The 125157-nt window shown below is 38.3% G+C and overlaps 2 protein-coding genes across 3 annotated transcripts; one reads left to right on the plus strand and one right to left on the minus strand.

Moving 5' to 3' along the window:
• Positions 1 to 10857: 10857 nt before the first annotated feature.
• THBS1 (thrombospondin 1) lies at positions 10858 to 24924 on the plus strand. The gene is made up of 21 exons (XM_086462984.1): positions 10858 to 10930; positions 11697 to 12274; positions 12820 to 12895; positions 13143 to 13339; positions 13530 to 13655; positions 15048 to 15141; positions 15458 to 15631; positions 15991 to 16167; positions 16467 to 16640; positions 16822 to 16949; positions 17065 to 17217; positions 17719 to 17937; positions 18520 to 18627; positions 19008 to 19167; positions 19564 to 19682; positions 21319 to 21553; positions 21909 to 22136; positions 22303 to 22574; positions 22995 to 23092; positions 23203 to 23342; positions 24824 to 24924. The coding sequence occupies exons 1-21, from the start codon at positions 10858 to 10860 to the stop codon at positions 24922 to 24924; spliced, it is 3630 nt and encodes a 1209-aa protein (XP_086319110.1).
• An 11574-nt stretch (positions 24925 to 36498) lies between these two features.
• Positions 36499 to 121308, minus strand: FSIP1 (fibrous sheath interacting protein 1). Of its 2 annotated transcripts, XM_086462675.1 has the most exons (11): positions 121183 to 121308; positions 119742 to 119817; positions 118130 to 118238; positions 116572 to 116752; positions 115557 to 115641; positions 111780 to 111878; positions 107905 to 108005; positions 107064 to 107171; positions 98136 to 98300; positions 90079 to 90216; positions 36499 to 37074 (listed from the first exon to the last, which is right to left on the minus strand). In XM_086462675.1, exons 1-11 carry the CDS (start codon positions 121306 to 121308, stop codon positions 36499 to 36501), a joined length of 1764 nt encoding a protein of 587 aa, XP_086318801.1. The 2 variants fall into 2 exon arrangements, with proteins under 2 accessions (XP_086318801.1, XP_086318800.1); XM_086462674.1 differs by lacking the exon at positions 111780 to 111878 and having other exon boundaries at positions 107905 to 108029; positions 116572 to 116744; positions 118140 to 118238; positions 119628 to 119817.
• Positions 121309 to 125157: the final 3849 nt, after the last annotated feature.

The following is a 125157-nucleotide window of genomic DNA, read 5'->3' on the forward strand; positions in this document are numbered from 1 at the left end:
AAAGCTGATTTATTCAGCAACGCAGGGGCAGTTTCTAGCATATGATGAATTGAAAAGCTACATGCAGATTTATTATACCCCAGAAGCCAAATGTCTTCCTGATTTTAATCTTTTTTGTCTATTTTTATCTAAAAGCAGAAATACTCTGTTTATCTCTCCCTAAGGATATATATACTTTATTAAATGCAATATATACATACTTTATCTGCTTATGTTTATGCAAGTGAAGTGGAGGCTGTACTTTATCCCTGGCTTGTGGCTATCATTCCTGTTCTGAAATATGTTCTAGCGGTTCTGGGTTTCTTGCACCTGTATGTTAAATAATATTCTCTCCTTAGCAAAACAAAAAAGTTGTTCACAGCCACCAACCCAGCATTTGGTTTTGTTAGGGTTTTAAGCATATGGCATATGTTTGTAGAACGGCCGTAAGAGGAAATACATATACTGGAATTCACACAGTGCCTACAGTTTTTTCTCAGTAAGTAAATGCAGAGAAAAGCAGAAAGAATTAAAAATATTCAAAAAGGATAGGCACTTTGAATCAAGAATGATGTCTTTTAAATCTGTACATGCCTGAAAACATAAGCAAGAATACTGGATGTGCACACATGCATGCAACGGTTAGCAATCTATAGGAGTATCTCTGCATTGATGCATCAGCTCTTTTAGTAAGTACATTTAGCACCACTCTGCACAGCGAAACTTCAGGTAGGTAAAAGCTCTTAAGAGAAAATTGCAGCTGGTATCCTCAAATCTCAACATTTATCACTTGTGAAAAATGCTGGGTGCCAGTGTGAGGCAGCACAGGGCTTCATCTACCCATTGAGGATAAGACTGAACACAAAGATTCAGTGTTTGCTAAATGAACAATGGAGATATAGTCTTGTGTTAACTCCACGCATAGACTGAGCCAGCTAGACATGCACAAGCTGTAGTACAGAGACACTGCTGGTTAGTCCCATGCCTGAGCTAATACGCATAGCTGCAAGGCTGTATATTTTACTCCAGACCCTTTGCCAAAACATAAGATAGTGTGTGCTCGTAAATACAGACACTCAAATTACATTCCAATTTCTGCCTTGGCTTGATGTTTTCAGATAGGTTCCTTTGGTCAAAATTTTCCAAACAGCCTTCAAGTTTGGATGTCTTCACCATTGCAGGAAATCAGGCTTATTCTTAGGAAGTAAATTGCTTACATTTGGCTGATTCATCTAAGGTTGTTTTGCAGGACCACAAAACTTGCACTGGCTGTTTCTGAAAATGTTACTGTCAAAACCTTCATGCCTCTGATTTCCATGCCTGCAACTGAATAATATGACTCTCTACAGATATTTAAAGAATATTCTTGAATACTTCTGTAATAAATGGTGTAATACTGATTGATAGCAATTTCCAAACTGAAGATAAGCTTTCCTAGCTTGCTGTGTGCGGGTATATCAGATTCTTGATCTTAACTTACCTCGGCAAAGTTGGCTAAAACCATGTTCAGATACAAAGAGCTCTGCTCTATAAACAGTCTTGTATGCAAAACAGCTAAGGTGAAATGTACTTAGGAACAAGAAACCAAATCCAATGTGAAAATAACTGGCAAAAAAAAATTGACAGGAACTGAGGCCTGTATTAAACCACAGGCATAATACAGATTGATGATATGACACTGTTGCAAAACATAAATTAAAGGAAAGAAAAAGTAAACTGCTGTCATGCCAGTATATGCCACCAGAAATATTCTATATAAAAGACAGTAATTACTTTTCTTCACTAAGTCTTAATAAGACTTCAGCTGGATCATTGCATTGCTTAAGAGTTTTGGTTATCGTGCTTTTCAAAAAGCTAAAGAAAAGCTGGATGATGTCCAAAGTGGAAAAGAAAAGGTTCAGAAAATATGACCTATGAAAAGAGATTGAAGAAATTGGGTTTGCTTAGTCTAGAAGACTGAGGGGAGATATGATAGCAGGCTTTCATACGTGAAAGATTGCTTGTAAGGGGACAGTATCCAATCTCTACGTCCTCTGAACGAAGAACAAGAGGAAATCAGAGCAATTTGCAATAAAGAAATCTGTGTTACGAAAACACCTTTGCAAGTAGAGAGGTGTAACAAACTGCATGGTGAAGCTTCAGAATTTTATTGAACAAAAGGTTTACAAAAAGAGGCTGGGCAATTATCCCTTTGGGATGGTCTGTAACGCTTAAGCCTGGTTTACTGTAGAAGACCATATTAGATAGACAATCACCTGAGATCTCAGTCCCATTTTTCCATTCTTTTTCCCTCACATTGCTGCTGTCATTCTAGAATACTATCTACAACAAAGAATTTTTACAAAAACAAGTAGTGATTTAGGTTCCTTTGTACTTGTATGCCATGTTGCATATCTTCTCATTTCACCTAGTTCTCTATGCTCTGAGATGCCACCTGACAGCCCCAGTTCCTTCTCATATTGACAACCTCATCTACCTACTCTATGTCCTCAGCTCCCTGCTTATTTCATCTCCACATTGTCTGGGAATAAAGAAGCTAAAGAAGCAAACACTGGGGCTCGTTAAGAGTGCTTGCAAATAAAAAGCATGGTTGGAGCAGCTGACTGGCCATCCAGCAGCTAACTAGTTCATAGAAGCAGCTGAATGGCACCTTTACTTTACCGTTATCTTCCTTTATGCAGCTGCCAATTTTCATTTGACTTCTTAGAACATCCTTAAGATTTCTGCTCCTCTGTCAAATTTGTGTTTGAAAACAGATTTAAAGTTACCAGGTGGGGATGGAGATAGCAGTCTGTTACACAGATATAGCCAAACAGACATAAAGCGTGATCACATATGCCTCATTTTCTTACAAAATTAGGCCAAAAAAAAAAGAATCTAACTCCACTTCATTCAAATCAAAGATCAATTAATTTGGATGTCCACACTCTCAGGTCCTAGCAACTACTTCCACTGCTGTGTTTGTTAGACTGAGGTGCTTGCTAACAAAGGGAGGCTATAAAAGAATATGCTAGGCTGTAAATCTAAGGCCCACATGACCCACAGCCATTTCCTAGAGGATTCCCTAATATTGAGTGAAAGTGTCCCCAGGCAGAACTGTTGCAGAGCAGTACTTGTGCTTTAGTTCTTTTTTGTAGGCAAAGCCTTTAGCCTTAAAAGGGCCCTAAGAAGTTTTCCTCACTAAAAATCAATTATTTGTGTTCTCTGATGTTACTGGGAGTTGCCAGATTGTCCTATTTCAGATATTCTAAGAAGTTATGTTTCAGTGACTGTAGAGGTGGCTGGATAGTGGGAAAGATTAGTTTTATTTTTTCAGGGGAGAGAGGGAGGTACGTGCCACACATCACACTTGTTTATCTCTTGGATGACTCTCTCCAGAACAGCTTACTCCACTCCGTATGCTGTGCAACTAGGCAACACTATGGTATCAAACAAACTCCAAAGACAACTTTCTCAAAATTTCCTCCTGTTCCCAATAGTAACTAATGTGACACAATTTGGGAGATGACTCTAATTGCTATAGGTATTATGCCATACGCCATTTGAATTTAGAAGGTGTGAGTCACAGCAGGCTGCACTTCCACTAAAGCAGTGTAAAAACCTGATCCTGAAGAATTTTATTCGTGCCAGTAGTCATTCACAGAAGCAAGTCAACAGGGCTAAAGATGTGTCTAAAAATTACAGGAATAAGAAAAGCATTGCAGGATTCAACGCTGCTTTTATGACCTCTGGGGTAAAGAAAAGTCTAGACACAATCTGAAATTGCAAGAAACATGCCCATATTTTCTATGCACTTTTCATCTCGTGTATGGGAGTTTCAACTGGGGTGTGACAAGGATTCTTAGTCATAAACTTCATAGATCATTTTATTTGCTCAAAATAATCTCTTGGCAAGACATCTTACTTCCCTGCCCCCAAGGCATTGTTTGTAATAAAAGCCTGCAAATAACTATACCAGGCAATTCTGTTACTCAGTCTCCTTCCTCAACATGAAACAGAATCTCCTCCTCCAGTCTGTGTTCTTCCTAAAGTGTCTACTGTTACTCTGTATGTGCACATTGTGCAACAGCTGCCGCCTCAAACTGCTGCAGATACTTGTGCAGAACAAGGGAACAACTAAATGCCAGTACTTTTTATTTTACGGCTCAGCAGTGAAGTTCAGCATTTGCCTTATCTTGTTAATCTAGACCAAGTTCATTACACAGATAGACTGCAATATAGAATGCTCAATCAGTTTTCGTAGCAGTTGAAAAAAAGCAGACAGCTACATATGTTGAGATAACACAGAGAAGACTTTGGAAATTACAAAACAGGCTTTTTATTTTATATTTCAGTCGCTTCTGGCCACTACATTTTAAGCAATTGGTCTTTAAGAAACTCCCAGGCACATCACTTACTAGCACAGAGTTAATCTTCCTCCTCAGGAGCACATTACTGTTTATTCATCACTTCTCTTGGTTATTGTAAATGCATATCTTTCAAGTTGTGTAATGACAGCACAGCCCTTTTTTAATATACATGTTATTGACTTTCGCTACCACATGACTGCCAGCAACACCCAGCTATGTCTTGCACAGATCTTTCAATGCCTTTTTCCCTGATGCTTAAAAGATATTATGCAATATTAGATAAAGGTATTATTAAAACTGCTCTGTTGGACCTTTGAATAATTGATTGCTTCTGTCTAATTAAAAGAAGAAAAGAATAGAGTAAAGGTTTGTATATGATATGGCATTTCATTCAAATGTGGTTTCATGTTGTGGTAAAATGTGTATGTTCTGTCTTGTGCATAATTGAGTCTTGCCTGATTGTGTAACACAAAATTATTACTGGAGACACAAGATGCTTTGCTTGATAGGTGAACATAAACTTAAGTCTCTTTTTTAGTCCATCTGTGATTACCTTGACAGGAATATAAGCTCTGCAGCCGCTTGTTTACAACACACAAAAACGCACAGGGACACAGACTGCTACGGATGCAAATGAGCAGCTTTCATTCACTTCAGGGGATCAAAGGTCCCAGTGTATAAATGTACAAACATACGTACTTATGCTCACCTCTGCTGAGTAAAACATTTGAAAACACACGTCCACAGGTATGCTCTGAATTCTAATCAAAACCAAGAAAACTCTACTGTGCGCTTGAATTTGAATACATGCTCTAATGATTCACTGACTAGAAATACTTTCCTGAGGCAGAGACTAGGTTACCTAAGCAGCGACTGGGTTGCCTATATCTAAGGTTACCTTTGATCCACTGCTGACAAAGGAAGTACATGAAAAAGCCTTTTGATAGGGAATACTAGGGTTTTTTCCTCTTTATTCCTTCATAGACAAAGGAAACCCACTTGAACTTTGAAGTACAGTAAAGGGTTTTAGTTTCAGGAAAGGAGGGGGGGGTAATTTTTTGCTTCATACTGCAAATTCTGTTTCTTAAAAAGAAATGCTTTTTCCTTCTAGGGAAAACAAGGCCTAAAAATTGTTTAATAGCTTCACTTCTTCTCTGGTATTACAGTAGTACAAAACTGTATGCAGCTCCTGTAAGAAAATCCTGTCACTGCAGTTAAGTCCTTTAAAGTATATTCTTCTCATCAAACCGGAGTACCTTCTGCCAACCCTAGAATCGGATTAATAGCAAACGAATGTGCTGCGCACCCACTATAATCTCTGCTTATTAAGAGGTTAAGGCTCAGCTCAATAAGCTAGCTATACATTAATCAGACACTGCAATTTCCCACACATTGTTTGATATGGGAACAGGTCTGCATTTGATGCAAGAACTTCAAAGACAAAAAATATCCAATCCGCTGTGTGTATGCAATCAGCTTACAGACATGGTTTGCATAGGGAATACACCTGCAAAGAAAGAACACTGATAAGCAGGGTATCCTTGTCAAGCACATATGCACCAACATATTTTTTAACCATAATGAATGTAGAGTGACCCTTTCACAGACATGACATGGGTTTTTTTGCCGAACAATGATGTCCTGTATTCCACCCCAGAGAAGAAGGGTGATGCCCTGCTTTCAAATCTGCGCTTCTCCAACAGGTCTCTATCTCCTCTGGGAGCTGACCATTACTTTCCCTGCTGATAGCACAATAAATGCCAACAGGGGGTATGCCACAGAAAGTCATAAATGGTGAGATCCTTCTCATCTGACTTTAGCCACTAAAACTAAACCAGTTAGCTGTTTCTTTAGGAAACACAAGGCACCTCTAGGAAGTGATTCACATCATCCTGAAATAAATGAGATATTCTGAAGACCCTATTTAACAGATGAAGGACATAAGCAGCAGATCTGGAACAAAAGACTACCTTTCAGATGGCAGGCAAAACAAATTCCACCAAAAAGAAGCCAAAAGAATTTTGTGCATCATAGAAGAATTTTGTGCATCATAAAAGCTTTTTAGATCCTTGCTAAATTGTAAAATTATAATCATCATCATCATCAACCCAGCTCTTGGTATCTTCAATGCTATGCCACAAAGTTGACATTTTATATATGTTTATATTCAGATACGCTATGCCTTTATAAAAAGGTATATTGTATATTTTTAAGCTTTCCTTCTATTTGACTAAAATGTATCAGATAAACTGGTGTGAATTGTTTTAATACCATGAATTTCAGTAGCACTATTCCAATGTACATTGTCTGTCCTATTACCCCTAAATTACAGGTTCAGCATAAGTTATTAAGATTCCTTTCTCTATTTATGTAAATTTAAATGAAAAAAAAATATTGCTCTTTCTGTGTGCTGTGGTATAACATTATAGATTCTAGACCGAAGGTCTTATTAGGGAAAAGTTCACTTCTTCTATTATTACAGAATCATAGAATCACAGAATGTTAGGGGTTGGACGGACTTTCAAAGATCATCCAGTCCAACCCCCCTGCCAGAGCAGGACCACCTAGAGTAGATCACACAGGGATGTGTCATCCAGGGGGTTTTGAATACCTCCAGAGAAGGAGAATCCACAACCTCTCTGGGCAGCCTGTTCCAGTGCTCTGTCACCCTCACAGTGAAAAAGTTTTTCCTCATGTTAATGTGGAACCTCCTGTGCTCCAGTTTATTATAGCAACTTTGTATTTCTTTGTGGTTTGCCCCAGAATCAAATCATACTCGAAACCACACTGATTGAATCTTTTTTTTTTTTTAAGTTTTGTGTATTCTGATGATAGCAGATCTGCTATTCTTTCTTGTACTTTACAATTTTGCTCATGGATGTGAAAACTGATAGGATATGGTATGGTATGGTACGGTACGGTACGGTACAGTATGCTAGCGCATTCACTTTGCTTTTCAGCTTTCTGCTGAGAAGGATACTGACTGCAAGAAGGGAGCACGATAATCTCAATTAGTATAAAATGTGAGCTATTACAGAGCTCAGACAAGTTGAAGATCCAGCTCTACATTTCCTCAGTTTCTGTTACTAATGTTGGCACTTCAGAAACCATAGTCTTACCCATACGTCGGTCCTACCCTTCCCACTGAAAATTAATCTGTTTGTTCATGTCAATATAGAGTTCACAAAGAGCTCTGACATTTATCACTGAAGGCTGTATGCAGTAAGCAATATTATCCTGAGTACAGTAAGTGCAAGAGTCTGAATTAATTCTGCATATATCACCTATTAAATGAATGGTACTCCAATAGAAAAAATTCCGAGGGCATCGTGAACATATTAACTGAGTCTGAGCCAATGACTACAACAGAGTGAGACCACATTTATGCTCACAGAAGTGAAACCGTTATCGATGTTCTCCCAAATATCCATTAGTTTTTCCAACTACTTTTTGTTACAGTCCCAAATAAAGCAATACTAAGTTTTGGACTTGTAAATATATCCTGCAATGAATATTCAATGAAAATATAAAAGGACCCTGAACTCAAGAGAAAGTAAGGAAAAGGATGTGACTAAAGGATTCATGGCAAGAGAGTGAACAGCAGATTGATCACATAAAACATCCATGCACTCCCAAGACTTGGCTACCAGTTTTAACAGAGCTCGCATTCTTGAACACATTCTATGACAACAGGTAAATTCCACTATAAGTGTTTCAAAAACTCAGTCATCTCTTGCCTACTAGAGCAGAGCTAAGTGTCAAATTCTGGCATCAGCTATAAGGGTGTAAACTGGTGTTAGAGCCACAGAAGTCAACAAAGGTAAGTTTGCACACTGGGGTGAGAATTGGAACCTAGAAGTGTAGGATGTGCTGAAATTATTGGTCAGAGTATGACTTTAGTCACTGTGGTGTATTTCTGGTGCAATCAGATAGTTCAAAGTCGAATTCATGTTTTAAAGGCATTCTTTAAAATACAAAGATGGCTCCAAATTACAAAATCTTACGATACCCATCAAGCAGCAGTATTCTGACAAAAGATTACAGACTCGTCCACACACCTTTGGATGAAATAAGAGACAAATTTTGGACATTATTTTTCATTTTGAAGTGGGCAGTTCCTGGCTGCTGGCCCAAATCTCCTCACTTAATGTAAAAACACTTTTAAGCTTCTCTCACTGTCTTTCAAATCTAACCTCAGCTTGACTTACTGCCACATGAAGAAGAGCTTGATAGTAACACCCCAGGCTCCAAGACACAAGCTCACATGAGCAGCAGCCCCTTTGGCTTCCATTAAACAATCCATCAGAGAAACTCACTGGTATATAAAGGGCTTAGCAGGCTGACCACTAAGAATTACACCTGTCCAGGTAGGTGTCAGTGTCTCTTTCTGTCTCTCTGATTATTTTTTTTTGCTGTCGGGGCTCTCATCATCACCATCAACTCTCTTGTCTCTCAGTTCTTTATCTTGTGGTTCTTGAGGTTTTTCTTATGTGAATCTTTATACAGTAAGGAGGCCTACTTCAGATGGAATACTCTATCTCTTAAGTTAAAAGGGCAGACAATCATTTTGGCTCTACCCTAATATACACAATCCTGCAGCTATCTCATTCTTTGGGTCAAGAATTTCCCAAGGCATTTCCTGGGATAATCTGTAGAGCAGTAATGCCTCCTCATACATTAGCCAGTCCGGTTGTCTGATGCGTTTTACACAGCTCAGTTTAGAGTCCAACTCACTCACTGCTCGGGGTTGCCAAGCTCGCTCCAATTTTCCCTCACCACACACGCAATCGCCTGATGAGATCCTTCTCGTTCACTGACACTCAGCTTTCCACAGGAGCACATGCCAAGCATACAAAGGCCAGGGAATGCAGAGGAAAACCATTTTTGGAATTCAACTACTTCAAAGCTGTTTCACTCACTCAAGTCACTTCTGGTCATATGGAGTATGACATGACGTACAGAACCTGCCTTTTTAACCTCTAAAAGCTTTCCTCTTACCTGAAATCCGGATTACGTGGGAAATTCTTGGCTGAAGTAGCGTTAGTCATTTTATTCACTAAACAGCCGCTACAGGAGATTCTCAGCTGCAGTACAGCGGCAGTCATTTCATTCCTCAAGCGAAGTCATTAACCGAGGGTCGTCCCCATGCACTCTCCTCCAGTGACAAGGAGCAGTGGGGCGGGAAGGAGAAGGTGCCAAGCTCCCCCGTTCCCCCAGCCTGCCTTCCTCCCCTGCCACCGCTCCCCTCCTTTCCCACACCACCCGCCCTGCGCCCTTTCCAAGGGCAGACAGAGAGAGCTAACGAGAACTGACGCTGTTCCCCCTCTTGTGGACCCAATGTCCCCGTGTGCAGTGTATTGTCACCAGCGGCCAGGAAGAGAAGCTTTTCATTAAGTGAATTAAGTGAATACCGCTTTCAGTAGCCGGCTCAAGGCCGCCAGAGGCCGTGCCGTCCGGGCGCCCCTCTCCCCTCCGTCCCGGCCGGGCCGCCGGCAGGCACCTGCGGCGGGGCGCGCCCCCTCAAGCCCCCTCCTGCCGCGCGGGGCGCCCGCAGGGGTAGGGCTGGCGGGCGGACAGGGCAAGGCCCGGACAGCTGTACCCCTCAGCGCGTGGCTGAGGCCAGTGCGAGCGGCCGGGAGCCGCGGGGCCGGAGGGCAGGACTGGGAGGACGGGCGGGCAGCGGGACGGGCGCGAAGCGGGTGCCAGACGCGGTTCACCGCAGGTTCGGGGGACGAGGGCCCCCGACGGGCCTCGCCGCGGCTCCCCACTGCTGGCGGGGAAGGCGACAGGGAGCCGGCGGCGTCGCGCCCGGCGCGGGGCCGAGCAGCTGCGGACGGGCCCTGAAGGACAAGTGCCGTGCGAGCTCGCGGGGCGCCCCCACGCGGCGCGGCCGGGCGCGGCGCCGCCCCTCAGGAGCGGCGCAGCGGCGGCTGCCCGCTCCCCCGGCCGGCGGGGCGCGGCGGCGGCGGCGGCGGCGGCGGCGGCAGCGGCAGCAGAGGGCCCGCCCCTGCCCCCCGGCCCCTGTGGAAAGTTGTCCCTGGCCGCGGAGCCACCCGGCTCCCGCCTCCCGCTTCCTGCCCCGCCGCCGCTGATTGGCCCGCCGTGCGCCGAGGAATGCGAGCCACCCTTTAAAGGCGAGCGCGGCGCCCGGCGCCCGCAGTGTCCCGGCAGCGCCGCTCCCGCCGCCCGCCCCGACGAGGCGCCGCTGCTCTCTCCTTCACTCCCTCTCGCTAGCCGCCGGGACAGTCGAGGGCTGCCCGAGGATATTAGTCGCCGGTACCCGGAGGTGCGGGAGGCCGGCGCCGCCCGCCCGGATCGCTCTCCCCGGAGGTAAGTGCTGAAGCGGCTCCCGCCGCGCTCGCTGTCCCCTCCGAGGGCGGCCGCGGCGGGGGGCACCTGTCCCGTCCCCGCCGCCTCCCGCTGCGCAGCCTTCCTGCCTCCGGGGAGCGGCCGGTGCGCTGGGTGCGATGGCAGCGCGGTGACCTTCCTCCTGCCCGTCCCCAGGCTGGCTCCGAGACAGACCTTTGCCATGGGGCCGACGGCTGTTCTCTGCCTCCTCTTCCTCCTCCTGCTCGGCGGCTCGCAGGCCAAGCGCTCTGCAGGTAAGGCCAGCCCCGCGCCGGCGCTCAGGGAAGGGGGAACTAAAAATCACCGTTTCTTGGGGTCTGTGTGGGCAGCTGAAATTGTGCTCTGTGGCAAAGAGCTCCAAAGCTTTCAGTGAACCAAAGCTTTTTAACCTGAGCATCAGCTAGTTGGGAACAGGAAACTTTCTCTGGTGTGGCATGCATGTAACCTTCTGAAATAGAAACAGGGAGCCTCCAGGGCTTGAGCGCACAGCTTGCCCATCTCTGTGCTGGGCAGAGGAAAAGAGGAACATGACACAGGAACTGGCTGAAGAAGGAAGGAGTGGGGCAGTTGGCTGAAGAAGGAAGGAGTGGGGCATTTGGCTGCCATCATGGTGCTGTAGAGAAGCTGCTGGTGTGCTTGCTTTCACCCAGCCGGACTAAGCAAGCTTGCTTTGCTGTACCCTAGCACAGGAATATTGTAGTCTGGGCTTCTGCTGTCTGTTTCTCCTCTGGTAGAGTCTAATGAGATGCCAGAACGGCTGCTACCTTTGTGTGCCAGTCAGCAGGTACCTGGCACAACGATGCTGACTGGCTTCTGCACAAGAATGCACATGTACCACCACATGGCAGCTCCTGGTGGGACTGCTGAACCACCTGAGCTGCTGCCTGCACTCGGGTGTGAGGTGCTGTACCTTGCACAACACATACCATGAGCCAATGTGTTAAGCAACCCTGGGAGATATGCACCGACTCAGCCTCTTCTTGTCCCTTGCTCATGATGCTCGTTCTGATCTCTCTGCAGAGTCCAGGAGTGATGATAACAGTGTCTTTGATCTCTTTGAACTCATCGGCTTCATTCGGAAGGGAGCTGGGCGCCGGGCACCTGGGGTGCACCTGGTGAAGGGACCTGAATCCTCCAGCCCTGCTTACCGCATTGAAGATGCCAGTCGTATCCCTGCTGTCCCCGACTCCAAGTTCCAAGACTTATTAGATGCCATCCATGCTGAGAAGGGCTTCATCCTCCTGGCCACTCTCCGGCAAGCCAAGAAGAGCAGAGGCACGCTGCTGTCTGTGGAACAGAAAGATGGCTCTGGTCATGTCTTCAGCCTAGTATCAAACGGCAAGGCAGGCACCCTGGACCTGAGCCTTTCTGGTGATGGCAAGCAGCAGCTGGTGTCAGTAGAGGATGCCTTGCTAGCTACAGGACACTGGAAGAATATCACCCTGTTTGTACAGGAGGACCGGGCTCAGCTCTATGTGGGGTGTGAGAAAATGGAGAATGCTGAACTGGACATCCCCATTCAGAACATCTTCACTAGGGACCTGGCCAGCAGTGCCAGGCTCCGTATTGCCAAAGGGGGAGTCAATGACAACTTCCAGGTAAGACTCACTTATGTGTTTGCCTAGTATTTTCAGTCTTGAAGGTGCATTACTACTCAACCAACCCAAATAGCTACAAAGACACGAGTAACAGGGAGAAAGCGTTCCACCAATGACTAGTTTATGTACATCTGGCATGGACTGCCTCTAAAGCTACTAGACATTAATAATGGAGTTTGAAGGGTAAAGCATTAGATTTGAAGGGATAGAACTTTATGCAGCAACAAGAAGGCACTGAAACTTCCAAACAGGTTGCTGTAGCTTCATTGCTCAGCTGCTTATACAAGATTCAGAAATTCATGGGTTTTTTTTCCTTCCTGCCTGGAGAGTTTCCAGGTCCTTGTGGTCAAGGATGAGAATGTTAGGAAGCAGGGCTTGTCATCATTAAGGAGAATAAAGCAACATGTTTCACTTTGCCATCTATCTGTCATGGAATTATTCTTAATGATCTTGCGTGACGTTAAGTGCCTACAAGCTCTCTCCATGCAACTTGTGCTTTCCCTTGCAGTCGCTGCAAGTAGCTGTAATTCTTCCTCTGTCCACAGGGACTGCTGCAGAACGTGCGGTTTGTGTTTGGAGCAACTCTGGAAACTATCCTGAGGAACAAAGGCTGCTCCAGCTGTAAGTTCCCAATCTTCTGAATCCAATGACCTATTAAAAATAAGATTCCTCGTTACATTAGAAAGACAAGTTGAAACAGAACTTGGAAGTATGCTGACATACAAATCCATGTTGCATAAGAAATAAGATTACATTTCTGCAGGCAACCTAATGAATCTGGTAGCAGCTGTTTAGCAGGTGTTACCCTGGAATGATAAATGCACTTGGTAAAAAATGCACTGACTTTACATGTGTGTTTGTCTTGTAGCCACTAGTGCAATCATTACTTTGGACAACCCCATCAATGGGTCCAGCCCAGCTATCCGCACTAATTACATTGGCCATAAAACAAAGGACATCCAAGCAGTCTGTGGTTTTTCCTGTGATGAACTAACAAATATGTTTGTCGAACTGCAAGGCCTCCGGTCCATGGTTACAACACTTCAAGACAGAGTTCGCAAAGTGGTGAGTGTTGGTTAAATTCATGGTACCTTCCATTAACTGGCATTTAGTGAATGAATTATAACCTGTCCTTTGAGAGCCTGGATAAACAGTGATAACTATACTCTGACTTTTGTGGAAAAGGGTGTTTTCTGTATTAACTTCTAAATATCTTCTCTCTGCTTCTCTGTCCTGCCTGTCCCCTGCCCCCCAGACTGAAGAAAATGAACTCATTGCCAAAGTGGTCCAGATCACTCCTGGAGTGTGCATTCATAATGGCATCTTGCACAAAAATAAAGAAGAGTGGACTATTGACAGCTGCACTGAATGTACCTGCCAGGTAAGATTCCTTACATTCATAAATCCTCTGTTGAGGATTGAGTTGAAATTAACAGATATTTCTAAATTACATTCTTTGTTCAAGAGTGAATTCTACACAGAACTGGGCATACTACAACAGCGAGACAATTATCTAGTTTATTTCATCCTACTAGATCTCTGGTATAAAGGCAAATTTCATGCAGTGTAACAACAGTAGTATTTCAAAAAATTATACAAAACATCACTGATACAGCTGTTAACACACTTTTAGTTCCTTAATGGGGAATGCCTGTATTCTTTACATAAGTCCATGAGTAAATTTAAAGTCAGCATCAACAGAACTATCAGCTTTGCTCCCTGGAATACTTCAGATCCACCTTCTGTCACCCACTGAACCTCCTGCTGACTTAGTAGGAAAAGACGTTCTAGTACTCAGTAAAAGCTCTTAAAGAAAAACCCTGTAAGTTTGTCATCTAACAAATGCTTCTGGTTGTGTCCTAATAGCTGTTACAGATTATATGGAACAGCAGTCCCTTTCAGATTTCAGTTCAGCTGTATTTAAACCAGGATGACCTGGCAAGACATTTATGCTTTATGCTCTGCTTCTGCAGAATGTTGTAAAAGTCTACCAAAGAGCGGGTTAACTAGCCTGCCACTGTTTAGAAACTAAAGGCCTAGTATTTGTGCATGTGCAGTCCATCTTGTAGTCAGCAAATGATACTGCGACTTGTGAGTTTGCCTCTTTCATACCAGCCCTCTTGCCCAGTGTTAGCTATAATTGCCTTAATGGAGTCATTTGCTTGGGGAGATTAAAATAGTAATCATGACAGCATTCTTCTGACCAAGCTGCTACCTTCAAGAAGCAAAACTATAGGCTGCCCTTTAGCTCTCATTGAGATTGGAGGTGGGTGTTCTTATGCTGCCTGCTTGGCCTGAAGATCAAAGACCTCTAAGTATAAGTTATAGATTTCATGGTTCTTGAGCAGAGTCCACTAAACTCATTTTCTCTTTACCATGTAATTAGCTTAAATCCATATTAACTGAAAAGAAAGTTGGCTTCTCATTCTTGTTTCATTCCCTTGAAGTCTGACCTTATACTTTGGGTATCACTTGATAGTCTTTTGTTGTACCCAGCATCTGGTTGCCACTCTTGTTCAACTTCTGCAAAACCAAAATACTTCCGCTCTTGACTGGGAATGAGATGGAGTTTGACTAAAAATAGCTGGGACTACCCTGGGGTTGTGTTAGCACTAAACACAAGGGTCTCTGCTTTGTTGTGTGTCTCTGTTATATGATTCTATACGTGCTATTGAGTCTTAAGAGCTGCAGAAAAATCTCTTTAGCATTTAACCAGTCTCCAGACATTGTTTCTATTCCTCTTGCTTATTGGAATCCTCACGGCTCTTTACAGAACTCTGCTACTATATGCCGGAAAGTGTCCTGTCCTCTCATGCCTTGTTCCAATGCCACTGTGCCTGATGGGGAGTGCTGCCCCCGATGCTGGCGTAAGTACTTAGTACCATCACACTTCTATAGCAGTTGGCTTCATCTAGCTAGACATAGGCCGCTCTAAAGTATGCGGGGTATAACCTTGCACCACTGGAGTAAGGCTAGCCTGATGTCTCTTTGAGGTTAATCACTTAGCTGATGCATGTGAGCACTGAAAGTCTTGAGTTCGTGGCCTTTGTCTTGCACCAGAAAGGAAGATGCACGTGGCTTTGATTGAAGACAGCTGTGTCCTTTTTTTGTGGAGGGAGGGGTGGGGAAAATACATACCTGGAGCCTTAGTCACAGCTGTAACAGAGCTGTATCCTTCTGCAGCTAGCGACTATGCAGATGATGGATGGTCTCCTTGGTCTGAGTGGACTTCGTGTTCTGTGACCTGTGGGAATGGGATTCAGCAGAGAGGGCGATCCTGTGACAGTCTCAATAACCGCTGTGAAGGGTCTTCTGTACAGACTCGAACTTGCCACCTTCAGGAGTGCGATAAGAGATGTAAGTACTTGATCTACTCACATTGGTAACAAAACACAGGCTGCTTTTATTGGTTTAACGTTAACAGTGAAGATTACCATGTAGCTTTGTCACTGGGATGGACTGGCTTTAAGAACTTATCAGGTAAAAGGGACAGACAATTAATGCAGTAAATAGGCAAGTTTGGGCACTGCTCCCAGGACAAAACTTGAGGCCAGTTTAGGTATGCAATTTCTCTAGTGACAAAACAACTTGATCTGTGACAGTGCTGAGGCTATCTGATACATATGGAGTCTTTGGTACAGTTCTGGTACTGGCTATGTCCTAGGTCCTATGGTCTATTTTTCAGAAACACTACTAATAGGACATCTCTCTTGTAGTTAAACAGGATGGTGGCTGGAGTCACTGGTCACCATGGTCATCCTGTTCTGTCACTTGTGGCACGGGCATCATCACTAGAATTCGTCTCTGCAACTCTCCAGTACCACAGCTGAATGGCAAACCTTGTGAGGGAGAGGCAAGAGAAAACAAACCCTGCCAGAAAGATCCTTGCCCAAGTAAGTGTGTCCAGGTGGTAACTACTGTTTAGTAGCTTAAACTGTGAAAATCCTGAGTAGCTGCTATGTAATCTAGTTCTAATAATCTCTTTAAATTTAGAGGTGGGCTAGGTAAAACCTCACAGGTTAGATTTGAGATGAAACTAAACTGTTTTCTATGGCTCTTCCATGGAGTCCATTAATTCATTCTGTCATTTATGTCTGAAGTGCTCTCACTACAAATGTAATAGTCCTTAATCAGATAGAAAGTAGTTCTATCACTGCATTTAAAGCTGTACATGTCTTCTGTCTCCCTTTAGTTAATGGCAACTGGGGACCATGGTCTCCATGGGATGCATGCACAGTGACATGTGGAGGAGGACTTCAAAAACGTAGCCGTCTCTGCAATAATCCTGAGCCTCAGTATGGTGGGAAGACTTGTGTAGGTGAAGCTAGAGGGACTCAGGTCTGCAACAAACAGGACTGTCCAATTGGTGAGTACCCATTTGCCCATAAACATCTGAAGGTTGTGGACACTGTTGAAAATACTGATTAAAAAATTTGACGTCTGTAAAACACAAGTGTGAGAATTTTAAACCAGCATATTGACCAAACACGGTACTGTAGCAGCATGGTAAGTGTCCCTCATTCAACACTTTCTCATTTGTCTCTCAGATGGGTGTCTGTCTAATCCCTGCTTTGCGGGGACTACATGTACCAGCTCCCCTGATGGTTCCTGGAAGTGTGGTGCCTGTCCGGCTGGCTACCATGGTGATGGAGTCCACTGCCAAGATATTGATGAGGTAAAAAGGCTAGAGTTTGCTCCTTGAAAGAAGTGAAAGAAAATGGGAAGGGAGAATAAAATCCTGGTGTCTTGTAACACTAACTGTTGTTCTTTATCTCGAACCCGTATTTCAGTGCAAAGAGGTTCCTGATGCCTGCTTTGTCTTCAACGGAGTGCACAGGTGTGAGAATACTGAACCTGGGTACAACTGTCAGCCTTGTCCACCACGTTTCACTGGGACACAGCCATTTGGTCGCAGTGTTGAAGACGCCATGGCTAACAAACAGGTATCATCAACTTGAGAACTGTTCTGAGTTATGAAATCTCAAAGCCTCTAAACAACAGAAAGCACCTATGCATTTCAGGGAAGGACTTGGTACCTGTAATAAAAAAACATGCTCTGTGATTCAGAACAGGAGGAGCACTGAGCAGTTTCTATTGGAGTTCAAAATGAGTTTTAAAAATCACTGTCCTCCTCAGCCATGGAGAGTTCAGATGTTATACACAATTTTAGGAGACTAATTCAATCAGTATTCACTTATGATCCAACAATATGTGCCTTAGAGATATTTCAGTGCTTGATTCCATTTGAAAATAGGTAAGGTTTGAACAAGAAAAATAATAAATGGTGCTAAGACTGCTACTGGAGCTGGGGAGTGGAAGGCTTTTTTCTGATTGAAGGATCTCTGATCAAAACAAGCATGTACTCCATGCTTTATTTGAATCTCTGGGGAAAAATGAGGGATAAAGATGTTTCCACTGGATTTAATTTCTGTGTGGCCTTCTAGGTCTGCAAGCCACGTAATCCATGCACAGATGGAACACATGACTGCAACAAGAATGCCAAATGCAATTACCTTGGCCACTTCAGTGACCCCATGTATCGCTGTGAATGTAAACCAGGCTATGCTGGCAATGGCATAATCTGCGGAGAAGATACTGACTTGGATGGATGGCCAAATGAGAATCTTGTTTGTGTTGCCAATGCCACTTACCACTGTAAAAAAGTAAGTGTATCCTGTTTTCCCATCTACCATTCTAACAGACTGAGAAATATACAAATTATGTTAGGTTTGAGATACAAAGCAAGTATCTCTAGTTAGAGGTATTAAACTAGCCTCTCTGCAAATAAAACTGGTAAAATACTCCTCTATGTAGGAATACCATTGTCAAGGTATTCGTAAGAGGCTCTTGCTGTTGCTTTAGGTATTCCTGCAATATGGGGAAAAAATGAAGCCTGACACAATTGTAAATGTTTGTTGTAAGTGTTCTGGAAAGGCTCTAGTTTAGGCTATACCTACATCAGCTTTGCTCTGACAGATATCTATCTCCAGTGGAAGAAAAAGAGGGTAAAAGAAAATGAAAAAAACAGTAAAAGAACCAAATCTTATTTTAAACATGATTTAATTATATCTTTCTAAGCGTTATCCTAACAGTCATGACTAGCTGAAAGTGAGAGAATGACAGTAAGTTAACACCTATCTGACTGAGGTATTATGATTTTTGCCTAATGATTAGATTTTACCTGCTAAAATGCCTATTGTAATCATGCTGGGAGTAAACACATCTGTGTACTTTCTCCTTTCTAGGATAACTGCCCTAATCTGCCCAACTCTGGGCAGGAAGACTATGATAAGGATGGGATCGGTGATGCCTGTGACAATGATGACGATGATGATGGAATTCCTGATGACCGGGTAAGATAACACAAAAAACAACCTTTGAGCATGTAACTCTCCCATTCCCCTTTCCAAGGCTGGGGTCTAGCTTTTGACCTTAATCTTGTGAGGACCATAGGAAATTGCTGACAGCTATCCTAGAAACCTTTAGATATGCACAACTATGCAGACAAACTTTCTGCAGCTGGTTGAGCTTTGGAAGTGATTTTTTTTTAAATTCAGCCATTCCTACACTCATGCAAGAAGACGAGGTGTTTTGAGATAGAAGCATTCCGATTTTAACTGTTTCCCTGCCTTTCACTTCTCCTTTCATACAGTAGTACAAGCATAAGCACAATCTGGTTACAGCTTTAATTTTACACTTTTTTTAAAGCTTGACTTCTTTCTTGCTCTTGCAGGACAACTGTCCATTCATCTACAACCCACAGCAGTATGACTATGACAGGGATGATGTTGGTGACCGCTGTGATAACTGCCCCTACAATCACAACCCTGATCAAACCGACACTGACAACAATGGAGAAGGAGATGCATGTGCAGTGGATATTGATGGAGATGGTAGGTGGCCTTAATCACTCCTTTAGATGGCTTTCTAATCACAGATTCACCGAATGTACCCACAGTACCACTAATTTCCTATCAGAATTTCATCCCTGAACACACAAATGTTCTCCTCTGGTGATTGCAGGACAAAGACTACTGAAGTAACAGTTATAGCTAATGCAAATTTACTTTGAAATACACATTTTTTCATGGTTAAATTCTAGCTCTACTCTTGCACAGAGTAGGAACAGAAGTGTGTGGCAGAACTAGTGATGAGTCAAACTTCAAAGCTTTCAAATGCTGCTCAAAATGCTTTCAAAAATACATCTAGAAGTGTGTGGTGGCTTTATACATTCCTTTGTAGCATTTAGATGCCTAACCTTCATTCATGAACTCTCCTTAATTTTGCAGGGGTCCTTAATGAAAGGGATAATTGCCAATATGTCTACAATGTAGACCAGAGGGATACAGACTTGGATGGTGTTGGAGATCAGTGTGATAACTGTCCACTGGAACACAATCCTGACCAGGTAGGGGATTTGCATTATATAAATAGAAAACTGGTATTATGAAAATATAGTATGTACTGTATTGTAGAAAATATTTGAATGAGTTACAGCTTAAATTTGACTTGTCACAAGTCATTCGTATTCATTTGCCAAATGATGTCTATCAAATAACATGTCCTAATGGTTCATTATGCTGATAGGTATTTTCTGAAAAGTAACTCTAGTGAAGATCTGAGACTACTGCATGTACTCGTCTCCTAAACACTTCCTAGGTTTGTCAGTTGTGGCAATTCTCATAGTGATGATATAAAATTCCTGGGAGCATTGTATGAAATCTAGGTAGGTAGTAACTACCCTCTTCATAGCCTGTAGTGTTGTGTTCACTGAGACACAAAGTTGTTCTTTAATCTTTGTCCTTAAGTTCTAAACAGCTGAATTTCAAAAGATAACTTTTCTACCAGTAAGTTGAAGGCAGCACAGGCTGCTTCCCTCTAAGGAAAAGGGGTACTCTGACACTTTTAAAATTCCCATTCATAAAAGTCTAGGGGGATCCAGCCTCTCACACAACTTACTAGTTCAAAAATATTTGAAGCCAGAAGTAGATAAAGCCTGTGCCATCCTGTCAAGTACAAAGCTGCAAGTTTTTAATAGCTTCAGGGACATAACTGGAATGTTTGAAGGGTTAGAAAAGCTGTTGCAAATCAGTGGAATCTCGTGTAGTATGGTCATGTAGCCTAAAAGCAGTATTACTTAAAGGATTTAAGCAGGTAACAAAATATCTTAGTCTTTGTTGCTTGCTTTACTACTTCCTTACCTGAGGGTGGAAAAGTGCCTGAAGATCCTTTCAGGCAATGTTTCTCTTAATATTTTGAAACCTTAATATAAAACTCTAATGGTTTTTCATACTTCTCTAATCAAGTTCTAGAAGCAGAGATATTAGATTTCAAATAGCAGTTTAACAGCCTATTCAAACTGTGTGGTATGCCTTCTGCCTACACCAACACTAGGGTCATCCACTAGTGTTAAGACAACTAGACTAAACCTTGAGGCAGCCCCAGGGATGACTGGATTGTTCTTATTTCAAAAGCTGATGAAGGAAATGACTGGCTAAAATATGTGATCAGCAAGCCATGGAGCCTTTGATCACTAAGGGAATAATTGTCTTGACTGGTGAATCAAGGGGCATGAAGAGCATTATAGGCTTTTATGATATGGTGTGGAAGCTGTAAAATCAAGGCTTGGTAGACTATGTTTTAATGTTACAGCCTCTACAAGCTAGGTAGAGTAGTCCTACCCTTATCTGGCCCTTGGAACCAGGGAGCTGCCAGAAAAGGTGGGAGGTAAAGTACCCTGTGTCCAGTATGGTAGACTAGTGACAGAAGAATCATATGGCAGAAGGGTTGAGAAGCTGATTACCATGCTGCTTTCTGCTGCTGTGGATTCAAATTAAAACCAGGGCAACACTAGAGCCAGCCCAAAAGCAGTTAGCACAGGCAGCTTTAGGTAAGCATGTATTAATGCTGCTACCTCAGTACATCCATCTTGGCTCTTGCTAAAGCGAGCAGAAATCTCAATAAATTCTAACTATTAAGACTCCTATTTCAGCCTTTTTTTAAGTGTCTCTTTAAAACATTCTTTATTTTCTTCCCTCTCATAGGAAGACACTGATTCTGACCGCATAGGTGATCAGTGCGACAACAACCAGGACATAGATGAAGACGGCCATCAAAATAATCTTGATAACTGCCCCTATGTACCCAATGCCAATCAAGCTGACCATGACAAGGATGGAAAAGGTGATGCCTGTGACCATGATGATGACAACGATGGTATCCCTGATGACAAAGATAACTGCAGATTGGTTGCCAACCCAGATCAAGCTGATTCTGATGGTAAGATGGCCAGCACCATAGTAACATTTTAAGAACTTCCAATAGTTTGATGCTACATTTTTTCACACTGTTTAGGGTTGGACAAAACTTCCAAGTAACAAAAAGGTAAAATATCTGTACTGTTGTTATAGTGCTCTTCAGGAGTAAGGAGCAATGTAAAAATGACCACTATCCAAATTATTCCTAAGTCACTATCAGGCTGGAGTGAAAGGGCATCTATATAGTAGCTCTTGTGGCTTCTGTAGTGTCTCTGCCAGCAGTACCTGGGCAGTCAGAGATCTACAACTAAGACTTCAAGTTGTAAGATGTGCAAGCAAACAATGGTGATATAATGATAAAATTACTTGTCCTGCAGGTGATGGACGTGGAGATGCTTGCAAAGATGACTTTGACCAAGACAGTGTGCCAGACATTGATGATATCTGCCCTGAAAATGTGGACATTAGTGAAACTGATTTCCGAAGATTTCAGATGATTCCCCTGGATCCCAAGGGAACATCCCAAAATGATCCAAACTGGGTTGTTCGTCACCAGGGTAAAGAACTGGTTCAGACAGTCAACTGTGACCCTGGCCTTGCAGTCGGTAAGGGGAAAATTTAAACACTAACAGGCATTACGCTGTTTGGGTTTTTTTTTGGTTGGGGGTAGGAGGAGGGGGCAGGAGGAAGGAACCTGAGAAACTATTAAGGAGTTGTTAAAGAATCGCAAAAGAGCAGTACCTAAAACTTTCTTGTTTTGTGCCCCCATAGGTTTTGACGAATTCAATGCTGTGGACTTCAGTGGCACATTCTTCATCAATACAGAAAGGGATGATGATTATGCTGGCTTTGTATTTGGCTACCAATCTAGTAGTCGTTTCTATGTTGTCATGTGGAAGCAGATCACCCAGTCTTACTGGGACTCCACACCAACCAAAGCTCAAGGCTACTCAGGTCTCTCTATCAAAGTTGTGAATTCTACTACCGGTCCAGGAGAACACCTTCGTAATGCTCTGTGGCACACAGGAAACACTCCTGGCCAGGTAAGAGTGGCACTTTGATAACATGCCCTTCTGCACTCTAAGGCAAGATGTTCTTCCAAGAAGTTAGACACTTACAGGGGATCTGTACACACTGAGAATGGCATAGTCTTCCTGGCAAAGACTAATTTTATAATTGTCCCAAATCATGCAAAATAAATACTGTATAAAATTAAGAGGATTGCATGCTGCAGACAGGCTTTCCAGCAGCAATGAATCAAGTGTTTCTGGAACTGTGAAATAGTTTCCTGTTTACATATTTAAAAGTAAATTTAAATGCAGTTGACTTCCAAAGACCCCATTACAGAGCCTAATGACTTGCTTTAAGCCTTTACTAGTCATAATGATGTCAAGGCACCTTCATGTCAAAATAATGTCTATGTTATCTCAGGCATTTGGTTAATAAAGAATGTTGTTTCGTAGGTGCGAACTTTGTGGCATGACCCTCGTCACATAGGCTGGAAAGACTTCACTGCATACAGATGGCGTCTTAGCCATAGACCAAAGACTGGTTACATCAGGTGAGTATCATCCTTTTATCTTAAGTGATTATCACAAGGAAATTGAATGTCTGTAAAGGTGAACCTAACAGAAGCTTGTCACAGTTGGCTGACCTATTGTCTCTTCGTAGGGTTGTAATGTATGAAGGGAAGAAAATCATGGCAGACTCGGGACCAATCTATGATAAAACCTATGCTGGTGGTCGGCTAGGATTATTTGTCTTCTCTCAAGAAATGGTGTTCTTCTCAGATCTTAAATATGAATGCAGAGGTAAGGAAAATACTGGATTTCAAAGACCCTATATAAATGCATTGGTTCAAGAAAGCTGCTCTCAAGAGAAATAGAATGGATCAAGAAATAAGAACTAACAGGAAAAGTTCACCCATGATCTTTCATGGTTCTATCTCAAGCGAGTTCTGCAGGGAGAAACAGGACACCTTCTTGATAAACTCTTCACAGTTAAAAAGTTTAAATGTATAAAGTCTATTTCTATCCTGTTATTTCAAAGTATCAGAAATCCATGTTAAGTTCCAGATAGGAAATATATCTTTAATCTCCTTTAAAATGCTGACTAGAATGAATCAACACAGCTGAAAAAGTCCAAAGTGAAAATGCAAAGCATTGACTTCAGCAAGCAAGAGAACAGTGTCTGACATGCAAAATACTAATTTGCTTAAAAGCAAGCAAAATAGAATGTTGTCCGTATTGTACTCTTGCAGTTCAGTGGAAGTGTAAGTGCATATGACTAGTTCCAGGTGCCCTAGTCACCTTAAATTATGACTACATTATGTTATGGTTACATAGACAAGATTCTGAAGTCTAACTCAAGAAAAGTGTCTAAGCACTTTCAGTTTTCTTTACTAATGTGGTCTTTACAAATATCTCTAGGGATTAATGTCTTAAACATAATCATGCATAACAACACAAATACTTAAATATCTCTTATTTTTCACAGATCCATAATCGCAAGCTTACTGGATCCAGAGACTATTTAAAAATGCTGGTATTGCACCTTCTGAAATGTTTAGCCTTACAAATCCTGGGACCATTATATTATTCCTTCCTTTCTTCTTTCTGTAAATGTGGACTCGAAACACATGATCTGCCTCAAGAGAATGCTTTTGAGAGAATGAAAGTGAGAACATACTTGGTATCTGACCTCTGCTGAAGTGGAAGGAAACAAATGTGTCTTGCAAATGAGAATTGTCTTAACTGAACAAGCACACTTCTTTCAGTAGGAAAGACATTTGTTTGCTGTTTATCACAGTGCAGCGTCACTGCCTCTCTAACTGGAGGTCCCATGGAGTAGCATTTTGTAAAAAGAACATCTTTGGATGTGCTGCGGACTACTTAAACTGAAGACCTTTCATTGTGTGGGGAAAAGGGTTTTTGGGGGGAGGGTGAACTCAGTCTTTTTTTCTTCATGGGGGAGAGGATTTCTTTTTTACTGAGGGCTGCGCTACCTTGGTTTACATCCATTTAACTTAGAGAAATTTATTATCGTTTTGTATGTCATATCTTTCAGATGAAAACACAGCCTTTTACTCTATGTGGTAAGCTAGATCAGCTGCTCTTTTACACAGGACAAAACAGATATCCTAAACCTGACTTCCATGGTGGGAGGGAGAAAGAGGATAAAAACTGGCACACTGGATCACATCAGCTTTGGGAGAACTGGGATTTACAACTAGATTCTGTTTTTTCCTGATTAGATGCAGATCTTTCTTACCTTTTAAATGTTTTTATTTCAGATATGGTGCCAGAAAGCACTGCCATCTCAGCTAGCACTGTGCTGTCCTTCAGGAAACCAGCCTGTGCTTCACTTTTTATGGTTAAAAAGGCACAAAAATAATTGTAATGAAAACATTCCTTTTCTACATGCCATAGATGCTTTAAACCCCTTGCTTCTTTGGAGGGGAGGGGAAGGGGCCTGTAGATAAAATACTGAAATTGTAAAATATTTATTTTTACCTATGCTTGATGTGATAGTGACAGAGGGATTATTGATTAAAACAACAAGAAATGCGTCAAGACTATCCACCTAATCATGGTTATAAGTCTTTATGACTGTAAGATTGTAAATACAGATTATTTATTAATTCTGTTCTATATTGAAACTAGAGGGGGTTTAGTTGAGAGAAAAAAAAAATCTCATTTGGAGCAGATAGTGGTGATGTATTTGTTACAATTTTCCCATAAAGGCTTTGAGGTGCAGGGAAAAGTGGCAGGGTGGGGAATGGGATGTTTGTTTTTCTCAGTCTGAGCTCAATGTTAGCTCTTCCTTTCTTTGTGCGAGGCAGTTGGCAGCCTGGCAGGCAACTGTTCTGCAGTGCTAAATAAGTCCCTTTAGACAGTGGCCGTCCTCGTCTCATCTATAGTGCTGGAGACCAAGGCATGTCATTTACCATCTTAGTGGTTATTTAGTGCTGGGAAAAGTCTGCAGTGCTTTACCACTGGTCAGTGGCCTGACACAAAACTAGAATACCTGCCCTGAGGAGGTTGCAGAGAGGCACAATGACCGCAATCTGTAACCATTCAGACTGGCTATTTGTGCCGCTGCACACTAATTATTGTAACTAGTGATGTGCAGCTACAAAAGAGGGAATTCTTCACAGGCTAGACAATTTCAGGAGCTCCTTGCAAAAGAGGGAGAGGGCGTGACTGTACATTAAAAGACGACTGTTTTCCCTAACAGAAGGGGCAGCATCCTTATACCTATAATATTTCCTTGTCAAAAAAGGAAAAGAAATTAACACAGTGAAAGTTTTACATACAAATATTACCTCATTGTTGTGTGACTGAGAAAAACCTTTGGATTAAGCAGAGTTCAAATGTCTAACAAACTTTAAAGCTACTGTAGTACTAAAAAGTTAATGCTGTACATAGTCAAAATTTCTTTGCAGAAAATGTATCCCAGTAAGGAAATGGCATTGGAAAAAAATGTCAAATACAATTTCTAATGTTGTGTTATATTTTTTCCTGTCATCTTGTATACCATTGCTTGTATTTTTATAAATTATTTTTCTCATTGCCATTGTAATAGTTAATCACATAATTGTGTAGATACGCTATTTAAATAATTTATCATGAAATGCTACCTGTAGAGTTAGTATTTCTATTTTTATAAAATGTTTGCACACTGAACTGAAGATTTTTTTTTGCTTCCCTCCTCCCAACGTTTTTGCTAGCATAATTTTCTAAGAACGTGCTTTTTTGTAAACATTTTTAACCATTTTCCATTTTTAAGTTGTGTAAGTTGTACAATAAAGCTTCTTACATGCAAAGAACAATAAACCAACAACGACACTTGTATTACACCTCTGTGTTGTACTTTTATTCATGTTTTATAATACTTCTGTGGATCACTATGTTATTCATGTCAAATGGGGCTTTAAAGCAAGACATCTTTACACTAAAACTATGACAAGGGGACATACTTGAGCTTTCACCCCAGGTATAACAGCTTGTCTATCTCAAGGCACTTCTGCAGTTAGGCAGCACAGACAGCTGGCACATCTGATTCTGAAGACTTGTATCAGTGTAGACACAGCCCTGCTGCCCTTGATGCAGCCACAAGGCAGAACACCCTGAGAGATTTCAATCCCCCCAGTCAGGCCTAGCACCTATTTCTTTCCTTCATGTGAACAGAGGCAGCATGATGGCTATCTGCAGGGGCAGATGAGTATCTGTTAAATCTCTTCTAGACTGAGACTGCTCGTGTGATCAAAAAGCTGATGATGTGGCACTATATCAACTGCAGGAATATGTTACTAAAAATAAGAGCAGTTAAGACTAGCAGCTGTCTACTTACAGCAGCAGGTTGTCTCATGAGTCCTTTAGTAAAGCCAGGTGGTCTATTAGGAGTGGTAGACAGCCACACGAGAAGGGTATTTAGGGGGTCCTGCAGGTATAGAAAATTAATCTTTACATCTCCTTTTCCTGAGGATGCAAAGTCCCATTCTATAAAGATCTTCCTATTTTCCTGTGACTAAACTTCTGAGGACAGTCCTGTATGTTTTATTTTATCCCACTGAGAACAAGGAAAAAAAAAATATTAAGAACTCCTGACCTGTTGTTTCCAAAATATGAATGCCTGCTGAAATTCTGATCTTGCCAGTTACAGGACTGTCTGCTTCACTTCTCTAGAGTGAGACGTGGTAGTCTCTCTTATGGGAGTGCACCATCAGTGTAACTTGTCTGATCTTAACTGGGTCTGATGCATCAAATGCCCTGCAGTTCTGGTCTCAAACTCTCTTCTTGCCTCCCAGGGGCACCAAGAAGAACAAGTACTACCAAAAAAAAAAAAAAACCAAAAAAACCACAAAACCAACCAAACAAAAAAACCCCCACCAAAACACAAAACAAAGGAAATTCCCTCATATTCTGGATTTAGAAAGCCAATTGGTTGTATGAACTGATCTATCTATATATGGATACATATAGGCCTAACCAGAAGTTTTAAAAAAGAGAAGGGCTGCTGATGTGGGGGAAGATAGCCTTGGCAGCTCCTTCCAATGACCTTGTCTGAGCCCAGGCCAAACTTTCATGTTAATTTATTGCATGCATTTATGTCACTTATATTAGTGTAGTATCTGAATGGGGGGTGATACATGCCTTAGATCAATAAAGGCAAGCCATATGCCGTGTGTTAATCCATGGGTTAAGTCCACCCACTTGTTGCTTGGGGAGCGTGAATACAGTAGGACACAAGGAAGAGCTCTAGTTGAGGCAAGTTAGGCCCGTGCTTGCTCAAAGAAACAACTGCTAAACTAAATGGGAAGAACATGGAAAATGGCCCCACTTCACAGGGCAAAAACTCCATAGGTGAAGCCTGTGGGAAATATGCAGTTTCCAGCTCCCTGGAGACTCATCAGTGGGACACATAAGCATACCAACTAATGCATGCCACTTCCACCATTATTGGGTACTTAGCCAACGTTTTTGCATAAACAACCTTTTAGTTTCATGGTATTGCAGTGAGTGCAATGCTTTTTTACCATAAGTCGCTCTTCTCAGAGCCCATGCAAATACAGTAGCTTAAGTTTTCAGGTGGTCATCTGCATCAAACCTATGTTCAAGAGGTGTAGTAGTTTAACCTGTAGATGCTGATTACCTATGGAAATAAAGACTGAGATAACAGCAAGATCTGCATCTTAATGACAACAGTACACTTTTTACTGATATTACCACGATTTTGTGGTGAAGTCTGTAGCATGATACTTAGCTGATTTTCAACATAAACTCTTTTTGGAAGGGATTGCTGAGATTACAGAAGAGAGCATCTTAATATATCCGCAAGGGAAGTTCTAGCTCTTATTTCTCATCTTTCCAAGAGAGAAAGAATGGGTGCACAAAGTTGCATGAATATTTAAGAGGAGTTATAACAAGAGGAAGAGAACTCAAAAAAAATTGTTCAGCAAGCAAAAGTCTTAAAGAGAAAATCTTCCATAGGAAATCCATAAAATTAGGCAAGAGAAACTTGGATTTTCAGATTTAGAAAAATTCCAAGAAGCCCCATCATCATTTGTCTTTAATTTTTCAACCGCTGATTCAAATTCAAGAACTGCTGGCCTAGGCAACACATACAAGAGATAAACTGAGTGCTGTTTAGATACTGTGTCAGTCTCCCTTGATAACTCCACTCAGAAAACGCATATGGAGAGACCATTTTAGTGTTATTGTAAAATTAGAGTAGAATGCCTCTGGCAATACCCTTCCCACCAAAACTATGCATACGAAATACACAAGGAAAACAATGGGAAAATAATGGCACAGAACAAGACGATACCAAATTTTTAAATGGGGAAAAAAAAAAAAATCTAAATACAGAATACCTGCCTATAAATCAAAATTATTCATGCACTTCAGCACTCCAGAAATTAATACACGTTTGTGAGTATTCCAGTTTGCTGGGGTTTTTTAAAGCATAATAAATAAGGTACTGCAGATTCAATTGCAAGCAGTGAACTATTTCACATAGACTTTAAATGACAGGGAGCCTTTTATTCTAACTACTGCACCTGGATTCCAGCCAATCCCTCAATGAAACGTATAATTGGATAACTGTAGGTTATAGCATTATTAGTATTCAGGCGCCTCTATTCTACTTAAAAAGGAAACAGTTTTCCTGACCTTTAAATCTTGCTACAAATAAAAGAGCAATTATTTCTCAATAAATATATCTGTTGAAAATGTAAAAAAAAATAAAATAAATCAGTTATTAGTTCTCCCAGATTTTAAAAACCTTCCTAATCTAACAACTTCCCAAGCATCTGCCAAACCACCTTGTCTTCTGTGTCTGCCTTTCAAACTATGAGATTTCCAGAGGTGAGGCTCTTTTTTTCTAACTGGGGGAGGAAGCACTCTTGGAAGTGTAAACAGTGTAGCAGATTTTGCACCTAAAAAGCAAGAGAGATATCTCATTTAAAGCTGTGGTCAGAAATTCTTTCTAAGAAGCATAACAAAGAGAAGATGTGCATTCTCATACCACTTGCTGAAATTTTATGTAGAATACAGAGGGTTTTAATAAAATATAAAAATTCTTGTCATTATTGAAATCACAGAAATTGAGCTGCCGACAACAGCCTTTTTTTCACCCATCCCTCCCTGATTTGGTGGTAGAATTGTACCGTTCCTGACCCATGAATTGCTGGCATAGTTTTTTTGCACTTCTAGACTAGTCCTTGCTACTCTAATGACATGTTTAAGCAGCCTTTTCATCTCTGATGTACGCAGCAGATGATTTTTGCAGAGCCTGTTTTCACTCTGTGCTCAGCACGTCCACTGACTCTGCAGGAGTGCTGCTCGGGAAGCCAGAGGGAAAACATGCGCTACAGATCCACAGAGTAGATACCAGCCCTCGTCTGGCTTAGAAAAAATCATTTGGCTGAGAATTTTTGTGGGGCATTTTCCTGTTGTTGTTTTGTTGGTTTTTTGTGGTTTGTTGGTTTGTTTTTGGTTGGGTTTTTTTAATGATGAAGCTGGAAGTTTTTTTCCCCCTTGATAGAATTACTTTAAATTAAACTTCAATTATGAATATATAAGAATAACCTCATTCCTTTTATCCTTGTTGTCTATAGTCAGCAAACCTTTTTTTTTTTTTTAAATCAGGATATTTAGTCTGTCACTTCTCTTTGAAACGGAAGACCCTCAATGGCTCTAAATCTGCATAATAACTGTAAAGCTGGACTGAACTTCTCGTATCATTACAATATACTGAAATCAACACTATAGTTCTTTAAATCATCCTACTCAAATACAGGTATTTATAGCATATATTATATATGACATCTATTTAATTAATACATATAATTTCTATATACACATATGGTTCATGATCATCCTTATTTTCCTCTTTCAGAGGATAATTTTAAAAATCAGTCTCCTGTGCTCTGCTGTGTTTTGGGATGAGCAGAGCTAGGAAAGACTGTAAAGAAGCCAGTTATCAGCAGCTTTTACCAAATACAACTTAGGCTGAATGAAGGTATATATTTTGGAAAACCTGTTTCCAAATCCTGCGTTAGGCTGCAAATGAAAATTCATTTAAATATCTTAATCATCCCTGCTGCATCACTCCCCGAGGAAAAGCCGCCACATTCCAGTGCAGCTGGAATTCCAGTGGCTAGCCGGACGGAGGGGTTATTGCAGGTCACAACAGAGAGACACTGGAAAAACAAAGAAAAAATTATGAATCCTCCTGAGCTCAACCTTCCTTTCACCCTGGTGTTGGTGATGTTTCAGCAAATGGCCTCATCACTGTATTTTATATAGTATCTCTGTTATTCTGTATCTCATACCAGTAACCACGTTCTACCAAATAATTTTATTTCCTACACTTTTACTTAAAACTGAAAATAAAGAAAGGAAGACTTGAATTGATATTTCACCTGTAAGATCAAGCAAGAAAGAAAATCTTCCTAAATTACCTGTTATTTACTATAATGCAGTAGAAACCAAGCACAGATAAATACTAGTACTTTTGACAGTCTCCGAGTTTGGGTACTGACCCTACACACCATTGGAATAGCATTTCGGGAGCGCTAGATCCCTGCGGTTTGCAGTGACCTCAACTGGTGCAGGGTGCTCGGCCCTTCCCAAGACCTGAAGTGAAGTAACAGATTTTCTGTTGGAATATACACTTCGAGTCAATAGTCATTCAAACTTACCAGCTTATCCCTGAAATGCCAGATGTGAACACAAAGTTGTATTCATGGCTTCAGGAATGTTGCAAGGCTTAGTCAGTGACAGGCTCTTCCTTCAGGGTGCTAGGAAAAGCTTCTTTGTAACAGTGAGAGATTTAAGGTAACAAAATACACCAGAACAGTAAGAATGAATTAGTATTTATTTTAATATATGTTGTAGATATTCAACACTGTTTTTTAGAAGGACTCTATAAAACACATGTTTTATAGAAAAAGGAAGTAAAGCAGACAGTGGACAGTCCTGCATGAATATCACACAAGCACAGAAAATACTCTTGAAAAAACTTATCAGTATTGCTTTGTTTATATTTATGGTAAAGAAATTGTGACACAGGCTTAGAATTTTTAAGGAAGATAAGAAATACATCTATGTGAGATTTGCTAAGCTCCATGAAATGTGCTTACAGCAATGCTAGGTAGAGCAATGGGACTACATGGAATGCCCAGTACCCACGGGTTTGTTATTGCTGTTGTGGTAGAACAAGTAAAAACATCAGAAAATAAAACAATAAATAGCACTCGCTTGTCATAAATATAATGTCCCATTTACATTTTTAATTAAAAGAAAGTAGGTTAGATTCTGATCTCTTTATATCCACACAGCTAACACTTCCTCAGGAGTGCACATCCACTCAGATTGGCAACTCTGTAAATGAGATTAAAATCTGGGCCAATAGATGCATTAATTTAAACATTCAGATTAGTTCAAGTAAGCCCTATGCCATAACACAGCCATCGTATAGTTAACATTCTATCCATACAGCTTTTCTTGTTGAATGTTAAATGGCTAGTATAGTATCTGAGAAAGAATTTGTCCTTTTCATTTGTGTCAAATGAGAGATTGTCAATGGGAAATATCTATTCAGTTTTCTTTGCTAGAATATCTCTCCTCACTCAAAAAAACAAATTTTAAAAGAGAACCACATTTTTTAAATAATGTCTTCTTATTTTGACACTACGGTGCTTGAAATTAAAAACTGTCAGCTCAGTAAATAAGTAGAAAATTCAGGAGAAATAGTAGTTAAAGAGTAGACAAGCAAAAACTTGTAATGAATTTTTATTATTGTCTCTAACACAAAACAGCTGTATCACCCTCTCCCTAGCTAGCCACTGCTATAAGGTTTCACAATCCAGTACCTGCTAGGGCAAACTTGTGAACTCCTTCACTTTTATCCATGGCAAACCTGCACACGGGACTGCGGTCTTTCATTCCTTAGAGGGATGAGGCTGTTTGCTATATGGTTACACTCTTCGTGGGATCAAGAACTGGACACAGCTGAGAAGACTGGTGCTGATGTTCTGACCCAGCAGAGGACTTGTCTTTACCTTCAGCCAAACCAGCAGTCCAGCAGACAACCCCAGGGCAGAAAACTGAGGACATATTTGGGTCCTTCAGGGCTCAGCAATCAGACAGGCTGCAAGCTACAGCAAACCACACTGGGATAATGGAGAGCAGGTTTCAACTGACTTCATGAACAAAATAGACTGAGTCTAAAGGAAGAAAAATAAAATTATTATATATATTTCACACCCACTGTAATAAAGTCTCATCAGTACAAACTGAACTTTGCAGGTTTTATTTTATTTTTTTTCCATGAACAAAGACATGCATGTCTATCAGACACACAGCTACACAAATGTGTATGTACATTTATTTATTAGATAGAACACTCCCAAGAAATTTAATGAAATATAAGAGTTTATTTTGAAATGAAACTTCAACAACATATGACAATGTCAATAATCGTTATCTCTTAAGAATAAACCAGCTCACAGAACAGATTTCAATGATGATAATTTGTTCCCTTCAAGTTGTCTGAAATGACACCTTATCAGTATATCATCACTGATGGAGGTTTAACCACAGAAAAGCAGTTGCATAAAGGAGCATATAATCACTCTCCACTCAACTTTCAATCTTCGTATCATCTGTAAAAAAGAAGAGAATCATGTCCTGAACTGCTGCAAGCACAATATTATTTGCAAGAGGAAAAAACAACTGTTTGTGATACAACTTCTACTTAAAATTGAATATAGCCCCCCTCCAAGAGAGTTGGAAATAATTACCAATCCGCTCATACAACTGAGAAATAACAGCCTTTTCATATCTGTATGTAGGTAAGCCTGGCTTCTGTTTATCTCAGTAAACATCACCTATATTTAGATGCATATGACCCTGATTTAGATTACTGCTTCTTTCAAGAAACACGAATTACTTATCTCTGAAGGCACATGAGAGTTTCCTTCAGGTATATATACACAAGTATATATATACACAAATTACATTAATAATTATGTTTTCCTTAAAATACATATACTTTAACGTACTGCAGTAAATCCGTATCACAGACTACAGTACCATAATGACTGCAAAACCAAAATTGTGCTAAACCAGTTCCACCCAAACACAGTTTTGTTTGCTTACACAGCACTCCACAGAGTTTAAAACAGGTGTACCAGGACAGAAAAATCAAACTATTTACAGAAGATTATGCAAACATGTTTAAATGTCCTTTAGAATTAAGACCATAACAAAACTCAACTATGTTAATGGCTCTTAAAAATAAAAATATCACCTGACACTTCTCACACCGTCATCTGCAGATGTATTTGCCTTAAACCGGACTCCACTGGGATCTCCATTCCTCAATAAAATCAGCACATCTAATCACATCTGAACAACAAGTTTACCTATAGAATACATCAGGCAACCTTACAAATTCAATAAACATCACCACCTTTTGCTTATGGCCAGGAATAATTACTTAAGACAGAACTGAGTCATGTCTAAGGGAAACAAATTAATTCCATGGAAAAGTATGAGTTTTCTGGTTTATGCTTTACACTTTCTCATAAGCCATACATTGACCAAAATAATAAGAATGAACTGTTGTGTAAATCCTAATTTTCGATGTATGTTTTAGCATTAAAGGAATATTAATGGAATACAATAAATCTGAATACAATCAATTTAAACAAACTTATGGATAACTGCAAAATATTCAGCACTAATGTAAAAACAATTACAAACCTCTGTAGTGGGTTTCACTTTCCATTTACTTTTATTGCGCCTGAAGATTATCTGTTCACACTATTTTTAAAAATCAGACATTGACACAAAGACTCAAAACCTGACAAGGTTACAGTATCTGTAATTATTACATCCTTGGTTTTGTTTTTATTAAAAATGAAAATATTTAGAGACTTTAAAAATTCAGAACACTTCCCCACTGCTTCTTCCCCCCCTCCCAAAAATTTAAAAAAAAAAAAAAAAAAAAAAAAAAATTTGGTAAACAAAATTACCATAAGATCAAGATATTTATTAACCATACAGATCTAAGGTGTATATGGTTGAACACTGCTCAGTGACTACCGAGAACAGATAATGAAAACACCCCACTGCATTGCCCTGCCACAATGCATGATTATGACTCAAAGATATTTAAATTATCATGTGATAAATGTTAACATATTCACTTTAAAGACTTTTACCATGAGATGTCCCATATGGAAACCTACTTAATAGCTGAAATCTCCTTTCTCTCTTGTGCAACAGAATTACCTCATAGTGACTGTGCCTACTGCAACAGATATAAACAGTTACCTGCTCATGTTGCTACATCGTGGCTACAGTGCATGGTGTTTTGCTTGATTTAACACAATTCATCTTAAAATACACTAGTAGAGATGGTAGTCAGGGCTGAGTCACACTTGACTCTGACTGTACTACATCTATTCAGACTAAAGGAGAACTTTAATTCAGGTGAAGGCAGCAAGTTAAACTTGAGTTTTTCTCACTGTCGGTTGCTGAAGACGGTAGGTGGTGCAGTATGTAGTCATGTTACTCCTGCATGAGATCAGGCTGCCCCTGGCAGAAGTGGTTCTCTGTGGTGTCTACATCACCACCGCTGCCACCCTGCTCTCCTGGCAGACCAATTCCTTATTCCCTTGCCCCACTCTTCTGATGTTTGCATCTACATGAAGAGCAAAGCTGGCATGTGAAGCTAGGTGAAAACTAATCTACCAAAAAACCTCCAAACCCCAACCTTTTCTACAAGTGTTGTATTTCTATGTTCTTCCTGTTGCAGCTATGGCCTAAATCTCACAAAGGGCAAATGTGGCAGGTGAGTCTGGATACCAAGTGTATCCAGCAGTGTAAAAACCACAACAACCACCCTTCTTGCTTTCTGATAGGTGGAATCATTTTGAAAAAGTATTAACATTCCCTTCGCTATAGAAAGTTTAAATATGAACAATCAAAGAAACAGTTGTGATCATAATTAAGAAATTATAACATAATAAAGAGGTATTAGGATGTTCTTCTAAATTACCAATGAATGAGAAAAAACGTTTCTCCAAATTCAGAAGAGGTTACTAGTGTTACAAAGATCTATCTTGACACACCTAGCAAAATGTATTGATTTTTAATACTATCAAACTACAGCACTTTAACCACAAACAACTTCATACTGTCAGAACTTTTATGAAAGAAATTAAATACGTAAAGGTACCTGCCTAAAATCTGGCTTATTTGAACAGTTTGCTTTCCAGAAAGAGAAGTGGTCTTAGGCTAAAAATCTAAATGTAGATCTAGGTTACAATATCACTATATAATTGCATTTAAGTAAAGGACTTAAAAAAAAAATAGAGACATTTCCAACTATGTTTATAATTTAATTTTTTGCTGGTTAAAGTCTATTCTTTCTTTTACTGAACTAAAACTAATTCATAGAAATCATGCGGTATTTGTAATTTTGGTACGTTCTATGTGTAAATTCAAACTACCTGAAAGCAATATATTATTTTTAATATAGCTAGGTCATGTTTGTTTCTATACTACCAAGTTTACCACATTAAAAACATTAAAGAAACACTTGGATTTTTGTGTAAATTGTTATACCAACTGCTGGGCGAATATATGCTCTCCTCAGAACACTGAGCATGACTTTTTATTACCAAAAAGATAATCCATATGTGTTGTCAACACTGTTTTCTAGTTGACAGAATTAATCAGCATCAATATTCTATTTCATAAGAGTCCTAGTCTTATAGTCAACTATGTAAGGGCAAGAATTTCAATAAGCATTCTGTTATTTGGTGTGTATTTTTTTTGGCACAGTTTTATGTTTTATAAAAGTACATCCTTGCCCCCGATAATAATCAGTGTGTATTGGTGCATACCTTCGGTGAGAACCTGCTTAGTTTTTTTCATCATAATCAAAAGCCTATTCTAAAGGGTTGTTAAGAGTCTCACCTCCTTTGGTTTGCAGTGGTATGCTGAGAATGTCAGCCTCTGTGGATGGCTCATTGTTCATGCTGATGCAATATAATGGTTCACCCAAGAAAGAAGGCTTCTTCAACCTTTTTGTGTTGAGTGCTCTTGACATAAAGTAACCTTCAGTAATACTCTTATCTCCCATCTTCTGTAAACCTTCTAGGTCATCAGGTTCCTCTGTCTGGGCCAGTGAATCCTTTGATAAGTGACTATCAGCCAATGCTTTGCTGATATAGTAGCCAGGGATTTCACTCTCTGCATTAACACATAAGCTTTTGTCTTCCAGTCCAGCCTTTTCCTGAGCCATTAACATCCCTACAATATGGTCTTCAACTAACATTTTGGAAAGAGTAGATGTGGAGTGAGGAGTGGAGTCTTGACTTGTGTAACAAGGGGGACTTAATCCAAAAGAAAGAGATTCCTGAGACTTTGGCATGGTAACGTTGCTTATTGTTCTCTGAGGCTGCATACATTCTTCCAGAAGGGTCTTAAGCTGCTCTTCAGAGAGGCCCGTTTGTTCTTCAGTCTGAATAAAAAAGGGGTGAGAATTTCTCTGTCAAAATATAATTAATGAAAAGCAGTGCCATAAAACAGTTTGAGAGATACAAAAGCACTGGCAGAACTCTTAAACTGATATTATTACTTTTCAGTTCAAACTGGATTTAAATATACATTTACATAATTACATCATTTATGTAACATCTTCACTAGGTTCTAGATAGATTAGATACTGAAAGTTAGGAAAGTCTGATGTCCAAAAGGCACTGAGGCCTTTGATTTTGCTTAGTCTTCCACTAGATATTACTGCTTTTTAATTACCAAAGCATGTACTTTTTCATATACCTTGGTTTGTTGTGCATACACACACTGACACTTTAAGATTCTAGTCACTGAAAGCAAAACAGCACGTTGCTAAAAGACTTTCAGCTGTTGGGGCAATGCAACTGGGGTCAAAAATGGTTTTGGTCAGCATCAGCCCACAGATTGTCACATACTGACTGAAGTATTCCCAGACACTCGCTGTAGAAATGCAGCATAGCCTCTCTCAACCATGAGACAAAATGCATGTCAGTTACTCGTCTACCATGTGAAGTATGAACCATGGAAATGTGACAGAAGAAAGCCCTATCTTCTGTAGGACAGTTTTATTGCTTTCTACAAGCTGTCACTGTTTGGATAGCTCACAGACAATCTTTTCAGTCAATTTTTTATTCAGACAGTGGCACACTCCCATCATTTTCATCATGCAGGTTTCCTTTACTGGACATTTCTTAAAATTTGTTATCAAAGATAATGACTGATATTGGCTGGTAACAGTGAAGAACAGCAAAGGATATTTTGCTTAGAGAGGTTTGAAATGCAGTTACTTCTAGCCTTTACAATCCTTAATGCTCCTTGCTAATAGAGAAGTACACTACTCCCTGACAAGTTAAAGATAATAATGAAAAGTACAAGACATATTTTAGATATGCATAATACATTTGACCATGACATATAAAAGATACAATAATAGATACCATAAATGTTATAGATACTATGCAACATTTACTGGAAAAACATGCTTTCTACAATCATAACCTTGGACAAAGGATCAGCTGACAAATCTGATTAAATCCCTAAGGCTACAGTGATTTATGTCAAACAACGATTTTATTCACTGTGTAGCAACTATTAAACAGAACTCACTTTACATTGTGCTAGAGCATGGAGCTACTGTCATTTCAGAGGAAAGTTCAGTATCAGATGTCTAGCTGATTTCTTTTCCCCCTGAAGGTCTCTTATCCAACTACAGGAGTGGTACAACCCTGTTTGATGTATATGACATGATGAGATTGCAGCCTAAGTAGCACAGGGTGTACGGATTACGCCTGAAATCTGATTATTCATGTTCATGAATGAGGACAGTTTCAATAAAGAAGAAAATAGTATTTCTTTGTAAAACTTGTTGTGGCTATTAAAAAATTACAAGGTGACGCTACAAAGCGAACAAGACAGACATTTTAGGTTACTTCCAGACACCCATTCTGTATTTACATGTTCAAACATTAATAATAGCTAATAAGCACTACTACAGACTGTTTACTTTACAGTTCAGGCACTAGCTGATGTACTTAATCTCAGTTGTATAGATTTATTCAACCCACTTATCTTTTCCTGCACAGACTAATTTCCTTCCCAAAGACACTTTGTGTTCACTTTCTACACACAGAAGACAACCGTATAAAAGAAATTGAGACGTTAAGGCTTTTAAAACAAACAAAAAAGAGCATCCACAGACTATCATTATGTGTAGAGAGCTTTATTTAGATGAATAGAAAATCAGGTAATTGTATTGAGATTCAGCTAATCTTGGTATCAATCAGCGTACCTTTGATAATATAACTGAAATCAAACCACAACCTTAAGCATTTATTTAGACAACAAAGAAAAAATACGACCTCTTCAAACTTATCTCAGGTTTTTACACTTTAATCCCAGTGCAGAAAGTACTCACTGATGAAAAATAAGTCAGACAGCAAAACAGTTAGTAGCAAAACACAGGACAAATCAATAATGAAACCTAGAATTTTTCAAATTTTCACTCTCAATCTAATCCACTAGCCCATGCTAAATTACTTACATTTCGTGAAGGAGTATTTTCACTCCTAAGACAATGTCCGTTTACAAGTAGTCATTATTAGAACGGACTCACTATAAGAAACAAGATGCATTCACTCAGGCAGACACCACAGTAACGCAGCTATACCGCTACTGGAAGCACAGCTGCATCTAGAGTATATCCACAGAGCAGAATACTATGCTACATAAATGTAACTATATTTGTATCACAGAAGATTCTCACATCTGGAAACCCACATGGATTTCCACATGGTTTTGAGTGTGTGGTTCCATACTAACATATTTCAAAACTCTTCATCAAGATCTTTTGGAGCTAATTTTATGTTAATGACAGGGCAATTCACTCACTGCAGAAAGGAATTCTGCATCTGGAGTAAATGAATGACTGAGTAGAAAACGAACATAGTGAGGAAGATCATGTTGTCCTGCTTTCCTTTTGTCCTTTTATTCCCCCCATCCCCACCCCATTTATCTCCAGTCTACTTTTTCTTGTCCAAATTTAATTGTTTATTTTTTTCCTTTCAAGAAAATTATATGGCTTGTATTGACAATTAGTTCATAGATTACCTTGATTATTAACAGAGGGCTAAGTGGGGAGATCTAGAGCCTAGCGCAAATGGGGAGGGAAATGAGCTTAACAGCTACACAGTGAAAAAGCTCAGTAACTTGTGGCCTTGTTTTCCTCCAGAGTAGCAGGCCTGCAGGCAAAGCAGACAGTGTAAAACATTACCTACTTTTGTAAGTCTTTATCTCTTCCTGCCTTTACATTGTTTCCTAAGACATGCTTGCAAGGATGCAAAGATAATGAAAGAGAAAGTATTTAACATACCTCTCCAAAATTACATTTTAAAATACTAAAGGCTCACTGTTCGCAATTTTCTTGTGCCAAAGTCATTTTAGGGTCAAGGAAAAATATACAGCAGAGGAGAAGATAGCTCTTAAATAGCCATCAGTTATCCACTCAGCAGCAAGAAATTTACATTCAAATGAAAGCAGAAAGGCTGCTGTTGAAATCAGAAAATGGAGTTTAGGGAAACCTGTAATACCCTAAGGAGGGACACCTCACACCAAAAAAGGCTGTGCACTTGCAACCAAATGACAATTTTAACTCATGGGATCGCATAATACAGCAACGACATCAGGAATTTGCAAAGCATATGTTTGTGCACCCTGTCACAGCTAACTGTACTAGTTTAGAGTCACAAGACTCAGAATCAGTAACATGGTCTTAGGGAGACACTAGATTCTACTTCTCCCAAGCTTTTGCTGCCCTCACTGTAAATAATTTACAACTGCTATACAGAAAAAATACTTCAAGATATTTCTTTCAAAATACAAGGACATAAAATTAACATAATTCAAAATGCAGAAACAGCCCACTAGACAAGGGAAAATGGTATTAGGTCTGGTTCCCATTAGAAATTGGAAAACCTTTTAATTGTTCTGGCTAATTTTTAATAGGACACTGAGTCCTATTCATTTCCTAGGCTTTTTACCGTTAATGATCCAAAAAAACTAATTCCTAGCCAGGAGTTTAGGAGCCTGCTAATGACCTTTACTGTTTATGTGTGGCTAGTTTTTCACACACTTGTGGCCCTTCCCTGACTGAAGATTTCTTGTTCCTTGCTGAATTCCTTGGTGACATGGGTCTATACAGAAAACCTTACTGCATGTGGTAGGAATGCAAACTTGTAGATCACTGTGGACAGTCCTGCTGTGACTACGGGCTTGCAAGTTCAAAGCTTTAGGCTTGTTTTCCACATCTACACAGTAAAAGAAACAGACTAACACTGAAAGGCCTTATATTTTAGCATGGGGAGAAAGCTAATATGTCAGGATTATTTCTAATTATTGTAAATTACCATAAAATCACACACAGTAAACGAATAAGCACTAGATAGCCAGGACTATTTAAAGACTCATGTAGCTGGCACGTCTATAAACATTAATACTTGGTTGCTTAATCTGAAAGTACTACAATTCTCATCGTATTTTATTCACTTGACACAATTTATTTTGATCCTCTAATTTACTTACATTTTTACTCATGTGTAGGACTGCAACAGTCAATTCTAAAGTAACTCTTCCTGATAAAAAGACTCCGTTTGTAAGAGTATACTGATCTATTGAGAGAACATTCAGATTTTTAACGTATCAGCACAGGAAGGTTTTGTAAGTTTTAGTTATTTCATGACTTATTAATAGTTTCTCAAACAGCTCTATCCTGCTTTGAAAAGGCAATCTTTGCCTTGTATCTCCACACTATTCGACTCAATGTGCTGTGCACCACCAACTCCAAGGTGTTACCTTTACACATCACACCAAAGCACCATGTGCTTGTCTATGAACAGTACTGGTCAGCACTACCATGGAATATTATTAATAGGCTGCATACAAAAGTCAGACACATCATTTCATTGTGGAAGAGCTTCTTACAACTTCCAGAAACGCTAAAAGCCCAAAGTTCTTTTGCATCACAGAAGTCAGGATTGGTGCCCATTGCTTGTAAACTAATTTGAATTACAGGAATATGTCCTTATGAGACTGTTGTGGGTTAACCCCAGTAGGCAGCCAAGCACCACACAGCTGCTTGCTCACCCACCGTCCCCATGCCCCAGTGGGATAAGGGGAGAGCAAAGGAAGAGTAAAAGCAATAAAGCTTGTGGATCAAGATAAAAATTGTTTAATAAATAAAGAAAGGAAAGAATAGAGAAAGAAAGCAAAACAAGTGACGCAAAGGCCATCACTCACCATCTCCCATGGGTAGACCAATGCCTTTCCAGTTCCTGAGCAAAAGATGGGTAATCTTCTAAACTGCCTCTTCTCCCTTCTTATTGCTCTGCGTGACAATCTATGGCATGGAGTATCTCTTGGTTATTCGGGTCACCTGCCTCATTGTGTCCCCTCTCAGCCTACTGCGCTTCCCCAACCTATTCACCAGGAGGGCAGAGCAAGAAACAGAGAAGGCTCTGCCAGCGTGCAGACACTGTTTAGCAACAGCTACAACATGGGTGTGTTACCAGCATTGTTTTGGTCACAAATCCAAAATACCACACCATACCAGCTGTTATGAAGAAAATTAACTCCGGTCCAGCCAGACCTGGTACAGAGACCCATATATCCACGTTTACAAAGAAATTCTTAAGTGTCCAGCTCATCATGTTACAGCTTTTAGTGCTTGCTTGTCTGTTTTAAAAACACTACATTATGAGAAAGAGCTTAGCAAGCATAAAAGAAAAAAGTTAGTCTTTCCTCTGTAAGGCTATTTCAGAAGGGTTATTTCAGAACGTAATAAGAGAAAATGTAACTTGAGTAGATCAAAAACATGCTTACAACTTGGTAAGCATGTTTCTGGAGAGGACAGTAATGTGTATCGATTTGATGGTGTTAAAAATTAAGACTGGAAGCTGAATAATGGATTCAGAAATTAAGAGCTCCTTGTGCTACAATCGTGATTCACCATCTAGTGATTCTGTGCTTACGTATAGTTTGGGTGGGTTTGGGGACTTCTTTACTGTTTCAGGAAAGACATAAATCTTTAAGAATCAACAGGATTCCTGCGCCATAGGAGAAAATCTCCTGCTTTTGCCCTTTTCCTCCATTTGCAATCTTTCCTTCTGTTAGTTACATATTCCCTTCCCTTACTTTTCCCACTGTTTCTGTTTATGTATGTGCAGAATGAAAAAGTCTGGTAGTCAATTTTCTGTAGCTGCTGCTGCTAAGAGCCAGAAAGCAGAAAGGACAGAAGCATCTAGGCAAGAAAACAGGAGCACCAGAAAAAAAAGCAGAGGATAGTGAGCATCTGGTAACATCACCGTCTGAAAATTCAACTTAGAACATCACGAGCCATCACAGCCACAAAAATCAAAGCCATTAGCTGCCTCATGGAATCATACAAAATCTCCATTAAAAAAAAATACATTAAAAACAGTATAAAATTTCAGAAGATAAAATGAACTTAATAAATTGGAAATAAAAACCCCTAAAGGATGTTTTCCCCCTTTCTCTGACGAGAACTATTAACAGAAATCAAAAGGGGACATGAGTTTATACAATTTTGCTCTTATTCAGAGTAGCAAAGTAGGTGAAAATTGTGAAGACGACACATGTTAATTGTAGGAGTTAATTTCTTTTTGATTTTTAAGGTAGCCTACAGGTTATACAAGTAAAAATAATTATGACAAGTTCTTGCAGGCAAAACTAATTTAAACATGCATATTTTAGTTATTACAAAGAGGCACAATACTTGTTTTTATTTTATCTTTCTCAAAAATACCCAGTCAATTGCTTGTGGTTTCAATGTACAAATAATGAAAAACTGCTTTGTCAGCTCTGCCACACCCTGTAAACTTTAGGAAGAGAAAGCAACTGGTTGCCAGAGGTGACAAAAGTGTGTGTGGGGAAGCTAAAATATCTTTTACAATCATTTTCTTCTCATTTGATACCACAGACACTAAGTTACATTACTCACAGCTGCAGTGTTTGCATGGTACTGCACTAGCATATAACGAAGAGGTTTCAGTGGCTGTAAGTGTGAATTTCTTCTTGGAAGCATATGGAAATAATTTAATAACTTTTAAAGAACCAAAAAGCTTTATTTCTGAATTGCTAAGTCTCACTTTTTACCCTTCATTTTCTGAATCTTACTTTCAATTTTAGTTTCATTTCATGGTCATGGCAGCTTTTGATCTATGGGTTGCATAACATTTTCTAGGTGCCTGTATGTTAGCAATGAAGTTTTCACCCATGGACACCAAAATCTAAATTTGTATGTCCACATCCAAGTTTTAAGTAACTTTAGGAAATAAATTTGAAAACATCACCTATGTTTAAAGTTTCTAACGTTCCTATCACACATGTGCTTATTAATAAAAAATTAATATTTTTTAAATAATTGAAGATTATCTAATTATTTTTCTCAACTGCCTATATATGCATTAAGAGGAAGATTATGACTTTGAAGCTCCATTTTCATTAATTAAACCAAATATGGTATTTATAACCTTTAGACCCTAAACAGTACTGGATTCAAACCTAAACAGCTGAAATATCAAATATAACTCATTAAAATCTGTATTTCCATTAGCATGCCAGCTTTTCCTGTCATTTCAGGAGCTAATATAACATAAGGCTTATGCACCATGTTATAAAGGAAAGCTAAATGAGTTTTGATTTAGTGTTACAAAACAGTAAAACTGTTACAAAATCTCCTATATTTTATTACCCAATTAACTTAGGTTAGGTCGTTTCACAGTAGGTTTCACACAACAAAGCAAATGGTTGACAAAGGAATATCAAAGGAAATTCTGAATATATTTTATATAATACCTAAATATAAAAGCAAATAACAGGTAATAGAGATTATTTTAAATTAAATTAGAGACATTTTCCTATTTAACCAATCTTTCCTAAAATACCAGTGAGTATGAAACTATGGCTAAATCTGGTGAAGTCTGACATTCCTAAAACATAAACTATTATACATTAAAGAAAAAGTTTTATGCAAACAAAAACAAGTTATAAAGAGCATTTATTAGTGTCTGGGAATTGCTACTACCTAAGCAGTAGTCTGCTGAATTAGATTAATTGATAAGCAAAATTCTGACAATTATAGTCTCTTTCAGAGGTACCGAGAGATATCTTATGCATTTGAATTTACTCTGTTTTCTTTAGTTCAACGCTATTTTATCTGAATTTGAGAAACCAAATAGGAGCTGGAAGAGCAACCAACTAGTTTTGATCTTCTTATGATGGATAAAAACAAATGTAAGGAGATCTACTATTCTAAAATCATGGAGACTTTTCAAGCAATAGGACCAATCCATTAATTGCAGGTAAAACTGCCTTTTAACATGAAGGCAAGTAGCTTTAACCAAACCCTGGCTGTAATTGTACAGCATATTTGACTTTTGTATATATTGTACAATAAAAAAAATGTCATGAGTAAAGTTTCAATAGTATTTAAACACTGTTGTCTTGCGACTGAGTTATATTCCAGCTTCCATTATAAGCAGCAGAGCATAAATTTCTAGTAAGCAGGAATCAACAAAGGAAGAAATTTTATCCAGTATCTTTAATAAAGCAAAAGGTAAGAACCACAATTCTAAGTTAATATACATTAAACTGTGTAATTAAATGTGCACAGATTATATTTTCCTGGCTAGAGCAAAGAGGCATTTAATGCAATGGGTATATTTAATTGAAAAATCAACATATCCTAGTAGTCACTAAATAATGAGTCAACTGTTCTTTAGAAAAATAATCAAAAAGCTTAAGAATTTTAAAAGCTGCATAAATCATTATGTAAACCTCCTCTTGATTTAAATGCTAAACTACGATAAGCCTCTGATTTAAATCACTTTGAATTTAGAATCCATCTACTCCAAGGCTATAAACAGATGTATTGCAAAAATTAATCTCTTCTAACTTCAGATTAGTTCAATGGTTAGCTCATCTAATCTACTGCATTTGTAGACAGAAAAAAAACCCTCAGCATTGTACTATATATGAGCCACTGTATCATTTTTTCCTCTGACTTCTAAACTCTGTCTAAACAAACGGATAGCTTCCTGTTTTTAAAGCACTTGATTTCATATACTTTCAAGTATTCTTAGGTTAGAAAGCAAGCTGGTTTTAATTGAACACACAGAATGTGTGCAAATACATCAGACACACATTCCTGAACTGGTATTTACAATCCATCATTGTGAACAAGACTTCCATTTTCTAGCCTATACTGAAGAAGCAGAACTTCTGCAATCTAGACTATTTCGCACTCCAAAATAGTTTCCCAAACATCCCATGTTGTGTTTTTAACTGTTTGTTATAAAGCATTTAACAGATTTCATGCCACAGAAATATCTTCCTTGAATATTATTAAGTTGTGGCTTTAATTTTCAGCAAAGCCAGTAGAGTAGACAAAAATGCCTTGATGTGGTTGCAGCTGTTTTCTGTTACAAAAACGCATTTATTTTTCTTTTTTTGGCTATGTTGGCTTTTATTTTTCCAAGAAATAGATACAGTGTAGCATAATGGTACCACAGTATTTTATTATAGCAATTTTAAAACTCTGCAACAAAGCATCTCGAGATTTTAAGAATACTTACAAGTCTATAACCTATTGGGGGAACAGAAAACACAAACAGCAATAAAACTAAGGGCACGGAGATTTGTTTCTTCGTAACGTAAAGAACTTCACTGCAAGTGCTAAAACACCAATAAAACTAAAATTTCTCCATCCAATAAGGAGGAAAACAGGGAAGCCGAAAACATGATCTAGATGACCTGTGTAGTTAGGTATAGTTTAGTCTCACTAAAAACAAGAAGGACTGGCCCAAGCAGAAGCAAGCCATAAAGACTCATTGAAAGCAACTACAGATAGAAGCTTAGAAAAAAGAACAAAATAATAGTTTATATATTCTAGGAGTTCAGACCATATTTTCTGATATTCTTTAGGGATATTGTTTAAATTGACTCTTCTTAATTGGCACTGTGTATCCACAGAAACAGGCATCTCTAAATACTGACTTTTTCTTTAAAACTTATATATGTATATGGTAATCCTAACCTGTAATACTTATTTTGGAGATGGAAATATTTTCGCCCAATAGCAGAAGTGTGATATGAAGGAAGTTCTGCTATATGTGGAAAAACAAGATACAGAAACACACAGTGTTCTCTACTGAAGTAATACAACCAGCGTAGAACCTCAGTCATCCAAGTTAAGGAAAAAAGCATGCGGGGTCTTTTATAAATGTGATTTCTTACAGAGTTTTTGACTCAACATTGTATACAGATGTTAGTATTCCTCTCTGTTTCACATTCATGCCACCTAAATCAATAGCCTCAGCCAAGTGCTGTCAACTGTATCTCCCCAAGGTCCTCACAGGCAGCAGACACCCCACACCTCAGACTGTAATTCAACCCAGCTAAAAATCTGAAGAACACTTAGAATTTTGCTTACAAATTACTGTTTTAAAACTGAAGCCTTTCTGACAATGTGATTCAAAGGATACTAAGCAAAAAGAGAATAAACAAGAAGTAGAGATCAATATTACAACAGAAATTTCATAAATCACAGTGGATTGGAAAAAGGTGTATAAGACACTATTTTCAGAAACTTCTTTCCTAGAAATACGTTGAAGTACAGAACTGTAAAGACACCTAGTTTTAAATAACAAGACCCATAATGTACCACACTGGCTTAGCTTTTGTTGTCTTGTTGTTGCAGTTTATCCCACAAGCTCAATAAAAGAGCATGTACAGTATTGCTATGTATTGGCAAATGCAAGCACACAAACACTGAGTGCTAGGACACCTCTCCAAAAACATCAGGTCTAATACACCTGAAACTGTAATTTTTTCTTGCTTTGATCTTTTAATTGTTACAGTTTTAAAGAAACGCTTAGTTTTCTTCCTCTTTTAATAGGAGCAAAGATTCTAGTTCAATTATGGCACTTCAAAAATCTAGAGCTTTAACAGTTCCAAAAATTACACAACTTGTGGTAAAAAAAGAAAGATAAGTTGGCACTATCTGTACTTACGCTAACTGCAAATACGGAAACCTATCTCATGATGGCAGGACTATTCTCTTAAAGAAAAAAATCAAGTTCCCATTTACCGCTCATTAAATGTTTCTGACCTTTTCAATTCACAGCATGAGTAATGATACTAATTAAGGAAAATACCATCTAAAAATCTATGAAATGGTCATTGCCTTTTAGAGAAAAATCACTATACATGAGTATAAATAAGTAAGGGCAGGGATAGTTTTGCCACATCTCAGTTTGCTCGTGAGAGGCCAGAGAAAGAACTGATAAAGAATTTTATTTTCTTACTGTGTTTGGTGGGGCTTATTGCCATAGGCAAGTGCAGTTTCTACAAGGAACATCAGGTTGCAGCTGTGCTTGTCAATGTGGGCATATATTTTATGGAGCGCTTAAAAAACATTTTTAAAAAAGAAAAAGAATAATGAAGAATCTTTTTCCTTTCTAAAGAATGGAAGGGTATTTTGAAATGAGATACCTGCATCTGGCTCTTCTATTTCCACTCAAAACAAACCCCCAAAAGCCTTTAGGAAGAATGTAATGAACAATATTGCCACAGGGAAAACATTTTATTTAGAGTTTCGAGCCTGCCTGCACCCGTTCTTGATTTTAAACAAAGGGCTGGGAGGCGGATCCTTTCAGTAAGTACAGGAACAGGAGTTAAACCTTGAAACATCCAAATATACATTACCAGAAAACTTACATTTACCAGATAACAATAAAAAAGCTAAGACTCAGATAAAGCAAATGCTAATCTATTGTTATTACTTGACATCTGCTTTTTTAAAAAAAATTAGAAATGTAAAATTATAATATTATTCTTTTTTTTGTCTAACTACAAAGGTAAATCTTCAGAGGGTACAGTTGTTAAAGTATACCTTAGTTTTGAGTATTTATTAAAACCCTTATAGTTTTCTATCAGGCTTGTCTAACATATACAGTAAATATGCAACAGTACCAATGACCATATTGCTGCTGGCATGATAAATTTCCTATATTCTTATAACCAAAATCCACATATTTTATGTCCTTGCCAAACTACAAATGGCATAAACACTATAAGACCAGGTAGGAGAGCCAACCTCCTTTTTCCCCTGGGGCAATGAGGAAAAACCCCACAGTTGCTTTCTGCCCCTAAATTTATAGTAGTTTTTAATTCTCTAGGCCTTCGAAATAAAACCCCTTTCAGCATCTTCTGTTGTTTTTGCTCTCAGTCAAAGATCCTTTCTCATGTCCCAGAACAAAGACTTCTAGAAAAGTACAGGTATTCAAAGTGTGTCAGTTCCTTATTATCACTATCCTGGTTCACGTAATCAGGAGCACATGTATTTGCATACAGATAAAAAGCAAAAAAAAGCCTTTACTGACTTTACAGAGACAGTAGGTTGATTTGACTATGGAAGCTATAGGCCAATAGGTACATAACACAACATCGTAGTACACGTTTCCTTCCCTCTCCTTAGTCATGCCCTGATAAACCCATGTCTGGTAAATAAGAGGTGGGTACGTGTTTGTAACTAGAGGCAATGATGGCAGTAGACAGGTCACACAACCACTCTGGGCAGGCTCCTGTACTTAGTCCTCATCACCAAAGAGAATGCCACGAGCCAAGCGACAGATGTACAGGAAACCAGATAGCCCAAGTAGCACATACTAAGCATAAGCAAACCAGAATTCCTGCACCAGGGTTAAAAAAATAACTATGCACATGTAGAAATCTAAAGGCCTCTATAAGTAAAAAGACAGTTTAAAAAATAATATCTTGATGATATTTGAATATTTTAGTGTTTTAATTTTTCACCCATTTTCTGCAGAACATAAAATGTAATTCAAAACAGCTGTGTAAACACCGATTCTCAGAAATTTTGCTTTTAGGGAAATTAATACAATAATAGAAATAACAAATAAATTACCAAAATGTAGAATGGTACAGCTGCATGTAGCTCACAGAAAAGTTAATGTTTTGCAGTTTGGAATGTATAATTGCTATAGGAATAGCCAAAATATATTTTTAAATGAAGCTTGGGACAATCCCATTTATACTCAATGATGTACACTACTGCATAAAAAGGAAAAAAGTCCAATATTTCCCCTAGTAAAAGACACGAAAGCACCAAAAGACTCAGGTTTTTCAAAAGAAAGTTATGCAAATTTATCATGCATTTTGGATACAGGTGATTCTACTGGAGCTGGAGCCTGTCTTTTGCCCATGAAGTCAAAGTTCACATGTCACTCATAAGATCTGAAAGACTAATTTACAAAAAGTCTGTGTGATCACATTACAAGGTCAATGGCTTAAACACAAAGCACCATGCACCCCAGTTGCTTGGAACTTTCTTTACTGCACATTGGAATGTTTTTGCCTGGTTGCTTTGGTAAAAAAAAACAACCACCAAAGTTCACAGCTGTGTTTCTGATGAATTAATGATGACATTGTTGGTTTTAGAGGACACTACACTACTCTCAGTTATGTGGAATCACAGCTACTGAATCAGTAGGCAATGACACAGTCAGGTGTTTCATGTGCTTCTTCTAGGCAGCAGGAAGCTACTTATTCACTAGGCTAATTCAGATAGAGAGTTCCTGCCAAAAGACATAGAGAAAAGAACAGACCATATTTTTTGAAACAAGAAGTAGAACTTTAGGGTGGATGATAAATATGTAAAAGTCATGACTTCTTTAACCAGGGACAAGGGTTAAAGGACCACTGCTTAGTTTAACATGCTTTTCCATTACATTTATTAATAATTTCAAACTTCTAAAGGAGTTTCAGGATAGATGGGCACATTATTCAAATTAAATGCACCACAGATCTGACTGAAACACAGCTCATGTATCGAGCTAAGACAAGTATAACAGACGTTCATAGAAAGACACACACCTCTGAAAACACATAGCTTAGCTGTTTCTAGCATTATTATACTGAATAAGACGCAGTGAGAGCATACTGGAGATAGAAGATGTATCTGATTTTTTGTATGTTAATAACAATAATAAGAGCTATATCTAATTGCTAAAATGAATGAGTTTTAATTAAGAAAGACACATCATGGTTCTAAACTACACAATGATATTCTATCCTTTTCAGAGACATCAGAAATCTATTCCCTATTCAGAGCTGGATGTGCTAACCACTAAGTCATAACATCTTGCACCTTTTCAGGCATGTTCTCTTTGGCTTGGCTTTCCTCACATAATAGAGACCAGTTTCAGCAACAACCATGTACTGCACTGAATCTATCTGAGGATGCATAGTTTTAGAAGACCACAGAGGTAGTCTGAAATACCAGGCTCACAAAGAACTAAGTTTAGTTCTACCATTGCTAGGCAAATTGTTGAACTATCAGATATATGGAGTAATTAGAAAGGTCTTCCTTGTTTGAAACAAAAATGTCTTAAATGTGCCTAGCTTCACAAAGTTCCTCTAGGTTTTAACTCTTAAGAAGACAAAGGCACCTAAACCTGGAGCCCACATGAAATACCTAAGCTCCAGAAAGTGTGACAGTCCAGACAGGTTTAGGTGGTTTATTTGCTCTTATAAGTCAGCCTTAGGCTATTCCCAGCTCAGTAAACTGGCTGCTCTGAATATTATTCTAAATCCACATAATCCTCACCCTGAACTGCAGAGAAAGCCCAGGAATTAACATACATTCACTCAATACAGCCTTAACTGACTTGACCAAGGTGGGAGGGCAGAGAGTTAGCAGAGTCACTATACCCACCCTTTCTCACATGGTGCTCCTAGGGCCTACTTGGTAGAAATTCACATCTTGTTCAAAGCAACAAAACAAACAACACGCAACCACAAAAAGTCTCACTAATGAAAAAGGTATCAGTGATTTAAATCTCTCTCACTTGTTTGACTTATATCTATATATGTGGAGTGTGGGTAAGGGTGTACAAGTATGTATGCGTATACCAAATGTGCACCCTAATTAATTAATGTAATCATTTACTGGCTTATTCACAAACCCAGGATGAGAACAGGAAAAGGCTGTAAATGAAAACACAACAAAATATTAAATTAGTAAGGGAAGTGGATGCATATAATGCAAATTCCCATTCTGCAGTATTAGGTAGTCAATTATATAATTTTTTTTAATCCCAATATTTGACTCTAGGACATGCAGAGAAAATCTGGATCACTGTATCTCCCAAAACCACAAAACAGACCCATATGTTCATGAAATGAACCATATGGAAAAAATCCATCTTTAAAAAATATCCAGAAATAACAACAAAACACAAAGAATTCTAGTAATTGCTATAATGAGGCACTTAAGATTTATTTTTCTCATGACACAGGAAAAAAGTTCACACTGAAAACTTTAAAAGGTTACTCGGGGCAGGGGGGGGAATAAAAAACAAGTGGTGTATACTTGTTAATACCACAAATATAACGAGACAAGAACTAAAAGGACAGCTTCCCTCCTCCAGCTGAAACTAGTACATAGTACTCGGTTGAGAGTTCTACCAGAAGGGAACCTTCTGGCTTTTGGACAGCCCCAAGGGCCAGGTACTCTACTGCCTATGCAAAGAGGGGACAGAAAGCCTTGCCCTGCTCTGAGCATTTACATCTGGTTATAGGTACAGAATAAAACCAAGGCTGTCTGAAGTTACAGCACTGCACAAAAGATGCCAACAGATCTTGGGACAAGAACAGTTTGAGAGTCAGGGCACCAACGATCCATCTTATTCAACCTCTTGTCCTATCACAAAAGCAAACCTGATACTAAATTTAAAAAAACATCTGTGGCTATTCTGAAGCTGCTGCAAATTAAGCAGGAGGAGTTTAACTCGCTAAATTTCAATTGCTACTAAAAGTTCTATATACAGTTTCTATCATACATGAAATAAAGACCAAAGATACTGTATTCATAAAAGGGTAAATTATGTTCAACATCCAATTTCTATTCCTGGCTTTTCTATTGAAGTTTTTCCGTTCTGCCATTTAATGTATCTCAGTTTATCTATCTGACAAAAATTGCTACTTAAGGGACAAAACGGTTCAGTCAAAAAGCTTGACATTAGAGCTCCAAGTTCCTTGAATAAAAAAATTCAAATGATGACAAGAAAAAAAAAAACCACACTAATATGGGCAAGCTATGCAATATTGTCTAGGCTCAGAATGAGAATTCAGACCTACAAATTACTTCGCACAATGCTGTGATTTTATTCATACAAGTGATTGCAAAACAGATTACAGCAAAAAAAACCCTGAGTTTGAGAAAGGTAAGCACAAGAAAAGTCAAATGAAGAAGAGAAAACTGCATTCTACATTTCTTCTGAAAACAGAAATCAGAAACAGTAGGACACCAGAAGTGATTAAATGTGACATTATTTGAACATTCAAGCAAAATATTTTATTGAGAACCATATAATGGTACGATGACTAAAATATAATGGAAAGAGGAAAACATATTGATGAAACGAGCTAAGAAAAAAGGTGACAAATATCATGAAAATAAAGGAATGTTTAATTCAACCTCCTCAATTATTACTGCCTTCATAAAACAGTTCATATAATTTAGGACCATATACTTCTACTATCATTTTCTCTTCATTTACCTCACACACAGAAAAATAACATAAGCAAATGGACTACAGCTTATTCATCAGCACACATCTTCTAATCTCTGCATATGCATTGACAAAGACTGTAATCACGTCTGATTTGTTAGTGCAGGTCACTGAACCCTTTATTGCTATTTAATCCTGACTGCTATATATCCTACAATTGCCAACTATCTACACAACCCCTATGCACACTATGTCTGACACCATGAAAGTACAGAACCGTAATTAAAATTACAGCATTACTAAATGCTCTAAAGCTGCTCCTAAAGATGACTGCCAAAGGTAGCTTTCTGAAGGCAATCATTTTGTGCATTTTACAGTACCATCTGAAGAGAACATTACACTTTGAACACACGAACATTCAGATGACAGAAAATACCATGAGGTAATGCCATGGCACATTGATATGGTCTTTGCACCTGCGTATTTCAGTATTCTTGTCATATACCTACAAGGAGCTTGAGTAGAGCCACAGACAATATCCAGATGTGACATTTTATCATGGACCTTTTAACAGTCTATGGAAAGTAAAGGGCAATAGGTTTTACAAAACTTCTTTTCCTTTCTAATTTTGGCTGGTTCAAGGGGTTGCTCGGGGGCAAGGTCCTTCAGAACCATTACAGAGTGGCCCACTGTGATGACTCTCCTGCTCATCACCTCCCTTGACATTTACATACAAGAGAAATTCTTGTAAAATAGTATTAAATACCTACTTGTACTGCCCTGCTTGAGAGGATTTTTTCCTGTAAAACACAAGATCTTTAGGGTTCCTATATATCCTCTAGCAGTTTTACCTAGAGTATTTTCCTCCCCCCCGCCCCTCAAAAATGTATCTAGACAAAATTCCACTTTTACAATTTTCAGACAAACACCTTATCCCAGCTTGCCAAAAGTCAAGGATTACTACCATCAGACGCTCCCACAACGTAATCTGTAGAAATAAAGACGTGAAGTATGCTGTTCACATGCATGGTACCAAAAGCCTCATATTCATGCTTTTAAATTATTTCCTCCTTTCCTGATAAACATTAAGAATATTGGGCTTGTCTGTTTCTAGTCATCCTGAAAGAGTCACCCAATATAGTACATCCAATAAAATAGTGAAAAAGTATAAAAAATTTACAAAAATCATTTGAGGAAGCTCATGCAAGTAGATACCAAATATTTAGTTCAATTTCTTCAAAGCTATGAACACATTTTATCAGATATAGAATCACAGAATCATAGCATAGTTGAGGTTGAAAATGACCTCTGGAGGTTGGCTAGTCCAAACACCCTGCTCAAATCAGAGTCAACTACAGTAGATTGCTCAGGACTGTGTCCAGTCATGTTCTGACTCCCTTTGAGGATGGAGACTCCACAACCTCTCAGCCACCTGTTCCAGTGTTCAATCACTCTTACAGGGTTCCTCCCCCCCCCCCCTCACCGTTACGTTTAAAAGGAACATCTTGTATTTCAATTTGTATCCATCTCTTTTTCTGCAGGAAAACATATGAAAATAATGCTTGTGAAGTGTGATTTGTGAGCTAGTTTCCACCAATTGCATTCTGATTCCAGTGAAACTACAGTAAATTTTAAATACTTACAAAGGAGTGTCTGAAAAAAATTCACACAATGCCAGGAATTTAATACTCTCAACCAACACAAGATTTTAAAGTTCTCCTTAAAAAACTAAAACAATATGTGTCACCATCAATAAGCACAAGGAAGACCATCTCACATTTCATCTTCCAACACCAAGTTAAATAATTTCCTTTAATGGGCTCGATAAATCATCATAACAGTTTAACAACACATTGTTCACAAATATTTACATCTTTTTCTGGGCTTGCTAAAGTTATGATTTGCTTGACTACTGTAAAAAAACAAAATCATCAGCCAGTTGTTTGGTTACATAAAATGACTACCCAAACAAAGCTTCAAAAAAAAAAAAAAAACAAAAACAGACAGACATCTCAAATTCTAAGTACATGAAAGAACGGATTAAATTAATCGGACTTTTGCACTGCAATTTGTTGTCAAATTTAGTACAAAACTGCTCTGTGTCAAATGTATCAAATGCATATGCGAGTCTAACATTGTGTCTGCGTTGCCATCCAACAGGATGGCTGCTGTTTGTCATGCTATACAATCTCTCTTGAAAACAGCTGTTTGCAAGAAAAACAGCAACAGAGAACTCAACCAGCTATTAGGGAGTCCACTGAGAATCTCCAGACAACATTTGCAGTCCATGATGAATCCATTCTAACGACAGCTCCGTTATCAGTACTAGTATCACTGCTGCAGTCATAGTTCTGGACTCCCTAGAGTGTGATGGCACAGAGTGATACAATACTCGTATTTTTCATGTTGCATTAATCTATACAGAAATCGCATACTTCTGCTTTATCTCCCAATCCTCTTGGGACAATGAGTCCTCTCTGCCAGTCTTGCCAATTGCTACCCTCAACTATACTTTTTTTTTTGTCCAGATGGTTTTAAGGGTAGCTGATTTACAAAGCACTTACTGCATTTGTGCTAAACATCATGTCTGTTCCCACAGTGTACAGGCAAGCGACTGGTCGAGCTGCAACCTCCTCCAGTTCACAGTGTTTCTTTCTTCAGCCACAAAGAACAAACCCCCAGATTGCACGTTAGGAAAAACCCCACAGATTTCTAGTACAAAAGTCTAGATATATGACATATGTGCAATAAAACTAAATTGATGCTTGCCATGTCCTATCTTGAAATCCAAGTGAATCGTATAGCTCAAAGATTAGTTTAAGCCTCTCAGCCTTGGCTGAAAGTTCTTATTTTATTCAGGAAACTATAAATTAATACTAACACACAGCTTCTTCAAAGTCATTATCCCTATCTCCTTTTTTAAATATCAGTAAAAAAAATGAGAAGCTTGTCTCAATGATTTCTAATTCTAGGAATTTTCTTTAACAACGAGAAATTTACTAGATGTGCCTTAGAAGACCAATAATTCTATTTAATGAATCGGGAAATACTGTTCTGTACCAGGGTTACACTTTTTCCCCAAGTGACTCATTATATAACAATAAGGCATTCATATTATGAAACCAATTCCAGGTCTCAGGTTAAGTTATCACTGCATAGCCTGAGATGTAAAGCATTTTTAACTTTTATTGAGGCTTCATGACTGCTCAAAGAAACAAATCCATACTTAATGCTTTCAAATGCAACATAATTAGAAATGGAATAAAAGCTAAAATACATCAAAGAAAACACTTACTTGGCAGTGTTATATAGACTGTTAACATACCATGAAAAATAAGTTACATTACACAGCACGTGTTGATCTGTCTTCTTTCAGTGAAAGAATGCTTATCTCAATTCTCTGCCTTACTACCTGAGGATGTTTTAGACGCACTTCACAGATGACTGTTATTGGATTTTCTTCAGATGTACAATAGTTTGTACTCAGCATTTTACAGGTACAGATGTACTGACAGGAAACTGTAGCCTCCCCATAATGTCTTACATAGCATATCCACTCCAGGTCTTGTATTAACTAACTCTTCTGAGGATTGCAGCTTCCCTGTTACTACCGTCTGCCATGTTGTGAGTGTATCTAGCTCTAACTTGTAAGAAATTCCTTTTGCCCATATAGAAAATTAGACATTTTGAAAATAAACATGAAAAATCAACTAGGAGACACTGCAAGAGATCACCTATTCCAAGCCCTCCAGAAGTATTTAACTATCATCATACTATTTCCAATACAACTTCTGTCTAATCTCTCTTCAGGCCTCTAGTGGATGGAGGTTACATAAAACCCCTAGCTATTTATAGTTTTCTTAATATCTAACCTGGATTTTTTCTTCTTCAAATCAGACAAAATTGCTCTTTTGTTTTTTCACTATGGAAACAATTCTTTCCTTCCACTTTGCAGAAGTGCACACTTCAAGACTGTCACCACATCCTCCCAAGAGTTCCCATTCATTCTGACTCAGCCCAATTCTTTCCATATTGATTCAGGTATTTTCTAGGTCTGTGACCTAGGCATCTAGACGTTGTCTGATGCTCTCCTCTGCACTCTCACCAAATGGTCCACAGCTCTTTTACTAAGGGTCATGTAACAGAATGTGGGATTCAAACTGAGAGCTAACAAAACTGCATAGAGCAGATATGTATCATAATTTTTATATGTCACAGTACAATGTTTCACATTTTTTTGCAACACGTGACTCATGCAGTTCAGGATCTGCCATAAACCTGAAAAACTTTCCATCTAAACAGTTATTCTCCTTTGTGCTGTTATTTCTAATCATAGCACCTTGCTGAACTGCATCCTAACTTTTCTTAGACCATTGCTATACAATCCTCCTTTTGTAAGGTATTGACACATCTGTCAACTTCACAGCACAAAAATTAGTAAGCATATTGCTCATTTCAATTTCCAGGTCACGAATGAAAATTCGGACTAAATCTGAGTGAAGAACAAATCCCTCCAGAGCCGTATTTCACTGACATTTTGACATGAAGCATTAATATTTCTAGTTGCGTGAATATATTTGAATCCAACTTCAATCTATTGTTTCTGTCTAAATGGCTTGTCTGCTACCCTGTCATAGGAAAAGTCCTTGGTCTTGATAATATTTTTCTTGACAAATCTGTTTGCTGTTGCATCCTTGTTATTTTTTCCTTATTTTTTTAAAAAATAAGCACTACTTATGCTTTTTCCAGATTCTCAGTAACCATTCTTGTGGCCGCCTTTAATTTTGACTATTAATATTTATGAGATTTCTTCATGCAGTAATTCAAGTTTGATGAGGTCCATCAAACAGGTAATTTGAAAACACCCAGTCTACATACAGAATCTACCCTGGGTTTTTTTTAGTTATAGATAGAGATGCTAGTCCACTAATACTAGAAAAATAAAGGTTAGCACTTGTAAACAAGGCCATTTTTAGCCAAGGCTGATATATATAAAAAAGTATTAAAGTATTACAAACTTTGTCCTTAGCATGACTTAAGAGATCTTTACTGAATGGTGGGTTTTGGTCCTCCTTTTAGCACAAGGAATTTCTGACATACATGTTGCTTTCCTTGACACACGTATCTTGCTCATTGTAGCTCATATCAGCCTTAGCCTTTTTGAAATTTTCTCTGTAAACTGACGTTTTCTTTTACATTCACCCTTATTACCTTAATACAACATTATTAACCCTTTTTTCATACGCTATCTTAGTGTGTCCAAAATCAACAAATGAGTCCCAATGCTTCCTTTGCAATTGGATTACCTTGTGACCTTTCCATTTTCAAAAGAGTTTGAAAGTTAGCAGGGGTGGGAGGGTTGTTTTTCCTTAAAAAGCTTTCCTTTGAATCCTTATTCCTCCAAGACCTTTAGTTCTATTCGTTCTCAGACTCTGCTTCTTGACATCCACTGTTTCTATTTTGTTTTCTTTGCTAAACATTGTGAGAACCATCATTTCACTGTCACAATCAATCAAGCTGTCTTTCACTTACCCATTCCTAGCTGTTTTTTCACTATTTAAAATTACTTCTATAGAAACTTTCAGCAAGTTGCTTTTTCTTACAGGAAGAAAAACAAACAAACAAGCAAGCAAGCAGCACTATAACATTATTAAAAGAAAATAAAGTCATCAGTGACTGCTTGTTAAACTTAGGCTATCATACCTTTCTCAAAGGATATCTGGGTAATTAAAAACTTCTTCATATCACCAAATTCTAGACTGTTTTGGTAACTGCTCACAAAATGCTGCAGCCATTTATCCATCTTCCATGGTGGTCTGCTCATTCTGACTTTATCTTATTTTCCCTTCAGACTTTACCAGATCATTCAATAACTCTAGGTTCTTCTAAATTTTCAATACATATGCTTTTTCTTCCTGGTTCTTTGGCCTGGCTTTGAAAAGGCCACAACCCAGTATAGTAATATTCCACTCATATGGGTTCTCACTAAATCACGTCAATTGTGTCACATGCCTTAATCATATATTAAGACTTCAAATTTGTGGGGTTTAACCCCAGCCAGCCACCAAGCACCACACAGCTGCTCACTCCCTCCCTGCCCCCAGCGGGATGGAGGACAGAATCAGAAAAAAAAAAACCAACTCATGGGTTCAGATAAAGACAGTTTAATAGTACAGAAAAGGAAAAAAAATAATAGTAATAATAATAATAAAAACAATAATAATAACAATAATTAGAATATACAAAACAAGTGACGCACAATCCAAATGCTCACCACTCGCTGACTGATACCCAGTCAGTTCCTGAGCAGCAGCTCCCAGGCAGCTTTCTTCCCAGTTTCTATACTGGGAATGATTTCATATGGTATATAATATTCCTTTAGCCACTTTGCATCAGCTGTCCTGACTCTGTCCCCTCCCAACTTCTTGTGTTCCTCCAGCCTTTTCACTGGCAGAGCATGAGAAGCTGGAAAGTCCTTGACTTTGTATAAACACTACTTAGCAACAACTAAAAACATGTGTGTCATTGACACGATTCTCATACTAAATCCAGAACACAACACTATACCAGATGCTAGGAAGAAAATTCTTGCACAGTACACTTACTTAACATCCACCTACCTATCCATGTATTGTTCCTGCACCCCTCCACCCCAACAGTTCTAAAGATACATATCTAGTTTCTAGCTCAATCCCCAAGTTGCCATTTCTGTTTACCTGCAGGCTTCCATTGCTCATTCTGCCCCTCATTACTTTGCGTATAGCTTGTGAAACATCATCCTACAGTCAAAAATTAAATACACTCTTGCAACAGCAACCTATGTGGATAAGCACAGAGCAGGGGTCATCTGATGGCTCTCAACAGCCTTTCAATAATACCTCACATTAAGAATCCCAGAAAGAAGCAGTTCACCTGCCAGACAAGTACCTTAAGCTGGTGAGCCTCCCAGCTACTATAAGGATGGAACCACCAACCACCACCTTTTGGTGCCTCTGCAACGCAGATCCAAGATCCTCACAGTGTTTGCCAAGGTATAACTCAACTCCTCTTTTTCAAATGCTGGGTTTTGATTTTCACTTGCTGCCCGGACAGGATACCTATTCTTAATCTCAACAGTTGGTTAATTACAGGTGGAATACAATCTGCCTTCTGATTATATCAGAAGTGGCAGTGGCCAGTTTCTCCTGTTAATGCTGATATTACAAACTTTTCTAGCTAGCTGGAATCTTTGTTCTTTGAATATACTGTACCAGTGGATGTACTCATGAATATACTGTAACCTAATTCCCCTTACAACTCTATCGCTAATTAGCAGGAATACAGAAGAATAAATCAGCATAAACATTTTAACAAATATACCACTTTGTCATGTTCAAGATGGCTTAAAATTTGGTAGTTTATTTTAAACTTCTTATTAAAAGAAGCCATACCTTGGCTTTTTCTGCTCTAACACTAACACATCACCTATTACTTACGAGAAAGACACCAAAATGGTTAGAAAGACTAAATGGCTGAAGAGATAGTAAATTATACTAATTCTTTTTTTCCTAAAGGAAATTAAAGATGGATATCACAAACTTGAGAATACCAGAAGTAATATTCAAATTCAAAGATTTAGTATCATTTAACATAAATTCATCAGAAAAGAATCCCATCATCTGTGTCATCTTGCAGGCTATAAGCAGAACAAGCTTCAGCTCAGAATTTGTACAAGAGAGGTCTGATGAACTCCTAGTTCATGACTCAGCTGACTCTTTGAATACATAATGGATCTTTGTCTCACAGAGACCTATGGAGGTTCTATAATATGACCAGCTTTATTTGGAATAAGATCTATAATTGGGGTTTTTAACAACTGTGCTAGAGAGATCCCTTGGCACTTTAAGCATACAGGTTTTAGGTTTACCACCTAAAAAACCCGATTTCTAGTTTGGGTAATATTTTTTCTATTTAAATTCTTCCCATAGTTTCCACTGAAAGAGATATTTGCCCTCATTTCCTGCAACAAAGCTGTTGCTCTGCTCTATTAAAACAACTGTGCTATAACCCTGCTAACATCTGTGAAGGGTTACGTTTAGTGGTCGGTTTGTTTCTTTGCCAAATGTGGTAAGAGATAGCAAAAGTGATTTAAAAGTGCCAGGCGTTAAGTTTAAGCAAAACAGAGGTCAGTAGGGCTTAGAAGTATTATAAATTGGAAGGAGGGGGTAAATATTTATATATTAAAAACATTGATAAACATATGAATGCAGTAACGTGAGGAAAGCTGTTCCTATCCAACTTTGTTCTCCCTTGCTAGATATGTTTTCACCCTCATAATTCCCCAGGCTGACAGTCACTAGCAGAGCAACTACCAAGTTTGATTTGAGTTTAAATAAGATAAGAGTTGACTATAATTGGAGAATACCCAATACAGGTTTCAAATACCTGTACCACTGTACCATCTTTTACTTTTTTAAAAACACACCTGCAGAGCCTTGCAGCATTCCTCAGCAACTACTTATTGAGAGATAAATGGGCAAGCACTCAAACACGAGGCTTTTTCTTTGCAAAACAGAAACTGAAGTACCACGCTAGACTGACACCTTGTAAATAGGTCTTCCCTTAATTTAAGATGTAGAAATTTAGAATAACAGGAATTATTTCTAGGAGAAAGGCAATAATTGCATGTGAAGTACTCCCAACTTCCAGTGAACATGCTGAAATGCAGCAAAACATTTCATATATACACAAGTTTGCCCTCAAAAAAGGGCATGTGCCCAAAGTTGGAGAAGCAAAAAACCTGTGGACAGTAACATAAATGGTAGAAGACAATGCTCTCAGTGTTTATAAACACAAAAACAAGATAGAAAATTAAGATAAATAATTTTAAACAAGAAAATATTAAGTAATACTATGTAGAATATATTTTAAATTATGGAAGTGGTTGTTCGGTTCCTCCGTTGGCATTTAATACATACTCAGATTCCTAACCTCTTGCTTCTGATTTTAGCTTTGTCCTATTAGAAGAGCCCTCAATTTGACCTGATCTTCATCTAGCTAGCATAGGGGATCTGTTAGACCTCAGTTACTCCTCAGGATCATCTTTCTTAATTGCTTTTGCTGAAATGACAATCATGACCAGGTTACTCAGGGCTTTATCCAGTTTGGTCTTGAAAACTTCAAGGATGGAGATGGAACAACCTCTCTGAGCAACCTGTTCCATCGCCTAAGTGATCTCATTATGAAAAAGCTCTTTCTCTCAATCAGTCTAAATCTCTTGTTTCACATTATGCCAATGGTCTCTTGTTCTACTACCATGAAGAGCCTGGATTCTGATAGGTGTTAGAAGGTTGCTAGCAGTAGCCACCTCTTCTCCAGGCTGAAGAAGACCACCTAACTCAGCCTCTCCTCACAGATCAAGTGCTCCAGCCCCCAGATTTCTCTCTGTTGCAGTTTAGCGATGTTTTTCCTGAACTGGGGTATTCAAAACTGTATAGAAAATCTATATGTTGTCTAACAAGTGTTGAGATGAGGTGTTAATCACTTCCCTCACTCTCCTGGCTATGCTCCTGTGAATACAGTCTAGGATGCTGTTGGCCTTCTTTGCTGCCAAGGCACACTGCTGGCCGCCATGCAGCTTGACGCCCCTTGTCCACCAGGACCCCCAGGTCCTTTTCAGTGGAGCTGCTTCCCAGCCCGTAGGTCCCCAGCCTGTACTGTTGTTGACATTTCTTCTTTCCCAGGTGAAGCACTTTGCTTTTACCCTTGCTGAATTTCATAAAGTTTCTGTTGGCCCATTCCTCCAGCTTGCCAAGGTTTCTCTGGACGGCAGGCCTACCCTCAAGTGTATTGACTGGTGTGTGGTGTGTCCCCCCACAATTTGGTATCATCTTCAAACTTGACAAGAACACTTTTTATACTGTACTGTATACCCACTATGAACAAAGTAGGTGATCTACATTAATAATGCTTTCCAGTTTCATCCCATTCTCTGGAAATACATTATCCAAGCTAAGAAGCCCACAACTAAGTACGATCCAGACTCTCAAGAAAGTGTCCATATCCCCTCCCATCTCCAATTAGTAGCTAAATCTTATTTAACTTTCTAAAGTGATGGAATTTTATGTACCAACCAAAGCTTTATATCCAGCTTAAACCAACTCCAACTATTACAACAAAAGGACCTGAAGTTACATGCCTCCTCTGACTGGCTGGATTTCTGCCATTCATGCTTACTATACAGCACAATACCATTAATTGATGTCACAGTAGAGGAATTTTCCTCCCCTGGAGTCACAGATTCTAGAGAGGCAAGCATTCAGGATAAATACCAAATTCAGTAGCCAATCCCAGGTTCATGCCAATAAAGACTGAAGAGACTCAAGAAAAAATACAGCTATATTAATAATCACAGCTGTACTCCAAATAAAAAAAAATACCTCTGTAGTTCATACTCACAATACTTCCCCAGAACACGAAGTTAGAAGTGACAATGGACCAAGCTTGTCTCATTGAAGGGAACTTGGGCAGAAATAACAATGTGTGGTGCACTGACAGCAATAATGCAAGGGGTTGAAGGATTAAAAACAGTTTGAATTTAGTCAACAAAGAAAACAGACAAAGATACCAAAAGAATAACTTCTGATATTTTTTTTTAATATTTCTTAAAGCATTATTCAGTGATCCACTGTGCACTATTTAATTCTTATTTCAGTACGAAGAAAAGAATCTCATCAGGGTAGGTATTGTTATTTGGAATTCAACAAAGCATTGTTCACAGACATTGTCTATTCATCTCTGCCACCTGGTTTTGAATCCAGTCTCACTAATGGCAACTAAAAGCTTCTTGAATTTAAAAGCTTTACAGACTACAAGTGGAATAAATGTATAAAGCCTCAGTGGAGCTTTAACCAAACAGGGATTTGTGCTGTGTTTAAATCACCATGGAAAGTGGCATGCTTGGATTGACCTGAAGTAAGGATTTTAAACTTTAAGAATTGCAGAAAGAGTATTCTACTAGCCTCAGAAGTCTAGTAGCAAACCAATTATATATAATAGGGTTTTAATAGGTAGTGGCACTGATTTATTAGATTTGAATGCTTTTATACGTTGTTGAAGGGTTCAGTAATCATTACTTCTATTTTTAAACATATTTTTTTATTTCAAGCTTTCAGTTAACTTTCTTCCCCTTTTTACCACACCCACAAACATGTTGTCATTTATAATTTCAAATAAATATAAATATCTGCAATGACAATTAAGAAAATCATCCAGTTGAATGGCAGTAAGACATTTTTGAAGCAATATTTATAAAAATTAATCTTTTCATAAAATAGAATATGATCCTTTATTCCTGATTTATAAGTAATCTGGATGCCAATTTCAAGATCCAAATCTTCAAAACAGAATTACATCATTATTTTAGTAGCATGGAAAAGATAATCAGGCCTGCTTATTTGGGGCTGGGCACAGATTGTCAGGCTGTTTCCTACTAGGGAAAAAGTGCTTTTAAGAAGGTACTGAGAGTAGGGAAATAATTTCCCATTCTGATTCTACCTCCTTCTCTGCCACAAGGGGAGAAAAAGAGCTCAAAGTAGATTCTATACTTTGCTCACCTATTCTTACACTCCCCTTTCCATCTTCTCTACAAAGACTAGTTTCTACAGTGACTAAACCCCAGAAATTTCTTGCAGGAGAAATAGAAGAGAAGGAGCACGCAGAAACCAAGGATCAAAGCTACATACACTAAACGAGACAACACAAAGAATAAGACAGTGATAACAATGGAAAGGTATTTTAAGAAATGAAGGGATGAATGGGTTGCAATTATCCTTAATGGTTTGATAACAACTACAAAAAGACCATTGCTATTGTGGGGAAAACAGAGGAAGAGGGGAGAAAGAAAAGAATATGCCATCAGAACAGGCAAACAGAAGTTGATGTGGGAAATACTGAGAAATACAACAAAACTCAAATTTGAGAAACAAGAGAGGGGGTGGGAAAAAACCCCAACCCCAAAACTATTTTCCATTTCATTAAAATAGTTGATTTGCCTCAAAATTCCATCAAGAGCCACAAATCAGAAGTCACAGCTTTGCTTACCTTTGATTGTCCAGCTAATTTACCACCTGAAACCACCTGTGGGAAAAAAAGACAAAGCACAAGAAGCAACCCTGAACAAACAGACAAACAAAAAAAAGGCAAGTCATGCTAAAAACAAGCAGAAAAAACAAGATTTCAGAAAACAGTACAAGTCCTGAATGTTCCCTGTAACAGTGCCATCTATACCAAATGAATGCTTTGAGCCTTTTGTTACTGGCGGGCTCTACCTAGGATAAGACATCATATGACAAATGGAGAGAGATTTATTTGCATCCCCTTTTGCTCTGGCTCGTATTACAATGCTTTTAACACAATAATGTTTCACTTAATAATTGGAGTCAACAGCATAACTATTTATTATGGCTTTCTTTATGGCAAAGCCAAAACCCAAAATCTATGGAAGCAATCAAAGGAGGATAAATCAAAACTACAAAAAGAAGGCAAACTAGTAACCAGTTAAGTAACCATGTTCTGACCTGGGTATAGGGGTCTAGATGACTCAGTAAGACAGTCCTAATGGAATCATCATTACCAATTACACAAAGAAACAGGTCTAGAAACAAAGTATTTTAACCCCATACAATGAGATTTACAAAAACTGACTAGGTAACCAAATTCCAATGACTTTGGCATGAGCTATATGTTATAATTACTCCAAAAAATCTCCAGCCCCAGAATACATCTCACTGCTACTTCTTCAGAGTCATGAAGTGTTTGACTTTAGACTTATAATTGGCGCAAGTTAAGTATTATTCTCCCACACTTTCACTCCTGATGTTTGTAAAAATTCCAGATGTTATTAAAAGGATTCCCAAAAATACAAACAATAGAAGACAGAGGTTTTACATACTCGCATGTTATTGGAAATTTGACACAATACGCATTGCAGTGTATCACGAACCTGTATGAGCATTTTGTGCCAAGGGTTTACAAGTAATAATTCTGTAAATTTGAGAGTTCTCCCAACATGAAAAAAACTGCATTTGCTAACTCTATTTCCTAGAGATCTGGGATTTTTCCAGCTGCTAGATGTCCTTAACAGATTAGCACTGTGATTTATACAATGAGAGCATTGTAGAAAAAAAAAAATGAGCGCAAGTATTACTGTGCTTATCCAAAACTTAAATTAGTTCTGAAGATTTCCTTCTAAATTTAAAAAATATCTTTATGGAACCTATATTTATATGGTGTACTCCTGAACAGCGGTCAACAACTTGTCTACCTTATTTTTTGTCTCTATTTGTCATTAACATTAAAAAAAGCAAACAAGTGTGCAAAAGTTTTTATATAGGACTTCAAATTTAAAATCTGGTATCTGCTACCATAAAGATGGTGTTCAATTAAGCAACTTTTAATGTTAGTAACACAAAAACTGGTCATATCTCCTCACCTGCCAACCCAAGCATTTTATTGAAGAAGGACATTAAGAATTAAATTCATTATAAAAATAACAATGTTTGCTAAAATTTTCAAATCCAGGGCATGTAGTCACAGAGTTCCTATTATTTTATTCAAAATCCGCATGACTTTGAAAACATGAGCAAGTATTAACTACAAGGTAACTGCTGTTTCACCACAGCATATCTGCTTCACACCAAGCAATGGCTTGAAGTTCTTCTCATGTATTATTTCTAACAGCTTAATGTTACTACCATTTTTTTCCTCTGAAAGGAGGCTGAAAACTAGGAAATAATACCAACAGAATCCTATCAATGAAAAAGATGTCAGAGTTTTTGCTGGGTAAATATAAACTATCATCATCTTAAAATAATGATACATCTAGTTCATAAGAAGAGGTTATATAGGCACTGCTTACTTATATTACAGTTAGAGATGCAAGTGGACCTACATTTTTGGCTCATTGCTGTTTTCTCAAGTGCCTGGTAAGTCAGTCTTAAGAATAATTTAATTTCTTAAGAATATGATAAAACTACAGCTTTCAACAAGGTTCTGAGCATCTCCAACTTCCGCTGTCACCAGCATAAGCAAAACATATTCAGCAGCGTGTTGCAATTTTATTTGCACTACGTACCTAAACTTGGTAAAGTCATAGGAAGTACACATGCATGAATGCTTATAAACAGCAACAAATATGCAAAAATCAAAAATGCTACCAATATGAGCAATTGAGAAATTTAAATTTATTACTTCTATTTCTTCCTTTTAGAAATAGATTTCTCCACAAAAGATTAAGCTATATCTCTTTAAATTAATCCTGCAGCCAGATATACTCCTTATAGTTATGTAATTTATGAAACAATATTAAATCTTAGCAGTAAATCACCTTCAATATTTTGCATGCCTTCAGTATTGAATTTTACATCTGCAGTTAGGAAAAAAAAAAAAAAAAAAAAAAAAAGACAACCGTCTTGCTATTACTCAGCAGGATACAGATTCCTTTTTGTAAGTGGAATTCCAGACATTCCATCTGTTTCCCATAAAAGTAGAAAATAGTTGGTCTTAAAGCAGATCAGTAATAGAACACCTAAATAGCGTAGGCAGAAACGACATCCAGCCAAAAGATACACCCACAGCAAAAAAGTTTCTTATTCCTTTATACAAAACTCATGCATATGAACCATTGTTTAAGCAATATGATGTACCCATCAGAGGACTGATATTTCTTGACGAGTAAAGAGATAACACGAACATTTAGAAGCCAGATTTATAAAATGACTGAATATAACAGACAACTACCAAAACAGAAACAAAGGAGTATCCTGTTTCCACTGTCTTTTTCACCAGCTGTTTTCACAGCCAGCCATCTCAAGAGGCTGTAGCTACCTTGCAACGTCTCATCTGGTCATGCAAAAAATCTTTTAACATGATTACAGTTATGCATCTCATTTACTGTGTATACAGAAAGGGCACTTCCTTATTGCGAAAACAAATTTCCATGTTACTATGTTAAAAGCAGTAACTACATATGCAAACATTAACTTTCATGAGAAAATGACTGCACACAGCATATGTGCACTATGCACAGTTTAGTGATACAACAGCGGTTTGAAAACTTAGCCCTAGTTTCTCTTGCCTGACTAGGCAAGACAGCGTTCTAAGCAAGCACACTCACCTAAATACACACGTATGTGTACAAAGCTCATCTACCAATAATTTAAAAATCATAGAAAACTCAAATTTCACCCATAGGACTGTCATAATATTTCTGTGTGGTCTTCAGTGTAACAGGAGCAAGCTTGTAATTATTGTCATAAAGAAAATGTAAAAATCAAAGTATTCCACTTGTAGTAATATGTATATATACATGTAGTAATATGCAGCCAGAAAAATGACACTTTTCTCCTAGAAGTATGCATTTTTGCTAAGTTAAGAAATCTCTGAAGTGGTCTAAACTTTTTGTTGAATTATTTTAAAAAATTTTCTCCTATGCATAGACCACAATAATGAATGATGTTATTTTTCTGTCACTTTCATGATTTCCAGTAATGCAAGTTACAGGCCTAATTGTAGATACCCACAGGAGAAAATTCAATCATAAATATTACAAGCATGGACCTGCAAGAACAGGCTTTATAATATCGATTTAAGTACTGAAGACAACATGACAAATCCTTACAATATGAAATAGGTAAAGCTTGCTTTGTGTACTTGAACCATCTTAAGCATGTGCACATAATTATGACAAACAAAACCACGCATTTTACTGTTTCACAGTAAATACAAGTACATCATGGAAGCATCTATGAAACTTAACCTACACCACAGAAGCATCCAAATACACAAATACTGACCACATATTTTGAACAGAGCTATTATGTTTCTTCTGGAGAAGGAAAACAATTGAAAACAAAAATTGAGGAAAGAAGTTACATCTAGAAGTATTATATATTATGTCTTTCATATAGGATATGACAGAGAACTCAGTAACATTTCTCTGAAGTAAAGCACTCTGAAATCCAATATGAATTCTTAACACTTAATCACCTTCACAGTTTAGTCTACTTATCACACTAACAAAACCCCACTCATAGCGAGGTTTCCCATTTTATTAAAGACTATTGTGCAGATACATGTCAATAAACCATAGTCATAATTAAATGACACCAAAAGCTAGAGATGAACTATTGACATTTCAGACACCCTGAGCGAAATTATCATCCTGCTTTTATAAACAATAACAGAAGAGTAACAGTTTATGACTTGTATACACTATTCTCTCTTCCAAGAAAGTAAGCCTAGGACATTTCCCACTACTTTATGGTTTTTATATGAATTGTCCTGATAAATCTGTCAGAACGAAAAGAGAATTATGGTGACTCGAGAGGAAAACTATTTCTAACATCTTCTATATCACAACAGCTTTAATAGTTTTGTGATCAATACTCCCATTTTCCAACAAAACCAGTAACCTAAGTATTAACTCTGAAAAAATGAAAAGATACAAAATAGATACTCTACTGAGCTAAACATATGTTGTTCATCATGTTCTGTGTTGTACTGCTGTTTCAGCCCAAATATTATATTTTGAATGGCTAGTTCTTTTTCCTTACTGTTTTGCACAGTTGAGGTATTACTGATGTTCAAATGCTACATATGCCTTTTGACTTATCACAGTATTTTTTTATTGGTAACTTTACTATGTTAGAAAAGTCACTCAGAATCAAAGAAGAGCAACAAAGCTGGTGAAAGGTCTAGAGCACAAGTCCTGTAAGGAGCGGCTGAGGGAACTGGGATTGTTTGGCCTGGAGAAAAGGAGGCCGAGGGGAGACCTTATGACCCTCTATAACAACCTGAGAGGAGGTTGCAGTGAGGTGGGTGTTGGTCTCTTCTCCCAAGTATCAAGTGATAGCACAAGAGGAAATGGCCTCAAGTTGTGCCAGAGGAGGTTTAGATTGGACTTTAAGAAAAATGACTTCACCAAAAGGGTTGTCAAGCACTGGAACAGGCTGCCCAGGGAAGCGGTTGAGTTGCCATCCCTGGAGGCATTTAAAAGACGTGTAGATGTGGCAGTTAGCCTCACGGTTTAGTGGCAGACTTGGCAGTGCTAGGTTAAGGGTTGGACTCAATCTAAAAAGTCTTTTCCAATGATATTGTGATTCTGTGAAAACCTTCTAGCCAAAACTATACTATGTGGAAGAACAACAACTTTTTTTTTTTTTAAATCTAATTCCAATTATTTCAAAACTATGTATCCGATACTTTTTCTATGGTGAACTGAAATATTTGTGATGTTCAGATAAATGTTTTGAACAACTTGTACATTAGCAGCTCATTAGAGAAGTCTAAGATACAAGACCACTGTTTCTATTATCACTAGTTCTCTATTCCAGAATTCGTTGTGAAGACTACTGTGCTTAAACACAAAACATCTACAAAGAGAAAGCATCAAAATATTTTCATGAAAATTAATTTGGTTTGGAATCTTCTTTTTCAAACAGGTATTCCACACTTTCTCTGTCACAACAATAACCAAAAAATAACAAAGAATAAGGCTCTTGATTCTCCAGCTTGAACATTTATGACACTCTGTTTCAAAACCCATAAAGATTATAGTTCATTAAAAAACTAGCTAGTTTACCTGTAAAGATTATTATGCATGTATGTTTATATCTAAATAAAATTCTTAGTTTTGAAAAGAAGCAGTAATTCTGAACGACTAATTTACAAAGTTTTAAGAAAGCATGTGAAGCAGCAGAGTATCAGGCTATCCTCCTCCCCTCCAAAGAGATATTCAGGATGAACTTACTTTAAAATCTATGCCACAGGTAATATATTCCATTTGATTCATTCAAGATTTAGACAGTCAATAAATGCTGAAGGAAATTACCACATAAATTACATTCCTGGAAAGTAGATGGGTCTGAGAATGAAAGAGTTACTTTATCCAAGTAATAATACTCATCCTGTACTCAAAATAAAGAACAGTATTCTGGTGAAAATGAAAGGACAGCTCTCAACTTCCTAGTTCTTCAGAAGGTAAATTGATAAAAATCAGTCTAATAGACTTTTTAATGTTACTAATGTCAGTTATGAGAGAGATTATGACTAGCTTTAGCTTAGAACCTTAAACTGACTTAGACTTTAGCAGGTGCTTTAAACATTTCAAGTACAAACTATGCAACTGCATGAACTGGGTGGTTTTTTAACACCTTTTAGGCAACCTGATGCCCAGGCACAAACAGCATTCACTGACAGCACATGAATGCATGTGCAGGACTACAGCTACATTAAAATAAACGAATTCCATTTGCGTGCATTGTGCACTTGTTCATACAACATCAAGATTTCTATAGAGACTGTTCTTGTAATGATTTAAGCACTTAATGTATCTTATCTGAAACAGATGTAGTGTTTTAACAGAATATGAGTTACCAGCTTATTCAGGAAAAAAAAAAAACACTTAATTGCCTATGGAAAAAAGGAATACATGGACTCATAAACGATCTTATGCAAGGAATCTCCCTCTCTGAACTTATCCACCACCTGCCTAACTCCCTGCATCTACAGTTAAAACCTTCAGCGTACAGCAACATGCACAAGCCACTTTGCTTTCTGTACATAGGCATTCTGTGAAGGATCTGGCAGCACAGAGAACTTTGGGCAGACTTCCCCTTTCTTGACAAAAAAACTCAAAGAGAACATCAGCTTTCAGAGTATGAGAAAACTAGTTTATTCTTGTTTTAATTGTTGTTTAATTATTTGCAGACTGCATTTTTCGTGCCAATGTAATACTAGCTCACCAAGATGAAATATGCATATTAACTACTTCAAAGCATTTTACACCAGATAGCTACACAAGAATGATTCAAAGAACGCTCCTGCAATTTCAGTCCAAATATTTAAGTGTGATTTTTTTAAAGAAGTTTTTCCTCTTTTTTTTTTCTTGCAATAACGGGTAACTAAGAACTGAGTATTTTGCTTCAAAGCAGAAACTACCTACAATTTTCAGCTCATAACAGGCTGTTGTGTAGACGAAGCAAACTCACTGCAGGGGGCATTCATTTCACAAAGTTGTGTTAATGATTGATTAGACTGCACTTGAAATGCTGTCCTATAGACAATGTTTAGCTAGTTCAGCCAGACCAACGGTTAAAATCGTTAAATTCAAGATTTAGCTCGCTATACCGTAAAGCCCACAAGAACAGGAATTTTCCATCTTGCACATCATATCATTATTATACTATACTGTTTTACTTGCTTCTACCCTCTCTTAAAACTTTTATTAAAGACATTAGAAGTTTCAATGTACTAAAGAACTCAAAGTCATTCCCATCTTTACTTCATATAGTTTCCTTCCTTTTGTCTACACCATGTTCAGTCACATTTAGAAGAGGAGTTTAGACTTTTTTAAGGCAAGAATTTTTCTTTTTTAGTGAAAAATGACCTAGTAAGGACTACAGATATATGGAGATTAACACATAACTTGACTGTTCTCTCTAGCTTTCATCAAAACATAAATAATCTCACTGCATTTCTGCATGAGATTCTGGTGTACTGTACCAAAAGCGTATATCAACACTACTTAATTTAACATAAAGTTTATATAATTAGTCAATTTGCACATCACCTGGCAGCTTACAGTTTCAAACAAGTTATTACTAGTTAAACAACAGAAATTATTTAAAACAGAGAAGATTAAAAACAAATTGAATTACAAAATATTTGCTGTATGCTGTGTTCTAGAAACAAAATGAGGGAAAATTACAGATCAAGATTAAAATTGCAGATTAAAATGTGTTGTCCTCACAGTGACATTTGCTTTCAGTTATTTGCATGCTTAATGGAATTTATAAAAGGAAACAATGTTATTCCATATTCAAGACTGACTAAACATAAGAGGAACAGCACAGAACCATAGTTGCTAGCATCCTAACCCTACAAGTAGAGGCTGAGACCTACCAATGCCTTGCTTACTATGGTTAGTCCACTCACACACTCTGAAATGCCAGAGGAATCACTACAAATAATAATAAACAGAATACAAACAGAAAGCCTGTGAGACAGTAAAGAAGGAAAAGCAACAGCTAAAGCTGTCAAGAGGACTTTCCAAATAATCCAGTTACTGTAATAGGTTCTACCATGACTTGGATACCCACATCAAATGCTCTGTGCCACTGTGTCAGGTGCAACAAGTGTTTTACTTGTATTTACAAGTATTTTTGGGTAAAGGAATGACAAGTAAAGTTGCAAATTAACATTTAGGAGTGAAGCACGGTGGTGGAATGCAGTTTTTCCACAAGCAATATTAAGTTTGCCAATACTCAAAAACATTTTTCCCCATGAAATATTATTTCCCATGTTTTTTGGTTGGTTTTGTTTGGTTGTTGTTTTTTTTTTTTTTCCCTTTGGGCTTTTTTTCCCCCTTTCTCTCCACAGGATTACAGGGAGGTCAACTGTGAAAGTACAAGTAAGATTTAGCCTAATAATTTTCTACTTGGCAAAAATCCAGATAATAAGTCAAGTATTATAATATAATTAGTAGCTTGGAGTTGTTTTGTTGTATGTATTCCCTTGTGAAGCAAGCTCAACAGTGTATCAAACTTTAGCTGTAACACCTCTCTAATGGTTAACAAAGGTCTTCCCATATTCTCAGCATCAACTCATTGTGTTTATCCACTGTTAGCTGTGTTCTCAGATGATTTATGTCAAGCACAGAAAATACTTTTGTGAAGGTCTTACCAAACCAGACATTCCAAGCATGGATGCTAAACTAAGCATTTACTGAAAGGTCTGAGTATCAAAATCAAGTAGCAACTTCAGCATTAAATTTTAATACTACTCTGCTCAGATCTCTGTGACCACTCATACTCCTCCATGAATTCTCTAAAGATTCTGTGGGATTACAGTATGTCTTAATTGACCTTAATCTCTAAGAAAATGCAAATACAAAAGAGCCCTAATAAAGGTAATTATATAGTAAGAATTAATAACAATGCATAGAGCAGATACACATACAGAAAATAATTATTTAAACGGTTTACTTAATTTTCTCTTCTCCTCAGAAAGAATTTATAACAATGAGAAAAAGATAGGATTCTCCAAAACAGAAAACGTCATTTAATGTCACGTACCATCTGTCTGGTAGATTGAAGGTGCCTTTTCTCCTTGTTTAACTATATCAAAATGTTTTCAATATGCTCATATAACAATTACCTTAATATTTAACAATTTAAAATCGAGCTATTCAAATAACAGCTTATTCTTATGTAGCACTTTGTTGCTAAGGGCCATTGAAGTGCTGCATTAAAACACCCAAACTGTCAGTTAGAAAAGTAAGTCAACTGTTGAGCAACGCATATCATTAGAAAGAAAGGAAAGAAAAAAAAAAAAACAACCAAGCAACAGACAATTGGCAGAAAAAGAAATAACCTGAGAAAGAAGAGTTTAAACAGGAATAATAAAATTAGCTGAGCTGGAATTGGTTCTGGCATTGGTGTTTATTTCTACTATGGGTAAATACAATTCTGACACTTAAAGATTAAAAACCCCTATTATTTCAGTTCTGTTTCACTGTTTACACTGCCAGCTCCACGTCAAGAATGCTCTACTTGAGGAAAATCACAAAACCAGGGAAAACGGGTTTTATTCCAAAAAGTACCTTGAAAATTGTGAAGATAGTAACTGTAATTTGATTCTGGTTTGAATATACTAAAGATACATTTATAAATGTAATAACTTCAAATATCTTGTAACTTATCCCCCAGAGGTGAAGAGCAACCACAAGAATCAAAATCCCTAATTTTACTTTCCACCTTATTGAAAGATCAGAAGTTCTCTCTGAAGCAGCAGTTCTGCAGATTCACATTTTATCTACAGAGAAAATAGTCTGGTAAAGCAAAAAATAATTAACTGTACCCTAACACTGATGGCACAAGTTTCTGCTCTAGTTCTTTCCATGACATCAAATTTAAAAGAAGAATTTAAATCAAAAGATTGCAGTTACATCATCAACTTTGTCACCAGCTCACTGAGACCCTGGCCATGTTTGTTTGTCACCAATATGCCACTCATAACATATCCAGTTATCTAAAATGCTTTGACTCCTGTAAGGCAATACCAGAAAAAAAAAAATTAAAAAATTATGTAACAGACTATTTTTCTTTTGAGGCTTTTATTTTCCAACATAATTTTTCTGATTTTAAAAAGCATCAGTCGCCTACATAATCTTTATTTTCTTTGCCCACTCTTGACACATGCAGTCACTTATCACATGGAGGAAAATGTCTGGTTCATCACTATCATCTGAGGAATTTGCATCTGGACTCTTGATTTAAAAATTTCCAGGGCTTCCCAAATGAGCAGAATTAACTGAATTAGAAAAAAACACAAAGCAAAAGAAAACAAATCCACTCATTTCAGCTCACTTTCCTAGACTTTCCATAGTAGTTTAATCCCATAAAATCCAAAGTAAAGCCTGTTAGATATAAAAGAAAAGTGCAAAGCTCCCAATTTAATGACTAGTTACAAGTCATTAAAGTAAGGACACATATAATTTGAAGCATTAGAATGTATGCTGAAATATAATTAGCGGCTATGAATCAAACCTGGACGGATTAAACTAACTCCTGGAATGCTATTATGGAGAGTACCTTGTGGAGAAAGAATGATCCTTCTGTTTGCACAGCAACTAAACAGCTTCAATTTACTTTTTAAAATTGACTTGAATAGAGATAAAGGCCCAGTATTTCAAAATGTGGCCTTCTAAATACAATCAGCCTGAATTATGCCTGTTTCACACTGCAGTACTTGCAACCTGGTTACAGGCAGCAGGGATAAGGCTGCACTCAGCTTATTTCACTGCTTAATTTATATGGTAATTACCACACCACAGCCAGAATGGAGAGCATCTGCCAAAACTGAAGGCCCCAGAATAATAAAACTGACATGTGCTGTGATATTGTTGAAGTGCTGACTAAGAAACTTCTTTTATCTCCTCTTGAAGCTATAAAATGGTATTCGTGTTATTACTAGCAGGGAATTTTAACAGCCTTGCATTGACAGCAATTATGTAACACATGCACAAAACAATAGAGTTTCACATCACTTAATAAATCCTTGAGCTCTCTTAGCTCCAGATCTCTCGCTGGCTGGATTTTATGGTCTGGTAGTTCTATCCGACCTTCAGAACACTGAAGTATACAAACCACAAAAGCACTAGAAAATTATTAGAAACAACTGGCTTTTCTCCCTGTTAGATCTATTTAATGAAGAGGGCACGATGCATAATCATGGAGGTTAATTAAAAGATTTGCTCACTCACTTTTCTCTGTAGCTAAATGCTGTTGTGAACCCCCGGTATTAAGCAAGGTACAGCTATTACTTTTCCTACTAAGAACGTCCTCTTACGAAGCAACACTTGCATTAAATAAAAAAAAAAAAAAAAAAGCAACTCATATAGCGTGTAACAACAGAACAAATTCAATTTATCTTCTGTTAATTTTTATGAGAATAAAAACATGTCATTAGCATATGGAAACTAAACTTGCAGCTGATTTTCCTGCTAATTTTATCAATTCCACTTCCAAAACTATGCTTTATTTTTTTAGCTTTAATATATTGCACCTGAAACTTCAGCACCAAAACTTCATAAACAAACTAGAAACATTCTATTATTCAATTTAAAAAAACCCAAATTGTCAGATAACAAAGTATGGGAAACTGAAAATTAAAGAATTCAAAGAAAAGTTGAAAGGCCATTTCTGTAACCAAACTAAAAGATTAGTTCACATGGCACAAATCCTCCCTCCTCCTCCGAACAAAAATTATTTGATAAGTGTATCCATTCAAAAACAAGCAACACTGCTTCACCTTCAGAAACCAGTCAGTCACTGAAAGTCACTCATTAATGAGACAGAATAAACCAGCCATCAAAGTTATTCATACAATAATTTCAAACACTGAGAATTCAGTTTTCTTACTATTTACAACTAGAAATAAGTTTGTTTTCATAATGATTGTTTGCACAAATTCATTACACACCACTTATTTCTGTCCACACTTCATAACTATATTCCTGATCTATTTACAGGTTACACTCTGTGTATCATTCATAAAGAGTTTGATTAATATCTTCATAATTATTATTTCTAATCTTCCTCCACAGATCAGTCCCTACTTTCTACGTTTTATACAAGACGTAGTTTTGCCATTTCTTGAATTCACATAATTCAAGTTTATTATTATTATATAAGTTCAAGTTAAAGACACGCCTTTCTGAGAAAGTACCCCGAATCCACTATCACACCATACTTGAAATTACACTTACAAACACAGACCACAATGCCTTCCTTTGTATACAATACCAAAAAGGTCACTGTTCTTTTGCTGCTTTATTACACTAGAAATTTAGCTACTTGTTGCTCTCACTTTGAAGTCACTTTCTTATTACTGCCTTCTTTCTTGAGTTGTCAAAATCTAGTAATAAAAACACTTGTCAGTACTTACATTGGATTTTACTTCCCCAATCAATGATCTTTAACGAAAAATTAATATAAGATAATGCATAGGAGTGACAATTCAAGCTATAAACAACTCTAATTACTTTCCCAATTCCACAAGTATACCTGTAAAATATACAATAAATTCAAAAACTTTTAAAATGTGCTATACTTACACGTGAACCTTTTTATCCTAATACATGAATCTTTGGGTTTTTTTAATAGAAAGAGCACTAATTGCAAAAGCCTGCATTGGCAAGAGCTTCTTCAGTAAGAGAATTCTATGAAATCGAGAAAGTAATACACATGGCTTCAACAAGGGTGAAGTCCTATAGACTACTCCTCACAAACCAGGAGCTTCCTGCACTGTCTTAATAAGCATCTATTACACTTAAGCCAATAGCAGAGGACAGGCACAAACCATTTGTTTCCTGTAGAATGAAGACTCCCTGCTGAGAGACATCACTTTTCCTTGAGATTTCTTTGAAGGAAAGCTTTGATTTACAGAAAGAAAAGCAGCTAAGAAGAAAAAAAAGTTTTGCTACAGCCACACGTTCTTGTTTGTATAAGCAGTTATCCAGTTTTAATCTGTTTTTCCACGAACATCTCAGGAAGTGAAACTGTTCAGAACATTTAGAGTTAAATACTCTTTGCAACAAATATTGTTCAATGTTCAACACATACACATATATATATACACACCACAGTGTAATTACACTACTTTGCAATAAGGCATTAGAAATAAATTCACTCGGAAGAAAATTATATACTGTCTAACCAAAGACTATCCATAGTCCTGGCAGAAAAGACCACATGACTAAGATATGAACAATGAATAGATCCCACCAGAAAGGGATGGGGAGCCCTCTGCATGCCATAAAATTAAGACAGCCACATGATGAATGTGGAGGTGCTTTAAAAAACCCAAAACAAATGGGCAGTCACAGAGGGTATATAAAAGGGAGATTCTTAGTATGGGAGGTGTGCTTAATTTTGACTGCTGCTTGTGTTTGGGAAAAAGACCTGACTACATTATTTGGGTTTTACGTTATTAAAAAAAAAAAAAAAAAAAGGAAAAAAAAAGCTGGTGAAAATACAGTGCAAGTACTTTTGAAGGAATAATTTAAAGACTCAAGACTTCTATAGAAAGAATTCAAACAAACCTATTGTCTCCTAAATATAATTGGCAAAGTAGAAAAATAAAAATGGGTCATACTAAGAAGTAGAGGAAAACATTTCTTACAAAGTTCAGTCAGTATCTTCAGTCTTCCGATGTCTACTTATTATAATACACTTCTTTCTTTAGGTTTTACCTGAATAAATTAAACTAAAGGTAACACACCATTTAGTAGGCATATCTTCACACATAAGTACCCTAAAGCAAAAACTTGTAAAGAATGATCACTATTGTACAGTATTATGTATTGATGTACATTTCTCAATATTTGTTAGCAGGAGAGTGACAAAATGAAATGGGAGGAGGGGAAATTAAATGTAAAACTACAGAAAGACAACAGAAAAAAAGAGCTGGAAACAAGAACCTACAAGCCTGCTTCTTTCAGAATCAGAGGACTGTGTCAAAGACTAGGATTTATCACAAAGTATGTGGCCATGCCTCTTCGGTACATGCAATCAGTTTGTGTGATGACAACTACACTTGCCCTTACAAAAGTACACGCCCAGAAAGTGTTTTCTAAGTCTCAACCTCCTTCCCCTTTTTATGAAGGGAGACCTCAATGACAAGGACATACGCAAGTCCGAATAAAATCTGTCTTCACCACAGCCCTGAAACAACGCACCAGGAAAAACAAAATTCACGGTGATAAAAACCATTAATCTAGATCAAGGATGAGCCTGTCATCTGCAAAAAGGAAATTCCTAGTTTCTACACAATAATCTGTCTTTTTTTGCATGCATGAGAGAATCAAAGTCTGAACAAGCAGTGCTCAGAATGTTTTCTTCTTTTCTTCCAGAGGAGCATCCTGCCCATCACTGGCAGAGAGAAACACTGTCCTTCTAATTTATGCTGGTTTGGCCTTGAACTGTGTGTTTCTGGATGAATATCTTAATTTCACCACTGGAAAGATGATGTCTTTCCTCTCAAACTTACAAAAAAATTAAGTAGGGGTTAGGCCACTGTCTTGTGAGGGAAAATGGAGACAAAGCTACCGAGATGAAATTGCTGAGCTTGAAGAAAGTGGAGGAGAACTCCAAGATAGATGCTAACTTCCTAGGTTTGTGTTTCTGAAAAAAAACGGGCATAATCTTGATCATGACTGGTAACATGCCTTGTACTTATGGCTGTTTGGCTGTGTTGGCATGCTCTGAGCATGTCTAGCAAACAGCCCATAGACAAAGGAATGCTCAGTCTGGGAATTAAAAAAAGCAGACTTAGGCATGAGATAGGCCACGAGATGCCCAACTCTGCCAAACTGGCAACCAGTATGAATACTCAGTAGCAGAATGTTAGGTATCCACATAATTTTTCCATCAGAAGTTTATATACCCTCACAGAATCTAACAAGAGAGAACATTTTAAGTGAAGATTTTCTGGAAAAGGGACAGCCCAACATTCTAGGTATTTTTTGACACTGGCCTGCACTGTGCAGCTTAACTAAAAAATATACTGTGTAATTAGACTATTTAGGTCAACGAGACAAAACTTTCAAAGCTTTTCTCAAACCAACTTAATGTGACTCTGTAAACAGGATTACAGCGTTTCTGAAAAGAAAATTATTGCATTCATGCTAGAAATATTGCTGTTGTCACCTCAGGAAACTGTTTCTAGAACCCAAAAATCCATCAGAAACTTTTCTAGCTTTCAACTAAGTTTTGTTGTAAACCTGTGATTATCAGATTTGTGTCAGTATGCCATTAGTTCATGTTAATGCATTAATTGTAATATCCATCTTATCTATAGATTTAGTGGAATTTGTACACTCCTAGGAATCATACCAAAAATAACTTTTTTCTTAATACTATTACCTTTTATAGGTGAAGAGACATGAAAAATTACATAGCTTACGCTGAGACACAAGATGTCAACACCAATATTACAAATATTCACAATAAAGTTCACATCCTGCTAGGAGCTGCTAAGCCAAAAACATTTTAAATGTCCATGTGGCTGCCAAATAGTTTAATGTAGTTTACAAGAGTATCAACACCCTGTGCATCCGCTATGTGCCTTACATCCTTCACTTTTAGAGATGCTGTTTGATTACACATCCATCCTGGCCTAACAAGTTAAAGTGTCTCAAGAAAAGATTAAATTTCTACTACACAGTTTGTACATGCAGACATACAGACACACATGTATAAGATAAATTTACAGCCAAAAAATTTTCATGTTGACATTTATTGCAGACTTCAAACCACATAGTCATCAACCCTAAGATGGAAAGATGCACTTACATGCTAGTTATCAAAAGATCACCCATAAAAGGCATAAACTACACCTAAGGACATGTTGTAGAAGGTTTCCTCCACAGCAGCCCTGTTGTTTTTCCGCTCTCATTTTCAATGTGACATCTTAGGGCAAAGTAGAAACACAGCCTTCCTCCACAACACTTACAGAGAAACAGAGGTTTTTCCCTGACTATTTCTCTTTAGTGCACAGGGTGCAAGCAGGCTAACATGAAAATGCTGTAGGCTTCTTTCCTACAGAGATTAAAGAACGGTGCTAACTGGCAGCAAGGATCGAGGAACTCCTAAGTTTGCCAACAAATATGTGTAACAACAAGTAAACACCTTCTCCTTGCCTCAAAAGGACATGCATGCTTCAATGATGAAAATTTTATGCTGTGGACACCTGCACTGACCAGAGAAATTGTTAATCATTATTTTAGTATCACCACAGCTAGAAAACATAGTCATTACATTGAACTGTGATGCTAGCTGTTGTACAAATACAGGAAGGTAAAGGAGAATAGAAAATCCCAAACCAACCTGTAAGTATAGCCATACAAAACTACAAATACACAGGTAGTCAACTACCAGGAAAACTGAAACTCCACTGATCAATATGCTTGACTGTCCTAAACCAGAAACACAATCCTCATCAGTTAGCTGAAAAGTGTTTTGAAAAGGCTTCAGGCAGCAGGAAAGCAGAGCAATATGCATTTGTGTGAAAATATAACTGGGTGATGAAGAACACTGTCCTGCTTTGAAGTCATGTATTTATCTCAACCATGAAGTAAAGATGATGGGTTGAGAGAAAGGGGAGTTAAGAAAGAACCAAAAAGGGCCTCGCAAGTGGATACATGCAACCTGTTTTAGACATAATGGTGGGAGAGGTCAGGAGGCAGATAAATGGACGGCATAGTAAAAAAAGTAAGAAGCAAATACAAGAACACCATTACATGGTATTTGTTGAGATCAGAGAGGACAGAGGGTGTGACAAAGGATATACTGAAATAATAATACAAGCATAGAAGAGTATCAGTTTTCATGTATTCTGTCATCATGTAAGACAAAACACATTTCCAATAAGAAACTGTTTGATGGTGTCAAATGCCATTTATAAATAAAGACAATTAAGAAACTAGTGCAGTACAATTAAATTTACATCACATTAGAGACACAAAACTGAAGGAGACTATAAACAGCACTACATGAATTTAGAGACGGGTGGGTAGCCAAAGATGGCTTGTTTGTTATTTTAAGATGGCAAATACTATAATATACAGGAGAGAAAAATATGAGGAAGCTCAACTCTAGAGAAGAAAATGAGAAGAAAATGAGAACATATGCAAGACATTGGGAAAGAGAATAGGAACAAATATAGTGGGGGGGGGAGACACAAGTGTCTTCCCTTGTTCAAAACTAGCTGAGAGAAGCACAAGAAGTGAGATGATTCTCGGTTTTCTCCTACACGTTCTGGGGCAAACGATTAGCAGAGTCATCATCTTAACTGGAACTTCTCTGCATTTTGGGAGATGGAGGACCAGTACATTGAACTGACAGAGAATTTGATCATTCTTACCTAGACACCTATTATGTTTAAAACAGGTCACATTACAGGTATCAAATTCCAGCGATGATGCCTCATACACAGTATCAATCCATAACTAATACTTACGAGACAAGTTGGCAATATTACTTACCATCATATGGATTTAGTTCAATTTAACTGTCTCCAGCATCTACATAAATATTACCTTAATAATTTTCTCCATAAACTATAAGCATAATTACAATTGTAACTGATTCATATTTTAATACAATTTAGTATTCAAAATTTAATATTTATATGCAAAATTATTTAATTATATTAAGTCTTAATGCCATTTCTAGTTTTCCAATTGTTTATTATAAATACATTTAGCAACTGCTTCATTCTTGTCCACAGTACTGTGAAAAAAATCAATAAATAGGAATTTTATTTTGATCATATGACTGAAATATTTAAATTTTATCCGTCTGCTATTAATTTTATTGCTCTCTTCATGTATGTAGTAGCTGTTAAATGAAGAAAATAAGGTTTTCACACCAATATTTTCTCCCAGGTGGAAATGCTACTACATTTCACTCAAACAATTTTGCAGAACCACATAACGAGAATGAATTATTGTAAAACTTTAATAGACAAGATCTGTTTGAAGCTTGCCAACAACCTGACAAGCAACTTTAGGACCTGGTATACACTTTCTGAAGGCATAACGTAGAACGTGGTACATCACAACCTTATTTAGGCAAGTTGTCCTTTTTCCTTTTATTTGGTGCAATGAAATGTGTGTTAAGAAAATTTTTCATTAAACAAGTTCTACTTTTATGGACAAACATGCTTATTCAGAAACCAGCCACTACCTGATACTATGTGACTTGAAACAAAGCTGTTGGCTATTTATATGTTACTGCACAGATACCAGAAGAACCTAGAAGGACTACCAATGCACAAAGCAAAGCAGTCAAAAAATACGGCTATATTCCTGTGGTCAAAAATATTAGCAACTAATTTCTGCAGACACTGTGATTGAAAACCATATTACAGGATTGTCTAGTTGACAAATTACTCTCCAAATATATGGTAGGACTTTATCTTGCCCTCTCATTCCCTTTAAAGGGGAAGAAAGGAATTACAGAAAATGTCAGGAACAAATTATTCTCTTTTTTCTGGAAGTTGTCTAATACAGACTCAGGATCAGGTGCATTGAATTCAACCAGTTTCAGGGAAAAAGCTGGAATAAATTTATTTTTAACAACAACTTCCCTCATCATGCTGATGCAGGGTAAACCATGAAATGGCTTGTGAAACTTTCTCCAGTACTAAATAATAATTAATTTTATCCTGAGGTTTCCTTCCCCACAGATATACATTATTCTGCATCAAGATAAGAATCATGCCTTTTGGAGTAAGCTCCTGCAAGTAATCAAAGCCTTTGACGGCTTTTATTTATTTACTATTTTAAAATTTTTATTCTGCACCATCCGCACCAATTGCTCACCTTCCTGCAAAGTTCAGATATTCAGATAACAGAATATGTGTATTTTCATATTATTTGATACAAAAAAAGACCTCAATAATTAACAATCACATATTGCATTTGGCCACCAAATTGCATAAACTTGTGAAAAAATAATTCCTGATGATAATTTCAAATTTCAAGACTAGACAAACTAGATCTAGCTTGTGTTTTAAAAAGTACTTATTGCAAGTAAGCAGACTTCTTTTTAAAGTAGCTATCAGTATTTCAAGACATCAAACATGCTACTTGATTATCGCAAATGGCCAACTAGTAGAAGCCACAATTGAAAAATAACTACATTTATTATTCTTTCTATATAAAATTCTTTTCATTAATGCTCAGCAACACGCATTTGGCAGCTGAACATTTTTTTTGAAGCAGCAGTTAACAATGCAATTCACAAAACAAAGATAAGCTCAATGGTTTCCAGGAAACTGAAAGATGAAAGAATGTGGAAAGAGTCAGCCATGGCTTCAAATGAAGAACAAGTGAACTAAGGTCAAACTAAAACCTAAAAGAAATTCAGCAAGGGCCCAGAGATCATGGTACAGATACATTTCAGCTGGATTGAAATTTCACAATACATTTCAACAATGCATACAATACATTCTTTAGTATATGAATTCATCAGGGACAACTTTTTCAAAATGAAGGAGGAACTCTGATTCCAAAGCCTTTAGTTTCATTACTTCAAGCAGAATACTTAGCAGATTTTCTGGGTTTTATGTTGATTGTAAAGTATGTTAAAGTCTTATCTACCAGCCTTGTTTTATGTGCTCAGTTCCAGACTGAGATGAAACAATGAAGCATGCATAAGGTAAGGTGTGGTGGAAGAATCCATAAATGTTAACATTTCAGAGACCAGCACCTACTAAATAGCCTGCTCCAGAAATATGATTAATGTATCCCTCCCCCTTGAAGAGAAAGTCAGAGCAAAGCTACCATTATACAAATCCATTTGAATAACTCATTTTGCAGTAGTGGAAGAATACACCATTCTAAATACACAGACAAAAAAAATATTAATAGAGTTACCTTTATACCTGCTGTAAGTTATTCCCTAACACACAGAGCTAAATTCTGCTTAGTTAAACTAACCATAATTTCCACTCAGGAAAAACAAACAAACAAACAAAAGAAACAACAACAAGAAAAGATTTTATCTGAGGGACTTTTTAAAATAAATTTTAAAAAGTCATCTCTCTGACATTAGATTTGTAAATTATTATATTTTAAAATTATAAAGCCCAGTATAACCAAGCATTCAGAAATAACATCTCTAACTGCTGACAAATCACTTCCTTCACTCGGAGCAGAGAATTTATTTCCAATTCTATACAGCGAATTACAGCGGTTTAGGAAAGAGTAAAGGAGAAATTTAAATGTAATGTGAATTTTAAGTAGAAAATTTAATTAGCTAAGCTAGAAAAATAACTGAACCTTAAAAGCTGTACACCAGGAATCTTGTCAAAAGTGAGAGGCAACCTCTCACAACCACTATTTTATACCACAGAAACAATGTTTTTACCAGTAATAATATCTCCTGGAACCATGCCTAGGCATTCTTCCCCTAACATACAGTGAAGAGTGCCACCTATTGAATAACAAACAGTATGTCCAGAAATAATTAAATTATTCTGGAAACGTGCCATCACATACTCCCCTCCTCGACCCAAGCATTCACTTCACTTTTTGATCACGCAGATTCCTGCCAGACAACAGTTTTGCTGCTAACATTGTTACAGAATTGATGGCCAAAACATTAGTTTGGTATAGAAATAAGGCACCCAGTCCACACTGCATAAGTTATCCGATTTTTAGACATTCCCACACTAAATAAGAAAAATTTTATTCAGTTTTGTATGTTGCATCAGAAGGTGATACCATGCTGTTTTGTCCAATCTTCCCTAGTAATAACTGTACTTTCCAGAAATAAGATTAGAAGGTATCAAGGACACGAAACTAAAAGAGGCAGTATTTTCTGAAGGCTGTTCTTCACTCACATAAAAAAAAAGTGTATATTTTCTATGTATTTTTCTTTACTGTTAGAAGAAGAAAACCACTTTCATTCAGAGTTGAATATTTCTTTATTTACACCAGCAAAGTATCTCACAGAGGACCTAATACACAAGTATTTCATACCCATACACTGTGATCTCAGAGTCATGCTACAGAGCAGCAACTGCTAAGGAGACACAGTAGGTCCCCCTGAAGACGCCTTACCAGGTGCTGCATAGCATGCAGCAATGTTAGTCTGGCCACAAGTTACACATTGGTACAGATGACATATTCTATGTTTATAAACACTGTAAATTGACTTTACAGTCTATCGATTTAGAGTTCTAAATACACACAATCTAGCCAAGGAAAAATGCGTGGTATGTTGCAAGAGTCTGTGTGTAATGTGATACCAAACAATACTGCTATAACCCAACTAAGACTTGGAACTGACCCATTTATATACAAAACATTTGAATGAGTCAGCAGCCCACTGCATTTCCCAGGCCTGCTGTAGACTATCACACAGTTCCCAGACGCACTTCCTCAGATTGTGTTTGCCTCATGAACAAGGTCAGTAGTAACAAAAAGTGATATAAAGGTCAGTGATTAGGAAAAGATTACAATGTGCAGACTTATTTTATCTGTTTACCGATTAACCTATTCAATATACTGAAGTTCCACACAATTCTTCTAGTTATTTGCCTCCCATCTTTAACTGTCTAAGATAATAAAGTAGTATATTAAAATGAAGGTCCGCTATTGTTTCGGCACTGTGAACAGATAAGAGCTAAATACGCTGCCTTACTGTAGAGACTCACACACACACAAGTGAACAGCCCCTAAAGCAACCACTGCCTTCTTGTCTGAAGTCTTTGCTCCCATACTCCGTAAAGTACATAAAATTAATAGATGTCAGGAAGAATGTGTCAATTAGCCTTCCCCCACCCAAACCAAAGACTGGTCTGCATTCAGTTGTGTCCAAATTAGCTTTAAACCTGCTAGAATTCCAATCACAGAATGTTAGGGGTTGGAAGGGACCTCGAAAGATCATCCAGTCCAACCCCCCTGCCAGAGCAGGAACACCTAGAGTAGATCACAGTCATGTTAGCTGTGCAGTTCCAGCACTGCCAGCATAAATCCCGCAGATCACAGAAGTTTCTGCAACTGTAGCAACAGCGCTATCAGTAATTGATATTATACCACTGCAGTTATGCTGCTATCCGAATCACAAAGCTTTTGATCCGCACTGGACATCCCTTTTTGAGGGCAACAAAAGATAACCGAAACAGTATTTGTCTTAACCCTGATTTCTGCAGAAAGCAATCCTACTGCTGAATAAAGACCTCCACATGCCAAAGGTAGACTATATGAATTTTTGGTGTGACACAACAAAACCGTATCTTTTTATGACTACATGGGAAAAAACCACACTAAAATCAGCTACACACAAAAAATTTCTACAATGCACAACCATGAAAAACTACTATTCTTCCTTCAACACAGTGATAATAAAGAAAGATTGCGTAAAAATTATTGATCCTTTTCCTTGTAGAATCAAAAAGTCATTAGACAGGGTGGGGTGGTGGGGGATGTCAGGAGGTCTCCAGTCCAACCTGTTCAATGCAGTGTCAGCTACGAGATCAGATCAAATGCCTTATGGTTTTGTTTAGCCAGGTCTGCAAGATTTTCAAGGATGGAGATTTCACGGTCTCTCCTTGCAACCTGTTTCCCATTCTTAATTACCCTCAAAGGCTTTGGGTTTTTTTTCTTTAAATCCAGGTGGAACCTCCCCATTTCAATTTATGTATATTGTCTCTTGTTCTCCCACCGTGTAACTTGGTAAAGATACTACAGCTCTGTCTTCCCTGCAACGTCCTCTTTGCTACTGCAAAGCTACTCTTAGGTCCACTTGAGCTATCTCTTCTCCAGCTTAAAGACACCAAGTCTCCTCAGCCTCACTGGTCAAGTGCTTTAAGCCCAAATCATCTCGGTGTCTCTGTGCTGAACTTGCTCAGGTGTGCAAACATCTTTCTTTACTGGGGAGTCCCAAACTGGATGCAATACTCTATACACAGTCTAATGAGTACCAGGTAAAGGGGAGTAATTACTTCCCTTAATCTACTGACTATGCTTATGTTGATACAGCCAAGTACACCACTAACCTTCATCACTGCAGGGCATGTGCAGTCTATTGTCCACAGTGATGTCAGGACCTTTTCAGCAGGGCTGCTCCCTGGCCAGCCAGGCTCCATCTTGCACTGTTAGAGGGAGTTATTCCTCTCTAATGCAGAAATCTGCATTTGTCCTTTATGAATGTCATATGGTTCCTGTCTGCCCACTCCTCCTACCTAACTCCCAGTGAGTGGCAGCCCTGTCCTCCAGCTTACAGAGCAGATGTAATCATTTCACCAAAGGCAACAGTCAGGTTGGTCAAGCCTGACTTAACCTCGGTAAATCCACACTCACTATTCCAAATCACCACCACCTCCATTTGCACACCCTTTATGTCAATTACCTACACTGATGCCTCTTGCTAATGTACCAAAATACTTCGGGTTTTCTAGCAAAAATCCAGCTTCATCAGGTTAACCATGCCAGCTGTCATCTCACCTCAGTCTCTTGTACACTCCTGTACTAGTTTGTCTTCTCCACATAGCGCATTCTATGGAGAAACAAAAGCTTTCTTATCTCATGTTAAAATCTTAAAAATATGGATATATATCCACTTTTTAACCTCTGCCGCCAGCTCAGTAATGCAGTAATGTTCTTTTGAGTCTTCAACAGTTTCACTCCTGACTTCACATGAGCAAAACAAACCTTCAAATTTTTGTACAAAGTTATTTTAAAAAAAAAAAAAAAAAGGAAATATTTTCTTCCTGTGTTATTAAGATCTGTGAGCCATCCAACATAAAAACAAATACCAATGCTGGCTTTCAGGCCAAACAAATGACAACTGTATCATCTTAGGACTCTCCTTTTGAATTCATCTGGTTTTTTTAAAGTTTTATACATTTTCCCCCTAATTCTCTTCACTATAGGCTGCTTTGTAGCTCTTTGAGCAGAGAACGAACAGCACATTTACACTGTATATTTAAAAACAAGTGAAAAGATTCCCAAAGTCCTCGAGGTTTCCCTGTCACTAGTATTTAGTTGAATTTCCTTATTGTAACTTGAAAGGAATGTAATAAATTATACTTACTGAAAGAGAAAAGCACAGTAATGTATTACTTGACAGAGGCATGTAAGTTTTGGGTTGTCAGTCCTGCCTCTCTGACTTAGAAATAAACATAGTTTATGTCTACTAGGTTAACAATAGGATCCTCTCAGATTTTAAATTGGCTTTTCCCTATCCACTTTTACTAAAAGTAGTAATAAGGATGAGATGTGATGTACTCATTCTAAAACAGTAATGATTTTTTACTATCATTTTACTTAATTGCTTCTACTTTAAAGGCCTTTACACCTATGAAATTCATGTATTAAATGAAAATTAAGTTACAAAAATACACTAATTCAGTAAAACTAAATGATATAATAACTTAGGGTACACAATATTCCCACCAGACCTGAATTATATAAGCTATAAAAAAAATATATCCTTTTAGGATGCATTTATATATGATTGTTTATGCTATCCTCCTCTGGTAAGGAAGAGAGAAGACTAATTTCTTTCACTTTGAAAGACACTATGTTAATGGGAAACATGCATTACCACAGAAAGATACGTTTCCTAGATTAAGAAAAATTATTTGAAACTTTTGCTTGTATATTTCTTTGGGGATTCCTTCAGGAATTCACAAAAGGTTGCAAAATTTGATTTTATTTCACGACACAGAATGATAAACTCAAAATTTGCAAACTGAGGGGAAAAAAAATACAACAAAAATAGGAGACTTACGAGATTTCTCTCCAGGGATTTCAGCTGATGATCTATTTCTTTCAGACGATTTTGTTGATCACGTTGTTTCTTACTGTCTCGCAGAAACTTTTCACCTGGAACTGCTTCTAGGCTTCTGTTTGCATAAACCAGAGACTCCTGACAAAAGGAAGAATAGACAGAAACTAAACATATGACTTTATATTGCTTCAAAACCAGATGAGTGTTCTTTTGATTTCTGTCAGAAAAACATTGAAATGTTTAAAATAATGTGTCAATTTCAAATTTAGCAAATGTATAATTTTCATTATGCGGATTTTCAAAGGCAATAGCTAAACATCAGGCTGGACTTATTTCAATAGAAGAATTCCTCCTCTTCGCACAATGCAATGCTTAAATTCTACTACACCAATAAAAATGCACAATGGAGAGACAGAATGAGTGGTTCAAAGCTTGCTCCTATTAACCGTACTGGGATTAGAATTAGGCCATGAAGGAAAGGAAGAACTGAGCTGAAATGACTGTAGGTTTTTTTTACTAGATTACTGTGGTAGCTGAGAAATAACCCACTCTCTGTAAGCTGGAGTTAGATGCACAACCATCATTAAAGATTTGGGTTACGTATTCTCACTTCAGTAGCTTGGATCAGATTCTGAAGCTTGTATCAATTCTTAATACATTCAAGGTTCAATATTACATCTAATTTAGATCATTGAGAATGACAAGTATTGGCAAAACAGCAAAGTTATGTTGGAATTGGAAAAAAACAGGGCTTCCTCTTGCAAACCAAAGATCCTATAGAAGAACCTAAGGAATTCAAATAATGATGGGGGGGGGGGACGACCTACAAAAAAGCCCACCTGTTAGTCAATTCAACCCAAAAAACCATGGGCAACTATTTAATAAAAACATACTTGATTCACTCTTATTTTCAGAAACAGCTCAAGCAATCTTAAACACACAAAAGGAAAACAATTTCAACTAGTGTGTCTAATTGGAAAGAAAACCAATCTTTACAACTTAATATTCAACGGAAAATTTCTCAACTACGATATACAAAGAACTGTGAGCATCTGTAAACAACTTTTTTAAAACATCAAACAAATCTACGAGGTCTGACATTTAAACCAAACTATTAGTTGCCTGAAAATAAACTCATTCTAACACAGTACAAATCTTTGAATACATATTTACAATCAGCAATAATTGGCAGAACCACAATGCTAGTAAATTTTCCTATAACAGAGATATAAAGAGCGCCTCCTGTTAACAACCAGAATCCCTCCAAACTGGACTGAAGTTTAACATGGGCCACTTAAAGCCAAACTCTTAATATTGAGTGGCTAAAGCTAGGCTTCTAAATACAGAGAGTTTTTTCATTAAATACGATGCCCAATGGCAAGAAATTTGCATGACTGACATCTACACAGAACATAAAAAACAAAAGGACTTATTTAAACTTGTGTTCTTTAATACATGAAACAAGGATATAACCTTTATATCTGCAATATAAATATAGAGTTGTCAAAGCAGCCAAAAGTATAACAACTGAAGCTCGCTCTAATAAGAGGAATTGCTTTTACATGGCTTTGTTCTTTCAGTAATTTTAATACAAGTGAAATCACTTGTGGAAGAGCGGGGAGGAAGATGATGGCATCATACTACTTTTTCTTTAAAAAAAAAAGTTTTAGCTATTTCTGTAATTACATTTCTAAATCCAATCTTTAGATCTATGCATATACAGAGACATTGCCACGTGAGCAGTTAGTGCTCAGCATGGATCAGAGCTGCAGTCATGATTCGTTTTAAAAAGCAAGGTTATGAATACACCTGTAAGAATATACTACTAGTGGTACTCAGAAGTCACTAAATACTGTATTATATTTCCAGTATTTTATTTTGAGGGTTGTATGCATGGACTACTGTTTGATATTTTTATATGAACTCAGCCTTCAATGAAGAACAGAGCTCAAACTGCAAACAGCATCTCTGAAAATATTATTGCTGCAATATCAGCTTAAGTTTAAAAGATGACAGTGAGAAGAGTCACAAAATCAGAAAAGTTACTCCCTTCAAACCTTTTACTTTCTTTGCCACACACATTTCTGAAGCAAAGCTTAATGCAGATCCCTGTCCTAGTCTTTCAAATAGTTTCAGGCATACATGTTTCATTTTACAGACAGCTCAGCTGCTGCAAGCACTTATGAGCAACCTCTTCAAACTTCAGGAAAACCATGTACCCTGTTATTTTTCCTTTTATCACACTCAGTATGATTTTAAGCTTGGTTGCTTCTCTAGTAAGGTAATATTGTTCTATCAAAAGAAATTCTTAGCTGGGATAAACACGACTACTTTATTCTCCATAAACTTTTCTTGAATATTGATCTCTGCCATGATACCTAACCAATTCTTACCAGAGTGTGCTGGATGAAACTTGAACTATGAACATTTACCAGAAAACAGAAGTACTTTCAACAATTCTCCAACATCAACATCCACAACCAAGATAAATCTATTTAGACAAGATGGTAAAAAAATGGTTACTACTTACTCTCTCTCTGATCAGCATGATTTTGCACACTTTGATCACATTCCCTCTTTTTTCCCAAACTGAAGAACATCTCTGTGTAAGTCACTCCTTCCATAGAAGCCATTCTACATTTCTGAGCATTCTAGTACCCAGTTTCCCAGTACTGGTTATGAGATCCAGGGACCACAACTGCACAAGTCAAACTATATGGTAGTCCAGCAGCACACTGGTATTTTCTGTTTCATTCTGTATTCCTTTCATAATTGTTCCTAATGATCTATTTGAGATCTGACCACTATGGCGCATTAAGCTGCTGCTTTCACAGTAGTTCTTCACAGTCTCATTTCTCTCATCCCTGAATAGTAACAGATCAGAAGTCACAACACACAAGCAAAGTTAAGACTTTTCCCCACTTAACTGATTTTTTTAAATATTTTTCTCAAGATATCATGAAATAAATGTAGGAAGTATTGTATCATGGAAAATATTTTATTGTCAATATTTCAAATGCTTCACAACATTTTATATTTCAATTACATAGCACGTGTAGGTAGTGGAAGTCACACTGAGCTTAACAAAGATCTAAAAATCTTAAAGATGAGCTAGAAAATAAAACTATTAGATATGTTACACAAAAGAAGATTGTACTTAGAAGTACTTAGCAACAGCCAAAGCTGTAACGATCATAATGCAAAACAGAAATATTCAGTTTTTGAAATAGCTAAAATTATTTGTTGCACTCCCTTTTCTCCAAAATTCTATAAATAAATAAAAACAAAATCCCACCTAGTGAAAGATACTAGTGTCTTACTATCTTCTTGAGCCAGAAAATTGGCTGATCAGTTGCTTCTAACCATGCCCTGAAATAGGGTAGAGAGACCTGTCAAAATCACCTGTTTTGGTGAAGTGCAACCATGGAGTATAGGCTATCGAAGAGGTGAAACATTAGTGATTTTTCATAATTTTTTTATCATTTTGAGTACTTATTTAATTTTAAAGTGGTAACTATAGTCTACCGCTATAATTGAAAAATGGAATATTTTTCTGATAAAAGAAACCAAATCAGGTATGAAAGAACCCAAGGTAATACTCAACATTAAAGTAATTATGTTTATAAGACAATCAAGCAGACAGATAATATTGTTTCTTTAAAGACTGTCTCCATTCCCTTTTACTTTCAGGTAGTTTTCCAGTTTTTCAAGCTGGTAACTGTATTCATCACATACAGTCTTACTCTTCATGTTCTTCATCCTACCATTTTCCTGTCTCTTCCAGGATTACAGTCAACTTAATAGTTTTTGGGAAATACACATTAAGTAAGCTAGAAGCATTTTTAAGCATTTAATAAAGTTGGCACCACAACAAAGAAACATTTCAGAGAAATACAGTTCTGATGAGAAACATTTCCACGTAAAAGAGAACATCAGTCATGAAAAAGCATTCTGAACCCAGCCGGACTCACTGCACAAAAAAGATGGATCTGTATGCTCTTCTCTAACAGCTCAGCTATAGCACTATCAGATAATTAAAGCCAGTTGTTAAATATTTCAGAGTAGAAGCATAGATCCTATATCCTGCCGCAGCATCTACCAGTGGCAGAAAGCAGCTCACCCACTGAGCCAGTGGTGATTAAGTGTTTACATTTTGAAAGTTATATCTAATGCAATTCTTGGAAGAAAAGAAGGTGCAGCTTTATGACATGCAATTCTAAGCTACCTTTATTTTAATTACTTCTAAAATTCTCAATGAAAATCCATGCAGATGATTTACACACTAACAATTTTTCCCAATGATTCCCATCACTAATGCATTATACTCTTCTCAACCACAACAGATTAAATCCACATCTCATCGAAATCAGAAAGAATTTCAGCACTGATTTTTAAAAGAAAGATTAATGTCACTTGTCTACATTTAGCCCGTACTCAGGGCTAAACTATAAGAGTTGCTTTGTCACCCGACAACCCCTCTCCAGCCAGAGACGGGACTCAGGAAAAAGGAGAGCAGACCCATGGGTAGAAGCAAGAACAAATTTTAATGAGATAACACCAATACCAACAGAGACATACAGAGTTACACTCAGTCAAATGAATATGTAGCAGCCACAATCAACAGAAGCACAATCCTCAGAAGCAGGGAGAAGCCAGAGAAAGAGGAACCTCAGCAGGAACCCCACAGGAGCTTCCCTTCCCCAGCAAACCTTCCCCCTTTACAATGACCATGACATTATGGGATGGGCTACACCTGTAGCTAACTCAGCTGCCTTGGTTGACTCCAAACTGCTCACGGCCTGCCTGGCATGGCTGGGTGTGATTCTGTCCCAGCCAAACCAGGACATCACTGAAATCAGCCTCTTCTCCAAAGGAAGGAACATCCATGTGCTAAATCAGACTTGTGATCTGTAACTACACTCATTCAAAATAAATTCTGTATGTTCAGAATTTTTTTTTTAGCTCTTCTGGCACATTGATTTAAAAACAAACAAACAAACAAAAAACCCCACCACGCTATAAAAGCCCAAACTCCTAAGAAACAAATGTTGCAGTGCATTCAAATTTGCATTCCGTAGCATATGTGCTAACATCTTTATCTAGCAATTAAGTTTACAGAACTTACCTTAGTTATGGGAGTAGTGATACAATCTAAGCTGAAACTCTTAATAAATCAACAGAAATTTGAGACTTCAACAATATTAGATTATCACTATCAGTTCTGAACACTACAGACCCCCAGTCTCACCAACAAATATTTTGTCTCTCTCAATGTTTAGACAATATGTGAGAGGGTGAATAAACAAGGTAATTCCTGCATATTTAAATCACCTATTAGTGAGTTATGAGTGTCCCACTTCTAACTAAGGATAACAGCCTTCCAGTGCTGATAGCTAGTTTACTTCCTCATTTAGTTGCTGTGGTCAACTGAAGAAGCAATTGAAAATCTTGACATTAAACACCTGAAATTAAACACAACAAGAGGCAGACAACCAAAACTCTTACTGCCTTTGTGTTGCATGTGGCATTTATGCTAACATATCATAAAACAAGATCTTTTAGCAAAAGCATCATTCAATTAATTTTTTCAGACCCTTTCTGGGTAGGTATCAGTTGGCTTTGATTAGGTTCCAAAAGACATTTAGAACAAAAATTCTGGTATTTGTCTGTGACCCACCTATTTTCTGGTATCAGAACTGATGCTTCAAGAATAACAAGTTTTTTAAATAGCAAATTCATTAAAGCTTCCAGTTTATACCAATATTACGGTCATTTTTTGTGCCTTTTGACAGGAAGCTCTCTAAACTCAAAATAGTCAGCTACTCAGCTGCATGTGTTACTTCCTGGTTTTTTGAGAAAGCAACTGTTAAAGGGATTTGAAAAGAAAAGGTGTTAAGAATGTACTCACATAACCAAATTCAGAACACGACCTGTTGTTATTGCTATGTATGAATTGAAGAGTTATCTTTTACCCACCAAAACAAAAATAACCATAACCAAGACGTGGTATGAAGCTTCCACAGTAAACAGTCAAGCTCCTGAAAGTCGAGACAACTATCTTGTCCTCCACTTACCACAACAAAAAAAAATTAGCAACTGAAATTACATGTTAATATAAACAAGCACAGTCACGTCACACTGCCAGACAAAATCAGATTGCATCTACCAAATCAGGCCTCACTAAGAACTTAACACAAACTTGCCTAAAGTCTGGATCAGAATGAAACTACAGCAACCACTAGACACCCTGTCCTCTGCTGAGAAAAGTAGCTCTGGACACACAGACAAGTGGAATGAAGGCACCTACGGGATTTTGGAGTCCACTGGGAAGGCATCTGGAAATCAAGACACTTCTGGAATTAGATAGCTGCAGAGTCAGAGGGTTTGCTTTTGTTGTTTGTTTTCTCGGGGTTTTTAAAATTACTTTTGCATTTATGTAATCTGTGTCCTTCTCAATCCAGTTTTAAATAACTAAAGCCCCCTACTCACTCCAACTTACATGTGTTCTGTTTAGCTCTTTCTCTAAATCTATAAAGCCACCTTTAAATAGTCCTATTCTTTGGTAGCTTTCATTAAAATGACATTAAAATGTTTAAGTTTAACTGAACAAAACAAAAAATGACAAATGGAATCCTGTGTTTCCCAGAACTACAACGTCTGCAAAACAAATTTGAAGGGCAACCGCTTTTCACTAATGAAGGGTCATTTATAGAATTAACTATCTCTTTTTGGTTAAGTTTAATATTATCCAAAAAAATTAACACATTACTCTTCAATAAGCATACGCATAAATGCGGATTTCTATTCAAATACTTTTACCTGAAAAGAAAGCACCAACCACCACTTGGAGAAATGTTCCCAAACAGAGCATTCATCATCACAGGCAGCTGCGCTAACTTGACGCTGATGTCTCCTAACAAGCACAAGATCTAGCAATCATTGGCAAGCTCAGCTCCACGGATGGATCTGAAGTTACTGGGTAACAACTGCATTTGCACAAGTGATTACCCACTAGAGGGAGTCGCTGTTTCACACATTAAATCCCAGTTGCTAAATGATCAACATCAAAATGTGACTCCTCTGGAACTGTCAGAGCAACAGAAAATAGTACCATAGGTAAAACAAAACCTGAAGTTCAGAAATAAGTCAATACAAAAAATTACATTATAGTGCTCTTTAGAAAAAGAAAACAAACAAACAAACAAACCAACCCACAGGTACTTTAGCTATTCAAAGAGCTATTTCTGAATATCTCTGAATGAAACTGAATGTAACTGAAAACATAGTTTTGCCAGTGCAGAGCCTCTGATACACCTGTTCTGGCTATAAACTAAATTTTACAGAAGTAAACAAGTTTTGTGCAAATTACTGCAAAATAGGAATTACGGTATCTTACGTTCTATTTCCCCCGTTACATCAGGGGCAACATTACTGAGGCATGGGATAAATTGGAGTCTTCTACGTACAAAATTCAAACAGTCATTTCTCAAGGCTGAGACCCCAAAGGTTCTTAATACTGCTGGCAAGGGAAAAAGACAAAGGCTATTAAAAACAAGGGACATCAATTGCAATTGTTTGTCTTTAACATTGTTTATGGATAATTGCTTTATCTTTCAGATCATAAATGAAGAGGCACTTTTGGAATCCTGAGATAAGAAACCTAATTCTAAGGCCTTAAAGATGAATTATCAGGGGTAACGTGTTACTATGCTGACAAAGCCACTGAAGCCCTCACACGGCTAAAAATGTCTGAGTTACCAATTCCTGCATATGAAATTTCTTGTTGAAAGTGTGGATAAACCAACAAATGCTAAAAACCAGACGGTACTTGACATACATACCACTCAAAATAGCAACATATGAATTTTCAGTACGATTTCTATAGCCAAAGATTTCACTCCATTCTTTAACACATATACTTTGAGAACAAACAGAAGATACTAAAGAAAAATGCAAAAAATACCAACACAGATGCATGCTGTATTTTCATTTACATCAGATCTAAACATACACTACAAACAGTAAATCTGCAAGATAAGCTCTGTTCTGTAATATACCTGATAAATTTGGCTTGGAGATTTTGAGCAAGAGCTGGAAATCACAGAAGAATCCCCATCAGATAGTAGTACTTGAAGCTTAATATCTATCTCATTTAGGTGATGAAATTCCATTGGTTCAGGTGCGTATCCTTCTCCTGGTGCTAGACGGCCAGACACATCCTCCTATTGAAAGATACAGAAAGTATTTAATCCTCATTTCCAAAGGAACATACTTTAAGGCAGTTACACATCAACTGTATTTATTTTTCAAATAAACCATACTTAACAGCAAAATGTAAGTTTTTGTTCATCTCAGTATATAGCTGAAATCTGCGAAATATTCATGTACCTAGCACACTCAAAAGCAGATACAAAAGGATAGAATGATTAGAGGCACACATTTTTCACTTTTAAATATAACTAAGCAGCAACTTAAGTAGACTTAAAAAATACATATTTAGTTTTATTTTTAGAAAGCATATGCATCTACATGCATTGTTAAAATGTAATAGCCAAAAAAGGTGTTGTGTTAACCTAAACAGACTTCCGCTACTATTTTACTTATTTCTATAATAAAGTCCAAAGCCTGTGTCTTCACTGACTAGGCACTCAGAAGCCCTGAAACAAAATTGCTTAAAGATAGGTGCTTTGCCTCCATGCCAGCTGGCCAAGGAGCAACCAGACAGCTCCCAGGTTCCCCATCCGTTCTTCTGAAGGTTACACAACTCCCTTGATCAAGTTCTCTTACACGCAAGAGAAGCACTTTGGATGGCTAAACCCTTTTTCTTAACAATGCACCTCACTTTATAGCTTCTTAGCCAAGTTAGTCAAACCTTTAAAACAATCTCATGCCGTGCCTGTGGCAGCTCCCTTCAACGGATGCAAACTCTTCCCTTGTTGCAGTTTCTGTATTTGCTCAACATGGCAGCCCCAGCTCCCTTTTGAAGAAACAATAGCTTGTCACGGTCTAACTTGCATATATAGATCTTGCTGCCCAGTGCTGCCCAGTAAGCACCACTTTCTGATGCCACTGACACAAAAATCAATTTAGGAGTGTTGTGCTCCTTTGCAAGATAGTGCAGAGGATAGAGATGCACAGGCAAGTGTCCGGCAGATGTATATCCACCAGTCCTAAGACAGAAAACACAGAACATGCTGTAAGCTCACATTATCAATGCTAATATTGACCTGGAAAAGCACAGCCCTCAAAAACTGCACTAGAACTGTCCTCAACACCATCCTAAATCACTTCTGTTACACCTTGCATCTCAGCACTCCTTGTTTGCACACTTATTCTGGAGACACCATATTACAGCTTAAGTCCAAGGAACTGTACAGAGTTGACCATATAGCAAACTTGAGACAGCAAGGTATTTTTTGCTTAAAAAAAAAAAAACAACAATGCAAGTCAACAGGCATAAAAATGAGATGTTCTCAAATACACTGAACACATTTGTCAAACTCCCCCATTGAACTTGCATCTCAAAGTCTGCAGCAAATGCAGAGACACATCTGTTCAGGTGCGCACCCAACCACACCTGCACAGCAGCACATTAGAAGTCCAAATAAAGTAGAACATAATGCACTACTCTCTACTGTCCTCTGAGGGAAGAGGAAGCAGCAGACTCCTGTACAAGACAAAAAAGGAAATAGAATCAGCAGCTATGTCTAATAGGACAACCACTTTCCATCTGATAAGGAGTCAAAAAGAGAGAAAGCCTGACCAAAACCAGGCTTGGAATGAAACTGCAGAGGTTGACGCTATGGCAGAAATCACCTAGAGCCAAATCTCAAAATGAGGGTATGAGACACAGTGCGACACCTGCAATGTATCACCAAAGGAGAAAACAAGGCATCCATAGGAAAGGAACTGCTCTGAGGTGAGTAGCTGCTGTCCTTCTACAGACCCAGTGTGTTATCACAGAAACACTGGAAGAGACAGAGAGCACAGAGTTCTTTTCCTGATTGCGGTTTTCATTACCTTTTCCTCTTGATAGCAGTAACACCTGACTAACAAATATGGATATCTGCTCCTAGTATAGATGCATATTGTGAGTGAGCTTGGCCCACTTAACCCAAACAAATGAGATCATATTCACAAACAGATACAGGTTCTCCACAGCAACCTTGGCCCTCCTGTCTCACTCTCAGGGAAGAGAGTCTGCACAACACCATTCACTGGGAATAACCCTAGCAGATTACACGTCTGTCCTGACTGCAAAAAACCACCAGGTACGACCTTAGAAGGGCAGGGCAGGGATGTGGGGGAGGACACCAGTGTATTGATGGTTTCCTTTCTTTTTCCTAACAGAAGAGGGCCAGCACCTTGCCCTAAGACTTCAACATCTGTCTTGCAAGGGATTCATGTCCACCAGCTCCTGTACAGCTTCCAGACTAGTCCTCTGGCTATTCAAGCAGCCACATCCACCAAGAGAAGGAAATACTGGCTTCCAATTACAATACCACTGCTATGAGGTCATCCCTGGTTCATCCCCGTTACCCTAAAGCACACTGGTTGCAAAAAGAAAAAAGCATAACCTGTCATAAATTACCTCCTTATTAAAAAAAAAAAAGGGGAAAAAAAGGGGAAAAAAAGGGGAAAAAAAGGGGAAAAAAAGGGGAAAAAAAGGGGAAAAAAAGGGGAAAAAAAGGGGAAAAAAAGGGGAAAAAAAGGGGAAAAAAAGGGGAAAAAAAGGGGAAAAAAAGGGGAAAAAAAGGGGAAAAAAAGGGGAAAAAAAGGGGAAAAAAAGGGGAAAAAAAGGGGAAAAAAAGGGGAAAAAAAGGGGAAAAAAAGGGGAAAAAAAGGGGAAAAAAAGGGGAAAAAAAGGGGAAAAAAAGGGGAAAAAAAGGGGAAAAAAAGGGGAAAAAAAGGGGAAAAAAAGGGGAAAAAAAGGGGAAAAAAAGGGGAAAAAAAGGGGAAAAAAAGGGGAAAAAAAGGGGAAAAAAAGGGGAAAAAAAGGGGAAAAAAAGGGGAAAAAAAGGGGAAAAAAAGGGGAAAAAAAGGGGAAAAAAAGGGGAAAAAAAGGGGAAAAAAAGGGGAAAAAAAGGGGAAAAAAAGGGAAAAAAAGGGAAAAAAAGGGGAAAAAAAGGGAAAAAAAGGGGAAAAAAGGGGAAAAAAAGGGGAAAAAAAGGGGAAAAAAAGGGGAAAAAAAGGGGAAAAAAGGGGAAAAAAGGGGAAAAAAGGGGAAAAAAGGGGAAAAAAGGGGAAAAAAGGGGAAAAAAGGGGAAAAAAGGGGAAAAAAGGGGAAAAAAGGGGAAAAAAGGGGAAAAAAGGGGAAAAAAGGGGAAAAAAGGGGAAAAAAGGGGAAAAAAGGGGAAAAAAGGGGAAAAAAAGGGGAAAAAAGGGGAAAAAAAGGGGAAAAAAGAGACAGCGAGAGAGACAGCGAGAGAGACAGCGAGAGAGACAGCGAGAGAGACAGAGGGACAGAGGGACAAAAAAGAAAAGGAGGGGGGGGAAAAGAGGGGGGGGAAAAGAGGGGGGGGAAAAGAGGGGGGGGAAAGAGGGGGGGGAAAGAGGGGGGGGAAAAGAGGGGGGGGAAAAGAGGGGGGGGAAAAGAGGGGGGGGAAAAGAGGGGGGGGAAAAGAGGGGGGGGAAAAGAGGGGGGGAAAAGAGGGGGGGGAAAAGAGGGGGGGGAAAAGAGGGGGGGGAAAAGAGGGGGGGGAAAAGAGGGGGGGGAAAAGAGGGGGGGGAAAAGAGGGGGGGGAAAAGAGGGGGGGGAAAAGAGGGGGGGGAAAAGAGGGGGGGGAAAAGAGGGGGGGGAAAAGAGGGGGGGGAAAAGAGGGGGGGGAAAAGAGGGGGGGGAAAAGAGGGGGGGGAAAAGAGGGGGGGGAAAAGAGGGGGGGGAAAAGAGGGGGGGGAAAAGAGGGGGGGGAAAAGAGGGGGGGGAAAAGAGGGGGGGGAAAAGAGGGGGGGGAAAAGAGGGGGGGGAAAAGAGGGGGGGGAAAAGAGGGGGGGGAAAAGAGGGGGGGGAAAAGAGGGGGGGGAAAAGAGGGGGGGGAAAAGAGGGGGGGGAAAAGAGGGGGGGGAAAAGAGGGGGGGGAAAAGAGGGGGGGGAAAAGAGGGGGGGGAAAAGAGGGGGGGGAAAAGAGGGGGGGGAAAAGAGGGGGGGGAAAAGAGGGGGGGGAAAAGAGGGGGGGGAAAAGAGGGGGGGGAAAAGAGGGGGGGGAAAAGAGGGGGGGGAAAAGAGGGGGGGGAAAAGAGGGGGGGGAAAAGAGGGGGGGGAAAAGAGGGGGGGGAAAAGAGGGGGGGGAAAAGAGGGGGGGGAAAAGAGGGGGGGGAAAAGAGGGGGGGGAAAAGAGGGGGGGGAAAAGAGGGGGGGGAAAAGAGGGGGGGGAAAAGAGGGGGGGGAAAAGAGGGGGGGGAAAAGAGGGGGGGGAAAAGAGGGGGGGGAAAAGAGGGGGGGGAAAAGAGGGGGGGGAAAAGAGGGGGGGGAAAAGAGGGGGGGAAAAGAGGGGGGGGAAAAGAGGGGGGGGAAAAGAGGGGGGGGAAAAGAGGGGGGGGAAAAGAGGGGGGGGAAAAGAGGGGGGGGAAAAGAGGGGGGGGAAAAGAGGGGGGGGAAAAGAGGGGGGGGAAAGAGGGGGGGGAAAAGAGGGGGGGGAAAAGAGGGGGGGGAAAAGAGGGGGGGGAAAAGAGGGGGGGGAAAAGAGGGGGGGAAAAGAGGGGGGGGAAAAGAGGGGGGGGAAAAGAGGGGGGGGAAAAGAGGGGGGGGAAAAGAGGGGGGGGAAAAGAGGGGGGGGAAAAGAGGGGGGGGAAAAGAGGGGGGGGAAAAGAGGGGGGGGAAAGAGGGGGGGAAAAGAGGGGGGGGAGAGGGGGGGGGAAAGGGGGGGGGGAAGGGGGGGGGGAAGAGGGGGGGGGGGAAGAGGGGGGGGGGGGAAGAGGGGGGGGGGGGGAAGAGGGGGAAAAAAATAGTCATCTCTTCCGTAAAACAAAATCAGTCCTTCTAACACTTTCTCATACAAGTATGATCACACAACTAGTAAGCCTGCCCAGACATGACCTGACTCCAGAAAAGCCATTCAGAAATGTCTCTAGAGGCTTGCCAGCTCTGTGGAACTGTTCAGGTGAGACGGTGACCAACATAAGTATCCAGTGCGGTACTATACTTGTGCCATGTTAACCATCTCCTAATGAGACACTGAAGAGGACAGTGCAAACACCCAGAAATGACTCTACAGGAGTCAGTTAAGCTGCAGCTTAAGTGTGTGTCTATATCCCACGCTCTCATACCCCGTGCTCCAAGTACCCAAATTATTCCAGTAGTCACTTCACTCCAGGGTTAAACGGATTCACACATTCTCTTTTGTATTTTCAAGATGGCTTTGCCTGGAAAAATAAGCTTCTGTCCTGTCAATGTTTCCTGTGTGTCAACTCAGAACAATATTTTTTATAACAGCACAGTCAGTGCTTCTTACTGTGGAACATCTGAAACAAATTATACCCCTGCAGCTTTGACAATTACATTAGCATGAATACATACTTCTAAAATATTTTAAATACTCATAAAACACTTTTTGAAAAAAAAAAAAAAAAAGAGAGAAGTGCTGTTCAGATATTTGACATATTTAGTAGTATGAGTCAAGTGAAGCTACCTAATACACATTACACTATTCAGAGGAATTCATACAGCACAGCCAGCTCTTCCTTGATTGATAACCTCCAAAACATTACTTTAGCCAATGTGGTTGCACCAGCTTTTTAAAAGTCAGAGTGAAATAAGATAAAAGTGGCCATCAGCTGGACAGTTACCTGGGCCAGCTTGAAGCAGTCTAAATCACTCATTAGCTGATAATTTCCTCATGATCTTTGTTATAAAGCAGCCAAGGAAATTCCTCACCCATAATATAATTCAAATGTGGGAAAGGAAAAACTCATTTCCAGACTAGACAGGTTTAAGTAACTAAGTATTATCCTTTCATTCACTCTACTTTAGCAGTAGATTTAGGAGCTGTTTTATTTAGAGATGATCCAGCACAGACTAGACTAACCCACAAATTACCATTCCCACTCTCGTCCATCATATCAAGAACATACTGCAACACATCCTGTATAGTAATCTATTTAATATCTGATATAAATAGTAAAATCTCTATAGATACATGTCCACATGTCAGTGACATGTGCTAAACACAAAATTTGGATAAATGTCATACTTTCCCATTGCCTTGAGAAACGGTGCAAAAAAAAAAAGGTACACATCCAAGTCAGAATTTGCATTAGCTATTGTGTATAAATGCCTCTAAATTCTGTGAAGGACACTAGCTTAAAGAAAAAGAAAACCTAATAACTACCTATTGTGAAAGATTACTTTTGCATCAGTAAAATAATTATAAAAAGCGCCACTATTCTGTATGTCAGAAAGCTATGATGTTTACTAACAGAAGGCTGTTTAAAACATCTTCAGCTTTTTATGCTGATGTTTATCAAACGAAGGACCATCTCCTCAAATTGAAACATGTCCTTGATCAGGAAAGAACAGAAGAGATGGTATGGTTAATCAAACACCAACCTTTCCAACAAGAGGAGAAAAAACAAACAAACAAACAAACAAAAATAAACAAACACCCCATGACTCTCTCCCTACAGTTTCTTCCTATTCAAAGGCTGGATGAAGTAATGTTTCTGCTGAACATTTTGTCACCCTTACATGGGATTATAATGCCAAACCTGTTGCGAGCAGATCTAACAGAATACCTTGAATCTTTTCCTAAACGCACAGACAAGATTAATTAAGTAATGATCCAGTGAGCTTTAACTTTGTTCTTCTAATATGCAACAAATTACAAGTACCATAAAAATCAACTCTCCTAACCAGTAGATCAACATTAGACCAAAGAGCCTTCCACTGCACTTTTTTTTAACGCTAAACTATGTCAGCTAAGTCAAACACCTCTGTATGATGTCATTAACTGATAAGTATTTTACACAGATAAGGAAGTCAGTCTCAAGGTCAGTGTTCACGACCAGAAAAAATTAAGCCTTCTATGTAAAGTGAGGGAACAAACATCAGGTCAACAGGGACTGGTGCAATTGTACAGAAGTCAAAGTTTTTCACCTCATGAACACATGAGTGTGGCTGACAGTTTTAAACCTTTGCATACCAATGATCAGCAAAGGTTACGTTTCTGTGCTTCTCCTTTAGCTTATTAACTGTGAAAGAGCAGTTACTGTCAAAATACCGCACATTTATACAATCTTAGTCATTTGTCCATCAGGTTTCCTGACTGATACAGACTCCTTCACTTGTATTTGCCCCACTAAGCTCTGAAAATGCCAGAACATTGTGGATATTTACTAGTTTTCCTAGAGTAAAGAGAAAAGTTTTGGACCACAGACTGAACGAGTTTCAACCTAGAAATCACACTGAAGTTGGGTAAATTACAGGTTTGTCTAATGTCACAAACCATGGGTAGGTTAGTTCTCAGCTTCCATAACCAGTTTGGAGTCAGATGAAGAAAATCCTGAGCTCACTTCCTTACCCCATATCCTGAAACAGTAATTTATAAAGATGGATTTTAGATACATTTTAGAAAAAAGCAATGAAGAGCATCTCCTCTTGGACGTCTCCACCACCTTATTAGAAAATAACTCAAAACAAAACATGGGAAAAGATAATTTTTAAAAAAATGATACATTGCATTTGCTTTTGTTTCTTTCTCTCATACCTAAGTTATTTAATCTACTGAAAAATAATTTACTTGGGATCATTTTTAGCTGTATAAATTAACCAGAAACTGGACCTTGGATATGTTTTGTTCATTCTACACAGAGATCATACCTTTCTTCTTTGGTACTGTGATGCACTGTATACTTACAAATATTGTGGAAAAGTTCATAACACTACTACACACTTAACGTAATGTACTTTTTAATGTAAAACAAATTAGAAAGGTCACCTAACTTCTTTACACAAAGCATTTTCCCAATATTTCTTCTTATTTATTAAAATGCAGATTTCTTCAAGTGTTATATCATTTACATGGTTTGAGGATGTTCACTCTATGAAAACACATATCATTAGCATGTTTAACACCATACGTAGTTGAAAAGTACTATAAGTTCCTAGTATGATCGATTTTTCAATCGAAATTTTATCATCCCATCCTAGCAGCCTTATAACTACTTCTGCAAAACAACAGAGCCCCCAAGAACTCTTTCACTGTGACATTCCCCCCAAAGAAGAAAGAAATAAAGGCCATCTCCTAGTAACTGGGAGATCCAAAGTCTATTTTATGTCTTCACATTATTCATTTTGTGGCACAGACTCTCCTAGAAGCAGTGATTAGTGGGACAATCAAACACTTTTTTTACTCTCCATGAGGAAAGGTATTTCTATCTGCTTCAGCTTTTGTTATCCCCTGCAGTATGCAGACTGTACACTCTTTAACAATATTATGTAAAAGCATAAATGTCTAATACTCAAGCAGACTTTGGCTCCTCTGTATACTTTTAAGATAGTGTGAGTTGGAAGCCACACAAAGATGTCTTGTTACCTTTCTAAATGGACACAAGCTTCATCGATGTATATTTCTCCAACTGATGCATTCTGAAGTTCATGTCCTCAAAAAACTCTTGGAGTTTTTTTGAAGTAGTTGCTGGCCCTTCTACCTGAGACTTCAGCACTAGACACTTAGATTGATACACTGCAATTTCACATTACATGCAGAGAAAATAGGTCATCTTCTCTGAGTGTGCTTCTAAGGCTCCTTCCACCTGTGTCCAACTTTTATGTTCTGCTATTTTTCTGACGCCAGGTTTGTCCAAGCGTTAGTAAAATGAACAAAGAAGTCAATGAAAATTCATTCTAGGAGACAAAGCCAATTGGATTTGTCCAGCTTTTCTCTCCTATCTCTCAGGAGGTCATTTCATGGTAAGATTAGGATGAAATCAAATTTAGAATTTAAAATAAGCCAAATACAACAGGACAGTACAAATTAAAGTTGCCATACCTCAAGACCTTGCAATTCGATTCCATCTTCAATATCTTTCAATAGTTCAATTAGCCTTTTCCTTTCTCCCTCAAGCACAACCACCTGGTTTCCCGAACCCTTTGCTAGCTGAAATATTTACCAAAAGAAAAAAAAATGAACAAACTTTAGAACTCCATTAGCTCAAACAGCACCAAACCAAAGTTTTTAAACTCCGAAATTAACATCCAAATCATGCTTATTGGCATAATAGGAATTATCACTCTGACTAAAATCTAGCAGCCTACATATAATAAATTGATAATCTTACAACAGCCTTTGACATAGCTGGGGGCAGAGATATTTTTTCATTGGATGAAAAATTATTATAGCTACTACGTCTTCACTAAAAAAAAAAAAAAAGCATGAAAATCAAGGCATCTATTTTCTAACTTCTGAAAGAAGTTTTCTGTAAAGAAGGGTCCCATGCAGGCTATACATGAACAACCTGCATACCTATTCCCTATCTATGCATAAGAACGCCTTCCTTTAAATTAATAGTAAATACATTTAAGAACATCTTAGGAAATATTTGCCCTCAAAACAAGCTATGTCCAGGCACAAACAGAACAATTCCATTTCCAGTGCTGTTTAGCAAATACATAGAAGCAGTATTATCCCCACCAATATGAGCATCCAAGATGAGGACTACCTTAAACAGCATTCTGCCATAAACAGCACTATTTAACAGCAAGATTTTTTCATTTATGCCTAACTAGCTTTCAATATTCCTGATAAAAAACTCCAACTGACTCCAGAAGTTCTTATATACTATTTTTAATTAACATTTAACAAAATGTTAATTTTATGCTTTAATGCTTACCTCAATGTTCTTTTTAATGAAATCCTGATTGTTTTTACTTTTGCTATGCGTTTTTTCTGCTTGATTAAGAAATTCATTTGTTTCTAATACACCTGGATAATCTGAAGTTTGAGGAAGAAAAATTGCTAAATTAAGATCATTCCTCTTCTGATTCAATGACAGCTATAATAACAGCAGTCCCCTTCAAATCTTTAACAAACATATAAAGTGGATAGACAGACTTTTTATATGCTGTTTTCATTATTTATATAAACTATATTGCTATATTTAAAACATAACTATTGTCAAAATCTAATCTCATTTTTAAGACTTTATTATATGAGATCATTCAATGTTACAAGGGCTAAAATACTTTGGGATTTCTGACCTCAAAAATGTTAAACATGGCGGCTTTAAAAGCCACGGCATTCCTTCGAACCCTATCATTGTTTCAGTTTTATCATCAGTACAAAACGAGACAACAATTTTTTTTGAAAACCACAGAACTATTTGGAGACATATCAAGTACATTTTTTAAAATAAAACAGCTGAAGAACAGATGATATAGTTGATATTATAACACAGCTTATAAAACAAATTTAGTTTAAAACTAAAACTCATCATAAGCTGTAAAGTTATTAAACAGCCACATGATATTCTGACAACATCACATGCATGTTTTTTTCAACAATGGTTTTCTATCAATCCTATAAAAATGGGCACATATTCTGTTTTTCAGAGACTTTTACCAGTTTTAAAACAGCAATTCCTTTATGAACAGCAAATCTTTATCACATTAAATAACAAGTCTAAGCAAATACAACCAACTTCTAAGTCTCAAAAACGACTTCAAAAGTAGGCATGGTACTTTTTGCTTTTCTGGAAAGTAGAGATTGGAAAAATGGGTGCGCTATTTGCCTATTAAAAAAAAAACAACCACAATTTAACACATTAGATAATAGAAGACAGGCTATGAAAGTTTACATTGAAATAACTCTTTTTCAGAGTAGATTGAAAGCAAACTCTCAAAGATATGAAGTAAATTCCATGCATCCTTTTACACACTACGGACAAAAAACTGTCACATTCTCACCAATCAGACTTACTCTCCAACTGCAAGTAAACCTCAAAGGACTGAGGTGTTGGATCTGACCAAGAAAGACTCTGTCACAGTTCAAATGCACAACTGTTTACTGAAGGCATCCCAAACTATCTTTAACGATCAGGTTATACCTTGAATCTATCAAGGAACTGGATCATATAGCTACCAGTCAATAGAAACATGACAAGTTGTATCCTGAAAAGAGCAAAATACACCAAACACCAACATAACATGCAACATGTATGAAACATTACTTTTAAGCTACATCTTTCTCTTAACGGTAGAATAAGCATTTTTGAGAGGGTGCTATCATACAGAACATCCCAGAACATTCAAGTAAAGAAGGGTCAGGCATGGATCACTGGGACAAAGAATACACTCCGGATTGCCATGGGTGAGTAAAAGAAAGACTGCAGCTCAACCAGTTTTGCATATGCATTTTGGTAGATTTGGCACAAATTTCAAAGGTTTAGTACAAATCTTGCTGAGACTGCTAAACTAATACATACATTCTTCTTCACAACTTAAGCTCCTCTTGCTCAGGGCCTGCCTTTATGACAACTGTTACACAGAATCCAAAAGCAACCAAAACAATAACTCTTAGCTATTCAGAAATCATACCAAAAGCCTCCAGCAGAAATAGTGAAAGTCATTTAAGTATTTATTTCTCATAAGTTGTAAGTGATCTCCACTTCATGCACTCCCAAACTCAGAGAATGTAGAACATCTCAAAATAGTGCAAGCAACAGCAACTCCCAACCATGACTGTACTGGGAGCTTCAGAAGTGGTTGCTGTCCTGAATACTGTTAATGAAACCCACCATTGCTATTCAAGGACATTCCAGCACAACTCAGAAATTGTGAAGGTGGAAGCTGAGGGCCAAGCTTCATTTTTAGGAAGGAATGAAGACACATGGTAGGGAGACAGAGAAATCAGTAGCACAGCACTGCTCCAACCCAGTGTGAAGAAACATTTATGTCACGGTTTGAGGCTGGGCCGGCCACTAACGAATGACAGACGCTCTCTACTAACCCCTCTCCCCTCCCAAAAGGGAAAAGGAGAGAGAACAAGGGAGAGAGACTTTACGGTTTGGAAAAGAAAACTAAAACAGCTTTAATGGAACAATAACAATAAAAGAAAAGATAATAATAAGAATAAGGAAAAAAAAGAAATATATACAATATGTACAAACATATACAAAACCAATACCGAACCCAACTCCTCCCCACCCTGATGACAATACGTCACCACCACACCGCAGGGCTGGCACTGGGGCAGTGCCAGGCTGGACTCAGCAGCAGACAGAGATGGGATACAGGAGCTGGACTCAGGCACTGGATTCAGGGATGCACGGATCAGTCCTCATCAGATGTCGGCCATCGAAGAAGAGCGAAGGGGTGAGACCCTCGTGATCTCTCAGCTTTATACTGAATATGACGTCTATGGGATGGAATACTCTGTTGGTCAGGTTTGGGTCACCTGTCCAGTTCGCTCCTCCCTGTAGGTGCGACTCTTTTCACTCCTGGCACCCCAACACGGAGTACAAGATTCAGCAGTGACCTTGGTCGCCATAAGAACAAGTATAAGCAAGGGCCTCTCTGCATACCATTCCTTGGTACGAACTATAAACACCAGGCCTTACCACTGCTAGGAGCAGTCACTGTCTGGAAAAACATGCTGCTGTTTCAGAAAGTGCTGGTAGTTAGAGAAGACTTAACTGAAAAGTTAAAGCACTAAACCAGAATTAGTTCTGATTTAGCCCAAACCAGGACAATTTACTAACACAAAGTTAAGGTCACATACTAGTGGACTAAGAGAAGCAATAAAATGATAAGTGAGCTGAGGTCCAGGTTTAAAAATTAAAACATGTTGTAACATTCTAAAAGGCGCAGAGATTCTGCTGCCATCAATGGTTCAACCTTGAAGAACACCTGTTTATAGAATATGTCTTCTTGTCATCTTAGCTAGTCACCAAGAAGACATATTCCTTCTGTTTACATAGAATGGTAGATGACAAAGAAATAAACAATTGCAGCTGATAGCAATGGCAGCTGAAGCTATTCTTCTTATGTCAGAACACATGTGAGAAGTTACTCAACCATACAAATTTGAATTTCAAACAGGGAAAGAACAGAGGCACAAAAGCACTATTCCATTTACTTTGAAGCGTTGGACACATTACACTATTACCAACATTTGAAACCTCTATACAGTGCACATAAAAAAGTGATGTTGAAAGAGTCAGCACAGAGTTTTGATTTTTACAAAGTACTTAATTCATCATAAAAGCAATGCAGCCTTTACAATAATCAGCAAAACAAAATATAAAATGAGTTGTCTGAAGATTTAGGTTTGAAAATAAAAAAAATTACAGAACAGTTGAAACTGTATACAGCACCACACTTCATTTTTAGATGGTTTCTTGAATGTAAGCCTATTAATAAAAGTTACAGTACCTTAGAATAACAAAGACAAGTTTTTAAAAGAATTTCCATGAAGAACCAATGATACATTTTACAACAGATCAGTTACACACTTCATTATTTTGCAACAAAAAAAGTTTTATAAACCTGAAAGTAAACATTTCTTAGCATGTAAAATGTTTTAGATAAGTCACAAACTAAATTATTCTATCATTTGTAAAAAAATAAGAACTTTTGCCATTCCGCTAAGCAACTTTGCTTTTTCTGATTTCATTGCCCTAGACACAAAGGCCAAGTCTTCATTACGCACCATTGCACATGTTGTTTTGTCATACCTAGAAATACAAACTATACAATCAATAAAGCTTACCCTGACTATGTTGGGGTTTATGGCAATCATAATCTTCTGGATTAATTTTTGTGTCAAATATTGAAGTATATAGTTCATCGTCTTTATCATGGGAGAGATCTGTAAGGAATTTTTCCAGTAAAATTTCATTGAAATGTATTTAAAGAAGATCTAGCTTCACGTGTATCGTACTGCAAGATCTCACACATGAAAGTTATTTACTTGGATAAATTACATAACCACCATATTTCTAAGGAAATAAAGAAGAGGGAAGTGTAAGGTCTGTCTCATGAATAATCATGCTGTTTCATATGGCTGTGTTTTTAACAACTACTGCCCATACAGGACAAATAATTACATTCTAGAAGATACAGCCCAAGGTCCTGAAGTTCAAAAGCCTCTGCAGACATCATGTGTCAAGTCATCTAGAACTCCGAATGAGAATAAAGTATCCAGGTTTTCACAGCTTTTGTCTGCCTGTGTATGACTATTAGACTTCCAAGTGGCTTAGGTCAAGGGTGAGTCTAGAAAAAAAAGTGTTCAAACATCCTAACATGCAAGAGTTGTTTCAGTTACTCAAAGAAAAAATTCAGTCACGGTATTGACATACATCAACTGGAAGTATAAGATAGAGCACTAAATTGCAGTCTATACACTTAGCACTTACGGAAAAGGACTCGTACTGCAAAGAACCATATATATCACATATGAAATACGTGGGTCTTCACAATGAAAAAAACAGCCAACATCCTGCAATAATGAAGTTTCACGGACTCAATTGACAGTATGATTTTGTTACACAGAGCACAAGGGAATGAATTTAAGGCTGTTTAATTAACTCCTCATTTACATTTCTGCTATGAGTGTGTCAGAGGGTTTTTTTGTGCCTGAGAGGCTGGGACACCTAAGTTATTCGTGATTTTGTAGCCAGAACTTGTGTTTGATTTCACAGCCATATTAAAAGCTGTAATTAAATATTAAATAAATTAAATAGGGAAACTAAAGCTCTTTATTAAATTCAGGCTCTGAAAAACAAAATATCTGAATTTCATTCCATTTCAGTATCAACCAGGGCAGCTATCAGGGCACTCATTTAAATAAATAAATAAAACCTGAAAAGTAAGGCACTAGCATGTCACAGAAAATTCAAGGTAAAGATCAAGCTGGAGGAAAATATAAATCTAAACTACGCAGAGTTTTGCCGGTACAGTACACTAGAACCCATAAGATGCACATGATCTCTACAGCAAGGAGTTACCTTTGAAAGAAAAGAGGAACTGAAGCATGGAGTTCACTAACAACCATTGCGTCTTGCTTGCCTACTCTTTTTTTTCTTTTTTTTTTTTACTATTTCCTGACATCTAGTGGAGACTTTTCATATATCATCCATATCAAATTCTATATTCTTCCCTTAATAACCCGAACTTTAGCATAGAAATAAAAGCAGGTTACCTTGTAATAAGTTTTGTTGAAATGTTTTAACCACACATTGCTACTGTTATCATGCACGTACTTCCAACATTCAAGCTGAGATTTTTGCTCAGCAATAACCATTCAGGCCTCAAATCCTTGTTCTCTCCCCAACAAGAAAAAAGACACAACGCACCACAATTCTGCTACCTTTCAAGCAAGAAACCCTTTCAGCCAAAGTATACAGATGAAGGACAGAATACAAAACATGCACATCACTCAGAACTCCAGCACCGAGACAGAGTATTCAAACAGCAAATGTTTTTAAATCACTCTCAAGCAGTTTTGACATGGTACGTTCTTGACAAATTTGGTCTGATTTTGTTGCCCCTGCCCCTTCCAATAAAGACATTGTGAGCAGACTGAGGACAGTTTGTTCCAGTGTCTCTCCCAGTAAGAGTCTAACCACAGAAAGAAAAAGGACATTTTAAAATACCTAGTATTTTCTTTTTCCAGGTCCCTGTGAGCATGCACATTCTCTGTGCGTTCTTGAAGAAAACTACCCATACTTCAGAACGTGCTTCACCCACTTGCTTTAGAACTCCAACAGAATTGTGTCCTTCTGACTCAGCAGAGAAAACATTTCTAAACAGTTTTTTAACTTTTCTTTCCCTATTCTACCTATAGTTTTACATTATAATCACTGTAATTTTGATCATAGTCTTTTTTTTTTTTAAGCATCACATTCCACATTTCTCTGTATCATTAAATATCTGTTTACCTTTCCTGTAAAAGAACTCAATCCTTCATTAGCCTACTTTTAATGCATCTATAGAATTTGATGTAAATGCTACTTAAGGTGGAAGTGATTTTTACTAAAAGACTAAAATGCAAATGCTTATTCTTATTGGTGTGTTCATTTCCACTGTGAGTATTTTTGTGTTTGCTGTTGTATCATGATGACACTCAGAAATTACCTTAACAGACTTCCTTGTTTTTTCTTCCTGAGAATAGTCTGCTAGCGTATCTTTAACATAGTTTCACTTTTTAAGCCATCTATCCTAAATTTTCTTCCCTACAATTCTCAGGAAAAAAGCAGTTTAAAAAAAAAAAAACAACTAAGTTCATGTTTCATATTCACGCCTTTTCCTTAGAACCCCACTCATATTATTTGATGATGCCTTTCACTCAAATTCTCTCTCACATTCAGAATCTTAAATTCTTTTAGAAGTTAATTAAATGTAACATAATCACTATCAATTTTAATATAAATGACCCATACTCCCTTTTGGACCATGTTCCAAGACCTGAGCGGTGCATGCAACTTCCTGTATTGTTTTTGCAACACACAACTCAGGACAAGGGGTAACAGATTCAAACTGCAAGAGGGGAAATTTAGACTAGGTATTAGGAAGAAATTCTTTCCTGTGAGGGCGGTGAGGCACTGGAACAGGTTGCCCAGAGAAGCTGTGGCTGCCTCCTCCCTGGCAGTGTTCAAGGCCAGGCTGGATGGGGCTTGGAGCAACTTGGTCTGGTGGAAGGTGTCCCTGCCCATGGCAGGGGGGTTGGAACGAGGTGATCTTTAAGGTCCCTTCCAACCCAAACCACTCTATGATCATAATTTGGTCCCATTCTCAGGGATTTCACTCCCTCTGGATCTGTCATATTATGAGATCCTTACCATGGCATTGCCATTGCCTCCTTATCACTCTCTCTCCCACTCCCATGTGAAAATTTTCTCCAAGATATATGTTTGGCAGGCCCCACACCCCTAGAGCTTCTAAGTAACATTTTTAGGTCTAATATTCTTTAGCTGCCTGCCTCTCCTACACCAAGTACTCCAGCTTGGCAAACTAACTGTCTAAGACCACCAGCAACCACACATCAGTAACTTCATAATTTTGTTTGTTTTCTAAAGCAATTTTGAATTCCTTCCTTATCGCACAGATAAATGGTAAAGACATCCAGCAGGTGTCTTTTTTTTGTCCAGTTTTTGATCAGGTTTCCACTCTTAATTTTCCCTATACCACCTACCATTACTTTAATTTACCAGTGTTATCAGTTGCACACCCTTTCTGAAATCATTTGTGTTTGCCATCAACTTAAAAAATAAGCTTTACTTATCCTAGATTTCTACCCTTCTAGAGTAGCCAGTTCTTTGAAAAAATGCAGTTTCTATAAACAAAATTAAAGTACAACTTCTACATTGGTAATCATGCAAAAATCATTTCAGTTAATTTTTCAAATATTCCCTTGATGTACTTCTACATGCAAGCATTATTTTATTGTAAAGGTTTGAAAGCTTTATTTTTATAGTATCCAACAAAAACATGAATATTAATCAAAATATAGGATAATTATATCAGGATATTTACTCCTCTTACTTACCAGATGTATCCTGCCATGATGAGATCAAAGCTAAAAAAAGTTTTGTGTTTTCTAGCTCCTCATGGCTTCCAGTGGTTCTGAAAGACTATGCAAAAGAAATAAAGCATAAATATACAGATACATGCATATATTTACTTTAAAGTAAATACTTTAGAGCAAAATACATTGTCTGTTTATCAGGTCTAATGAACTTCAGACCCTATTAAAAATTCCTTGTTCAGTGGCAACATTTATCTACCGTTTTATTTTCTTCTCGAGGCTATCTGAACATCTCCTAAAGTTACATCAAAGGCATGGTGGAACTTTAAAGCCTCTGTTATATATTCTCTCTTACATGGAGACACATTTCACAAGACAAATAAATTCTGTAATGTATATATGCCTCTGAATCCAAATCCACTGAAATTATGAGATGCAGCCACACCAACTGCCATCATGTCCTTTTAGCAACTGACATTTGTATTCACGTAAATTGTACAACACTTAACCTCAGAGGAAATACTAACTCTCATGTTTCAAGGCTTAAAGTGACGTTTAACTGCTAGAGACCAGTATAGGAATAATGTGAAGGAATTTGTGCTGTAACATTCTTATGCCTTCAGGGGGCAGATCTCATTTCTTCAGTAATAGTACTGAAATAGGTGTGCCTAAGAATGGTCACAGTAGAGCAGAATAAACACTTCTAGGTCTGGGTTCACAGACATTACCTCTTGTCACGCTTTATCATACCTGCAAGTAGCCAGCCCAAGCATAATACTATGCTAGTAAACCACACCTAGATAGCTATATATATGGCTGTTGGTCATATAAACATTTAAGGACACAGCCTTCTTTCAAAGCCTGCCTAGCCAATATCTGTTAAAACCTATTCCAAGTTACTTTTTAAAATCAACTTCTTCACTATAATCAGCCAACTGTGAGGTATTTAACAAAACAATGTGTCTGTGAAATATGATAATTCTGTAAGACAGTAGTCTAACATACACTATTTACAAAATAAGCAGAACACTCTAACCTGAAGTTCTTCCCAGAGCTTTGCCCTCATTTCTTTGCCTTGTTTTTTAATTGCTCTCTCCTTAAAACATTTTTTTGCTAATATTGTGTCAAGTTTATTCATCTTCTTTATAGCTGCTTGAATCTGAGGATCTACATCTGTTACTTCAGAATTTTCCAAGTTGGAAGAGTTTGCTGTAGAATATTTTTAAAAATTAATGTTAGCTTGAAACATTTCAATTTAAAAACAAACAAAACAAAACCAAACAAACCACACTAAAAAGCAGTACAAGTAACTTGATAACAACCATAGAAAAGAGCACAATTATTCTCAAGCATATATATCACATTCATTTCTAAACCTGTTTGTAGCAGAGAAAAATATCAAACGCTGAATCAAACTCTGAGCCGTAGTAGTCGGATATGGGGGGATGGGGGAGGAAGAGCCCCCCCATTTGGGGCAAGCAATTCAATTCAAATTTATAATGGAAGAGTGACAACATCTCCACAGTATCAGCAAAACCCACAGACAAAATAAGCTTAAGAATAAAAAAATATTTTCTTCAGCCTGACTAGTAGAATATACGTTTAAATGTCATTCAATAAAATGAGTAATTCTAGGGTTAAGAGAGACTCTGTAATATCTCTACTTTTAAATGTTACAGAAGTTTCAGTCTTGACATATCTCAGCCAAACCAGATTCTGATAATAGCTCTAGAAAAATGTTGTTTTGAAAAACAGAAATAGTGAAACACCGTAGAAACTACCATTATTTAATTAAAATAGATTTCTGCATTGTCCCTTTTTTTCCTAAACACGGAGATCACAATTTCTGATCACTTTTAGCTTTTTCCCTTCCTACAGCATCCTCACGCTCTGCCCTCTTTTCTGGTCAAACTTAGCTTCCATAGCAAGAGTTGAGGAAACACTTGTAGCACTGTCCCTATCCCACAGACTTCCAAGTTTTGAAGTTCTGCAATACTTTTTCATTTTCTAATCTTTTGAGGACAAATGCTTTACACAGCCATTGATCTCAAGCATTTACTGTGATGCATTGGTCTACGTTATGCCATAAAAGGAAGCGAGTGATACAACAAGGGGAGAGCTACAAAAACCTAAGTGAGCTCCAGGGAAGCCCCAAGGACAGAAGATAGAAAAAGAGCACTTATTTCAACTGGCCTGAACCCAGCAGATGGATTTGAACCTAAAACTACTGATTGAAGCTTTGAAGTTGAGTTCTATCCAATGTCTGTTCTGAAGAAATGAATACTATTTTAGATGACCAGCACTGCTGCACTAGATAAACACCGGATTCTGCCTTAGGAGATTGACTGAATCTATGTAAAACTCAAATACTGTCATGTCATTGAAGAAAGTGAATATCCTTTAATAAAATAATCTTTAAATAAAGAACTCACTCAACACCTCTACATTGCGTACATATTTTCAATTTGTAATATTTTTTGTAACTATATAATATACACACAAATATACTATGATCCCAAACTCTCCCACAAGCATTAAGAAGAAAAGCGGAAAAAAACCCAAGACTTATTGCACTGTTCACTTTATACACCTGAAAAGTAATACCTGCTTTTGCATTACTTTGTTTTCCTTGGGAAGGTCCACAGAATTTCAAAGTCTGTGTTTCAATGCTATCATATCCAGAATCTGAATTAGAGATACATCCTGAAAAACACAGGAAAAAGCCTTTCACAGTAAAACAGATGTGAAACAAACTTTTAAAGACACTGTTTGAAATGTTAACAATTAAGAGACCAAAATACATTTTTGTCAGTTAGGGACCATCATAGAGCCTCTGCAGCGGATTACTGTTTAAAAAATTATACATACTAGTACACCAGGACTCATTATAAACACAGGAGCAGTAGTCAAGGGATTTCTTTTGATTTTCTTTCTGTCATGAAATCTTATCTAAATTTGAAGAAGGTATCCAAACTCTGCTTCACATAACGTCCTTTGCTTCTCTATTTTTAAATAGTCAGAAACACCAGAAAGTTAATTTATTACCATTTATATGATGCCAAAAGAATGTCATCTGAAGCACTTTTACAAGTGCTTTCATTCAAATGAGATATTGTATATTTATATTTAAAGTATGTTATTAGTATTAGCATTGTTCAATTGTTAAATACTACCAACTACAACCATGATTTCCGATTTTGTGGAAATTGGTGGACCATTATTAGGATACAAAGTTTCTAATAATGATCTTGATCTCTGTGAAAAGTTTCATAAAAACACCTTACTGAAAACACTTCCTAACATGGTTCTGTGGAACACATGCAGATGGTTTCTCTTGACCTTTTCATCACCGGGGTGCAGGTCACAGCTTAGATGCCACAAGACATATGCTGCAGTGGTAACGGCAGTAATAACACATTCCTTTCAAAGATGGATTCGGTTTTGGGCCCCTCACTACAAGAAAGACATTGAGGTGCTGGAGCATGCCCAAAGAAGAGCAGCAAAGCTGGTGAAGGGCCTGGAGAACAGGTCTTATGAAGAGCGGCTGAAGGAACTGGGGTTGTTTAGCCTGGAGGAGGCTGAGGGGAGACCTTATCGCCCTCTACAACCAGCTGAAAGGAGGTTGCAGTGAGGTGGGTGTCAGTCTCTTCTCCCAAGTAACTAGTGATAGGGCAAGAGGAAACGGCCTCAAGTTGCACCAGGGGAGGTTTAGATTGGACATTAGGAAAAAATTCTTTACTGAAAGAGTGGTCAAGCATCAGAATAGGCTTCCCAGGGAGGTGGTGGAGTCACCATCCCTGGAGGTGTTCAAAAAACATGTACACGTGGCACTTTGGGACATGGTTTAGTGGGCACAGTGGTGTTGGGTTGACAGTTGGACTTTATGAATTTAGAAGTCTCTTCCAACCTAATGATTCTACGATTTTATGAAAACAGTGAAGCGAAGGTATGAATTTTGACACCTCCTTCTCTCCTACAATTCTACCTATTTGCATCCTCTTTTCTCCCTCCACCAACAGAAATTTACCCAAACTGTACAAACACAACATTTGGTCTAGCCACAGCACAAGAAGTTGTCAGTCATTCCCACACCTGACAACTCGTTGGGATTCAGCATACACTTCTGAAGTAAGAAGGCCGTACTCTCCACTGTGGTTTGCTGATCTGTTCTTACTTCCTTGACATCAGATTTCTCTCTGCCATCACCTTTATTTTCTTCTGGACAGCAGTCTTCTAGACTGCCTCTTTGGTGACTACCAGCCAAACTGGCAGGTGAATCAACCTATGAAATGCAAATTAACTGCTACCATAAAACCAGAAATCTTTGGGGGGAAAAAAAAGATAATGACAATAAACACGTACTATCTCAAAGGCTAACAACAATTCTATACAGACTGCAGCGTACTACTTAAATAAAAGAACCATTTTCAGATCTGATAGAGTTCTGTTCTTAGACATCACATCGATTCTCAAGCTCATCATTCCACAGACTGCAAGGCTTGGGATTGCCAGGCTAGGAAATTATTTCAAAGGTTTACGCCATTTCTGCTGCAGCAGAAGGTACAGCCAACCTGTTGAAAGTCTGTGTGTACAACAGCCTCATCCATTTCCTGACACTGTGGGCGCTCTGCACCAGGTAGCATCCCAATCTCTCGCTCATACTAGAGAGTTTTTTAATAGTGTCTGAAGGGCTGAAAAGCTTATGCTTAATTCATCACCCTCAAGAGGTTGCAATTTTCATGCAATAGCCTATGGTGTTTAGGTCAGAACTTGGATTCAGTTATCTGATCTTAACCTTAATACCTGACTGTGAACCTATAAAATATTTTTATATTATTAAAATTTTATTTTAATACTTCTGTGAAGCATCTAGGTATGATCCCGTTCTACAGACAGGTGAGCAAAGGTACAACACAGTTGGACTACTCTAAGCAAATCAATCTAAATGTCTAGTTCGCAAGTCCCAGTTCCTACATCCCAACAACCATATCACATATCCCACTCCCAAAATTAAGTTAATTCCTGATATTAATTTTCTCAGAGGATGGATGAACGGCTCCTTCCAGCTCACTTTACTGCATCCCTGGAGCTGACATATTTCTTGGAACACTATGAAACTTGATTCAAACGTATCCTGAGAGAGCCTTGTAGTCAAAAAGTAAACTTGTGAGGATTGCTCAAATGCTTTCTTTTAATAAGCAAATTAATTTTTATTCCCACTTGAATTTAAAAGCACAAATGGGATGGAAACAAAATTCTGCACATACTGGCTCATGCATCAACAGCCTATAGCTGTGTATCTGCACCTCATTGCCAGAATTTCAAACGTTTTTCTTTAAAATATAATTTATTTAATAATTTGAATAAATATAAAGAGGAAGACAACTAAGTTTTCCAGGTTGTAGGGCTGAACAGTCCTTTTTGTGACAAATATAAAAGTAACACAGATTCACAAAAAGGAAATTAAACATCATTCCATACATGCATAAGGAGCAGCCCACATGCATGGACCTTCACATAACACCTCAGCACATCTGCATAGCCCAGAACTCTGTATGAAGACAAAAAAACCTAAATCTTATTTCTTTGGCATTCCACTAAGAACTAGTCATAGAGTTTCTAACCCACCGAAGGTGAAAAGAATTACCTTTGGCAAACGTGGCTCTGGTGTTAGTAACCACATAGATGTATTCAAAGATCTGCTATTAGGATAAGCTCTTGAGCTAGATGTAGGCCTTAAAATTTTATCCAAGCTCCACCTTTTAATATCCATTGTGACCTAAAATTGGAAAGAAAACCCAAAACAACCTTCCAGACTATCACTTTCATAATAAAACAACAAAATCCCATTTATATTTCAGATGTAGATTAAACAAGTTTCAAATTCCTTCTAGCAATTCAATGTTGAGGGGTCTTTCCAGTAGACTAGCTTGCCACCCAAGTATACAATTTGTAACATACGTAGAACTATATATTTATATCATCAAGCCAGCCAAAGTAGTCAAACATGTTTACTGTTAAAGAAATTTCATGTGGCTCTTTTTATTTTTTTAAAAAGATGGTACTGGCAGAGTTAGCATCAACAAAAGACTAAGGGTATTTTATAGACATCTTCACTACATCAAAGAAAGCAGCAAAAAGCTTATTATATTCAGTAGTTCTGAATATAGGTATATAAACAGGGGAGGAGTTCCCAAATCCAAACGATCACATTCCCAGTCCCAACTCAATTTTGAGTTTAAACAACAGAAAATCATGGTTCTCTGCAAAAACTGTGTGAATTCACAGGAATTAAGACACCTGAGCAAGTAACACGCGCTGGTCACTGTCAGAAGGCCCAAGTGAATACAACTGTTTTCTCCAGCACAGGAAACAGGACAGGCCGAGCGGGTACCGCAGCCGGCCCCAAAACCCACCCGCGCACCCTCGGCCGAGCTCTGGCCGTCCCCAAACAAAAAATAACCTCACAGGAGGCTTCGACAGACAGAGACAGACAGAAGCAGCCCTTTCCCGTGCTCGTAAGGGGAGCCGCGGGCGCTGCCCAGCAGAGCCGCAGCTCCCACAGCCCCGCCTGAGGGTCTGGGGGGCGGGCGGAGCCCTCCCCGCCCGAGGCCGGCGGCGCCTGTGGCGGCCCCGTCCTTACCGCGGGCGGGCGGGGGCCGGGGGAACAGCACGGCCCCCCTCGCCGCCGTTCCCACGACGACTGACTCCCCGAACTCCCGCGATAACGGCAGGATTCCGCCTTCAGTTAGGGCGGTACCATCGTCGGGGAGGGTGTGAGGGTGCAGGGCCTGTTCTTAGCCAGTTTCCAGGGACGCAAAGGTAATCGAGCTCTCACTGGCTCACGAAGTCTGAGCCCCCAGATGACCCCACGGAAGCCTGTCTTCGCCCTCCTGGTGGAGAGAAGCGCCGCATGGAGAGCGTCCTTCTCCTCCCTGCCCCCGCAGATGGTTGGGCTGTGCCGGGACCGTTGCCGGGGCGGCGGGATCGCGGCGCCGCTCCCGGAGCGTCACTCTCTGCGGGGCGGGGCCGGGCCGGGCCGGGCAGGGCCGAGCCGATCTGGGCGGCGCCTAGGAGCGGCAGGCCGGGGAAAGGGCGAGCCGGCCTCCGACCCCGGCTGGCACTGTAGCCAGGAGGCAGGGCGGCGACGGGCGCCCTCCCGGCGGGTCGCGGGGAGCCTGGTCCGTGTCTGGTGCCGAGGCCCTCAGCCGCCGGGGCCCAGGGTCGCGCCCCGCTGGGCGCCAGTCACGGGAGCGGCACCCTGAAAGAGGGGTCGCTTTTATAAGTGCGTGCCGACCGCGGGGTGAGCGGCGTGCGGGTGCCGAGCCTACCGCTTGGCCTCTCCGAAATCCCGGCGAGAAACGGTGGGTGCCCGTGGCCCCGGCCGCGGGCGAGGCGGCCGTCCGCCCCGAGCCCCGGCTCGCCCCAGCGGCCCTGGGTCTTGGGGTGCGGGGCAAGTTGAGTACTTAAGGCCGGTAATGACAGTGAGAAAGCAATAGAATGGACAGTATAGTTCAGAACTAGCTAAACTAAAATCTGGCTTTTGCTGAATTAGTAATTATATTAGCTCTGAATAATGAGCTAAGGAAAGTAGCTAGGTATAACTACTCGAATATTTATTTCTTTCTTCAGTAGAGTGTGTACGCTTAACAGCTGACAAAGAGTTTGACCTGCTATCAGCTACCCATATTACAGCCTGCCTACAGCCTCAGAAGAGCCCATTGAAAGGAGAGTGTCCAGCTCTGCATTTGGTAGCAAACGGACATGAAACTCCTTTGAACATGGTGCAGGAATTGGCTCCTTACTGCTGCTTGTCCACATAGAGTCAGTGAGTTTTCAACGGGGCTGTCGCACCCAAGAGTCAATGGCTTAGCAGGGATAGCTCAAGCCACAGCTGACCTTATGATCCGTGAGTGTTACGTGTCCTAGAAGACCTGGAGAGGATGAGAAGAGGTTCATTGACTTAACCTCAAATTCTGCAAATCAGGCCATAAGAGTCTTCATCTCTAATAAGAGGACTGAACTTTGTAAGCATCAATAAATATTACAGGATCTCAAATATTGTTACAGGTGGCAGGTGTATTTATAATGAAGTTTGAACTAGAAAAACAGAACAAAGGGTGTGATTTACTTTTTTGCCTTTCTGGGAACAGGTGAGTTCTGTTCCATGATGAACTAGATACTCCTCTGAAGTACAATGATTTTTTTTTTTTAAAAAGGGTTGAATTGGAGAAAACTTGTGTCTATCAAGGGCACAGCAAGAAAAGCACTTCAAGATGTGCTTTTCATCCTAAAGGATAGGTTACAATGTGATGAAGACACGTTTAGACAAGCTGTCTTCATACTCAGAACACAGTCACCATAGTAACAGAATTCATTTATCCTTTTCTCCCTAATCCAATCAAGAAGAAACACAAATGAGGGGGGAAAATTATAGGAAACGTGTTCCTATTACTTCTGCTTATCTCCATACTCCTCTGCTGAACAGTGTTTTACTACACAGGCAGCCAAAACACTTTGATTGTCTCATACAGGTTGGAGGGCAAATTATCAAGATTTAATGCTTATTAGTTACTTGTCTTTGATATTTTTAGTATCCTTTTGTGTACTCACCTGAAGTAGTGTTTCTTTACCGCAGTAAAGAAAATACCAGGCAGTATTTTTAAGGTCGACTGGAACAGTTCTAGTACTCTGATCAGGACAAGCACAGCTAATTTTCATTACATTAATTCCTCTAAATGGTAAAAGAATAAACAGACCTTTTTCTTGCAAAGGACAAATAGATTATGTATTGATACCTTTTGATTGGCATGTGCCAAGTCAAGGGCAAAAAGCCAGGAACTTCAGGCCATATTCCAACTTTTCCAGAAACTCAGTGAGGATGAGTTCTGCAGTGTGCTCCACCAGCAATAGTGATGCAGCATTGTAACCTGCCAGCTGAGGAGGAAAGGCTCCACTAAAATGCTCAGCATTTAGCATTAGCTTAAATGTCCAGAGTCAATGGCAGAACTTCTGGTGTGTTTAACAAAGCCAGGTTTTCATTCTTTGACTGGCATTGGGAAAGGTCCTGCCTTGACAGGACTGTCTTGCACACTGCCACACCTGCTGCTGCTGGCAAACAGCAGTTTAGGGAGCGGGAGCTCAAAGTGGATTGTGTTGAGCTGAAATGTCTCAGTGCCGTGGGGTGCAGAGTGTGTTGGAGTTTGCTACCAGACAGGTGCAAGGGGACCACAATGAGATCCTAGATCCTACAAGTGTCTAAGGACCTTCTTCCATGGCTTAGGAGCTGATCCAGGCAAAAAGTAGAGGGTTTAGTTTTACAGAAAATGGAGGCAAAGACGACTTACCTGCTTAGGTAAGTACTGTGCACAAAGGAGTTTTTGGAGTAAATCACCATCTTAGTGCATTATGTTGAGCCACGGGGAACTTCAGGATGCAGAAGAACAGCTGCATAAAGAAACCCTGGCTTGCGTTACCAAAGGTACATTGAGGAATTTGATCTGATTTGATATTTGTTATGCTTTCTGTAGAAAAGAGTCCACTTTCTCCTCAGAGAAGAAACAAGAGAATTGCTCCTATGCACATGCAGAGCGGCTTTTGTGGAGACAAAGAACACTTCTGC

The sequence above is a fragment of the Leptosomus discolor genome, chromosome 3 (assembly GCF_034619465.1).
Source record: "Leptosomus discolor isolate bLepDis1 chromosome 3, bLepDis1.hap2, whole genome shotgun sequence".
NCBI lineage: Eukaryota > Metazoa > Chordata > Aves > Leptosomiformes > Leptosomidae > Leptosomus > Leptosomus discolor.

What these genes read in the sequence shown, in the direction of transcription:
- THBS1 (XM_086462984.1), top strand. Translation starts at nt 10,858, where the DNA reads ATGGGGCCGACGGCTGTTCTCTGCCTCCTCTTCCTCCTCCTGCTCGGC. An exon ending in GAACAAAGGCTGCTCCAGCT is followed by an intron (nt 12,896 to 13,142) that starts GTAAGTTCCCAA and finishes TTTGTCTTGTAG; the next exon opens with CCACTAGTGCAATCATTACT. An exon ending in TCAGGAGTGCGATAAGAGAT is followed by an intron (nt 15,632 to 15,990) that starts GTAAGTACTTGA and finishes TCTCTCTTGTAG; the next exon opens with TTAAACAGGATGGTGGCTGG.
- FSIP1 (XM_086462674.1), bottom strand. Translation starts at nt 121,308, where the DNA reads ATGGATATTAAAAGGTGGAGCTTGGATAAAATTTTAAGGCCTACATCT. An exon ending in GAATCCCAACGAGTTGTCAG is followed by an intron (nt 118,239 to 119,627) that starts GTGTGGGAATGA and finishes TGTGTTTTTCAG; the next exon opens with GATGTATCTCTAATTCAGAT. An exon ending in TCGAATTGCAAGGTCTTGAG is followed by an intron (nt 98,301 to 107,063) that starts GTATGGCAACTT and finishes ATCTTTCAATAG; the next exon opens with GAGGATGTGTCTGGCCGTCT.